General features: G+C 59.2%; 10 protein-coding genes across 24 annotated transcripts; 6 read left to right on the forward strand and 4 right to left on the reverse strand.

Moving 5' to 3' along the window:
• The first annotated feature begins 20,375 nt into the window (after nucleotides 1-20,375).
• Nucleotides 20,376-25,053, forward strand: MXRA8 (matrix remodeling associated 8). The gene is made up of 10 exons (XM_055582542.1): nucleotides 20,376-20,777; nucleotides 21,844-21,867; nucleotides 21,982-22,302; nucleotides 22,404-22,505; nucleotides 22,616-23,101; nucleotides 23,251-23,409; nucleotides 23,592-23,628; nucleotides 23,708-23,784; nucleotides 23,880-23,960; nucleotides 24,170-25,053. Exons 1-10 carry the CDS (start codon nucleotides 20,729-20,731, stop codon nucleotides 24,193-24,195), a joined length of 1,362 nt encoding a protein of 453 aa, XP_055438517.1. The 5' UTR covers nucleotides 20,376-20,728; the 3' UTR covers nucleotides 24,196-25,053.
• A 2,525-nt stretch (nucleotides 25,054-27,578) lies between these two features.
• On the forward strand, nucleotides 27,579-39,729 carry DVL1 (dishevelled segment polarity protein 1). 7 transcript variants are annotated; one of them, XM_055582537.1, is made up of 15 exons: nucleotides 27,579-28,079; nucleotides 33,206-33,275; nucleotides 33,400-33,521; nucleotides 33,817-33,902; nucleotides 34,152-34,287; nucleotides 34,497-34,590; nucleotides 34,745-34,814; nucleotides 34,893-35,032; nucleotides 35,106-35,182; nucleotides 35,272-35,339; nucleotides 35,475-35,627; nucleotides 36,221-36,352; nucleotides 36,546-36,713; nucleotides 36,801-37,007; nucleotides 38,391-39,729. In XM_055582537.1, the coding sequence occupies exons 1-15, from the start codon at nucleotides 27,910-27,912 to the stop codon at nucleotides 38,777-38,779; spliced, it is 2,082 nt and encodes a 693-aa protein (XP_055438512.1). In that variant the 5' UTR covers nucleotides 27,579-27,909; the 3' UTR covers nucleotides 38,780-39,729. The 7 variants fall into 7 exon arrangements, with proteins under 7 accessions (XP_055438512.1, XP_055438509.1, XP_055438510.1 ...); XM_055582534.1 differs by having other exon boundaries at nucleotides 27,580-28,079; nucleotides 33,799-33,902; XM_055582535.1 differs by having other exon boundaries at nucleotides 27,580-28,079; nucleotides 34,149-34,287.
• A 443-nt stretch (nucleotides 39,730-40,172) lies between these two features.
• TAS1R3 (taste 1 receptor member 3) lies at nucleotides 40,173-45,254 on the reverse strand. Of its 2 annotated transcripts, XM_055582532.1 has the most exons (6): nucleotides 43,536-44,491; nucleotides 43,144-43,444; nucleotides 42,286-43,068; nucleotides 41,921-42,124; nucleotides 41,706-41,826; nucleotides 40,173-41,575 (listed from the first exon to the last, which is right to left on the reverse strand). In XM_055582532.1, exons 1-6 carry the CDS (start codon nucleotides 43,718-43,720, stop codon nucleotides 40,605-40,607), a joined length of 2,565 nt encoding a protein of 854 aa, XP_055438507.1. In that variant the 5' UTR covers nucleotides 43,721-44,491; the 3' UTR covers nucleotides 40,173-40,604. The 2 variants fall into 2 exon arrangements, with proteins under 2 accessions (XP_055438507.1, XP_055438506.1); XM_055582531.1 differs by adding an exon at nucleotides 45,180-45,254 and having other exon boundaries at nucleotides 42,286-44,209.
• A 701-nt stretch (nucleotides 45,255-45,955) lies between these two features.
• On the reverse strand, nucleotides 45,956-49,275 carry CPTP (ceramide-1-phosphate transfer protein). Of its 4 annotated transcripts, none has more exons than XM_055582548.1 (3): nucleotides 49,159-49,275; nucleotides 46,967-47,158; nucleotides 45,956-46,883 (listed from the first exon to the last, which is right to left on the reverse strand). In XM_055582548.1, the coding sequence occupies exons 2-3, from the start codon at nucleotides 47,080-47,082 to the stop codon at nucleotides 46,361-46,363; spliced, it is 639 nt and encodes a 212-aa protein (XP_055438523.1). In that variant the 5' UTR covers nucleotides 47,083-47,158; nucleotides 49,159-49,275; the 3' UTR covers nucleotides 45,956-46,360. The 4 variants fall into 4 exon arrangements, with proteins under 4 accessions (XP_055438523.1, XP_055438521.1, XP_055438524.1 ...); XM_055582546.1 differs by having other exon boundaries at nucleotides 47,025-47,158; nucleotides 49,159-49,272; XM_055582549.1 differs by having other exon boundaries at nucleotides 49,178-49,237.
• Nucleotides 49,276-49,325: 50 nt separating this feature from the next.
• Nucleotides 49,326-59,681, forward strand: INTS11 (integrator complex subunit 11). The gene is made up of 17 exons (XM_055582541.1): nucleotides 49,326-49,479; nucleotides 50,344-50,441; nucleotides 50,861-50,934; nucleotides 51,223-51,451; nucleotides 56,040-56,138; nucleotides 56,223-56,257; nucleotides 56,514-56,652; nucleotides 57,088-57,152; nucleotides 57,313-57,502; nucleotides 57,660-57,743; nucleotides 58,128-58,217; nucleotides 58,323-58,485; nucleotides 58,579-58,686; nucleotides 58,785-58,846; nucleotides 58,917-59,059; nucleotides 59,142-59,271; nucleotides 59,361-59,681. The coding sequence occupies exons 1-17, from the start codon at nucleotides 49,452-49,454 to the stop codon at nucleotides 59,421-59,423; spliced, it is 1,800 nt and encodes a 599-aa protein (XP_055438516.1). The 5' UTR covers nucleotides 49,326-49,451; the 3' UTR covers nucleotides 59,424-59,681.
• PUSL1 (pseudouridine synthase like 1) lies at nucleotides 59,588-62,467 on the reverse strand. 2 transcript variants are annotated; one of them, XM_055582543.1, is made up of 8 exons: nucleotides 62,282-62,467; nucleotides 61,962-62,019; nucleotides 61,682-61,869; nucleotides 61,395-61,544; nucleotides 61,142-61,312; nucleotides 60,491-60,545; nucleotides 60,248-60,410; nucleotides 59,588-59,897 (listed from the first exon to the last, which is right to left on the reverse strand). In XM_055582543.1, the coding sequence occupies exons 1-8, from the start codon at nucleotides 62,344-62,346 to the stop codon at nucleotides 59,836-59,838; spliced, it is 912 nt and encodes a 303-aa protein (XP_055438518.1). In that variant the 5' UTR covers nucleotides 62,347-62,467; the 3' UTR covers nucleotides 59,588-59,835. The 2 variants fall into 2 exon arrangements, with proteins under 2 accessions (XP_055438518.1, XP_055438519.1); XM_055582544.1 differs by having other exon boundaries at nucleotides 59,588-59,920.
• Nucleotides 62,468-62,941: 474 nt separating this feature from the next.
• ACAP3 (ArfGAP with coiled-coil, ankyrin repeat and PH domains 3) lies at nucleotides 62,942-77,146 on the forward strand. The gene is made up of 24 exons (XM_055582550.1): nucleotides 62,942-63,091; nucleotides 66,714-66,771; nucleotides 67,401-67,520; nucleotides 67,718-67,771; nucleotides 68,875-68,933; nucleotides 69,532-69,715; nucleotides 70,078-70,122; nucleotides 70,208-70,303; nucleotides 70,384-70,458; nucleotides 70,881-70,892; nucleotides 71,500-71,612; nucleotides 71,707-71,758; nucleotides 71,997-72,097; nucleotides 72,172-72,283; nucleotides 72,525-72,733; nucleotides 72,805-72,874; nucleotides 73,024-73,118; nucleotides 73,197-73,402; nucleotides 73,562-73,666; nucleotides 74,693-74,791; nucleotides 74,876-75,096; nucleotides 75,277-75,386; nucleotides 75,497-75,607; nucleotides 75,742-77,146. The coding sequence occupies exons 1-24, from the start codon at nucleotides 63,045-63,047 to the stop codon at nucleotides 75,887-75,889; spliced, it is 2,502 nt and encodes an 833-aa protein (XP_055438525.1). The 5' UTR covers nucleotides 62,942-63,044; the 3' UTR covers nucleotides 75,890-77,146.
• A 987-nt stretch (nucleotides 77,147-78,133) lies between these two features.
• SCNN1D (sodium channel epithelial 1 subunit delta) lies at nucleotides 78,134-81,698 on the reverse strand. Its single transcript, XM_055583796.1, has 12 exons — nucleotides 81,210-81,698; nucleotides 80,470-80,677; nucleotides 80,213-80,394; nucleotides 79,954-80,042; nucleotides 79,718-79,881; nucleotides 79,514-79,612; nucleotides 79,235-79,352; nucleotides 79,054-79,132; nucleotides 78,920-78,977; nucleotides 78,732-78,757; nucleotides 78,512-78,626; nucleotides 78,134-78,430 (listed from the first exon to the last, which is right to left on the reverse strand). The coding sequence occupies exons 1-12, from the start codon at nucleotides 81,680-81,682 to the stop codon at nucleotides 78,134-78,136; spliced, it is 1,908 nt and encodes a 635-aa protein (XP_055439771.1). The 5' UTR covers nucleotides 81,683-81,698.
• A 5,161-nt stretch (nucleotides 81,699-86,859) lies between these two features.
• On the forward strand, nucleotides 86,860-98,853 carry UBE2J2 (ubiquitin conjugating enzyme E2 J2). Of its 4 annotated transcripts, none has more exons than XM_055582553.1 (8): nucleotides 86,860-87,051; nucleotides 88,315-88,492; nucleotides 90,919-91,049; nucleotides 93,494-93,534; nucleotides 96,907-97,009; nucleotides 97,089-97,227; nucleotides 97,509-97,589; nucleotides 98,202-98,853. In XM_055582553.1, the coding sequence occupies exons 3-8, from the start codon at nucleotides 90,919-90,921 to the stop codon at nucleotides 98,484-98,486; spliced, it is 780 nt and encodes a 259-aa protein (XP_055438528.1). In that variant the 5' UTR covers nucleotides 86,860-87,051; nucleotides 88,315-88,492; the 3' UTR covers nucleotides 98,487-98,853. The 4 variants fall into 4 exon arrangements, with proteins under 4 accessions (XP_055438528.1, XP_055438527.1, XP_055438529.1 ...); XM_055582552.1 differs by lacking the exon at nucleotides 88,315-88,492 and adding an exon at nucleotides 90,667-90,701; XM_055582554.1 differs by lacking the exon at nucleotides 88,315-88,492 and adding an exon at nucleotides 90,685-90,701.
• Nucleotides 98,854-101,210: 2,357 nt separating this feature from the next.
• C1QTNF12 (C1q and TNF related 12) lies at nucleotides 101,211-105,347 on the forward strand. Its single transcript, XM_055583797.1, has 9 exons — nucleotides 101,211-101,256; nucleotides 101,554-101,765; nucleotides 103,518-103,634; nucleotides 103,715-103,799; nucleotides 103,883-104,034; nucleotides 104,344-104,452; nucleotides 104,701-104,791; nucleotides 104,995-105,073; nucleotides 105,249-105,347. The coding sequence occupies exons 1-9, from the start codon at nucleotides 101,211-101,213 to the stop codon at nucleotides 105,345-105,347; spliced, it is 990 nt and encodes a 329-aa protein (XP_055439772.1).
• Nucleotides 105,348-113,610: the final 8,263 nt, after the last annotated feature.

Raw genomic sequence — 113,610 nt, forward strand, 5'->3', positions numbered from 1 at the left:
TGGAGCAGATTGAGAGCCCCTTCCCTCAGCGGGCCCTGTTCTGGTGCCCTGGCTGCAGGAGGGAAAGCCAGTGCTGTGGAACATCTGTGAAGAGTCACAGCCCTGCCCCTGGTGAGCACACAATCAGGGAGCATGGCACGGGGACCATCTGGGGGTTAGAGAGTGAGTATACCATTGATCCTTCTTGAGTCGAAAACCTGAGCAGAGCTTATAGTCAGCACTCCATTTCTTCGGTTTTGGGATCAACCAGCTGTGGCTCGTGTGTTGCTATAGGACCTGATGATTGAAAAAAAAAAAAACCAAAACAGTGGACTTGCACAGTTGAGGGGTCAGGGAGGCCCTCACTGGGCAGACGGGTGGGAGGAAGCAAAGGCGCCTGTCCTCAGGGATGGTGGGCAGGTCTTGCTCAGCTACAGCAGGGAACCCCTAGCGTGCTGTGAGCTCCTTGGCCTCTGCCACTTTGGGGGGTTCATCAGGAAGGGATGGTCTGCTCTGGCAGGTTCAGGGTTGGACTGGCTGAAAGGGGGCCCTTTATGGAGCTGGGGAAGCCTGGAGCCTTATCATGAGCCAGTTGCTCCCAGGGATTCCAGATTCTGTTTGCGTGGAGAGGAACATGTTTTGTCTAATAGTAGGGGATTAGGCGGGGAGCCTGGGCCTCTCATATCCAGGCTTGGGGGATTGGGTTGCAGGCATGGAGCCTGGTCAGAATCTGAGCTCAGGTGAGCATAGGTGAGGTGTCTGCCTTGCTCCTGACTACCATGTGCAAGGAGGGGAAGGTGCACCTCTCCTGAGCCCTGGAGATGCCCCTGTCCTGCTTCACACTAGGGCTATGGAGATGTGTCTGGGGCCTGGGTTGGGTTCCCTGCAGATCTGGAGGGAGGGGGTGTGCTTGGACACAGGCTTCCCAGAAGCTCCCCTGGAAGGGCACTGATGACTCCAGTGCTTCAGTGAGCCTGGTGGGCCCTGTCCTGTGTGTGCCCGCCAGCCAGGTGAGCAGGCTTCTAGCCAAGGGGCCCATCTGGGTCCCTGCCTGTCAGTGGGATGGGCTCATGGAGCAAATGCACATGTTGGATGTCAGGAAGGTGAAGCTGGCCCTGACTTTGAGGGGACCTGAGGCCTTTGGGAGCACAGGACTGCTTCCACCAGTAACCACTAGGGGGCACTGGTTGGGCTCCTGGCAGCCCTAGGGGTTTTTGCTGAGCACCAGGACACAAGCATCCTTCCCTCTCAGTTTCCTCAGCTGCGGGTGGGGCAGGGCTCCCAGGTCCAGGGCTTCGGCAGTGGGGCCTCCCTGAGGTGGAGTGGACCAGGCTCTTCTGGTAGTCAGTCTGGCCCCAGCTCCACCGGGCTGCTCAGCAGGGCCTCCATCTGCCAGTGCCGCCCTTGGCTGATACCCATGGCTGCTGAGCAGCTGCTCCCGGTGTTTCCTTCCAGCCCTGCTGCAGAGCTGCCCGCTGCTCACCCCACCCTTCCCTGACTGGTGGGGGAGAAATAGATGCTGAGCCTGGAGACAAGGCCTCTGTCCGTCAGAAGCTCGGCTGGGGCAGTGAGTGCCGGAGGTGCAACTGGCTGCCTGTGCAAAGAGGCACAGACCCAGATGCCAGGAGGCAGCCACCTGGCAGAGTGCCGCAAGGCCCCCGCCTCCTCCACGCTGGGGGGGGTGCCAGCTGGGGCACCCCTAGAAGGCAGGCTGCCCAGGGGCTCCAGACTGCACAACCTCACCATTCCTCCAGAGCAGTGGTTCTTAAGTGGACATTTGGCCGCGTTTGGAGACAGTTTTGGTTGTCATGGTGGGGTCACAGTGGACGAGGCTGGGGATGCTGTGAAATGCCCTACAGCGCGCAGAGCAGCCCCTGACCTAGAGCAGGTAGCCTGGATGTGTGAGTGGGACTGCTGTCCAGGCCCCTGCTCCTGATGTCACTGATCCTTTCGGGTTTTCTCCTGAGCTGGCCCAGCCCTGCTGGTCTCCTTAGTCCATCCCCGCCCTTGCCCTGTTGGGCCTGGACTTGGCAGCCGCCGCCCTGCCTGGCTCACGTGCAGACCTTGTCCCCACTGTGGTTGGGGTGCCCTGGGCCCCAGCCATGACCTCAGGAGGTGGTTTGGGGGTTTTATTTTTACTCTTTAGCTCCTCCCAGACCGCAGGAGGCTGCCTCTTGCTTCTTCCCTGTGGGGCCTCCACCCTCTCCCAGCTCCTCTATGTTGGCTCCTGTTTTAGCCCTGGGCACCCTCTGAGAGGGGCACAGAGTGAGGGGCCCGCCTGTGTGATGTGGTTCCGGCCTACAGTTGGTTCCTCCACAGCCTCTCGGAGCAGTGCTTTGGCATGAACACAGCCAGAGGAGAGGCTCCAGGGCTGGAGTGGCTGCCTTTTGGACCCAGGGCAGGCACTGCATACAGCTCTGCTCCACAGCTGTCACTCTGCTGGTGCTTCTGGGGCATGGCCAGGCTCTTCCAGCCTGAGCATTTGTGTCCACACCATGGGCCAAGGAAGGAGCCAGGCAGGTTCAAGTCCTGGGGGAGGATGTGAGGCTGGACGCACAGGGGTGGACACAGTGCACACATACGTGTGCGCCCCTCAAACCCTGCCTGTGAATGGCTGTGCTCCCCGCCACCCAGGGGAGCACGCAGGCTGGTGAGGGTGACAGGGACAAGGCATAGGGCAGAGCGAGGCCTCACTCCCCTGGCCTGGCCATGCCTGCCGGGCTTGCTGCAAGAACACTGGAACCTGGGGTTCCAGGGAGGCACAGGGAGGCAGAGAATGTTCCTCTCTAGGACTGAGTTTTGGAGAAAGCCCCTGAAGAGCTGAGGCTTCCCTGATAGCTCAGTTGGGAAAGAATCCGCCTGTAATGCAGGAGACCCTGGTTCGATTCCTGGGTCAGAAAGATCTGCTGGAGAAGGGATAGGCTACCCACTCCAGTATTCTTCGGCTTTCCTTGTGGCTCAGCTGGTAAAGAATCTGCCTGCAGGGCAGGAGACCTGGATTTGATCCCTGAGTTGGGAAGATCCCATGGAGAAGGCAAAGGCTACCCACTCCAGTATTCTGGCCTGGAGAATTCTGTGGACTGTATAGTCCATGGGGTTGCAAAGAGTTGGACACGAGTGAGTAACTTTCACTTTCCTGAAGGGCAGTGGAGTTGCAGCCCCCAGGATGGGGTGAAGCAGTCCAGACTTGGGACTGGAGGTAGCCTGAGGGTGGGCCCTGGAGGTTGACAGCCCCGCTGCCTGGCTAGGCACCCAGACGCCCTGTTGAATCTTCCTGGTGCTGACCTCAGCCCCACAGAGCGCTGCGGGCCAGCGTTTGCATGAGGAGGCTGAGCTGTGGCGTCGGGCCCCTCACCTGGGGGTCAGTTGAGCAGTGTGCCTGGGGCTGGAGTTAACCTCTGTGGAGACTTGGCCCCTCACAGAGGTTGGAGTTCTCTGTGTGGGGTGTGGGGCAGCCTGTGTATTTCAAGGACCCCTTCTGACTGAGTAGGGAGGGAAGCACTGGAGACCCCAGTGGGGTAGGACCAGGCCTACAGCCCCTTCATTTTCAGCTGTGGCAGTGACAGGACTGTCAGGACCTCTTGAGGACAAGAGAAGGGGAGACAACACTTGATGGGTGGGAAGTTGTGCCATTTCCTTAGGAGCCTCTTTGCAATGGCCAAGACCCAAGATCAGGGTGAACCGGGTCACTGGCATGAATCATGCACGTGCCATGTGGAGTGTAGGTGGACCCAGTGAATTTGGGAAAGTAGGACAGGGATCACCCTGTGACCTGATTCCCCACACCCTCGCCCACGTGGGCTGGCCTTGCCCTAGGGTAGATGGTCTGCAGTGTGCGGTAGGGAACTGATTCAGCCTGGCTTCCTGCTGAGTGAACCCGGCCTCCCTCTGGCCCTCTGTGGGTGGAGGAAGCCCCAGAGACTACCACAATTGGGGCTCTGGCCTGGAGTCCCCAAGAGCTTGGGACACCAAAGCTGTCACATGAACGGGGAGGGGGTGCATCACCCCATGGTTCTCTGGAACTCAGACCTGGGCTTCCCCATGAACCCTGCCAAGAGGAGCCTGTTCACTTTGTTCGTGTTGATTTTGTTATTGTGTATTTACAGTTGAATTCTTATTTCTTAATTTTATGGGGCAGGTAGGACTGTATGTCAGAGAAGGCAGTGGCACCCCACTCCAGTACTCTTGCCTGGAAAATCCCATGGACAGAGGAGCCTGGTAGGCTGCAGTCCATGGGGTCGCTAAGAGTCGGATACGACTGAGCGTCTTCACTTTCACTTTTCACTTTCATGCATTGGAGAAGGCAATGGCACCCCACTCCAGTGTTCTTGCCTGGAGAATCCCAGGGATGGGGGAGCCTTGTGGGCTGCCGTCTATGGGGTCGCACACGATTTGGACACGACTGAAGTGACTTAGCAGCAGCAGCAGCAGCAGGACTGTATGTGGCTCAGCCTGGAATTCTCAGCTTCTGCTCACCCAGCTCACTTTGCCTACCCTGAGCCTGTCCCAGAGGCACCAGCCTCACCACCTCTGCATGCTGGCCTCAGCCTCTGCCTCCTCCTAGTGTCATCACGGCAGTGTAAATGGCCTTAAAACTTATATTTCCTTTGTCGTTCAGCTTTTTGGTCTTGTTTTGCTTTTTCTTTTGCAAGTTTTTCTATGTGTCACTGACTCAGCCCCAAACATGCTGACAGAACTTGAAAACTCTCAGTCCAGTCCAGCTCCTCGAGTGTCTTCTTCAGGTGGAACCGCCCTCCTGAGCCCTGTCTGGGCTGCCCTGTGTCCTCAGTGGCACCAGTAAGGTCTCCCTGGGATACCCTTGGCCTCATAAGCTGGAGCCTCTGTTTCTGGAATGCTGCGTGTTCCAGTTTTATTCCAGTGGTTTATTTCCTTTTCTTCATGGAGCACATCCTAGAGTAGCTTACCAAGAGTAGGTGTCTGAGAGACAGTTGGCAGAATAAGAATTATGTTTTTAAACAATAATTGATGTAGGTGTGATTCCTACTACAGACAGAGTGCTAGGTTCTTCACAGGACTATCTCATTTCACAACAAATCTATAATGAGCTTTGTTTGATAAGGGAGGACCCTTAAGTACACAGATGAACTTGCCCATAGTCACATGACTGAGAAGCCATGAATCAGCTCAAACTTATTTTTTAAAAAGTGAATCACAGAAAAAGCAAGAGAGTTCCAGAAAAACATCTGCTTCATTGACAATGCTAAAGCCTTTGACTGTGTGGACCACAACAAACTATGGAAAATTCTTAAAGAGATGGGAATACCAAACCACCTTACCTGTCTCCTGAGACGCCTGTGTGCAGGTCAAGAAGCAACAGTTAGAACCAGACATGGAACAACGGACTGGTTCAAAATTGGGAAAGCAGTACGTCAGGGCTGTATATTATCACCCTGCTTATTTAGCTTATATGCAGAGTACATCATGCAAAATGCTGGGCTGGATGAAGCACAAGCTGGAATCAAGATTGCTGGGAGAAATACCAATAACCTCAGATATGCAGATGACACCACCCTATGCCAGAAAGAGAAGAACTAAAGAGCCTCTTAATGAAAGTGAAAGAGGAGAGTGAAAAAGTCGGCTTAAAACAACATTGAAAAAACTAAGATCATGGCATCCGGTCTCATTACTTCATGGCAAATAGGTGGGGAAACAATGGAAACAGTGACAGACTTTATTTTTTTGGACTTCAAATCACTGCAGATGGTGACTGCAGCCAAGAAGTTAAAAGACACTTGCTCCTTGAAAGAAAAGCTATGACCAACCTAGACAGCATATTAAAAAGCAGAGACATTACTTTGCCGACAAAGGTCCATCCAGTCAAAGCTATGGTTTTTCCAGTAGTCGTGTGGATGTGAGAGTTGGACTATAAAGAAAGTTGAGTGCTGAAGAATTGATGCTTTTGAACTGTGGTGTTGGAGAAGACTATTGAGAGTCCCATGGAATGCAAGAAGATCAAACCAGTCCATCCTAAAGGAAATCAGTCCTGGATATTCATTGGAAAGACTGTTGCTGAAGCTGAAGCTCCAATACTTTGGCCACCTGATGTGAAGAACTGACTCACTGGAAAAGACCCTGATACTGGGAAAGATTAAAGGTAGGAGGAGAAGGGGACAAGAGATGATGAAATGGTTGGATGGCATCACCAACTTGATAGGAGTTTGAGCAAGCTTTGGGAGATGTTGAAAGACAGGGAAGCCTGGCATGCTTCAGTCCTTGGGGTCGTAAAGAGTCAGACATGATTGAGTGACTGAACAATTTTTATAAAAATCACGTCAGTGCATATCTACATATGTACATAATTTAATAGTTCAACAGTGCTGCTTAAGAGAACAGCAGTCTCTCTTCCTTTCCCCACACCACCTTTCCCAGAAGCAAGTCAGCCCTTATAGATAATTCTTTTGGTGTTTAATGTCATTTCTCTAACTTGGTGGGTTTTGGACTTTTTTGAGCAAAACTCAAATATATTTTATATATCACTACCTGGTACACACCTACATCTACAAAATTAAAAAAAAAAATACTTAGCCCTCCTAAGCACAGTATGGATGCTCAAGCTGGATTTAGAAAAAGCAGAGGAACCAGAGATCAAATTGCCAACATGTGTTGGATCATCAAAAAAGCAAGAGAGTTTCAGAAAAACATCTACTGCTTTATTGACTATGCCAAAGCTTTTGACTGTGTGAATCATAACAAACTGGAAAATTCTTAAAGAGATGGGAATACCAGACCAACTGACATGCTTCTGAGAAATCTGTATGTGGGTCAAGAAGCAACAGTTAGAACTGGAACAACAGACCTGCTTCAAAATTGGGAAAGGAGTATGTCATGGCTGTATATTGTCACCCTGCTTATTTAACTTATACACAGAGTACATCATGGAAAATGCTGGGCTGGATGAAGCACAAGCTGGAATCAAGATTGCCGGGAGAAATAGCAATAACCTCAGATATGCAGATGACACCACCCTTATGGCAGAAAGAGAAGAACTAAAGAGCCTCTTGATAAAAGTGAAAGAGGAGAGTGAAAATGTTCACTTAAAACTCAACATTCAGAAAACAAAGATCATGGCATCTGGTCCCATCACTTCATGGTAAATAGATGGGGAATCAATGGAAACAGTGACAGACTTTATTTTGGGGGGCTCCAAAATTACTGCAAATGGTGACTGCAGCCATGAAATTAAAAGATGCTTACTCCTTGGAAGAAAAGCTATGACCAACCTAGACAGCATATTAAAAAGCAGAGACATTACTTTGCCAACAAAGGTCCGTCTAATCAAAGCTATTTTTTCCCCAGTAGTCATGTGTGGATGTGAGAGTTGGACTATAAGGAAAGTTGAGTGCTGAAGAATTGATGCTTTTTCAACTGTGGTGTTGGAGAAGACCCTTGAGAATCCCTTGGACAGCAAGGAGATCCAACCAGTTCATCCTAAAGGAAATCAGTCCTGAATGTTCGTTGGAAAGATGGATGCTGAAGCTGAAACTCCAATACTTTGGCCACCTGATGTGAAGAACTGACTCATTGGAAAAGATCTTGATGCTGGGAAAGATTGAAGGTGGGAGGAGAAGGGCATGACAGAAGAGATGGTTGGATGGCATCACTGACTCAATGGACATGAATATGAGTAAACTTCGGGAGTTGGTGATGGACAGGGAGGCCTGGCATGCTGCAGTCCATGGGGTTGCAGAGTCTGACGACTGTGTGACTGAACTGAAGCATAGTAATCTCAGACATTTTCTGTTCTAATCAACTTCATTAAGAAATGGTTTTTGTGAGCCACTAAATTGAATTCACACTCGCTCATGGGACCTAAATTTCACTCTGGAAAATATGGCACTGAACATACTTGTCTCTGTGGTTTGTTTTCTTTGGAGGTGTCCTCTGCTGTCCCCTTCCACCCCTCCTCTGACTTGTGAGTTGGGGGCCGTGAGTGTGTTCATGTCCCTGTAACCATAAAAAGGAGATACTCACTGCTCTTCCTTCCCTGTTTTTCTTTTCCCTGGAAGCATTAATTGTCTTATTTTTATTCTTTTCGGTTGCTTTAGTTTTCTGTGCCCTCATCACAATGTCAGCACCAAGTTCTTAGCCCACCTCTCAGAGCAGCTGAACTTCACTCACCTTGAGGTGAGGTCTCTCCTGGACCACTCACCTGTCCAGCTGGCTGCTTGCCCATCACCTCTGGGCCCGGCTTTCACCTTGGGGATTCTCTCAAACTCTCTGCTCCCCTAACCCCTCGTGTTCACTTACATTTTTAAATTCTTTTTCCTTCCTTCACTTTGAAAGAGCATATCCTCCATGGTGGGTGGTAATTTAGTTGCTAAGTTGTGTCTGAGTCTTGCGACTCCATGGACTGTAGACCACCAGGCTCCTCTGCCCATGGGATTCTCCAGGCAAGCATACTGGAGTGGGTTGCCATTTCCTTCTCCAGGGGATCTTCCCAACCCAGGAATCGAACCCGGATCTCCTGCACTGCAGGCAGATTCTTTACCAACTGAGCTATGAGGGAAGCCCACATCCTCCATAGTTTCCTACACAAAAAAACATGAGAAATTCTGAAACTTTGTAAATCTGCACATGGCTTTATTGCATCCTGTTTCTTGGTTGACAGTTTGGCTGGATATGGGATTCTAGGCTGGAAATTATTTCCTGCCAAGCTCTGCAGATGTCACTCTCTCATATTCCCATTCTCAGGGTTACTGTTGAGAAAACTGCATCTGTTTTGGCTCCAGAGCCTCTGTGCCTTTTTCAAAGCTCCTCTTTCTTCACTGGTGTGAACTCTCCCATGATGTGCGCTTTGGTGTGGGTCTGTTTCTGCCCTGCGGGAGCCTAATTCTATCTGGAAACGCCTAACCCTTCTTCAGTTCTAGGACATTTTCTTGAACCATTTTGTCATTATTTCCTTCCTTGTATTTCTTTTCTTCTGAAGCTCCTGTTTTTTGGATCACTTTCTATATTCTATCTCATTGGCACCCTCCACATTTTCTTCTAACACATGTAATGAATTTTTTCGTTTCTGTTACTCTGTTCTTCATTTCTAAGACCCCTTTGTTTTCTGTGTGTTTCGTGGGTGTGGTCAGGTCACTTCTGTGAGGATACTGATGCTGTGGATTTCCTCCGCCCCCCTCCCCCACCAAGTCCTGTTTCTGCTTCTTCCCAGTTCATCAGTCGGTCTGTGGACTGTAGCCTCTGCTTCCCGTGAAAGTGGGCTTTCTCTAGTGGCGCATAAGCTGTGTGCTTATGTTTGAGAGTGGGGTCTACACACTGAGACCCCCAGCAGTGGCTCTTAAGTGCCCTCCACTCCACTTCTGGTGGAAGCCAGGACTCTGGGGACTATGGCTGATTCCAAGAAGGTTGCTAACTTCAGCAAATAAAAGTACAGGTCTCCCAGTTAGATCTGAATATCAGATAAACAAATTTCTCAGTACAAGTATGTCCCGTGTGGTGTTTACCTGGCAGCCCTAATGCCAGACCTGTAGCAGGAAATTCGTGAGAGCCCACCATGTCTCTTCATGGCAGAGGCCATGGGAGGAGTTTGGAGGGCGCAAAGGGCTTTGCTGGCCAAAGATGGACCATAGGAGGCAGGTGGCCACACTGAACTGAAGCGTATGATGTGTATTGAAGCCCGTTCTCTGGGCAACCATGGAGGATGAGGCCCAAGTCCCAGGGTCTCCAGATGCCTGACTGGAGGCATTCTCTGAGTGTTTTAGTATAACTCCCTGTCTTCCTGGAAACCAAAGCAGTCTGTATGATTAAAAAGCTAAAAGAAAGAAAAAGCTAGAGAATATGAGAATTCCAGAAAGAAAAGAGAAACTGAATTCCTAACAACAGCTTAGAGCTTTCCAGGTGGCTCAGTGGTAAAGAATTTGTGTGCCAAGCAGGAGATGTGGGTTTGATCCCTGGGTTGGAAAGAGTCCCTAGAGAAGGAAATGGCAACCCACTCCAGTTTTCTTGCTGGGAAGTCTCATGGACAGAGGAGCCTGGTGGTCTACAATCCATGGGGTTGCAGAATTGAATGCAACCTAGCTACTGAAGAGCAAACAGCAATGCCTTAGAAGTGTTCACCCTTTAAAAGAAAGTCATTTTCTTGGAGAATTCACAGTTAAAAAAGAACAAAACACCTGAGACAGCGGTTGATCATTGGATAAGAAACAGAGAGATGTGAATTCTGGCAGAGAGCAAATATTGCCAAGAAGACTTCATGTCATAGAAACATTACTTTAATACTGTTTAAATGTCAGGGTGGAAAATGTGGAGTTTAACAATCTATATTATAAAAAGGTTAGGTAGTGTTTTTAATCAGAATGAATCCTTGAACAAATTAGACTGTTATTGTTGTTTATTGGCTAAGTTGTGTCCGACTCTTTGCCATCCCATGGACCGTAGTCCACCTGGCTCCTCTGTCCATGGGATTTTCCAGGCAAGAATACTGGAGTGGGTTGCCATTTCCTTTTCCAAGGGATCATCTGGACCAGGGGCTGAACCTGTGTCTCCTTCATTGGCAGGCAGATTCTTTACTATGAGCCACCAGGAAAAGCCCCAAATTAGACTGGTTCCATAATTTTGACTTAAAACAACTATATATCTTTCTCCTGACACATAACACTGAAAAGATAATGTAGCATTGTGGAAGAATTAGATTTATTTATGTATGCAAAGTTTAATTAAACTTTCCTACATTTCTTAGTCTGGTTTTATGGGTCAGATAAGTTATTTTTTTCCAAGAACTATTTAAGGTCATAAAAATGTAAACATATGTGTTTCAGTTCAGTTCAGTCATGTCTGACTCTTTGTGACCCCATGGACTGCAGGATGCCAAGCTTCCCTGTCCAGCCCCAACTTCCAGAGCTTGCTCAAACTCATGTCCATCAAGTCGGTGATGCCATCCAACCATCTCATCCTCTGTCGTCCCCTTCTCCCGCCTTCAATCTTTCCCAGCATCAGGATCTTTTCCAAAGAGTCAGTTCTTCACATCAGGTGGCCAAAGCATTGGAGTTTCAGCTTCAGCATCAGTCTTTCCAATGAATATTGAGGACTTATTCCCTTTAGGATGGACTGGTTTGCTCTCCTTGCAGTCCAAGGAACTCTCAAGAGCCTTCTCCAACACCACGGTTTGAAAGCATCAATTCTTCAGCACTCAACTTTCCTTATAGTCCAACTCTCACATCCACACATGACTACTGGAAAAACTATAGCTTTGACTGGATGGACCTTTGTTGGCAAAGTAATGTCTCTGCTTTTTAATATGCTGTCTAGGTTGGTCATAGCTTTTCTTCCAAGGAGCAAGCATCTTTTAACTTCATGGCTGTAGTTACCATCTGCAGTGATTTTGGAGCCCAAGAAAATAGTCTGTCACTTTCCATTGTTTCCCCATCTATTTGCCATGAAGTGATGGGACCAGATGCCATGATCTTAGTTTTTTGAATGTTGTTTTAAGCCAACTTTTTCACTCTCCTCTTTCACTTTCATCAAGAGGCTCTTTAGTTCTTCTTCGCTTTCTGCTATAAGGGTGGTGTCATCTGCGTGTCTGAGCTTATTGCTATTTCTTCTGGCAATCTTGATTCCAGCTTGTGCTTCATCCAGCCCGGGATTTCACATGTTGTACTCTGAATATAAGTTAAATAAGCAGGGTGACAATATACAGCTTTGACGTACTCCTTTCCCAATTTTGAACCAGTCCGTTGTTCCATGTCTGGTTCTAACTGTTGCTTTGTGACCTGCATACAGATTTCTCAGGAGGCAGGTAAGGTAGTCTGGTATTGTGTTTAACTATATTTGATTAAATTAACTGATCTTGGGCTTTCCTGGTGGCTCAGTGGTTAAGAGTCCACCGTACAATGCAGGGGTCACAAGTTCAGTCCCTGGTCCAGGAAGGTCCTACATGCCACAGGGCAGCTGAGCCCACGTGCCACAACTACCGAGCCCGCTTGCCCTAGAACCTGTGCTCCACAACAGGAGAAGCCACCACAATAAGAAGCTTGCATTCTGACTAGAGAGTAGCCCTCACTTGCCACAACTAGAGAAAGCACACGCAAGGGAACAAAGACCCAGCACAGCGAAAAATAAATAAATAAGTTGTTTTTTTTTAAAGAAAAGCACTGAGGTCCCTATACCCCGCCTTCCTCTTGGGGAAAAAAAAAAAAAAAACAGCTGATCTGTTTTACTTATTGCTTTTGACTCCACTGGGTCTTTGTTGCTTTGTGTGGACTTCCAGGTGTGGCGAGCAGGGACTACTCTTTGTTGCAGAGTTGGGGCTTCTTATTGCGGTGGCTTCTCTTGCTGCTGAGGATAGGCTCTGGGCTCCCGGGCTTTAGTTGTGGCACACACTCAGTAGTTGTGGCTTACAGGCCCTAGAGTGCTCGGGCTTCAGTAGTTGCAGCACGTGGGTTTTGTATTTGTGGCTGGGGGCTCTAGAACACAGGCACAGTAATTGTGGCACATGGGCTTAGTTGCTCTACCACATGTGGAATCTTCCTTAGACCAGGGATCAAATCCATGTCTGCTGATTTGACAGGTGGATTCTTATCCACTGCACCACCAGGGACATCTGAGCTGATCTCATTTATAAAGGATTTGTTCAGGTAAACCTGAGACATGCTCTGAACTACTCGCATTTCATTGTGCTACCTGCCTCTCACCTCTGGTATATGGTCACTACGGATGTCAGAACCCCTCCCTGTACACAAACCCCTTGGCCTTGTGGTCCTGCTTTGGTCCCCCCACCAAAGCCAGGGGCTGTCTCCCTTCCCAGGAGTCTGGGCTGTGACTTGCTTTGACCAGTCGGAAGCGGCAGATGCTTTTGAGCTTCGGCCTTAAGGCTCCCAGCAGTTTCTGTCAGGAAGGAAGCCTGGTTTAGACTGCTGAGTGACAAGGGGCCACATGGACAGAGGACCCAGCCTGTGGCCACACCAAGACCCCAGTTTATGGAGAGAAGCACGTGGATCGTCCAGGCCCCATCAAGCCATCCCAGCAATGCCATGTGGAGCTAGGACTCCTGACCCACAGAATTGTGGGCAGTAGAGGACAACAACATCAGCCCTGTAGCCCCCTGTGCTTGGTGTGGGTGACAGCCACGATTCTGTTCTCTCCACCTCAACCTTGGGGGTTCTCCTGCCTGGAAAAGCTGTGTTTATTTCTAGTCACTTGTTCCTGTGGGTGTCGACATGGATGGTTACTTCCTCCTCTGGGTCACAGTCCAGTACCCCTGGGCTTTGTTGCTCCTCTGGTTCCAGCTTTGGGCCCTGTGACCTTTGACACCCCCATCATTAGTTTTGGGTTGTTTTTGTTTGTTTGTTTTTTTTTTTTAGCACATCCTTCCTTTTTGGCACTACAGACTTCTTTTGTGTATTTCTTCACACAGCCCTAAAATCAGACATTTCTCCAAGGAGCCCTGGTTCCTGTTCTTATAAAATGATCTTAGAAACCAAGATCTGGAGCTGGGTATGCACACAGCTGTGGGCCCTTCTCAGATGGCACTTGACCATGTGTTCACACAGAGGAAACTGCTGCCACAAGCATCCACAGTGTTTCTGTTAGGCTGAACACGAGTTCATAGCAGCATCTCCAGTTGTGATCCAGACCTTGTGGTTCATCCCAGCTCCTCTCTTGCTTTTCCATAACCTCTCATCTAATTGTTTAGCCCACATCCTATAGGCAGTAGCGGAGCTGATAAACCATAGCCAGCAGGAAGCAGCTTTGCCAGCTCAAGCTCAGTGCTGTGTGCAGGCCCCTCTTCCTTTAGTCACAGGCTCTGCTCACTCCTGAGGTTGCTCAGACTGGCGCTCACACACCCCTTACGTGTTGTTACTCCATGTGTGACTCAGCAGGTTTCTTGGCCACATTTTGGTTTCCTGATCACCTGCGTGAGTTTTTTAGACTTTTCACACATTAAGGTTCCCTCCATGTTCCGTGCAGTTCATTGGATCTTAATAAATGCATGGTGCCATGTGTCCCCTGATTGTGGGTCATGCAGAACAGTTCCCTGTTCCCTGATCTCCTGCTTGGAGAAACCCCCTGTGCTCTACCATTCATCCCTCCCCCAGCTTGTGGTTGTGTTGCTTATGCAGCAAATATGTGGATCTTTTCTAAAGATACTGAGATTATTAAGACATCTCTTGTAGGCTGTGTCGGAAAACTCATCTAACACAAGACATGGTCTTGCAAATTGCTCTCCATACACCAGTGTCCCCTAAAAGCAGCCTTGGATAAGAGCCCTCATGAAATTATGTATAGGAGACCACTCTCTGGTCCTGAGTAAAAAACATTTTTAACACAGGAGGTAAAGTTAAACACTATGTTCACAATTGTTAAGTGCTATGCATGAGCATGTGTCCCACAGATCTCCCTATCGTCTGGAAGCTCCGTTTTATCCCTCCAACACAGGGTTGAATAGTGACTGTCACTATTCACACAGTCATTATTCAAGTGACTTTTTTTTAAATACATTTATTTATTTATTTGGCAGGTCTGATTTCCTTTAGGATGGGCTGGTTTGATATCCTTGCAGTCCAAGGGACTCTCAAGAGTCTTCTCCAGCACCACAGTTCAAAAGCATCAGTTCTTTGGCAATCAGCCTTCTTTATGGTCCAACTCTCATATCCATACAAGACTACTGAAAAAGCCATAGCTTTGACTAAACAGACCTTTGTCAGGAAAGTGATGTCTCTGCTTTTTAATATGCTGTCTAGGTTTGTCATGGCTTTTGTTCCAAGGAGCAAGCGTCTTTTAATTTCATGGCTTCAGTTATCACCTGCAGTGAATTTTGAGCCCACGAAAATAAAATCTGCCACTGCTTCCCCATCTATTTGCCATGAAGTGATGGGGCCAGATGCCATGATTTTTTTTTTTCTTATGCTTAGTTTTAAGCCAGGTTTCTCACTCTCCTTTCCATGAATCATGGATTCAGATTAACTGGACATGGTCAAGTAGAAAATAGCAAAAATGAACACCTACATCTTAGGAACTGGTGAACTAAAATGGATAGGAATGAGAGAATTCCATTCAGATGACCATTATATCTACTACTGTGGGCAAGAATCCCTTAGAAAAAGAGGAGTAGCCCTCATAGTCAACAAGAGTCCAAAATGCATTACTTGGGTGCACTCTCAAAAATGACAGAATGATCTCAGTTCGTTTCCAAGGCAAACTGTTCAATATTACTTTAAGTCTATACCCCAACCAGTGATGCTGAAGAAGCTGAAGTTGAATGGTTCTGTGAAGACCTACAACACCTTCTAGAACTAACACCAAAAATAGATACCCTTTTCATCATAGGGGATTGGAATGCAAAAGTAGGAAGTCAAGAGATACTTGGCAAGTTTGGCCTTGGAGTACAAAATGAAGCAGGGCAAAGGCTAACAGTTTTGTCAAGAGAACACACTGGTCATAGCAAACACCCTTTTTCAACAACCCAAGAGATGACTCTATACCTGGACGTCACCAAATGGTCAATACCGAAATCAGATTGATTATGTTCTTTGCAGCCCAAGTTGGAGAAACTCTATACAGTCAGTAAAAACAAGACTTGAAGCTGACTGTGGCTCAGATCATGAGCTCCTTATTGCCAAATTCAGGCTTAAATTGAAGAAAGTAGGGAAAACCACTAGGCCATTAAGGTATGACCTAAATCAAATCCCTTATGATTATACAGTGGAGGTGACAAATAGATTTACGGGATTAGATCTGGTGGACAGACTGCCTGAAGAACTACGGATAGATGTTTGTAGCATTGTTCAGGAAGCAGTGACCAAAACCATCCCAAAGAAAAGGAAATGCAAGAAGGCAAAGTGGTCATCTGAGGAGGCTTTACAAATAGCTGAGAAAAGAAGAGAAGCAAAAGGCAAGGGAGAAAGGGAAGGATACATCCAATTGAATGTAGAGTTCCAGAGAATAACAGAGATAGGAAGGTCTTCTTAAGTGAACAATATAAAGAAGTAGAGGGAAAAAATAAAATGGAAAAGACGAGAGATCTCTTCAAGAAAATCGGAGATATCAAGGGAAACATTTCATGCAAGGATGGCATGATAAAAAACAGAAACAGTAAGGACCTAACAGAAGCAGAAGAGATTAAGAAGGGATGGCAAGAATACATAGAACTGTACAAAAAAGGTCTTAATGACCCAGATAACCACAATGGTGTGGTCACTCACCTAGAGTCAGACATCCTGGACTATGAAGTCAAATGGGTCTTTGGAAGCATTACTGTGAACAAAGCTAGTGGAGGTGATGGAAATCCAGCTGAGCTATTTAAAATCCTAAATGATGATGCTGTTAAAGTGCTGCACCCATTTCAGCAAATTTGGAAAACTCAGCAGTGGCCACAGGGCTGGAAAATGTTAGTTTTCATTCCAATCCCCAAAAACGGCAATGCCAAAGAATGTTCAGACTACCACACAATTGAGCTCATTTCACATGCTAGCAAGCTTATGCTCAGAATCCTTCAAGCTGTGCTTCAGCAGTCCCTGAAACAACTTCCAGATGTAGGAGCTGGGTGTCAAAGAGGCAGAGGAACCAGAGATCAAATTGCCAACAATTATTGGATCATGGAGAAAGCAAGGGTGTTCCAGAAAAACATCTGCTTCTTTGACTATGCTAAAGCCTTTGTGTGGATCACAAGCTGTGGAAAATTCTTAAAGTGATGAGAGTACCAGACCACCTTACCTGTCTCCTGAGAAACCTGTATGAGGGTCAAGAAGCAATGGTTAGAAGAACCAGACGTGAAACAACAGCCTGGTTCAAAATTGGGGAAGGAATACATCAAGGCTGTATATTGTCAACCTGCTTATTTAACTTATATGCAGAGTACATCATGCAAAATGCTAGGCAGGATGAATCACAAGCTGGAATCAAGACTGCCAGAAGAAATATCAACAACCTCAGATATGCAGATGATACCAATCTAATAACAGAAAGTGAAGAGAAACTAAAGAGCCTCTTGAGAGTGAAAAAGTTGGCTTAAAACTTAACATTCAGAAAACTAAGGTCATGGCACCCAGTCCCATCACTTCATGGCAAATAGAAGTGGAAAAAGTGGAAGCAGTGACAGATTTTTCTTGGCCTCCAAAATCACTGCAGACAATGATTGCAGCCACAAAATTAAAAGATGCTGAATCCTTGGAAGGAAAGCTATGACAAACTTAGACAATAAAAAGCAGAGACCACTTTGTCAACAAAGGTCTGTATAGTCAAAGCTATGGTTTTTCCAGTAGTCCTGTACAGATATGAGTTGGACCATAAAGAAGGCTGAGCGCTAAAGAACTGATGTTTTCGAATTGTAGTGCTAGAGAAGACTACTGAGAGTCCTTTGTATAGCAAGGATATCAAACCAGTCCATCCTAAAGGAAATCAACCCTGAATATTCATTGGAAGGACAGATGCTGAAGCTGAAGCTCCAATACTTTGGCCACCTGATGTGAAGAGCTGACTCTTTGGAAAAGTCCTTGATTCTGGGAAAGATTGAGGGCAGGAAGAGAAGCGGGCAGCAGAGGATGAAGTGGTTAGATAGCATAACCATCTCAATGGACATGAGTTACAGCAAACTCCAGAAGATGGTGGAGGACAGCCGTTTTCTCAGCCAGAGGAGAAGAGAGCTTCATGGGATTCATGGGTCCTCAGACAAGAGGGCTGCAGAGTCCCCCTGCCTCTTGGGGCCAGGCAGGCCACCAGGAACCAAGAAGAAGGGCCTACACAGTCTCAAGTGACTTTTTTTTTAATGTATTTATTTATTTATTTGGCTGTACCAGGTCTTAGTTGGATTTTCATTGTGGCCTGTGGGATCTAGTTCCCTGACTGGGGATCAAACTTAAGCCCCTTGCATTGGGAAAGTTCAGTCTTAGGCACTGGACCACCAGTGAAGTTCTACAAATGGCTTTTAGGAGAACTGCTCAGACCAACAGAAAAGCAGTGTGAGGTCCGTTTTCTTCTTGGGGGAGGGAGTTTCAGTGTTCCAGGAGAAGCTGAGGCTCCTTGGCAGCAATGCAGACTCTGCCTCAGGAGTGACTGGCAGGCACCTGTCGTGTGGGTACTAAGGGCTGTCCGGCCACAGGCTCCTTCAGGGCTGGGTGCCCTGGGGAGCATCTCAGATTCTGTCCACCACCTGGTCCTCGGACGTCCATTTTCCTGGTGTGCTCTTGTAAACCCTGACAGCTCTAAACTAACCATTTGGCTTTTCTTGCGTCACCAGACCACCAGGCCTCTTCAGGCCTCCCTGTGCTCCACGTGAGAGCCTGGGCGTGGCCCGCAGACCTCCTTGCCCAGCATGCCTACCCTCCTCCCCAACACCTACTGGCAGGCAGCTTCCTGAGCCCCTGCCTGGCCATTCGCTGTGGGTGTGGGTCCCTCAGAGGGTGTCCTGGTCCATCCTCAGAGGAATGGGTCCCTTGGAGGCTGTCCAGGTCAGTTCACGGAGGGAGCCCCTGCCCGGCTTTAATGTTGCTGCGTTTAAAATGACCTCATTCCTCAGTGAGCCGGCTGCCTCCCCACTAACAACTCCCAGAGGGCAGGAGCTTGGCCTCTGTGCAGTGCTGAACCCCAGGGCCTGGCACACAGCTCAGCTCTGTGCCGGGTGAGCAGTAGGTGCTCAGCTCTGCTGGATGACGGAACAGCACGTGTTAACACGTGTCTGTGTCGGGTTGTGCCTCTGAGTGCCTGTGGTTTTTCCTCCCAATGAGCCTGGCTGCCTGGAATGTCCGGGTCCCCAGGACTGGAGCCAGAGGCTGAGTCTCAGTCTCCATGGGGCTGCCTGGCTGACCCGCCTTTTGGGAGAGGGGATGCGGTCATTTAGTTCTGGTCTGTTCTCTTCTGGGCCTCTGTTCTCACTTGTGTTTCCTGCCAAGGACGGGGGAGGTGGGCTCAAGCAGAGAGAACAGGAGGGAGCAGGGAGGAGGGTGATGCCGCCTTCCACTGCCCTGTCCATCCTGCCCAGTGGTGCCACAGGGTTTGCTTCCTCCTTCAGGCTTCTGCACTGGGGCTGAGCCAAGGGCTGGATCTGCGGTGCAGTAAACCAACCAACCTCCATGCAGGCCTGGTCGGGGGTGGGGGTGGAGGGGCTCTGCAGGGAGTTCAGGGTGTGGACCCAGCACCTCCAGCCTCCTAGCTCAGTGCTGGGAGCTGACCCTGTCCTCTTCCAGATTGAGAGGCCAGACCTGGGTGTCTGCCTTCCTGCCGCCCTGCTTGGACAACTTCCTTCTGTGGAAGAAAGACAGCCCGGCAGCCAGAGGCGGGGACAGAGGGCTGAGATGGAGGGCAGAGGCTGAGGCACATGGAGAGAGACAGACACACCGGGGGCGGGGGGGTGGGGGGGGGAGGTGCGCAGAGGAGGGAGGCGGACTGGGAGGGAGGCCACCAGCACTAATATAAACCAGTTAGAAAAACAGGAGGAGAGGCCAGGCCTCAAGGCCAGCCAGGCTGGGCTTGTTTTTCCAGAATGAAAGGCCCGGAAGGAGCTGGGGGTGGGGTATGGAGACAAGTCCTGATTCCAGTTTGGAAAAAGGGCTCTGCCTACCAGGGCCTGGATCCTGCTGAGGAAACGGTCCGTTAGACTGGGGGTGGGGCGTCCTCCCAGTCCTGTGTCCTCAGCCGGTCCTACCTGCTGTCACCCCTCATTCCTTCTTGCTGCAGCATCAGCAGCCTCCTCCCCTTGCCTGGAGCCCAGGAGTCTGGCTGAGCTGGGTGCCTTGCTTGTCTGAGAACTTGGGGACCAGGGCAGGGTTCAAGAGTTAGACTCCAGCCCACCAGGGCCTGGGACCTGTGACCATAATTCAGTCCAAATGGGCAGTCCAAAAATGCACCCTGGGTTTTGTGGTTGTTCAGTGGATTTTTCCTTTCTTTTTCTTGAGGTTTGCTTAACTAGAAAGAGTGGGTTTGGTACACAGTGCATGCTCTGTTATTTCACATTTGTTTACGTGACTTTGTGAGTTTTCCCAGAGCTTCAAATTTGTGCCTTCTGTTGGGAAGGCTTCCATACCCCCCTTTCTTCCCTCTCCTCCAGGAGGGGAGGGTGGTGCTCCCGGGAATAGTGGACCTGGGTCTGGGTGGCAGGCAGATGGGGTGGGGGCACCAGGACAGGGAACCCTGGTCCCTGCCGCTCATCTCCCTGGCAGCTTTCTGGGTGCTGAAGCTGACTGATAGACCGTGGTGTCCATCATGCTGCCAGGAGGGAGCCCCTGCACCCCCAGGGCCTGCACTACTCTTGTCCCCACCTCACAGCTGAAAAAATGGAGCCTCAGGGGTCACCACACAGCCAGCGGGAAGAGCTGGTGGCTGGGGGGCCTTTCTGCTGGCCTGCAGGGGGTTGGGAGGGGAAATGGCTGGGGTCCCCCTATAGAGGTGCAGGTGAGGAGATGCTCCCCCCAGAACCCTAGACCTCCAGTGGCCCTAGTGGGAATCCGTCTGTCACAAATACCCACAAGGCATCTGGGGCCATACCCTCAGGCCCCCGCCCCTCCAGGGTTGGGCTGCTGCCCCCTTCTCCAGGACCCAAGCCAGAGTGACTCCCCTCACCCTCTGGGACACAGTGGCCAAGGCCCCAACTCCTCCCACCAGGCCAGCCAAGTACTGGGGGAGGCCAACGGGCTGGGCAGGAGCAGAGGGGGCGGTCTGCAGACTGTCAGCCAGCCCAGGGCTCAGTGATGTCATGGCGGGTGCTGAGGAGGGGGAGGAGGAGGGGGCCGGGCTGTTTTTCTGCAGAGTTTGAGACTGAGGAGACAAAGCGCCTCCGGGCCAGGCGGGCGCCATGGAGCTGCGGGCCTGGGTCCTGCTCTGGAGACTTGTGCTTCTGCAGAGTGAGTTCCTGGGGGGTGGGGTGGCAGGAGTCACATCTAGTCTGAACCAGTTTGTGTTTGGGGCTAAGCCTGTCTGAACTCTGGGGTGAGGGGACACCCCACCAGGAAGCAGATGGGTCTGGGGACCTCAGAGGATGCTGCTCACCAGAAGGCCCCCAGGACACGGAGGGGCTGAGGTCTGATGTTAGATCCCTACAGAACTTCCCCTCACTGTATGCTGGAGACAGGGCTGGACAGGGCAGGGAGGCTGAGCATGGGGGTTCCTCCTGGGGTCCCTTGCACCCTCTACTTCTCTGGGACGCCCCTCTAGCCTTGTGCTTATCTGTTGTCAGGAGGGGATGGGTGAAGGATTGAGGGGGACCCGGGAAGCATGGGTATCACAGGGTCTGTTCCCGGGCTCCCGGAGCTTGCTCCCCGGGGGTGGCCTGCTGACCCGGCACATTCCTCTGTCCAGCCGGGGCGCCAGGCCACATCTCTGGAGCAGGAATTTAGCATGTGGGGTGGCAGATGGTGGGGTCACTCTCCACATCCAGCCTTCTTGTCCTTCTGAAGGCCAAGGGCCTCCTGGGTGGGGTGCCAGCAGCCTGAGGACCCTGGAGGGTTAGTGCAGCATGGCCCTGGGCAGGTGCCACACTGGATATGTATGTAGCCCCCAAACCAGCTGAGGTGTCAGGCACTGGCGCTCTTGTGGCCTTGCTGCAGTGATGGTTAGGGTAGCCACCATTCCTGAAGGTGGCCCTTGATGACAAGCACATATCCAGAACTGGGCTGGCCCCACCACTCACCCCGAGAGATGCAGGTGCTGTCCCTGCAGGCCGAGGAGGTGGCCAGGAGGATTAAGTGGGGGCCTGGGAGAGGTAGGGGGAATAGGAGACCCCCCACTGTCCCCTCCTGGCTTCTCTGGACCTACCCCTACCTGTTACCAGGGTGTCCTTAGCACCCACCTCAACTAGGACTAAAGAAGGGACCCAGGGGCCAAGTGGGGGGTCAATTTCAGCAGGTGAGCCACATGTGAAGGCTCAGGTCACCCCCTCCCCAGTTTGACCCTCACTTCCTCTCATTCCAGGTTCTGCCGTCCTTCTGTCTTCAGGTTAGTGACCACCCTCCCCTAAGAACCTGTCAGTCTCCCTGCCTTCTTGCTAGCCCCATCCTGTACTGTCCTCTGGAGTCTCATCCCTTGCCGGTGACTCCCCCTTCCCACCAGGGCCATCAGGGCCCGCGACCTCCGACAGGTCCGTGGTGTCCGAGTCCACAGTAAGCTGGGCAGCAGGCGCCCGGGCGGTGCTGCGCTGCCAGAGCCCGCGCATGGTGTGGACCCAAGACAGGCTGCACGACCGCCAGCGCGTCGTCCACTGGGACCTCAGCGGCAGCAAGGCTGGCGGCCCCGCGCGCCGACTGGTGGACATGTACTCGGCGGGCGAGCAGCGCGTGGGCGAGCAGCGCGTGTACGAGCCGCGCGACCGCGGCCGCCTCCTGCTGCCTCCCTCCGCCTTCCACGATGGCAACTTCTCGCTGTTCATCCGAGGTACTAGCCGGGGTACCGCGGCGGGGGGCGGGGGCTCCGGGGCGCGGGCGGGGCCGCGGAGCTTACGGCTGGGTTCCCCCCGCCCATCCCCCGGTGCGTAGCGGTGGAGGAGACTGACGAGGGGCTGTACACCTGTAATCTTCACCACCATTACTGCCACCTCTACGAGAGCCTGGCCGTGAGCCTCGAGGTTACCGACGACCGTGAGTGTGCCCCCCCAACACCCCGCCCCTGCGCTCCCACCCCTGCCACCCTGGACGCCCCGTCCCGGCTCCCTCCCGGCCCGGGATCCCTGACCACCATGCTCCCCCAGCCCGGGCCGCCGGCGCGCACTGGGACGGCGAGAAAGAGGTGTTGGCTGTGGAGCGCGGCGCGCCTGCGTTGCTGACGTGCGTGAACCGCGCGCACGTGTGGACTGACAGACACTTGGAGGAAGCGCAGCAGGTTGTGCACTGGGACCGCCAGCCTCCCGGGGTGCCGCACGACCGTGCGGACCGCCTGCTCGACCTTTACGCGTCCGGCGAGCGCCGCGCCTACGGGCCGCCCTTCCTGCGTGACCGCGTGGCCGTGGAGGCGGACGCGTTTGCGCGCGGCGACTTCTCGCTGCTTATCGACCCGCTGGAGCCTGCAGACGAGGGCACCTACTCCTGCCACCTGCACCACCACTACTGCGGCCTGCACGAGCGCCGCGTCTTCCACCTGAGGGTCACCGAGCCAGCTGCCCGGCCTCCCCCGCCCCCGCGGGACTCCCCGGGTAATGGCTCCAGCCACAGCGGCGCGCCCGGCCCAGGTGCAAGAGGTACGTCTGCGGGGCAGCAACCCACCTGGCCCCTTCCCGTCCCAAATCAGGGATCCCGGTGTTGGGGGGTTGGCCTCCGCGGGCTGAGATCGGCTGGGTCGGGGCGCACGGCGCGCTCCCTTACGTTGTCCCGCGCACGGTCCCCACAGATCCCACCCTGACGCGAGGCCGCAGCGTCATCAACGTCATCGTCCCCGAGGGCCGAGCCCACTTCTTCCAGCAGCTGGGCTATGTGCTGGCCACCCTGCTGCTCTTCATCCTGCTGCTCATCACGGTCGTTCTGGCCACCCGGCAGCGCCGCCGTGGAGGTGAGCCGATTGCCTGGCTTGGGCCAGCTTCAGGAAGCCTTTCCCGGCCGGAGGCGGGACTTAGGGCACAGTGACCAAAGCGGACGGGCCGGGAGCCTCCTGCCCGGGCTGCGAGGGTTCCTCTGGGCTGGAGGAGCTGGGGAGTGGGCAAGGCTGCCCCCAACACGAGTCTCCCTCCCCAGGCTACGAATACTCTGATAAGAAGTCCAAGTCAAAGGGGTAAGTATCCCTTCTGGGTTCCCTGGGGACTGAGCAGACTCACCCACTTTCTGACCTCCCACCACCCTGCTGCCTCCAGGAAAGACATAAACATGGCAGAGTTTGCTGTGGCCTCCGGGGACCAGTCTCTTTACAGGAGTGAGGACATTCGACTAGGTGAGGAGACCCAAGGGGCAGACTGTGGCTCCCAGGCCTGGGACGAGGGAGGCACGTCTTTGAGGGGCCCTCACCTTGCTCTCTTCCTGCTCCAGATTACAAAAACAACATCCTGAAGGAGAGGGCTGAGGTGGCCCACAGCCTCCCGCCGGCCAAGAACATCGACTTGGACAAAGGTTAGTGAAGGGGAGGGAGGGAGACCCCTGCCCATCTCAGAGCTGGGCTGTACCCCCTTTCCATCCACTCAGAACCCCAAGACACCTGCCAGCCTTGCAAGGAGTCCCCTGCCCCCTCGGGGTTCCAGAAGTCCCTGGATGGTCCTGATGGAAGTCGGCCCATTTTGCCGGGGCAGAGGACAGACACCACCTGTCCCTTTGGCTTCCAGAGTTCAGGAAGGAGTACTGCAAATAAGGCGACTCTGGGCTCCTGGCTGGGCCAGCAGCTCTGCCAACTCTTGTCTGTCCACCTTGGAGGACTCTTCCTGACCCCCACGCAGCTCACCTGGCCCCCCTTCCAGCGGCTGGTCCCGCTGTCCAGAAACTTGGCCTGGACCGGTGCAGAGTGAGGCTGCCTCCAGGCCCACAGGACCACCTAGTCTTCCGACGCACTCGTGGGCTCCCTGGAATCTGCCAGCACTGCAGCTGGCCCCTTCAGCAGCCCTCACCAGGTGCCCTTCCCTCCTCACGTGGCCAAGACCCTGCCGATGTCCACCAGTCCCTCAGGCTCTCCTGGCCTCTGCCCACCGGGGGCTAGGAGCCCCACCTCTGCAGGGGCAGGACAGGGCTCAGTGGGGATTCTTGGCGTCTGGGTCAGCCTCAGGGCTGGCAGTCCTCAGGAGAGCTGCCTGCTGGCTCCCCTCGACTGCACCCCACGTTACCCTGCCAGACTGTAGTGGGCTCTGCATGGCAACCCAAAGCCTATGCACTCCAGGCCTGGGGCTAGTGTTTCTCTGCACTGCATCTGGCCACCTGGGGCCGCCTCTCTGCTTACCCTGCTCCAGCCCCGTTTTCAACAAGTTGCCTTGACAGTCACTGGGCTCCATGTGACTTCTGACTCTGACCCCCTTCTCTCGGCTTTTCCCTGGGCTGGAGTCCAGGGACGAGGCCTCATTGACTCTGTTTTGGCTGAGGACCGGAGGATGGTGTCAAGATGGTCTTAGAGTGACCAGTGCTGCCACTCCCGACACCCCACACTTGCTCATCCTGGGGAATTGCTATCGTCTCAATAAAGACCACATCGATTTTAGACCTGGGCCCAAGGATGCTTCTGCTGTTCCACTGCGTCTCCCGGGGGCAGAGTCTGCGCCTTGGGGCCCCAAAGTGCTTTCTTCCATCTGAAGTTGCACTGTCATCACCCCTTCCTTTGGGTGGAAGGTCTGGGTGTCCTGGGGAGGGGCCTCAGGTCCTCTTCAGAGGGTTTATTGGACATGGGGGAGGGGAGCATGATGGGGGATATGAGGACAGAGGGCTGTACTAGTTCAGTCCTCTGAAAACAGAAGCAGATGCCAGGATGGGCTTCAGTTCACGAGGAAAAAGGGGGAGGAGGCAGTCAGTGGGAGAGCCCTCAGGGGTGCCAGCAGGACAGGAACAGAACAGGAGGAGTATGAGGTAGAAAGAAGCCTGTTTCTACAGCGCTGACCCTGTCTTCCAAGGCCCTTGGGGGGAGGAGGGGTAACTGTCACCCTAAGTTGGAAAACCCAGAGTGGTGGACTGAGAACTCACAGATCATGACCCGCTGAGCAAGGAAGCACAGCCACCCACACAGAGTCCGCGTGTGGCTCTCCCAGCACTGGAACTCTCACCTGCCGAAGGTGAAACCCTGTCATTTTGAAGCCACAGTTTCAAGATGTCACACAAGGAGACCCACAAAATTTGTTCCTTACAGTTCCTGGTTGGGGGATGGGAATGCTCTGTGAGCCAGGGGAAGGGCAGCTCTCTGGAGCAAGGGCTGCAGGCCGGAGATGGCTAGCCCAGGGTAGCAAGCACCTAAAACTTATAAGGCGCTTGGGGCAGCGGTCACTGACTGTCACGGGCTCGACTCTGAGTGGTCACTGTAAAAGGTGCTGGGGGAAAAGCAAGGCAGGAACTTGTGGTGGGGATCCTGAGCTTGGGTCCTCACCTACCTGTCCAGATTCTGTACGTGAGCAGGGCTGACATGCAGTAAAACGCCTGGGCGACAATTCAAAATAGCTGTTTTCTCTTCACACCCCTCAAGAACCCCCCCAGTGGCAAAAGCAGGGAGGGAGGCTGGGGCAGGGAGTTGTGACTCCCCCCAGCCTAGTGACCCCCGAATCACAGTGGCCACACTGCCATTGGACAAGGCCCTTCCTGTCAGAGCTCAGGCTCTGGCCACAAACTCAGGCCCCTTGCAAAGCCCCAGCTCGACTACATGAACATGGGTCCTGGGACTTGCCTCTGGCTACCAGCCTCTGTCCTGTGACTTGGGCTGAGAGTTAGGCGATCAGGTAGGAGAGAGAAGTTCAAGGGCAGGAGAGCATCTGGGACCCCAGAGCCCCTGCATCAGTGTGACCAGCAGCTATTTGTATCTGGCCTGGGGGATCTGGTCCCTGGTGAGCTCTCAGGGTAGGGACTGTCTTCCTCCCTCCCCGAACACTCAGCAGAAAGCCATGGTGACCCTTCCTTCAAGGCCATCTTTCCTGGCTTCCTCAGATCACCTCTGGGGAAGCTGAGACCCAAGAGAAGAAGGCCCAGGCTTTGCTGAGTGGGCCAACCTCACAGAGCCCTCAGAGCCTAGGGAAACGGATGTCAACACCCCTGCCGAGGCTCACCTGAGTGTGGTCCCTGGCCTGGACTCAGGGACTTATGGAAAAACTGGCTCCTCCAGTCAGTGATGGACTAATGTGGCCTTTTCTTCTGCTGGTCCACTGAGCAAGGATGGTCCTGACCTGGCAGATGGGAGAGTCCAGGCTCCAAGACAACTTCAAGGAGGGCAGCACCCACATCACTCTCAGGCTCCACCCTAGGTCCTCTCCCATCTCACTCTCGCCAGCGTGGGCCTTCTTCTAGTGGCCTCAAGTTTTCCTCCTGGGGTTGGAGAGGGAGAGCCACTCTCCCCAGTGGCTGGACCCTTCACAGCCAGGGGGGCGCTGCTCCTCATATCCCTTGCCCCACGGAGGACCCCACGCAGGTTTGATGGACAGCAGCTAGGAAAAAAAAAAAAATCTCTACACCTGCTGCCAGAGGGCCGTGCTCCTGCGTGCGCATAGCTGCTCGCGCTGACCCTACTGTCGCGTCCACACGGGGACCCGCAAAACGCTTGGTCCGTGTTTCTTGGAGCCCCCGTGCGACCTGGCAGAGGGCGCGCCAACTCGGAGCTGACGCGGGGTGGGGGTAGGGAGGCAAAGTGACAGAGTGTCATCGGTTCCGGTCCGGACACAGGAATTCTCAGCTTCCCGCGTAGCCGCTGCAGCACGTCGGTGTAACCAAGGCGCCGCCGGACTATGAAGAGGTGGAGGACCGGAGCCCGGCGGCGCAGAACCCCTCCGAGGGCTCCAGGCCGGGCTCGGAGCTTCCTGAGGGCCCCCACCCGCCTTCTTCCCGCCGACCGCGCTCCCGGCCGCCCACTGGCCCGGAGCCTGACCCTGTGGACTGCCCACCAATGCGCGTGGCGAAGGCCGGGAGCGCGCGCCCTGGGCTCCAGGCCTGGACAAGGCAGGAGGCCCCGCCCCTAGCGCGCCCCGCCCCCCAGCCGCGCGTGCGCAGCCCCGCCCCCACGCCGCTGGCCGCTCGGTGACGTCAGGCACGCCGCTCTCGGGCGCCCCCAGCGGCCGCTCGTAGCCGGATCCGCGGTCCCTTTAACGCGCGGCCCGAGGGGGCGGCGGCGGGGCGCACGGACGCGGCGGGCCTCGCGCCCTCCCTGCCTGCGTCCCGGGCCCGGGGCGCATGGGCGGCCGCGGGCGGCGGGGCAGCAGCCGGGGTGCCTGCGGAGTCGGGACCGGGGCCAGGGCCGGGGCTGAGGCCGGCAGGGCGGGCGGGGCCGGAGCGGCCGGGCGGGGACGCGGGGGCCTGGTCGCGGCCGGGCCGGGAGCGGCGCGCGGGCGGGGCGCGGGCCGGCAGCGGGGAGGCGCCCGCGTCCGAGGCCCGGGCCGGGCCTGAGCGCCGCGCCATGGCGGAGACCAAGATCATCTATCACATGGATGAGGAGGAGACGCCGTACCTGGTCAAGCTGCCGGTGGCGCCCGAGCGCGTCACGCTGGCCGACTTCAAGAACGTGCTCAGCAATCGGCCCGTGCACGCCTACAAATTCTTCTTCAAGTCCATGGACCAGGACTTCGGGTCAGTGGGCCGTAGGGCCTGTGCGCGGGTGCGCGCGGTAGGCACCTGTCCGGCCAGGCAGGGCAGGGGATCCTGGGGCTGTGACCTGGGCGGTGTCTGCGCGCCCTGGTGCGTGTGTCCCACCTGTCTGTGCTCTGAGCATGGGACGCCTGGGCCCCTGACTGCCTGCCCCGAGGTCTGAGAGCACTGGACGGTGGGCGGACAGCAGTCCTGGCTTCTCCATTCACCCTGGGCCCTGTTCTGAGTGTGTGTGACTTGGCGGTGGAGGTCTGTAGTCGAAGTGGACCTCTGAAATCCCATCTTGGCACCTGTCAGACTCAGGGTCTGCTGACCCCCTTATGTGGAGGGCTGGTGGGATTCATGAGGCTTGGGGTCAGAGGAGTTTCCAAGCGTTGGGGGGAAGGGGTTAGGGAGGGGACAGGGTGCCAGCCGCCCAGTGGGTCTCCTAGTTAGCACGGGGAAATGAGGTGATCCGGGACAAGGGCACAGATCTGTCTGCAGGGGTCTGCAGAAGTTTCTGGAGGCTTAAAACAGCATTCTTCTGGCCCCCTTCTCCAGGGTCCTCAGGACAGGGCAGGGGCCAAGGGTCACTGGGCAACATGGGGCTTTATTCCACCCACCCCAGCCTTGGGGTTGCTGGCCACAGGGCCCGTGTCCCTGCTGAACTACATGCCACTTGGGTTCCTGAGAGCAGTGCAGGCCAGCTGCTGACTCAGGCAGCCTCTGGGTCAGAGTTCCCACGTCTGCCCTTAGGGGTGGCTGTCCCGGCTGAGGGGACTTCCTGCTTGTGCTGGGCCAGGCCTCTGGAATGGTGAGCGGTGAACTGAAGGCTGCCTGGACGCTCGAGCCCTGACCCAGCACAACCACGGGTAACCTGAGTCCCCCGCTCGGCAGTGCTGGGGGGGCACCCAGAGGCCGCCTGGGTCGAGCAGGTGTGCTTGGGCGCACTTAGGCAGCCCGTGTCCTTGTCTGTGGCTGCGTCTTGGGACTTTGACATTGAGGCCATTTCCTGGATTCTGTGGTTTGCGCTGGCCCTGGGCAGTCCCAGGTCAGGTTAAGCTGAGGCCACGTTGTGGCTCCCAGGGAGGCCTGAGGGACATGGGGGCAACTAGACTGTCTCATATCCTAAACACCAGGGAGAGGCAGAGAACGGGGAATGGGTCCTTGGCAGCCCCCAGCCCTGCTGGGCTCAGGTTAGGAGCTGCCCCCAGGCCAGGCTTCACAGGGTAGGGCATAGACTGGGGAGCCTGGTCCTGGCCACTGGCTGCCCCCTACCCGCCTCAGCTGGTTGATCGCCTACAGTCTCACTTCGCTGAGCCTGCTCTGCTTCGTCTGTGAGCATCAGGTATGTGAAAGGGTGCTTTTGTTTTTTAACTTAGTTTATCATTTTAACAAAAATTACTGAAATCACACATGCTCTTTCACACACTGAAGGGAGTGTGAGACAAACTGTGTGCCCAGCCCCCCAGGTTGCTGCCCTTGGACCATGATCTGGGATGCAGCCTGAGGGACCCGACCCTCCTCCTGTGTCTAATAGCCACTGAGCTGCAGAGACCCCTGCCCCACTCCAGGTGCACTTTCAGCAGAGGCTGTGCCTGCTAGAGGATTTTCAGGACCCATGGGTGCCCTGGCCCAGGAGGTCATGGTGGGCAGGCAAGATCTGGGTCTTGAAGCAAGAGTAGGTGTTCTTCAGGTTGTCTGAGCATGACTGGGATGTGAGGGAGGGAACAAGACCGGGCTGGTAGGCTGGGCTGGGACAGAGAGAGGGATTGGGGTGACTCTGGAAGGTGCAGTGGGCATGGGCAGACAGAGCAGGGGTGGCTCATCTTATCCTCCACCCCCACCCCCAGACCTGTGGTTGGTGGCCTGTTGGCCTCAGGGACCCTTGGAGGGGATCTGCTTCCTTCCTTCCCTCTCCTGAGATCTACCTACAGAGTTCCAGGTTCTGTTTATTCTGTAGAATCATTTACTCAGTGGAATAAATTTCCTCTGGGAGTGTCTGATTAGTCACCCACACTTTAGTATAAATGAGAGCTAGAGTCTCACCTTGGCTACCTAATGGATATAGCTGGAGATTGGAGAAAGAGGGGTCAGGCCCTGGCTGGGCTGGGGAAGTGGCCCCCTTATGAGAGGGGTGGCCTCAGATTGGGGACTGTGAGGTTCCTGACCCTGCTGAGGCCTCTGTTCCTAAAGTCTCAGTTCTTGGCCTCTCTGGCCAGGAAGGGAAACCTTGCTAAGTCTAAGGTGTGGCCATAGCCACTTGCTCTGGCCAGGCCCCACTCTCCATGAGCATCTTTGGCAAGTGGGTAGAGCATCTTTGGCAAGTGGGTAGAGAGTCCTGCGCCTCCCTCCCACTCTTCCCATCCAGGTCATAGCTGTGTGTCCCAGTGAAGCTGGGGAGGCTCTCAGAGCCTGTGCTGGTCTGACCCAGAGGTGCTAAGCGTTGGGCTTGGTGTGCAGCCATGCTCACAGGCTTCCACTGCCTTGTGGACTCCAGGCCTCCCTGGACTTGGCAGTGGCCCTGGGCCCTGCATCTCTGGGCCAGGAGCTCTGGTCTGCAGGGCCATCTGTCTGTGGGCCCTGGGGGCTGTGGTGGGGGCTGTGCTTGGCCTGGTCCAGGCGGCCTGAGCTCCCACTCTGCCCTCTGCAGCTCTGCCACCTGCAGTCAGTGCCCCTGGTGTTGAGAGGTTCTAGATGCCTCACCCCCTGGAGCTTGCGGTCAGGCGTGGAGGGTCTAGGGTCTAGACCGTTCACCCTGGAGCCTTTAGAGCCCAAGCCTGGTCAGGAGGCAGTAGCGGGACAGATGAAGGCTCTGTGGGAACTGAGGATCCTGACTCCTGGGGCAACCCTGTGTCTCTGAGGACACAGGCGGGGCATCCCACTGGGTCTCTGGGAGCCCAAGGGTCCCTGGGCTCCTGGCTCGGAGCAGGGAGCCTGCTCTGTACAGGCCCTGCTCTGAGCAGATTCCTCGCTGGGGCGCGTCTGTGGGGGTGGCGGGTGGGGCTGGACAGCCCAAGTTCCAGGTTATCATGGATCTCACCAGGAATCCCAGAGCTGGGGGCAACATGCCAATGGAGGTTCCCCTGGGTGGCCACCCTGAGGGTTCGTGTCTTTGCTGACCACAGCTCCTGAGGTGTACTCTTAGGTTCAGGGAAGGTGCTCTGGATTGTCTGGGGGGCATTTCCCCAGGCTTGGTTGAGGCCTCCCCCAACCCCACCCCCAACCTCGTCCCTGTTCCTGGCCATCACTAGGGACGGGCAGCACCGTGCCCCTGGTACTGGGCGTGCCCCTGGGGAAGGCAAGGCCCTCCCCTGCCCTCCCTGCTATCCTGACTAGCTGCTCCTCGATGCCCTGACCCCCAGGGGGAAGGCTGGGTGCCCTTTAGTTCTGACCAGAAGGTGTATATCTCTCAGGCTGGAGAGGACTGGGGAAGCAGGGCCTCTGGACCCTGGTCGAGGGCATTCATGTGTGAGTGGGCTGCATGGGGGCCTCAGGCAGCTCTGGGTGACCGATTGTCTGGAGGCACTGGCCGAGCGGGCAGTGGGGGTTCAGGGTGCCGCCTGAGGTATCCACCTCTGGAAAGCCCCATGGACCTTGTGCTGTGAGTCAAAAGGGCGGGAGCACGAGTGCAGGGAGGGAGGGGAGGCTGCGGGCCAGGCCACCTGGGCTGTGAAGTGAGAACCAGATCCCCCCTGGGTCTCTTGCTGCGGTCACTCAGAGGCAGTGCTTGGGGCCCGTTGGGTCCCCTGGAGGGCTTGCTGCAACCCCCTGTCTCCTGGCTGCAGCCGGCAGAACCCCAAGTGTCCCCAGGCCACCACAGGTCTTCATGTGGTGACACCTTCTGTCATCTTGGGCTGGGTCTCGGCCTCCTCAGAGCTCAGCTCTGCCAGACTGTGGTGCGTGATGGAGGCTGCAGACACTTTGTCTGTTCCTCACTGGGGAGAGGGGCTCCTGAGAAATGACTCCTGTCCATTGTTCTGTCCACCTCATCTGTGCCTGTGTGGCTGGCCTGGGAGGCATCTGATGGAGTCACCATAGGACCCTGGCGGAGTGCCCCCTCCAGGCTGCCCTGTCTCCTCTGTGTACTCTGCCCTGAGGTCTTGGGCCTCTCCTGGTGGGTGGGGTGGACCGGAGCCTTGCTCTCTGGGGCCTCTTGCCCCCTGCTGCTGCCTCGGACATGCCGAGTTGAGGTGTCTGGGCCCAGAGGCCATGAGGCTACTTCCTGCTTGGTCTGTAGCTCCTATTTCTACACTGGGCCCTCATCCCAGGTGTGGAAATCTGCGGTGTTGGGCAGGGCTGCGCTCCAGGGGCCTGCTGTCGGCCCCGCCCTGCCTACCCTGCTCCCTGGGCCTCCGGGAGGCCACAGTGTGGGATGTGTCTGGGCCACAGCACTGTCTGCCCTGCCCCATGGCCCTTCTCTGCTACCCTTCTCACCCCTTTGAACCAGACTCCTGGACCTCCCCAACCTGTTTCTGACCCCAGGGTCATTGGCTTCCTTCCCAGTTAGAGTTGCCCTGGGCCTTGGCCACCTGCCTCTCCTGTCCCCACCGGCCCACCTGCTGGGGGCAGCATGAAGGGACAGGCCAGGCTAGCCATTGGGCAGTGGTTAGAGCTGGTGACCTTCAGGGCCCTGCTGGCCCTGCACTTGTCTGCCGTTCGAGTGGGGCCAGTGTTGTGAATGGGTCTGTTTCTGTCTCCTTGGCTGGGCCAACAGGTCAGGAGGGTGGTGGCCCACTCCTGGAGTGTGAGCTTGCAGGTCTGTGTGCTGTGCATCTCCTGGGGGCTCTGCCCATACCCTGCTTGTGCTGAAGCCTGCTGAGAACCGGGCCCTGTCCTCACAATACGAAGTCTGGGGGAGTCACACAGAGCAAGGAGGATACTTGCATTTGTGTCTGGGCCCCATGGGCCCTGGGTGGGGTCCTTGAAAGGATGGTGATGGTCCCCAGAAGCGGAGGTGCTGGGTGAGGGCATCCGCACAGACTGACATCTGGGTGTGTGGCCGGATGCCCCGTGTGGCCAGATGCCCCATGTGACCCACACCCCGGACAAGCTGGGGGCCTTAGTCCAGAGCCCAGTGATGGGAGCAGGCCCCAGTGTGGCTGCCTCACAGCTGCGTCTGCCTGCAGGGTTGTAAAGGAGGAGATCTCTGACGATAATGCCAAGCTGCCCTGCTTCAACGGCCGTGTGGTCTCCTGGGTGAGTCCATGGGATGCTGGCAGAGGGCCCTGGGCTGGTGGGAGTGGAAGAAGGTGACTGCCCATGCCGGTGCCCTGCTGGGGTCACCTGGACGCTGGTTCCTGAGCCCTGCTCTTGTCTACAGCTGGTTCTGGCTGAGGGTGCTCACTCGGATGCAGGGTCTCAGGGCACTGATGGACACACAGACCTGCCCCCGCCTCTTGAGCGGACAGGCGGCATCGGGGACTCCCGGCCTCCCTCCTTCCAGTAAGGATTCTGGGGGGCTGTGCTGAGCCCAGTGGAGCTGAGGGGCTTGCGTCCTGCCAGCCTGTTGGAAGTGGGGAGGGGCAGCTGAGCAGGGACCCACGGTCAGTAGATGCTCGTCAGCAGAGGAGGGGCAAGTGGAGAGGCCCAGAGTGGGCCGGCGGGTAGATGGGGGCTCTGCTGGAGTTGAGGTCCCACTGGATGTTGGGATGAGAGGAGCTGACAGGGTGTTTGAGGCATGAGTGGCCTGGCCGCCCCAGCCCAGCCCTCCTCGGCACAGCCCGAATGTGGCCGGCAGCCGCGATGGGATGGATAACGAGACTGGCACGGAGTCACTGGTCAGCCACCGGCGGGAGCGAGCCCGACGCCGGAACCGTGAAGAGGGTAATGAGGCCATGCCCTTGACCTCCCTGGGACCCCCGTGGGCACCCCAAGCCCCAGCTGGCCCCTCTTCCACTGGGAGTCCCTTGGCAGAGGTTCCAGACCCAAATACTCTGGACCCTAGTGACCCCTCAGCAGCCCTGCAGTCACCCTGCCAGCTCCCAGGTGAAAGAGTGCATGAGGTTGCAGGGGCTTCCCGTGACTTCCAGGGGATTCCATGGCCAGGCCCCGTCCCTGCTGTCCCCACAGCAGCCCGGACCAATGGGCACCCAAGGGGGGACCGGCGGCGGGACCTGGGGCTGCCCCCTGACAGTGCGTCCACCGTGCTGAGCAGTGAACTTGAGTCCAGCAGCTTCATCGACTCGGATGAAGATGACAACACAAGCCGGTGGGTGAGGGTGGGGGTGTAAGTTGGGGCAGGGTGTGTGCCCTGGACCACACATGTATGTATGCATGTGCGTGTGCACATGGGCAGGACACCTGCTGGCTGCTCACTGTCTGCAGGGTGGGGATGGTTTCCCCAGGTTCAGCCTTGTCCTTGCCCCTTTGAGTTCAACTATATGGGGGTGGCCAGACCCTGACTCTGGGCCCCCCCAGGCTGAGTAGCTCCACGGAGCAGAGCACCTCCTCCAGGCTCATCCGGAAACACAAGCGCCGGCGGCGGAAACAGCGCCTGCGGCAGACAGACCGGGTAGGTGCAGACTGGGCAGGTGTGGGCCAGGCAGGTGTGAATCTTGCAGGTGTGGGCTGGCAGGTGTGAACCAGTCAGGTGTGGACTGAGCAGGTGTAGGCTGGGGCGGGCAGATGGGTCCCACTCACAGCCCCTCACCTGGCGTCCCCTACAGGCCTCCTCTTTCAGCAGCATCACGGACTCCACCATGTCCCTCAACATCATCACCGTCACACTCAACATGGGTGAGGCCTCTGTGGGGTGCTGGGCAGGGCACAGTGGTGCTGGGGGAACACCTGCTCACCACCCACCCTGCCGTGCAGAGAGGCACCACTTCCTGGGCATCAGCATCGTGGGCCAGAGCAATGACCGGGGCGACGGTGGCATCTACATCGGCTCCATCATGAAGGGTGGGGCTGTTGCTGCTGATGGCCGCATCGAGCCAGGCGACATGCTGCTGCAGGTGCGGGCTGGGAGAGCTTCTGGTGGGGGGAAGAGCAGCACCCCCACCCACCATGCTGACCTCTTGCCCCCAGGTGAACGACGTCAACTTCGAGAACATGAGCAACGATGATGCTGTGCGAGTCCTGCGGGAGATCGTGTCCCAGACAGGGTGAGGCGTGTGGGGGTGACGCATGTAGGGGTGGGACAGTGGATGGGAGGGGGCCGCCTGGGTCACCTTGTGACCCGCCCACCCCACAGGCCTATCAGCCTCACAGTGGCCAAGTGCTGGGACCCAACGCCCCGCAGCTACTTCACCATCCCGAGGGGTGAGTGACCCCCTGGGGCCGGCGGGGTGGGAGTGGGGCACCTAGCCCAGCCTGAAGGGCCTCTTCTCTGTCCTGTGTTCCACTTCCCCCGACACCGTCCATCTGTCCGTCTGTTGCCATGCTATGGCTGCCCAGCGGATCCAGTTCGGCCCATCGACCCAGCTGCCTGGCTGTCCCACACGGCAGCGTTGACGGGAGCCCTGCCCCGCTATGGTACGAGCCCCTGCTCCAGCGCCGTCACGCGCACCAGCTCCTCCTCACTAACCAGCTCTGTGCCTGGCGCTCCGCGTAAGTGGCAGCTCACAAGGTTGGGAACCGAGGCTCTGGCCAGGCACTCACTGGGTGCGGTCGCCCCTGAGGGCCACACCAGCCTTGAATATTCACGGTGCTGCCGGGTCCTCATGATCAGATGTGGGGCTGCCTGGTCCCGCCCTCCTCCCTGCTCTCTGTCCCAGCAATGGGAGTGGGAGATGCCTGGAGGGGCTCAGTGAGCCCTGGGGTCTGCGTGGCGGGGGCAGGGAGAGGCAGGTGCCTGTGTGGGGCCCTCACCCTGCTTTCCTGCCACTAACATGACTAATAGCCCCAGCTCGCAGGGGAGGGCATAGAAGATGCCTGATATTGGCCCCTGGGGCTCTGGTCTGCAGGGTCAGGGGGGGCCTTGCCCTAGTTGGACAGGGTGGGAGATGAAGGTCCAAACCCCTCCCTCCTAGTACCTGTTCCCTGACCCTGCAGGGCCATTGAGCGCTGGCACTGAGCCCCACAGTTGATTGGCCAGCAGAGCCTGGCCTCTGAAGTGGGGAAGCAGGCCGGGCCTGGGGTCTATTCTGACCCTGTGCCACCCGTCAGCCACTCGGGCTGAGGAGGGGGGCCATGCCTTGCAGAGCTGGAGGAGGCGCCGCTGACGGTGAAGAGCGACATGGGTGCTGTTGTCCGGGTCATGCAGCTGCCGGACTCGGGCCTGGAGATCCGAGACCGCATGTGGCTCAAGATCACCATCGCCAATGCCGTCATCGGTGAGGGTCCTACACCCGGGGGTGGGGCCAGGTCCCTGCCTGACTTGCCCGCTGCCACGCAGGCGCAGATGTGGTGGACTGGCTGTGCCTGCACCTGGAGGGCTTCTGCAAGCGGTGGATGGATGGGTGGGGGTGGTTGGGGGTGGGGGGGTGGGACTGGGTCCCTGCCTGACTGCCGCCTGCTGCCACCCAGGGGCAGATGTGGTGGACTGGCTGTACGCGCACCTGGAGGGCTTCCGCGAGCGGCGGGAGGCGCGCAAGTACGCCAGCAGCATGCTGAAGCGTGGCTTCCTGCGGCACACAGTCAACAAGGTCACCTTCTCAGAGCAGTGCTACTACGTCTTCGGGGACCTGTGCAGCAGTGAGTGGGGCTGCGGAGTGGAGTCCCAGAAGGGAAGGCCGCCCTCCTCACCCTCACCCGCACTCCCTCTGCCCTCCCCTCTCGCAGATCTTGCCGCCCTGAACCTCAACAGCGGCTCCAGTGGGGCCTCTGATCAGGACACACTGGCCCCGCTGCCCCACCCGGCTGCCCCCTGGCCCCTGGGTCAGGGCTACCCCTACCAGTACCCAGGGCCCCCGCCCTGCTTCCCGCCTGCATATCAGGACCCTGGCTTCGGCTACGGCAGCGGCAGTGCTGGGAGTCAGCAGAGTGAAGGTGAGGGCCCCTACCTCCAAGCCCAGCCCCGTCCCCCACAGCCTGGCTCTGCCCTGCGTGCCCGCCCCCTGCCCTGCACTCCCATCTGCTCTGTGCTCGGGCCCTGGGTGGCTTCTTCTGAAAGGGGTGAGTGGTCAGAGGCTGGGGAGAAGAGCCTAGAGTCTTCAGGGATTGTGTGGGTGTGCTGGTGGTCCAGACGTGGCAAAGGCAGAGAGAGATGGTGTGGAAATGGGGGCATGGGATGTGATGGCCCAGGGTGGGGGAGCAGCAGAGGGGTCCTGGGACCCTCCCTCCAGCACCTGCAGCACAGCAGGGAGCAGAGGTGACAGTTCCATAGATAGCTGCAGCCCGCTGCTGGGACGTGAAGGGAAGCTGAGCAGGGGGGTTGTGGTGTCACAGAGGAGCACCTGTTGGGACACTGTCCTGAGGCTGAGTCGGGGGTTAGTGAGGCCCATGGGCACATGCTCCTAAAAGCATCTGGGGAGAAATCTGGTAGGTGACTCAGTAGACCCAGAAGGGGATAAGGAGCGAGGACAGTGGATTAGGGGCAGCATTCTCCAAGGGGAAGCATGTTGGGTGCTAAGGCCAGTGGGCAGATGCCCCCAGTGTCTGGGGAGAGGTCTGGTGGGTGGCTTGGTGGACCCAGGAGGGGATGGGGAGAGAGAACAGTGGATCAGGGGCAGCGGTGTCCAAGGGGAAACGTGTTGGGCGCCGGTGGACCTTGCACAGGCCCAGCTGGCGGTGTGGGTGCCCGGCCGCTGGTGTGTAACTCCTCTATCCCTTGCTTTGTGCTGAGCAAGCCTTAGACTGAAGGACTAGCGGAGCGGACCCTCGGGGCCGGTAAGCCAGGGTCCTGCTCGGCGTCCCCCTCCGCACGTCCCTAGCCAGTGGGCATCTTCAGGTTCCCGACATGTCCTGAGTGCCCAGGAGGGGCTGAGCTGAGTAGCCGGCCAGGGCTCTGGGGGCAGATGAAAGGCCGGTCTTGGGTGGGGAGCCCACGATGGCTGGCAGTGCCCCGGGCACATGGCCTCCTCTGGGCCTCCGTTTCTCAGCTGCAAAATGGCCCTCGATCCAGGCACTGGTGTGAGGAGTGGGGATCAAGCTGGCCCTGGAGCATCCCTGCCTGTCTGCCACTGCCCGCCCTGCCCCCCACCCCCCCACCCCCTACAACCGGCATCTCTTCTCCTCTGCCTGCTGCAGCTGCTCCTGCTTCCCTGGGCTGGGCCAGTCCAGCCCTCACATCTGCATGGCTGCCCACCCCAACCTGCACCTGCTCAGGACCGCTGGTGTTGCCCCTGGCGGTCCCGGCCATGGCCGTCTGTCTTGGAAGAGGCAAGGTCTAGTACTGACCATCCCATTCCTCTCCCTCGTTCTTGACCCCAGGAAGCAAAAGCAGTGGGTCCACCCGGAGTGCTGGTGGGAGCAGCCGTCGGGCCTTGGGCCGCGAGAAGGAGAGCCGGTCGGCTGGAGCTGGGGGCAGTGGCAGCGAGTCAGACCACACAGCACCAAGCGGGGCGGGTGGCAGTGGCTGGCGGGAGCGTCCCCCTAGCCAGCTCAGCCGTGGCAGCAGCCCACGCAGCCAGGCCTCAGCCGCCGCCCCAGGGCTCCCCCCGCTGCACCCCCTGACAAAGGCCTACTCAGTGGTGGGTGGGCCACCTGGGGGGCCACCTGTCCGGGAGCTGGCTGCTGTCCCGCCAGAGCTGACGGGCAGCCGCCAGTCCTTCCAAAAGGCCATGGGGAACCCCTGTGAGTTCTTCGTGGATATCATGTGAGCGAGGCGAGAGTGCCTTTGGCCCAGCCCTGCTGTGGGGAGTCCCAGAGTCCTGCTCTTGCAGGAGGGCTCTGCTCCTGGAGCTTGTGTGGGCTTGCCTTAGCGGCCATCCCAGGTTAGACCTGTGCTTGCTGCCATGGAGTCTGGGCCTGGACAAAGTGGCAGCAGGCTGGAGGGGAGGGGCTGAGGGCAGCCCAGACCACCGTGATCTGGATGGTGGCTCATCCATCCCTGGCTGGAGCTGTCAGTGCAGACCCTGGGCAGGAGGGGCATCTCCCTGTGCTCAGGCAAGTCTGACCCACTCCTCTTGGCGTATGCCTCAGGGACCCCAGCTTGCCCACAGAGCTGCACATGGGGCCTCAAACTGAGCTGAGAGGTGGCCACTAGGCCTGGGCCCCACCAGGTTCACAGGCCCCACCCATCTTGCCTAGGCCAGGATTGGGGGGGTCCTCTCGGGGTTAGAATCATAGCCCCAAGGTCCCTCTGTGGCTGCCCAAGGTAGGGATCTAATTTATTTATTTATTGTCTGGCCTGTGTGCTCTGTGGGGTGGCAGCCAAGTCAGCTGTCCCCTACCCCAGCCACCGGAACAGTTTCGTGTGTCCCCCCTGCAGGGACACAGGTCGTGTCTGGAGGTGTGCGGGAAGACAGTGAGGGGGAGGCAGCAGGATAGGGGACCCTGAGGGGGGGAGGGCCACAGATGCGCACAGCTGCTGCAGGGGCAGGGTTTAGAGCAGAGGGCATGGCCAGCTCAGCCTTCCTTGCGATCATGGGGTGGCCTCCCACCCACCCACCCACGCACACAAACACGTCGCTTCCGTCCGGCGTCTCTGGCCTGCACATGTCTGCACTGTAGATACTATATCTAGTTGGGAGCATCATCCAGATAGTTAATAGAGCTGCTTCTGTGTAAATGCTATTTTAAACACTAAAAAGCATTTAATTTTATGGGACTGATGTGTGACCTGTGTCTCTTCTACACTTTAGGAGGTTGGGATGCAGAGGCTGGGTCAACTTCCCCAGGGTCCAGTTGAGAACTGACCCAGGACTGGCTTGGTGCTGTCCTCTGGGTGCCAGCTCACCAAGGCCCTGCCCACAGCTGACCTGGCAGGCAGTCTTCTGTCCATGGTGCTGGCTTCTGGCTCTGGGGCAGGGGTGGGGTGGGGGGTAGGGGTCCCTGTGGCTGGTGCTGGCCATAGTGCTGACCGCCCCCCCACCCTGCCTGGGCTCTGTCCGTGGTGCTGGAGGTGACTGGCCCCGCATTCTGCTGGTTCACCGGCCAGGAAGAGAGAGAAGGAAGCTGGGTGCGCCCTCCCTTCTGAGGAAGCCTCTGCCTTGTGCTGGGGCCCAGGTCAGGTACACACCCCTGCAGAGGGGTTGAGAAAGCCCCACCCACCTCCCAATATCCCACTCTTGTGATGCTTGGAGAGGATGGTGGGTGGGGGCCTCCCACTGGGCCCAGCCAGGCAAGTGACACCCAGCTTTGCCTTCATGTGGTCCCTGGGGTCTTCCCTGAGCGCTCAGTGTAGGATTCATGGAGCCCCGAGAATCCTCTATGGGCCTCTTACCGGAACAGTGGGGCTGGCTCACCTGTGTAGGCCAGGGCTCGGCCAGGACAAGACAGAGCCTAACTCTGGGGCCCCAGGTGATGAGATCCCATTGGGCTGAGGCTGCTTATGCACTCTGGAGGTCACTCTGGGGTCAACATGAGCAGAATCTAGGGCTGTGAGTCTCAGTGGAGTCAAAGCACAGTCTTCAGGTTGCTGCATGGAGACTTGGTTTGGGGTACCTCAACGAGGTCTGAATTCACTGGGGTGAGATCACCGACTCAAGGATCACTTGTTTTCCCCTGAGTCTCCTCCCGGTGCCCACTGCCGCCCTGCCCTCTGGCATCGCTGGGACCCCCTCCCAAGAAGAACTCGGGGGTGTTGAGGTCTGGCCGCCACAGCAGCAGGTAGCACTTAGGCAGGTGGAAGGTGGTCAGGATGCCCAGCACACAGCAGAGAATGGTGCCCATCTGCACAGCGGGGTGGGAGACCACATGTACATTAGCAAAGAGGGGGATGTAGGAGACCCAGGTGATGAAGTAGGCCAGCATGGCGAAAGTCAGGCCGCGGGCGCTGTTGTAGCGGCCAGGCCGGCTCTGTACCAGGAAGGTGCCCAGGAAGCAGAGGAAGGCCAGCATGGCATTGGTGGCATGCACCACTCCGAACATGATCCAGGAGCTCACACGGCAGTGCACCAGTGCCTCCGTGGGCAGCGCATGCCAGTTTGTTATAACCACTGGCGGGAAGACCGCCAGGTACCAGGAGCAGAGCGCTGCCTCTGCCAGCATGGCAAGCAGCACTACCAGCCAGGCCCAGGGCCCCCGCAGGCGGCTATGGAGCCAGTCTGTCCAGCTGGGTGGCAGCTCTGAGCCCACAAAGATCTCGGCCGCCAGCAGGAATAGTGTGCTCAGGCAGCCGGTGAGCGGGAGGTGGAGCAGCAGCTGCTGGCCCATGCAGCTGGCAGTGCTGGGCTGGCCAGGGAACAGGAGGACGCTGAGGCAGACCAGGCCCAGGCAGGCCAGGCCGAAGCAGGCCCGGGGCCCCCCTGCGGCCTGAACTAGTGGGCTGTCCCGGTGCCAGGTGAAGAGTCCCAGGGCCACCAGCACCAGACCCAGAACGATGCCCAGCAGCAGGAGCAGCCCAAGCACGGCCGGCTCCCCCCACGCCAGGAACCTGGGCCTGCGGGGGAAGCACCGGGTACTACCGTCTGGGGACCACTGGTCCTGGTCACACTTGCTGCAGAGGGCATCGTCTAAGGCAAGGGAGGAGAGAGGGCATGCTGGGGACCACTGGCTTCCCTGGCCTTGCTTCTGCCCCAGACCTGACCCTGTGGTACCCGCCCTCACTCGGGCCTCAGTGTGGGCTGGACCCTGAGGGCTCACCTGGGTGGCGCTGGTAGCTGCCTGCCTTGCAGTCCACGCAGTCGTAGCAGCAGGAATGGAAGCCCTTCACGCGGCGCACCTGGCCCTCCCTGCACTGCCGCGAGCACTGGGACACGGGCTCCTGGCGGGCGGCAGGGCTCAGGCTCTGCGTGGCTGGCCACACTGGCCCAAGCCCTGGGGGCCGCCCCTGCTCCCCGGGCAGGACTGGTGCTCACTTGGTTTCCCGGGGTGTGCCAGATCATGCTGGAAAACTGGAGCTCCAGGCTGCCGTTGAAGCTGCCCACAGTGCGCAGCATGGGCATCCGGTCCCGCCAGACCCACAGCTTCAGGTCATAAGCAAGGTCCACATTTCCGCTGGTGTCGAACTGCAGGGTCCGGTTGTATGCGTGGAAACTCATGTTGTACATGTTGTCCAGGAGCTGGCAGTGGGGAGATCAGGGGGGTGGTGGGGGAATCGGGATGGTGGGGCTGGGCAGGGAGTTGCCACTGGCCAGACCCCCCCTCCCCATCCCCCATCTCCTCCTCAGGGGTGCCAGTGGATTGGGGAACGAGCCAAGAGGCACAGCTTCTGTGAACTCACCTGCCAGGGCCGCACGGGCTCCTGTGCAGGGCAGCCCGAGGAGTTGCAGAGCAGTGCTTTGTGAAGTGCATGGGCCACGCTGTACACAGCTGCGTAGGCGGCAAAAGTTTGGTGGTATAACAACCCATCGGTCACGTTCTCCGGGGAGGCGCGGTCACACTGGGGGCAGCGTGGCCCCACCACATGCTCCTCCAGACCCAGCCGCCCTGCTTCTAGCGAGGCACAGTAGGCGGGCTCCGCAGCCCGGGCCAGGCGGGTCTGCACATAGGACCGGAACTCGGGCATCTCGGCACCCTGATGCAGGAAGCCGAGCACCGTGCCCACCCGGTCCATGCCTGGTAGCGTCATGACCAGGCTTGAAGTCAGCCAAGCCTCGCTGGCCACCCATACCTTGGGCGAGAGCCTGTAGTGGATGCTGTAGCTGAACAGGCTGTAGGTGGCGTGGGCGGAGGAGAAGACCACCACCACCTGCACGCTGCTGTGGTTTACCTGGTGCAGCAGGCTCTGCACGGAGCCTAGCCGCGTGCCGCCAGCACGGGGCAGCGGCATCAGGCCCTCGTAAGCGATGCAGATGCCCTTGGCATTGGCCAGGCTGGAGAAGAGGCCCAGGCCCTGCCGGCCATACTCGTCGTCGCTGCCCACGGCGGCCACCCAGTTCCAGTGCAGCCCCCGCAGCAGCTCCACCATGGCTGTCGCCTGCATGCGGTCGCTGGGCACCGTGCGGAAGAAGGATGGGAATGTCTCGCGGTTGCTCAGCCGGTCGGTGGTGGCACCGTAGCTGACCTGCAGGCGAAGGCCGCTCCTGACATGGGGGCTCCTGAGGTGGGCGGGAGGATGGGATGTGGGGAGGGGGCGCACCTGGGGCATGAGGAAGAAGCTGAAGAACTTGCCAGTGACCAGGGCAACTTCGGACGAGTGGGGCCCAATGACAGCCAGCACGCGGGGTTGGTACTGTGTGTAGTCACAGTAGGCGCCGATGCTGCGGCTGCCTGCCTTGGCCATGAACACCAGGCTGGGCTTCATCGCAACCACGGGTTCCGAGCATGTGTCGAAGAGGTCATAGCCCAGACGCAGCCCAGGGAGCAGGGTGGATGCGTTGTTGATCTCCTCCACGGCCATCATCACAGCTAGTGCCCAGAGCAGGCCAGGGGCCGACAACCTGGGGCCACAGGGGCTGCGGGTGGCCAACACCTCTCCCCCTGACCAACCTCCCCCAGCCCCACCCCTGCACACAATCCCGGCCTCCCTACCTGGTGCACACGGTGGCATTGGGCTGCATCCTGTCACCCAGCCCGGTGTCATCGGCTGAGCCCAGGGGGAAAAGCCCACCCAGAATATAGTCCCCCGGCAGGCTGAGCTGCTGGGACAGGCACAGTGGGGCCCCTGGCCTGATACCCAGTGCAGCCACAAGGCCCAGGAAGGTCAGGCCTAGCATGGCAGGCGGCAGCTTCCAGCAGCAGGACAGATTGCTTGCACTTGAACTTCCAGTAGCAAGTGGGTGGGCAGACTGGGGCCCCAGATATGGGGAGTCAGGCGGGGAGGGGCACAGGATTTGTTTAGCAAAGCGCTTGCCTGCTCACCTGCCTCCTTGGGGCCCTGGAGTCGCCCCCACCTCCTGGGCCTCTCAGGTGTGCTCACGTTGGGCTTATCCTGATGGCACCAACAGGCCCTCTGGGTGATGGTGACCTGGGCAGGCAGGCTCTAGGCAGCTACTGCCCATGACGTTGCTACCTGTGTCCAAACCCCTGGTACCCACCTGTTCTGCAGGGGTTGCCCTGGAGTCTCCAGCTGATGTGAGACAGTCATGGAGGTGCCAGTGGGGCAGCACACCATCCCCCCAGCCCAGGGAGGCACTGTCTATAGTCGGGGTGGAGCAGGGTGGACTGCAAGCCCAGGGGCAGCCTGAGGGGGGTATCACACAGCCCTGCAACCAAAAGTACAGTGGATGGCTGGTCAGCATGGCTCTCACCCATGACTGGGTGGGGAGTGTCCCGAGGTGGGGGTCATGGCCTCAGCCTGCCTGGGAACAGTGCACCTTGAGGGTCTGTGGCCTAGAAGATTCGGAGGCCACAAGGTTTCAGAGGGCAGGTGCCTTCCTTCAGGGACAGAGCTCACAGCTGGGCCTGGGTGGGGAGGCATGCAAACAAGGGAGGAAATACTGTAACCAAATGGGCTGCAGCAGTCATGCCAGCACCAGGTGTGGCAATGGACCTGAGGCCCAGGCTGGTGGCTCCTGCTTAGCCACTGGGTGCCCGGGGACTGGTCTCCCCAAGTCTGGGTCTGGGGGCCTCACTGACACCAGGCCACAGACACCCCAGGGAGCTGGGGGAGGCTAGAGATGCCCTTGAAGGTGCAGTGGGGCCTGGCAGACGTTCATGGAATTGGTCTAGGGACCTGGTCTTTGCCTGAAACTATGGCCTTGGGGAGGGCACACATGGATGGCACGCTCACCACACACACACACACGCACTACACACCCTTGGGGAGGGCGCATGAGGCACAGCACACACAGAACACACACCACACACACACAGTGCCTACACCAGCACCCACGTATGCACACAGGCACACGTGCAGCCCTTACTCTCTGGCCTTTGTCAGTAACCTTCTAGGCTCTGGCCCCCACGGGTATGGCCAGAGCTGGACAGGGTGCAGTAGCAGACCAGGAGGTGGCTTGTGCTGGGCGCTGCTGTTCAGCTCTGGCCATCAGGCAGCGTCTGCGAGGACCCTGCCTGACACGCGTCCTCTTTCTGTCCAGACCACGGCCCTGCAGAGCAGCCTCTCCACTGGCTGCAGTTCGGCAGATTTTCCTCTCTCTACAGGGTATGTAGCTGACCTCAGATCTGCACTTCCAACTCAGCCACTCAGGTGATTCTGTGACTCAGTCTTCTCACCTGTCCAACGAAGATAATTCAGACCTTGGCAGTGGTTGAGGGACCAATCTTGCACAGAGATGGGAAGGACCCCAACATTGGCAAGGACATGCCTCATGCCTCTGTGGTTGACACTGCCCTGATGGCCTGGCAGGACCCTTGTCCTGGAGCGCAGTACTTCATTCTGTAAGTGCAATTTGTTTATTTTGGAAAAGCCATCACCTGTATTACAGCGCCTAGGGTCCCTGAAAGCTCATACTTACACACATTTGCTCTTGGTGGATACTGTCCCCTTGGGACCTGACATCCTGGGCTCACAAAGAGGAAGTGGGTGGGACCAGACCCCCAATCAATGGATGATGGCCAGGCTGGGTGTGGTCACCTGTCAGCCTTTCACCAAGGTGAAGTGGCCCGGGCTCCCTCCCGTGTTGTCATTCTAGGTCTCCTGAGCTACATGGGGACAGAGCAGTATGGGGCCAGGAAGAGGGGACACAGCATCTGGATGTGTGGACGCTGAGGAGGCAGAAGCGAGCGCTGGCCCAGGAGTCCTGGGCTCCTGGGATTCTCATCCAGGACTGTGCTGTGCAGACTTGAGGCTGCAGGAGGCCGCTGTGTGTGTGCAGGGCAGTGGAGGCAGAGCAGGCCTTCCCTCGGGGCTTCAGGTCCTGCTATCACAGCCAAGGACATGTGCACCTCTAGCTGAGGAGGAGGCCAGAGGCAGGGAGAAATCCTGCAGAGCTGACCCCTGCCCAGGGGTTTTCTCCCTGTTCTGGGGTCAGCTAGCTGGTACAGAAGGCTCAAGACAGCCCAGGTGGGCAAACACTACATCCAGGGCCCTGTGACTTCCCCAGCCCACAGACTTGACCCCCAAACAGGGGCAGCTTTTCCATGAACACTGATCCTTCCTGCCCCCCACCTCCAGCACTTCACCCACACAGAAGAGGCCTAACTACATGGGTGTAACTTGGTAGAGGGTAAAAATGAGATGCCTGGGCAAGGGAGAGGTCGGGTACAGAGCAGATGGCCAGTGACTGCCTTCTCTGTTGAAGCCCGTCTGTGGCCCATGTGCACAATCTGAGTGGCTCCTGACAAGCTCAGCTCACAGGGGAGCCCAGAAAGTTCCATGGTGGGACTGATGGGTCCTGGCTGCCCTGCCCACCTCTGGATCAGGGGAAGCCCACCCCACCTGGGTCCGCCAGCCCCTATGGCAGGTCCAGTAGGGCGTGCTCGGCGTACAGCTTCTGGGAGATGTTGTAGACACGCTCAATAAAGGGCAGGGCCTCATCTAGCATCTCCACAGCCTGTTCGGAGGACCCAACATTCATGGACTCCAAGAAGACCTTGCGTGTGGGCAGCGCACAGAAAGCCACAGTGACAGCCCGGCGGATGATCCAGGGGTGGTAGGTGGCCAGCGAGGCGTTGTAGGAGTCGGTGCAGAGTACGGAGGTGCGTGCGTCCTCAGGGCTTGTGCGGACACCTTCCAGGAAGAGCTGCAGCCAGCGCAGCGCACGGTGTAGCCGGAGCACCGTCCGGCAGCCTGAGTTGGGGTGGCGTGAGCGCCGCTCCAGGTCCACCAGTTGGTTGCCCACTTCGTAGGCAACCATGGCCTGCAGGCTGCTGTAGTGCTCCTGTTGGGGGCCGCTTCGCAGCTGGTCCATGATCTGCAGCTTTGTCACGACATCCTTGGAGATGAATGAGAAGATGGTGCCCAGACTATTCAGGAACCTGCAGGAAGAGAGCAGGCACTCTCAGCCTGGGTGTGGGCGAGACCACTCCCACCTCCTGGGCCGCAAGTGAGTATGGCCGACCTGCACTGGGCCGACGGGATACAGGTGGGACGTGTGGCCGGGGAAGCCCCTCGCGCACCTGACCAGCCCCCTCCAGCCAGCGAGGTAGTATTCCAGCAGCACCTCCTCCTTCTCATTGAGACACTGCTTGAAACTGACCAGGACGACTTTCAGATTGAACTCTGACTCCAAGTCATCCATTTTCAACAGGAGCTGGAACACACAGGGGGTTGGGCTGTGGGTTGTCTCCTGGTGAGAAGGCTCCTCTTTGGGTCATTATTTTGGGGAGGGGGAGTAGAGGCAGTTGGAAAGAAACAGCTGGGATCCCATGGCTCCCCAGTGAAAACCCATGAGGACTCCCAACCCCAGGTCAGCCCCTCCTCCCCAGAAGCCACCTTGCTCTGCTTGGGCCACAGCAGGACCCTTTGCTTTCAGCATGGCCCCCCATAACTCAGCCTTGTCAAACCTGATACATCTCACTTGTGGAAAGCATCTGTGCTCGGGTTTTCTTGCTTGTTTATAGACTGTGTCTCTCCAGGGTGTGTCTGTTCCTACTAACTGGAGAAGTATTTGCTGAGTCCCCATGCAGAGCCAGGCAGCCACCTGGGTGCACTGTGAGTGCAACCAACAGCCCAGCCCACTGGGATGACATCCTAGTGGTGGGTGTGTGCGTGTGTGGTTTTTAACAAAGACAGGAAGTCCAACATAGCAAGTAAAAGGATGAGAACCACGGAGAGACAGACTGTGGGTGGAAGCAGGGGGGGCGTCATGCCCTTCCATGCTTGACGCTATATCCCCAAACCCAAAACAGAGGCTGTGGGGTCAGCGTTTGCCAGAGGACAGACACCAGATATTCCACCCCTACAGTAACTGGAGCCTGGTGAGAATGTAGGAAGAGGGCAAGGAGATGTCATGTCCCACACAGAAGGAAGGCTGGACATAGGCCCTCCCCCGGTCCCAGGGACTCCAGAAGTGCCCCAGGCCACAGAACTCCTCTAGATTCTGCTGGCATTCCCACAATCACGCCACAAACACTCAAGTGCCCAAGGTTAGCAGATGCTCCTGGACACCCCAGCCCCTGCCTCCCTGCATGCCCAGGGCTGCAATGTGGTGTGGCTCTGATGGGCCCTGGAGACTAGGCTGTGTCTCATCTCATTGTCCAGGACAAGATCTCACCCCTTTGGGCACAGGGGTTCCTGGGCCCTCAGTGCTGGAAGTCTTGTGAGAGCCTGCATGGGAGGAGACCATTTGAGCTGTGGTGAGAGCCCAGCCAAGAGAGCACACGTGGATCCCTTCCATACCATGGGCAAGTCATGCACTGACCTAAGATCTTGTCCCACAGGTTTAGGGAAAATGGGCCAGCACACCCTGCCCTACCCACCACCCAGGTTGCTGGGAGCCTCTGATGGGGCCCAGTGGGTGCTGAGGCCCTGCAGGCCCTATGCCTTTGTCACACGCCTGGTACTAGGTGGAGTGCCCGGTGGTGAGCTCACCCCGTCTTCAGGTGTGGGGGACAGCAGTGCCTGGCCTCAGGAAGAAGACACTGGGAGGCTTCCAGCATAACCCTCCCCTCTCTCAGGGCCTCAGTGTCCTGTCCACCGAACAGATGGCCTCTGAGGCCCTCAGGGCTACCTTCCTGGTCACCAGCCATCCTGTGGGCCTAGCCTTCCTGCCCGGAACCTGAGCCAGCAGCCAACGGGAGGTGCCAGCAGCCTTTCAGAGCTTGGAAACAACAGGAAGGGCAGTGGCGGCGCAGCGGCGTCGGGCAGGCTGCCAGCTCCGGGGAGGTGATGCAGGGAATCGCGAAGGCTCCCCCAGGGGCAGCCCATGGCCCCAAGGTCAGGGCTCGTCCTGAGACTGACGGCAAGTTGAAGGTCCCCAGGAAAAGAGGGCGGCCCTCGGGCACCCCAGGCCCAGAGGGTGGGAGCGGGGAAGTCCTGGAAATCTCTCCTGAGAAGGGGGCTCCAGGTGGCGCCAGGCTGGGACCCACTTGGGTAGGGTGGGGCCCCTGTCCTGCGCGGGTCCTGCTCCAGCTGAGTCCCTAGGGAGGGGACAGGGGCTCGGGGTCCGGGCCAGCGCTGGAGTCAGGTCCTCGGCCGCCTCCTCCCACGCCTGGGGGGTCCCGCTCCGACCCCTCGGCAAGACCCAGGCGAGCTGGCTCGGTTGAGCTAGGATTCCCCGGCGCCGCCTTGAGCCCGTCGCGCCACACTCACCTGCGCCTCCGCTGCTCACCTGTGCCGCCGCAGCAGCCGCGGGGCCGGCGGCCCGGACCTCTGCCACAGCCCCACAGCCCCGTCGCCCGGGACTGGCTGCCGGCCGCCCAATCAGAAAGCCCGTTGCGCGGGCCAGCGTTTCCGTCCGGCGCGCCGGAAACTGGCGCCGTTGGGATTGCGCCTGCGCAGTGCGTAGCCGCGAATCAGGCACTCGTGGCCGGGACCGGATCGCGGGCCCCGGGGTCTCGTGGGACCGTGGTGGTCCCGCTCGCTCGCTTGGCTTGCCCGGCAGGATGCCCGAGATCAGGGTCACGCCCCTGGGTGAGTGCTGGTCGGCGCGAGGAGCGCCCGAGGAAGGCTGGTGGGGGGTTCGGAGGTCCGGGGACCCCGGGACGTGTCTTCCTCGCCGCGCGGCCCCCCTCCCGGCGCCGGTGCTCAGTGCACCTTCCTCCTGCCTCTGCCTTCGCGCACTCGCTGCCTTCCACCTGTTCCATATGTCTCGAGCCCCGCTTCCCTGCAGCCTCCGTTTACCCGTGAGCCGTTCACCCCACGTCAGTCAGACCTTGTTTTGCTTGACCGGCGCAGCGTTAAAAACAAAAACCAACGTCGCCCCCCGCCCCCCAGCTTGCCTTTTGCCGCAGATATAAGTGCATAGTTTAAAGGCCCAAACAGTACAGCGGTGCGAAGGAGGTACAGCAGGTCACTCAGAATCGGAACAGCCAGGGTCCCTGTGCACAGGTGCCAGGGGTTTTCGGGAACCTGCCCCCCTGCCACGGCTATATATCCGCAGCGTCTTCTAGCAGGGTTGTCCCCCGCAGCTCTACATGCTCTCTTCTGTGGTGCACTCTCAGAATAACCCACCCAGCCTCCCGCTGCAGTGGTCTAGCCCCTGGCCTACCAGGGCACAGCACGCATCCCGCCCCGCCATAGGTGCCCTCACGCCTCTCCTACCTGTTGGCTCCGGTTCCCCTCTGGCCACTTCAGCCCCACGCTCTCCTCGCACCTGGTTCCTCTCCAGGGGCTTCTGCAGGGTTCTCCTTCCAGCCTCTTTTCCCCTATGGCATCTTTCTCACCGCTCACTCTTGAACAGTCCTGTCTTCTTACTGCTTCTTTTACCCCAAATCCTCACCGGGCAGTGGGAGAGAGGGGGGCATGGCCGTGCCTCTGACTGGTCCTCCCATACAGGGGCTGGCCAGGATGTGGGCCGAAGCTGCATTTTGGTGTCCATTGCGGGCAAGAACGTCATGCTGGACTGTGGGATGCACATGGGCTTCAGCGACGATGTGAGTCTGGAGGGTGGGATGCCTGGCATCCAGCCTCCTCCTCGGCGTTGTCACCAAGGGACCTGGGCCTCAGAGTCTCAGGCTCTGACTACAGAGGGGGAACAGGGGGGCAAGTGGGCACTGGTAGGAGGGCAGCCCCCACGGTCACCCGACAGGTGGAGCACCTGCATGGGCCAGACTGTACTGGAGCCAGGGCACAGCTGGGGGTCTCAGCTCTCAGGTACTGGCTCAGCAGCCTGACCTCTGCCCTACATGCTCAGGGGTTCTGAGCAGTCGGTGGCCTCAGTGGGCCTGCAGGGTGTGGATGTCGGGCTCAACTGCACCCTGACCCAGGGGCCATCCCCACAGCCCTGGCTGCCCGACAGTCACCTGAACCCTGGGTGGGCGGCATCCTGACACTTCTGCTTCTCCCCCCACAGAGGCGCTTCCCCGACTTTTCCTACATCACCCGCAGCGGCCGACTGACTGACTTTCTGGACTGCGTGATCATCAGGTGGGCGCCCTCCCCACCCCAGACCCAACCACCCACCCAAGTGGCATCCTGGTTCGTGTTGCCCTGAGCCCCTTCCTGTTCCTTCCTGGAATGTGAAGCTGATCCCACAGTAACTGCCTGCTGGTGGCATCACTGGACACTTGGGCCTGAGTCCCTTTTGCCCTCTCCCTCTTCCATGTTCAGGGCCGTGTCTGACACACAGTGGGCCCTCAGTGAGCAGAGGAATGGGGGTAGGGTTGCTGAATGGGGGGTTGGGGGGCATCCAGCTGACTGGTGCTGCGTCCGCAGCCACTTCCACCTGGACCACTGCGGGGCACTCCCCTACTTCAGTGAGATGGTGGGCTACGATGGGCCGATCTACATGACCCAGCCCACCCAGGCCATCTGCCCCATCCTACTGGAGGACTACCGCAAGATTGCCGTGGACAAGAAGGGCGAGGCCAACTTCTTCACGTCTCAGATGATCAAGGACTGCATGAAGAAAGTGGTGGCCGTTCACCTCCACCAGACGGTGCAGGTCAGCCCCCCACTCCCCGCCCCCAACTCACTCTGCTGCCATCCCAGGGACCCTTGGAGGCAGAAGGTGAGCGTGGGGCCCAGCTCAGATCCAGCACTGAGCAGGGCCCCTGCCACTCCCTGGCTCTGCCTGAGTGCATGGAAGAGGCCAAAGAGGGCCACTGTGCCATCTGAGTACATAGGAGCAGGCCGGGTGGGTCAGAGACCAGAGTGTGGGCTCACTGCAGCAGACTGACTCAGGGTGGAGGGGTAAGACTTGAGGCAGGCGAGTGACATCAAATGTAAAATTTATAACAAGGATTATGGATTTGTCTTTTTTTTCTCAAGAGTCTAGGTTTTGCTTGTTTTCATGAGTCTGACATTTGGGGTCATCTTATTTTTCAGGTTGAACCCTTTGTCGAGTTGAATCATTCTGTGTATCCTCAATAATGCTTTATCTTTGAGTCTACCTTTCTGGCGAAAGCTCACCTCTCCCACACCTTGAATCCTTGCCCTTCTTAGTACTTTTATCCTTTCGGCCGCATATTTTATTTTTGTTTTTTGGCTGCACTGTGTAGCATGTGGGATCTTAGTTTCTTGACCAAGGATCAGACCTGCTCCCCTTGCAGTGGAAGTGCAGAGTCTTAACCACTGGACCACTAGGGAAGTCCCTCTGCATCATATTTTAAGTGTGACTCTTTTCCACGGCTTGGGTTTAATGCAACCTGATGGCCTGTCCTGTAGGAGAGGTGTGTACTCCACGTGTAATAATTTGGGATTTAGGTGTCTCTTTTTCCGTTTACTTCCAGTTTGTCCATCCTGTTCTATGTTTTATTTCCTTTATTGTCTTTTTCCGGACTGAGTCTTTAAAACTCCATTTGTCCTCTTATTTTGTAAGTAATTATATGTTCTTTTGTAATTCTTTTTGTGGCAGAGATTACAAAACACATCCATGACAACTCAGCTCTTAGGTACTTGGAACTTTTGCCTCTTTCCTGGACAATGAAAGCATCTCAGAGCATCTTAAATTCACTTAGCCCTCTCCTACTCACCAGCTCTTGTTTCCACATAGCAGGATTTTAATTCTGTCAGCCTATGAGGCCCCAAGGCCCTCACCATTTGCCAGGTACCATCTGCATTACCCTAGCTGTGTCCCTGCTCCTTCCCATGTTCTTCACTTTGTATTTGCAATGAAGAGCATCAGTATGGATCTGCTGGTGATGAATGTTCTCAACTTCATTTGTCTGCAGATGGGTTTATTTCGCCTTTATCATTAAAGACTTTCTCCCTTAGGTTCAGAATTCTAGGGCAGCAGGTACTACCAGGACTCATGTCTTCCATCTGCTATTTGTAGGAGAATCCTCTCGGGCGGCTTGTGGGATTCTGTCCTTTCCTGCAGACTGGCAGGTGGCTGTGCTGGCTCCACCTGTTCCCTTCCTGCTCAGGTGTGAGGCCCTGGAGCTGCCCCCAGCTCCCTCCAGGCTGAATGGAGATCTTTCTCCTCCAGACCCTCCATTGTCCTCATGTCTATATTTCATGCTGGATAGCCTTTTCTGTTTATTTTATTTCATTAATTCTTTTCTTGGTTGTATATAATGTGCTGTTAAATTCATCTGTTGAATTTTCTTTTTAAAGTTGAAATATAATTGACTTACAATATTACATGTTGCAGGAATGCAGTATAGTGACTCATGGTTTGTAAAGGCTATACTTCATGTATCAGTCAGTTCAGTTCAGTTGCTCAGTCGTGTCCAACTCTCTGCGACCCCATGGACTGCAGCATGCCAGGCTTCCCTGTCCATCACCAACTCCTGGAGCTTGCTTAAAGTCATGTCCATTGAGTCGGTGATGCCATCCAACCATCTCATCCTCTGTCATCCTCTTCTCCTGCTGCCTTCAGTCTTTCCCAGCATCAGGGTCTTTTCCAATGAGGCAGTTCTTCCCATCAGGTGGCCAAAGTATTGGAGTTTCAGCTTCAGCATCAGTCCTTCCAGTGAATATTCAGGACTGATTTCCTTTAGGAGATCGGTAAAGGCTACACTTCATGTATAGTTATTGTAAAATACTGGTGTTCTTCTCTGCGCTGTACAATGTATCCTTGTAACATATTTGATGCATAAGAGCCTGTACCTCTTAATCCCCCATGCTTCTCACCTTTTCTCTCTTCCCTCTTCCTACTAGTAGTTTGTTCTCTATGTCTGTGAGTCTTATTTCATTTTTGTTACATTCACTAGTTGTATTTTTTATATATCACACAAACATTAAGTGATACAATACAGTATTTGTCTTTCCATCTGATTTATCTCACTTAGCATAATGCCTTCCAAGTCCATCCATGTTGCTATAAATGGCAAAATTTCATTTTTTAAATGAGTAGTAGTCCTATGTGTCTGTGTATACCACATCTTTATCCATTCATCTGTTGAGGGGCATTTAGGTTGATTCCATATCCTGGCTATTGTAAATAGTAAACAGTCAACATTTGGGTGCATGTTATCTTTTCGAATTACTGTTTTCTCTGGATGTATGCCCAGGAGTAGGATTGCTGGATCATATGGCAACTCTTAATTCTGGCTTTTTGAGGAACCTCCATACCATTCTCTATAGTGGCTGCACCAATTTACATTCCCACCAACAGTATAGGAGGGTTCCCTTTTCTCCACACCCTCTGTAGCATTTATTATTTGTAGACTTTTTTGTAAAGTGGTACCTTATTGTAGTCTTAAGTTGCAATTCTATGTTAATTAGCAGTGATAAGTATCTTTTCACGAGCATGTTGGCCAGCTGTATGTCTTCTTTGGAGAAATGTCTTTAGATCTTCTGCCCATTTTTGGATTTTGGAGTTTTTTTTTTTTTTTTTTTTTTTTTAATAATTTTTGTTTTTGGCTGCACTGGTCTTTGTTGCTGTGCATAGACTTTTCTCTAGTTGTGGTGAGCAGGGACTACTATCTAGTTGCAGTGTGTTGCTTCTTATTGCAGTGGCTTCTCTTGTTGCGAAGCACGGGCTCGAGGGCACAAGAGCTTCAGTAGTTGTGGCACATGGGCTCAGGAGTTGTAGTGCATGGGCTTAGTTGCCCTGCAGCGAGTGGAATCTTCTTGGACCAGGGATTGAACTCACGTCCCCTGCAGTAGCAGGCAGATTCTTAACCACTGGATAACCAGGGAAGTCCTGAGTTGTTTTTCTGATAATTGAGCTGTATGAGCTGTTTGTGTATTTTGGAGATTAATACCTTGTCTGTTGCATCATAAGCAAATATTTTCTCCCATTCCGTAGGTTGTCTTTTTGTTTTGTTTATGGTTTCCTTTGCTATGCAAAAGCTTCTGAGTTTAATTTAGGTCCCATTTGTTTACTTTTGTTATTTCCATTACTCTAGGAGACGGATCCAAAAAGATACTGCTGCTATTTATGCTGGAGAGTATCCTGTCTATGTTTTCTTCTAAGGGTTTTATGGTGTCTGCTCTTTAACATTTAGGCCTTTAATCTGTTTTATTTTTGTATATGGTGTTAAAGTTTTAATTTTATTCTTTTACATGTATCTGTCCAGTGTTTACAGCACCATTTATTAGACTCTCTTTTCTCCATTGTATGGTCTTGCCTCCTTTGTCGTAGATTAATTGACCATAAGTGTGTGGTTCTAGACTTTCTATCCTGCTCCATTTATCTATATTTCTGTTTTTGTGCCAGTATCAGATTGCTTTGATTACTGTAGCTTTGTAGTAGTCTGAAGTCAGGGAGCCTGATAACTCCAGTTGTGTTTTTCTTCATTTTTCTCTCCATTTACCATGTAGATTTGATGACTGTAGCTTTTCAGCATAGTCTAAAATTGAGGAGTGTGATTCCTTCAGCTATGTTCTTTGTCAAGATTCTTTTGGCTTTTTAGGGTCTTTTGTGTTTCCACACAAATTTTAAAATTATTTCTTCTTGTTCTGTGAAAAATTTGTTCTTGTTCTGTGAAAAATGGTTATGTTGATGTTCTATGTACTCAGCTGCTCAGTCATATCCAACTCTGTGTGATCCTATGGACTGCAGCCCACCAGGCTCCTGTGTCCATGGGATTCTCCAGGCAAGAATACTGGAGTGAGTTGCCATTTCCTCCTCCCAGGGATCTTCCCGACCCAGGGATCAAACCTGCGTCTCTTGCATTTCCTGCATTGGCAGGCAGATTTTTTACCACTGAGCCACCGGGAAAGCCTCAGTATTTTGATAGGGATTGCACTGACTATATAGATTGCTTTGGGTAGTATGGCTCTATTGAATTCTTAATTTGGGTTATAGTTTCTCATTTTAAGATTTCCACTGTATTTAATAGTTTCTAGTCTTTTGCTAATATTCTTAATTCTTCCTTTCTCTGAATGTGTTAAAAACAATCCTTTTAAAGCCTGTGCTTGAAAACCCCAGGTGCCCTGAGTCTGCTTCTGTAGACTGTTGTTTCTCCACTTTCCTTCCCTATTGTCCCATTTCCTGTGTCCGGTTGCTTCTGACCAGAACTGGATGTTGCATATGGAAAAAAACTGGCATAGTGAAAGGCTGGAATGATGTCCCAGACTCCACCTCCCAGCCCTCTGACCGGTGCAGCCCACAGACCTGAGGTCAGCCCTCTTCTCTGCAGGTGGACGATGAGCTGGAAATCAAGGCTTACTATGCGGGCCATGTGCTGGGGGCGGCCATGTTCCAGATTAAAGTGGGCTCAGAGTCTGTGGTGTACACGGTCAGTGGAAACTTGGGGCACAGGAAGGGCTGCCTGGTTGAGGAGAGGGAGGAGGCCCCTCCTCATCACCATATTCTTTGCCAGGGGGACTACAACATGACCCCAGACCGGCATTTGGGGTAAGCAGGCCTGTGCATTTGTTTCATTCATGGAGGTCCCTGCAAGGGTATAGTGACTCTCAGCGGGGTGTGTCGGGTACCTGAGTGGTCTGTATCACTGTCCCCCGGGTATCCTCCTATCTCCCTTCAAGCGTTGTGGCCTGGGCCTGTGCAGAGAAGGCAGGCTGCCCACCAGAGGGTACAGGAGGCCGTGGCCGTGTACAGCCTAGCTACCGTGTGGACTGTCTCCCTCTGGCCACACCCACCTGTGTTCTAGAGCCGCCTGGATTGATAAGTGCCGCCCCAACCTACTCATCACAGAGTCCACCTACGCCACCACCATCCGTGACTCCAAGCGCTGCAGGGAACGAGACTTCCTGAAGAAGGTCCATGAGACCGTGGAGCGCGGTGGGAAGGTAGCTGGTGAGGGCGCAGGGGCCCCAGGTGGGATTTGCCCCATGTCCCCCGGCCATGCTGCACAGGTCTTGTGGCTTTCCGGCATGTGGTCAGGGTAGGGATGTTGTGTGTTCTGGGCACAGAGGGAGGAGGGTTTGCTCAGCCCTGGGAAGACCCTTCAGCCAGGGCTTATTCACCCCTTATACCTCAGACCCCAATGAAGGGCTGGCCAGAGTGTCTGCTGACCATTGGTAAGTTTTGCTGGGACAGAATAGGAGCTACACACAATTGTCACAGGGCCTCCAGCCCCCAGAGCTGCCAGCAGGGCTGGTCTTCTGAGAAGGCAGCCATAGGGAGTGACTGCCTGCCCGTGTGGTTTGGGCTTGACACAATTGGAGGGGTACAGCATGGCCAGGGGTTCCTGCCCAAGCTGGCCTCACAGCCCCACCCCACAGGTGCTGATCCCTGTGTTTGCGCTGGGCCGTGCTCAGGAGCTCTGCATCCTGCTGGAGACCTTCTGGTAGGTGCAGCCCAAGATGGTTGTTTTAAGCCCTGTGCTGCTAGCTGTGGGTGGGGGAACACCCTTCCTGGCACTGGATTTGACCCAGGCTGAGGGCACATGGGCGCCACTGGCTGGCCCTGCTCCACAGTCTCCCCACCATGCCCTGTTCTGGCTGCAGGGAGCGCATGGACCTAAAAGCCCCCATTTACTTCTCCACGGGCCTGACAGAGAAGGCCAATCACTACTACAAACTCTTCATCCCCTGGACCAACCAGAAGATACGGAAGACCTTTGTACAGAGGAACATGTTCGAGTTCAAGCACATCAAGGCCTTTGACCGGGCATTTGCTGACAGCCCAGGACCCATGGTGTGCCCCAGTGCAGCTGGGGGGGCAGGGAGTTCCACCAGGCTCAGGCTCGCTTGCAGGGTGCAGCGTGCCTCTGTGCTGGGAAGATGGGAGGGCAGAAGGCTCTGAGGGCGGGGGAGCATCTGCTGCCCTGACTGTCCCCACATTTGCCCCGAAGGTCGTGTTTGCAACCCCAGGGATGCTGCATGCTGGCCAGTCACTACAGATCTTCCGGAAGTGGGCAGGGAACGAGAAGAACATGGTGAGGGGTCTGGGCCCCAGGGCTGGCTCCTTGGGGGCAGGGGCTGCCCTGGCTGGGGGCTTGCTGCCATTAGGAGGAGCAGGCTGGGCATGCTGGTGCCTGGGGTCTGACCCAGGCTGACTCTCACTGTGTCTTGGACCATCTGCACCAGGCAGGAAAGCCCCTGGCTTCCTGAGCACCGTCATGGGGGTCAGGCCTGGGTGGGCTTGTGCTGAGACCACTGAGCCTGCTTCTCCAGGGTCTGCAGTGGGCCCTGAAGGGGAGGGCCCTCCATCAAGGGTTCAGGTTCAGGTGGGCAGAAGGGTGGGTGGGGGGAATGTCCCAGGAGGAAGCCCCGAGGCAGGAGGTGCAGGGGAGCCACTCATCTATCCCTCCCTCCCACAGGTCATCATGCCTGGCTACTGCGTGCAGGGCACCGTGGGTCACAAGATCCTCAGTGGGCAGCGCAAGCTGGAGATGGAGGGGCGGCAGGTGGTGAGTCCTCACCTCTCTCTACCAGCCCTGTGGATCCCACTTGGGTGGGTGGAGGCCCTCGGAACCACCACCTGTGCTGACGGCCCACATACTGCGATGTTACAGCTGGAGGTCAAGATGCAGGTGGAGTACATGTCCTTCAGTGCCCACGCGGATGCCAAGGGCATCATGCAGCTGGTGGGCCAGGCGGAGCCAGAGAATGTGCTGCTGGTGCACGGCGAGGCCAAGAAGATGGAGTTTCTGAAGCAGAAGATTGAGCAGGAATTCCGTAGGCAGTCCAGGCAAGGGTAGGGGAGTGGTGGGGTCTGGTGCAGGCAGGGCCCTCCAGCCTGGACTGAGGCTCTCTCCATCTCCCGGCCAGGGGTCAACTGCTACATGCCGGCCAACGGCGAGACGGTGACGCTGCCCACAAGCCCCAGCATCCCTGTGGGCATCTCACTGGGGCTGCTGAAGCGGGAGATGGCACAGGGTGAGCGGCAAGGCCAGCTGCGGTGGGGGTTGGAGGGCAGGGCGGCTGCTGGGCAGGTGGCCCCATTCACAGTGCCGACCAGTGCCCCATCCCCACAGGGCTGCTCCCTGACGCCAAGAAGCCTCGGCTCTTGCACGGCACCCTGATCATGAAGGACAGTGTGAGTGCTGCAATCGCCGTGGGGCTTGGGGGGCTGTCCCTGCCGGCTCTGACCCACTCTTGCCCCATAGAACTTCCGGCTCGTGTCCTCAGAGCAGGCCCTCAAGGAGTTGGGCCTGGCCGAGCATCAGCTGCGCTTCACCTGCCGTGTACACCTGCACGACACACGCAAGGAGCAGGAGATGGCCATGCGCGTGTACAGCCACCTGAAGAGGTAGGCGTCCTGGCCGCCCTTCCCCATGGGTGCAGGGCACACGTGGGGGTGCCAGGCTGGGCCTCACTGGGATTCCCTGCAGTGTCCTCAAGGACCACTGCGTGCAGCACCTTCCTGACGGCTCCGTGACCGTGGAGTCCATCTTAGTCCAGGCCGCTGCCCACTCCGAGGACCCAGGCACCAAGGTGCTACTGGTCTCCTGGACCTACCAGGTGAGGGCAGGACTGGTTGGGTCTCCCTATCACCCGGGGCAGGCAGGTCAGGGGAACAGACCAACAGCCCTTCTTGCCTGTGGCTGCAGGACGAGGAGCTAGGAAGCTACCTCACATCTCTGCTCAAGAAGGGCCTGCCCCAGGCCAGCTGAAGCCCCGTGGACAATAGAGGGACCTGGCTTGTGCTCCAGGACCGTCTATGCCCCCCGTCTTCCCCGTGTCCTTGGGTGTAGATCCCACCGCTCATCTGTGTAGAGAACACAGGGCCATGTACCTGCTCGAGTGGCTGCTTTTGGCCAAAGAAACGGATCTGGGAGGCTTTTCACCTTTTATTTCTACTCCTGGCCTCCCAGGAGATGGGTGGGGGCTCTTGGGGTGTTGATCTCCAATAAAAACCACCACAGGCTGTCTGGGCGTCTCCCTTTCTGATGCTTCCACCTGTCTCCTGCACCACCACTCTGGCAACCCACCTGGGCAGGCGCCCAGGGAGGTGGGGACTTGTGGCAGGCTTGCTGTGGTCGCTGCACGGTGCAGGGCAGGGTCAAGCAGCGGAGCAGCAGAGGGTTACCTGTGACTTCTGTACTGGGTCTCTGAGGGCCTGCGAGGAGGCTGCATGGAGGTGGGACCTATGGACAGACCCCAGGTCATCCTGGGGGCAAGAAGGTCTCTGCAAGGGCCAGGCGAGAGCCTTCCATGGAACTGCAGAGCCCCTGCCTTTGCCCCAGAGTTCAAGTCCCTCCACCCAGTGCTGCCGACTGGATCCTCTCAGCTTCCCTCCCCACCCCCACCACCTAGGGCCAGGTCAGGACGGGGCTTGGCTGAGGGGCTGTGGCACCCACTCCAGGCTACCTGCCTTTGGGCTTTCCTGGGGTATGGCACTGCCACCAAGCACCCTTCTCCTGGTGAAGGCTCAACCTTGGGCAGGGTCAGCCAGTCAGGGTACAAGCAGGGACCTCCTCAGGTCACTTCCTCTTACCAAGGCCTTCGTAGAGCACCGACTTCAAGAACAAGCCATGGGCAGGGGCCACTCGGCTCTGGTGTTTCCCCAGGGGGTCCCGGCTGTCCAGAATGGCTTTCACCTGAGCAGGCATCAAAGCCCCCAGCCCCACGGCTACAAGCACAGCAGTCATTCTCCGCACCTGTGACCCAAAGCAAACACTGCTGCAGCTGCTCAAGCCCCAGGCCCCGCCCCCAGGGAAGACCCCAGGATGGAGCCCACCTGTTTGTACAGGAAGGACTGGCTCTCAAACTCCAGGCTCCAGAACTGCAACTGCCTGGGGACACAGACGCCTCACAGTGTGACCTATGGCTTCCCACCCTGGGGTCCAAATGCTACCCCCCTCCCGCTTTACTGTAATTGAGCCCAGTGAAAGGGAGACTAAAGCCAGATGACTGGTGCTTGTGAGGTGACTGCAGAGCTGTTGGGGCTGAGGTCCTGGTGTGAGCTCAGAGGCAACTGGAAGGCAGCCCTGGGCTCTTCAGCAGGAGCTGGAGGCTGGGCCTAACTGGGAAGGCTCTGGAATCCAGTAGCTGCTGGATGGCTGGAGGCCCTGGGACAGTGAGGGTGGGGTGAGGTGGGGGGCAGTAGAAACAACCCTTGTCAGCCTAGACCAGAACCACTAGCCTGGTGTTTCTCCCCGAGGAGAACCCTGTCCTTGACCACCAGGATTCGTCTGAGTTGGTGAGCTCTGCCTTCTGGACCAAGGCTCATGGGTCCAGAGGCCCACACCATGGCTGACAGGCACCCTCTTCTCCCCAGAAGCTGGATGGGTGGGTACCCAGGGAGCCCCAAGTGCAGCGCTAGGGAAGGTTCTGGAGCTAAATCTAGCCTTTGCAGCCTCCAGACCGGAGTGCGGGCTGCTCTTCTCACCTGCTTTCCTCGGGGAGGACAAAGGGGCTGGTGGGGTCGGGGGACACAGAGGCCCGGCGCAAGGTGCGCACCGGGCTGGAGGCTGGGCTGCCAGCGGACTGGAAGGCACTGAAGTCATGTGTCCCCAGGAGGTGCTGGGCGGCTTCCTGCATGGCAGCCACATCCAAGCAGCTGCGGGGAGCCAAGTGAGTGGTCAGGAGCGAATGGCTGGCCAGGCAGGCCTGGCAAGCCCCTGCTCACTCAAACCACTCACTCTGCCTGAAGTGCCCAGCACCGGTTTCGTTCAAATACAGGCAGCCTGTCAGGCCTGGGGCAGCCGGTAGCTAGGCGGTACAGGTAGGTCCTGGATATGGCTGCATGGCGGGCATGGAAGTGGCTGGGTACACGGAAGGCCTGTAGCACCCTGTGGGAGCAAGACCAGGAATGACCCCCTGCCGCAGCGATGTGACACCTTGGCATCTCCCCCATCACCTCAAGGAGTTCTGTCCTCACCTCCCCCGCCTCTACCATAGTGTATGATCCCAGGAGAGCGGTGCTCACCTGATTGCAGGGTGCTTCAGGTGGGTGTTGAGGGCTTCCGTCAGGACCTCAGGGGAGAAGGGTGGCAGATCTGAGCGGCGCTGGATGTCCAGGTGCGCCGCGTTACTTAGGGCGTGGACCCCAGCATCCGTGCGGCTGGAAATGGTGAACTTTACCGGCACCACCGAGTTCAGCCGCTCTGCGGCCTCCTAGGGGTGTATAAGATACAGATGGGCCGGGCTCCCATCTGCCTCTCCCCGGGGTCGCCCTCCTTCCTCCCGGGCACGGGCCTGGAGCTCACCTCTAGGTAGTTCTGGACTCCGACGGCGCGCTGGACGCCCCTGACGGCCGCGACCCCGCTGCGGGCAGGGAAGGTGGAAGTTAGAGCGCGGAGGTTGCTTCGCCCGGGGCCCCGCCCGCCCCGCCCACTGTGATCAAAGGCGGCCGTTCCAGCCCTGGCTGCCGGGGCCCGAGGCCGGAGGTGAGGACCCTAAACTCAGCCTCTGCCATCCCCTCGCGCGCCAGTCCTCGGCTACTTTCCGGCTCGAGCTTGGGTGCTCCCCGCGGCGTCGGGCTCCACGAGGGGCTCATGGGCACGGGTAGGAGGCTCAGAGGACGTACTTAAAGTCCGTTCCCAAGTATTGGAAGTACACGAGGTAGCGCGCCGGCACCGAGCCCGCGCCCATAGCCAGACTGGACAAGGTGGAGCCGCAAGAGCTGAGCGGGACAGGCGGAGAGCCAGGTAGATTGGGACCGCACGCGGGGCTACGTGCGCGCGGGCGCGCGCACCCGGTCTGTCTACGCCTCCTGGCCGCTCCGGCGCTTGCGCCTGTGCTCTCGCCCCGCCCAGGCAGCCTAGCAAGGCTGCCCAGGCTTGGGGAGCCGAGGCGGGACTAGACTTAGGGAGCGGATGCAAAGTGCCCACCCAGGGGAAACGCCGCCGCAGCTTCACGCAGACCCGCAAGCTCCCGCGCCCGCCCCACTAACACCCACCCCAATCCTCCCGCCGCGGTCCGGATGAGCGCATGTTGCCAATCCCCCAGGTTGCCTAAGGCCGAATCGCAGGAGAGCGCGCGCCCAGCGGCTCCTGAGACTGCTACTGGCCCCATCCACTCTTCCGACCCGCGGCCGGAACGAAGGGGGCGGGACGTCGGAGCGTTTGGCGACGCTCCCCGGCGGTGACAGCGGGCGGCGCGCACGGACGGAGGACTTTGGCGACGCTCCCCAGCGGTGACAGGCGGGGCGGGGCGGTGGCGCAGCGGCCTCGTTCCGGGGCGGGCGGGCGCCGATCGCGGCGCGGGCGGGCGGGCAGGCAGGCCGGTCGGGGATGCCGCTCGGGCCGCCGTGGTCCTCGTGCCAGTGAGCGCCGCGCGCTGCCGCAGCCATGACGGTGGAGTTCGAGGAGTGCATCAAGGACTCGCCGCGCTTCAGGTGCGCCCCCGGGGCGCGGCGCGGCCCTTTGTGATCCGCCGGTTCGCAGCCCCTCGGGGTACCCGGGACCGCCGGGGGATGGGGCGCGGGAAGGGGAGCCGGTGCCGCCTTTGTACCCGGCGCCCGGGCTGGAGGCCAGAGCAGGAGGACTCGCCTTGGACAAAGCCCTCAGCAACCACAGCCCTAGAGCCCGGAACAAAAGATGCCCCTTGTGCTGGTCGCCGCGCGCGAAGGGTGCGCGCGTGGGGCGGGGCGGCCTCTGGCGCGGCCACCTCTCCGTGGGAGTGTCCGTCCGCTTTGTGTCTAGACCTTCTGCGGGCCACCTGCACAGAGCTGAGACTTTGCCGGGCCCTGCAGCCCGACTCTGGCTAGGGTCGTCTGGGTGCGTCGGGTGTCTGCCCCTGGAATCTGTCTTGGTTCCTGTGCCCGGAGTAGTCAAGGGGGCGGGCAGCTGGAGCCACAGTTAGGGCTTGGGGAAGCTGCTTGGCAGGGTGACCTAGATGCCTGGCAGGGTGGGGGCTATCTGAGCAGACTGGATTCGAGAGACTGGTGGAGGTTCTGGGCTGTGCCTGGACATGGGTTTGTGCTTTTAGTCCTTCCTGGGAGTGCAGGCGGGCTTATCTGTGTGGACATGTTCATGGTGTGCATGCATCTGCTCTAATGGGGCACCTCCTGTGTGTCAGGTGCTCATGCTTGTGCTTGGGTACACTTGTATGAATTCTGCCCCTCTGCACCCTCCCTTGAGGTGCCAGCCCTTGGACATGAATGTGTGGGTGAGCTGCGCCCCTGGACTGCTGCTAGATACAGAGTGGGTGTTTATCATGCAAGGATGAGTTTAGGCACTAAGCGCATGTTAGTTTGTTCATCTGTATCCCAGCACAGGGTACGTGTTTATGCAGCAAATCCATGAGTACACACTTCTGTGTGTGTGTTATGCTTCTGCGTGCATCCATGTTTGATGGCACATGTGCCTGTCAGGCCTTGGCACACTTGCACTGGGTTGTGTGCATGTGTATGTGTGTGTGCTGAGTCTTTGAGGTGTGTTATCAAGAGGGCCTGTGTGCGGTGCCTGGTGGGCCTCAGCATCGGTGCTCTCACCTCTGAGTCCCTGGAGCCAGCCCCTTGCCCAGCCGCTTCACAGGGAGTCAGCAATGAAGGCCAGGGAAGACTGGATGAGGGGTAGAGGCTGGAGCAGAGAGTGGCCCCCGGCCCTGAGCAGAGGGCTAATGGTCACCTCTGCTCTCCCATCTTACATTCCTGACAGTTGAGGGGGGCAATGTGAGCAACTCAGGTACCTATGATCCTGAGCTGGGGGCACCCACAGTGGGGCAGCTCCAGGCCCTCCCTCCACACCAGCCTGCTTGCCAGGGGGCACCCACAGTGGGGCAGTGGATGCAGCTGATGCCTGGGCTTTGCTAGGTTTTCTTTGAAAGTACCTGGCTAAGACCCCAGGGTGGGGGCCAGGGAGATGCCCCTGATCTTGGGCCACAGAAGCTGCACTGTGGGTTTCGGGGTTGGGCTGAGATTTAACCAGGTTTTGAGGCCTTTTGGGGGTTCCCTTGTCCGTGTGCCCTCAGGTGCTGCTGAGGATGTAACATGGACTTCCTGGAGGCCAGCTTGGGGGCCAGGGTTAGGGTAGAGCTGGGTGGGAGAATGTGGTCAGCATATAGGGCCAAGTGACCCCAGCCCTGGGGAAAGAGGGACCCTGTCTGTGTGCTTGTGGCCTGGGCAGAGCCCCAGAGCCCTGGGTGCCTGTGGCTGGAGGGCTCCAGGCTCTCTCAGACTCACCGGGGCGCCGCCCACCCCTTGTTCATAGTGCCCCCTCCCCTGGGTGGGGCTTCAGGCGCTGAGTCATGGCTCTGGTGGGGAAGCCAGCCTCACCCTCCTACCCACCATCCAAGCTGCTGAGGAAATCCTGGAGGGATGGCAGGAGAGGAGGCCTTGGTCCATGGAGGTGGGAGGAGAGAGATGAGGGGTATAGGGCCCCCAGGATGGGCTCTCTGCTGAGTGCCCACCTCACCCCCATGAGCACATTGTCACCATCTGGTACAGCGCCCCCCACCAGCTCTCTGGGGACCAGCTGCCCCCTCCCCGCCCTCCTGGCTCAGGGATGATGGCCCTCCATGCAGTTGCCCAGGGCAGTTGTGGTGACTGGGGCTCCAGGGGGCATGTCTCTGCTCTGCTCTGCAGTATCCTCTCCTGGGCGGGTGGTCCTTCCATGCCCTGGGCCTCTGGGTTGTGGGGAGGGGAGAGACTACAGCGATGGTCAGGATCCTGTAGTCTCAGGCTGGACATCCTGCTGGGGGTGGGTCAACACTGGTCCAAGCAGACGTCCCCTCTGACCCCTTCCTGCTCTGGAATTCAGAGACCCCTCAGCCCTGGGGCAGGGATGAGGGCTGCTCAGAGCGGAGGAGGACAGGGGATCTTCCAAGGGCCCTGACTAGCCAGCCTGGCACCCCTCCCCCACAGCTCCTAATTGAGGGAGTACTGAGCTGCCCCCCACATGAGGGACTAAGTCCCTCTCCCCCAAGCCTGGGAAACCCTGGAACATGGCCCTTTTCTACCAGCCACAGGGCAGCAAGGGGCCACTAGACCTGGACAGCCTCCTCTGCCCTGGCCCTGGCCCTGGAGGCTGCCTCCAGCCCCTGGCCCGAGCTTCATTCCACGTTGTCCCTTGTCCCCAGGAAGCCAGATGGGCCCAGCTCACCAGCTGAGTGGGTTGGGGGGGCCCTGGGATCCTGGCCCTCTTTCCCTGTTTCCTGTTCCCAGAGCATTGGGGGCGGGGGCGGGGGGGAGTCACGTGCCTGATCCATCTGCCTCTCGCCTCGCCTTCCGGGATTCTCTGTCCACTGGCTTCTCTGGTGATGTCATCGTTAACTCTTCCCTCCCCAAGGCAGCCCCATTGTTAGGCCGTCCCAGTGGGAGTGGGCTCCTCCAAGGTCTGACCCACTGCTCCCTCCAGGCAGAAAAGGCCAACTTGGTATTTGAGGTTGGGGGAGTAGTTGGGAGGTAGGGGCATGCCTCTGCTGGGTGTCTCACTGTGCCAGGGAGCAGCCCCAGGTTTGCAGGCTCTGCTGACACAGGTCTGCGCCAGGGTCCGCCAGCCCCAGGCCAGAGTGGGCTACAGCTGAAGCTAAGGATTGGGGGGTCCAGATGGGGTCTGGGGTCAACTCTAGCCTTGGAGAGGTGTATAGGCTGGGCCGGGGGGCAGTGACCAGTGAGGCCCTGCATGTCCCCCTCCACAGGGCCCTGGCCCCTCCCTCTGTGCTAGGGACCACCCCCTCTCCTGTCCACAGACCCCATTTGGGGGCATCACAGCCGACTAGGCCTCTATCTGCCTGGGATGGTGGTGGGCCCTGGAGGCTCTACAGCCGTGGAGTCACAGTCCAGGTCCTGCCCCCTCTCCTCCTCCCTCTTCCGTGCCCCCACCCCAGTCTCCATGTCTTAGTCTGTCCAAGGGGCGTGGAGGAAGGTGGGCCTGCAGGAGCCAGTGGCTATCGACAGAGCAGCCCCTTCCCACTGCAGACCCCTTTGGGGAGGTGCCTGGGGAGACGAAGACCAGCTAAGTCGGTGGGGGAGGCTCGCTGCAGGCGGGTCTCCAGCCACCCTGTACCCGTCGCAGGGCAACTATCGATGAGGTGGAAACGGACGTGGTTGAGATCGAGGCCAAACTGGACAAGGTGAGGGAAGGGCCTGGGGGCACATAGAGGGCTTGGTCCAGCTCACTCGCGGCCACCAATACGAGCACAAGTGTGTGTTTATGCATAGCACGTGGGCCTGGCTGTCACTGGCCTTCATACCTGCCGCACACACACCTGTGTCTGGGTGGTTTCCTCTCGCCAAGCCAAGGAGAGGAGTCTTGGGGGAGACAGGGGAAGCTGCTGGGGGGCTGTGCCTCTGAGTGGCTGGGTTAGGGGCCCGGGGCACAGGCAGGAGGGGAGGAGGGGTGGCATCCATGAGCCCCTGCTGGCTGATCCTGCTGTTCCTTGGCCAGGACTGCATGCCCACCCCAGTCCTGGGGTCCCTGCTCCTGGCTTCCCTCTCTTGTTCCTACCTCCCACACTGGAGCCAAGGCCTGGGCAGTGCCAAGCTGTTGCCCCAGCACCAGGTGGGCTTAGGACAGGTGGCGGGCAGTGGCCTTCCTTCTCTGCCTAGGGCTGCCCAGCTGTGTCCTGGGCGCTGATGGGCCCTGAGCTAAATTCCGGCTGCCCTGGCAGGGTCCCAGCCCGTGTGGTCTGGCCTTGGTCGTGGTGAGGGCTGGGTGCACAGGTGGCGTGAGTGTCCCCCATCCGTCCTCTCCTGTCTGCAGCTGGTGAAGTTATGTAGCAGCATGATAGAGGCAGGCAAGGCCTACGTCACCACCAACAGACTCTTCGTGAGTGGCATCCGCGACCTGTCCCAGCAGTGCCAGGGCGACACTGTTATATCGGTGAGGGGCAGCTGACCTCTGACCTCTAGGCAGGGGCAGGCACAGGCAGGCAGCCCCTTGAGGGTGCCCCTGCCCTGGGAGCAGGTGGGCGTTTGTGCTGGGCCACAGGGGCCACTTTGTGGCTAGTGGGTGGGAGGTACTGACACTGGGGGCACGGCAGTCCCATTTAAGCAAGGGTCTCCCCCACCCACCCCCAGGAATGTCTGCAGAGGTTTGGAGACAGCCTGCAAGAGATGGTCACCTACCACATGGTGAGCCCTGATGGGGGGAGTAGGGGGGCACTGCGCTTCCTTATAATCGCTGTCATCCCTTCCCAGGCAGCCACCCCTCGGGCTTCCTGCAGGCCCCACCCAGCCTGGAAGGCTCTGGGCTGGCTCTGGGAGAGCTGAGCTGGCAGGGGCGGGCTGTGGGGGAGGCCACGTTTCTGCTCCTGCAGTCTGGGGAGTGGGGGCCACATTGCTGAAACTCTACTGTGTCCCAGGTGAGGGCTGGATAGCCAGCAAGGAGGTGCCTGGAACCTGCCCATCTGGGGCTGAGGGTGGTAGGGGTTTGGCATAGGTGCCTTAGAGGGTTATCCAGGGCCATCAGACAAGGGTCATTGGCCAGGCTGACCCCACTGCTTCCCAGGATGGGTCTGTATGACCTTGAACCCCTCAGGGGCCCCCCGCATGGACACACAGAACAGAATGAGGCCCATGTGGGTGGTCAGACCGTGGCCTGGAAACCAGAGCCCCAGACTAAACAAGGGGCCCCTCCCCCACAGGGGAAGTTCAGAAATAAACCAGTGCTGGACAGCTCGTCCAGCTTCAGCAGTCTGTCTGTGTGTCTGTCTGCTTCTGATTAGGGCCCAGCCCTCTCCCCATGTTGAGCAGATCTGATTCTGGGTCCAGTTAGCACTGTGGGGGAGGCCCCTCCAGCCCCCCACAACCACTTCACCCTGCCCCCAGGCCAGATCACTCAGGAGCTTCGGCCACAGCCGGACCCTTCCAACTGCAGGGCTGGTCATCCTTAAGGTGGCCCCTCCCCAGGCTGGGGCACTGGCTGTCACTAGGGACCCTGGGTGTGCCTGCTCTGTCTGGGCCATGGGAGGGGGACAGCTTGGTCCTCGAGTCTGAGAGCCAAGTGGGGGAGATGGGCAGGTGGTCACAGCTGTTGTCTCTGGGCGCCGACCCAGGCCTGGGGGCTGCACCTGGTCCCTTGGACCCTGAGAGGCTGGATCTGTGAGGGTGACCAGCTGGGGCCTAAGTGGGGCTGGACAGGGCATTCTCTGGTTCGTACCTGAGGGGATAGGGGCCTGGCCTCTGGGGTCATGTGGGGGCAGGTCCCTGATACCTCCACCTTCCTATGCTCCCAGATCCTGTTTGACCAGGCCCAGAGGTCTGTGCGGCAGCAGCTCCACAACTTCGTCAAAGAGTGAGTGGCCCCAAGGGAGGCCTGGCCTCTCTCGGCCCCAGGAGGGTGCGAGGCCACACCCATGCTGGGGTGTTTGAGCTGAGGGAGTCTGGGGCCCTGACACAAGATCTGCAGGCTCTGGGTGGGGGGCTCAGTGTAGGCCAAGACTGGGCTGAGGAAACAGTGCTGGAGGGCAGGGACCACAGAGGGCAGCAAGGGGGCCCTCAGGCAGAGGTGAGGGCAGGACCATGGAAGGGTCAGGTCGGGGTCATAGAGCAGGAGGTGGGGACTTGGCAGGGGTCTCAGCTCAGTGCTGTGTGTATAGTTGGGAATCCCCCAAGTGGAGCATCTGGAGTCCAGGGTAAGGCTAGGGGTCACCCCAAGCTGGACCAATCCTGTGGGTGAGGTGGTGAAGAGAAAGGGGGCCCTGGATTGGGGAAGGGACCTGAGGAGGAGGCGGCAGGGAGTGCTGGCTGTAGCGGGTGGGAGGCCAGGGAGGTGGGGAAGGGGGTTGTGGAACACAGAGGGGCTGAGAGCAGAAAGAGGGCCTTTCTTGAAGCGGGGAGACCCCAGTGCACACCTCCTCAGTCTCCCTGACCTGACACCTGCCGGCCTCCAGGGACGTGCGGAAGTTCAAGGAGACCAAGAAGCAGTTTGACAAAGTTCGGGAGGACATGGAGCTGTCGCTGGTGAGGAATGCCCAGGCCCCGAGGCACCGGCCCCACGAGGTGGAGGAGGCTACGGGTGCCCTGATCCTCGCCCGAAAGTGTTTCCGCCACCTGGCGCTGGACTATGTGCTCCAGGTGAGTCGCTGGGCCTTGGGTGTCACTGCAGACAGGGACCTGGTGTCTGGAGGGGCCCCTCTGACCTGAGAAAACTTCAGATGCTTGGGGAGGGACCTGGAGGTGGGGAGTGCCCTGGGCAAAGGCCCAGAGGTGGGGCCGTGCTTGGGACAAGCCAGGGCCAGAGGCTGCAGGAGGGCTTGGAGCACGGGGTAGAGTTCATGGCTTTGTCCATGGAGAAACCTTGAGAGGAGGGATGGGTACCAGTGTAGGGAGCATCAGATGAGCTGGTGGTCTCGGGGAGCCACAAGCACCCTGAGTGGACACAAGCAAGGTCCAGGCTCAGCCCTGATATCTTCACCTGTTCACTCCTTCCTTGGCAGATCAACGTCCTCCAGGCTAAGAAGAAGTTTGAGATTTTGGATTCCGTGAGTGCTGGGGTTGGGTGCACCTGTTGGGGCCCTGGGCACCATGGCTGGCGGCCGGGTCTCACCTGTGTCCCTACCCCTCCAGATGCTGTCCTTCATGCATGCCCAGTACAGCTTCTTCCAGCAGGGCTACAGCCTGCTGCACCAGCTGGACCCCTACATGAAGAAGCTGGCGGCCGAGGTGAGCCTGCGGGGAGGGGAAGCCAGGGCCAGCGTGTCAGGGGAGGGGGTCCACTTCCCTCTCTGTACCCTTCCCCACAGCTGGACCAGCTGGTGATCGACTCGGCAGTGGAGAAGCGGGAGATGGAGCGCAAGCACGCCGCCATCCAACAGCGGGTAAGGCCCTGCAGCCCTGGCCTCCCTGTGGAGGGGCCCCTCAGCCCTCTCCAAGTGTGGACCTGGGAGCCTGCCGCAAAGACACACTCCCCGTCCCTCCCCAGGCCTGCCCATGCTCAGGCTGATTCTGATCCTCCTTGGAAGAGCAGTCAGAGGTGGGAGTCCTCATCCCTCAGGGTCTCAGCACCGTGAGAGGTCACTTAGAGGCCAGGACCAGCCCCCTCAGCCCACGGGCGCTAGGGCTGGGGCTGGGTGGAGGGTCCTACTGGGGCCTCTCTGCTCCTGGCCAGACGGCTGTCATGGCGCTGCCCTGGGCGGAGATGACTGCTGGTGGGAGCTGCTAGTTCCCAGGAGGAGGCAGCAGGGCTTCACTCACTGGCTCTCTCTCTCCCTGCTCCCGCTCCTCCCGCTCCCGCCCTCAGACGCTGCTGCAGGTGAGTGGGTGCTCACCCGGGGGGGGGGGGGGGGACAGGTGGGTGGGGCCTCTGTCCGCCTCGCCCTGTTTCAGCACCAAGGACACCTCCGCAGCCCCGGCGCTCCGACCCTGAACACCTCCCGGGGCGCGCCCAGCACCAGCGGAGGCTGCTGAGCTAGGACTGAGTCCCCTTCGGGAGCAGCTGCAGCTGTCCCTTCCCGCCCCCACTCAGCCAGGGGAGCAGGTGGCTGGGCCTCCTCTCCCACTGCCGGACACAGGACAACGCTCAGTGTCTCCCTGGCCCGTGTGAATGGAGCTCTGTCAGGCTGGCTGGAGCAGCGCAGCTGGCAACTTGAATGGGGGACTGAGGACAAGGGAGGCGGCTTCCTTCCTGATCCTACCCAGAGCCTGCTGTCTGTGCTGGGCGGGGGGAGCTAGGGGGTGGGGCCGGAGCGCTCCGGGCCCCCAGCTGTGGCAGAAGGCATCTGCCCCCATGGGGTTTTGGTCAGGAAGTGGCTGTGAAGACCCACCCTCTCAACCTTGGCTGGGGGGAGCCTGGGAGGGCAGCCATGTCCGCACAGCAGTGGGTGGGTGCTCATGGGGGGCTGGGCTCCGACTGCTCCCAGGACTTCTCCTACGATGAGCCCAAGGTGGAGTTTGATGTGGATGCACCCAGTGGGGTAGTGATGGAAGGCTACCTCTTCAAGAGGGCCAGCAATGCCTTCAAGACATGGAACCGGTAAGGGAGGCCCTTCCTCAGGGGACTGCAGGGCAGATAGGTGGGGGAGGGTGCCCAGCCTGGCTTGACCCCTCCTGGCCCATTCCCTACCCAGGCGCTGGTTCTCCATCCAGAACAGCCAGCTGGTCTACCAGAAGAAGCTCAAGGTGCACTGGGCCCAGGGCAGCCACTCCTGGGCCTTCTCACCTGGCCTGGGGGTGGGCGGTTGGGGGGATTGGTATCACAGGGCTGAGGACACGGATGGGCACCATAGCCTGAGTGGCCAGGGACAGAGACCACTTGAAGCCCAGGCAATCTGTGTCCTGGGTAGAGCAGTGGACGGGGTGGTCAGGGTGGGGCAGGGGTGGGTGCTGAGCGCAAGGGCCACGGCGGTCATGCCCACAGGACGTGCTGACTGTGGTTGTGGACGACCTCCGGCTCTGCTCTGTGAAGCCCTGTGAGGACGTCGAGCGGAGGTTCTGCTTTGAGGTCGTGTCGCCCACCAAGTAAGCAGGTCCTGCCCAGGGCATGATGTGGCAAGAGCCCCTGCTTGCGCAGGCTGACAGGCCCCTTCCTGCAGGAGCTGCATGCTGCAAGCCGACTCAGAGAAACTGCGGCAGGCCTGGGTTCAGGCGGTGCAAGCCAGCATTGCCTCCGCCTATCGGGAGAGCCCTGACAGCTGCTACAGTGAGGTGGGCCCTCCCTGCATGTGCGTGTACAACTCCCGCAGGCCACACACCAGCACACATGTGCATTCACACACCAGCACACATGTGCACATCAGTGTGTGTGCCCACATGGGGGTGCAGGCTCGTGCCTCAGGCACCCTGGCCTGTGTCGGCCCCTGTATCTGGGGAGGAAGAGGGGGCCCCCACTGGGGAGACTGGGGTTGGAGCTCCCGTAGGGTTGAGTGACCCCTCACCCGGTCCCCAGAGGCTGGACCGCACTGCCTCCCCGTCCACAAGCAGCATCGACTCTGCCACGGACTCTCGGGAACGCAGTGTCAAGGGTGAGAGTGTGCTGCAGCGGGTGCAGAACGTGGCCGGCAACAGCCAGTGTGGTGACTGCGGCCAGCCTGATCCACGCTGGGCCAGCATCAACCTGGGTGTGCTGCTCTGCATCGAGTGCTCAGGCATCCACAGGTGGGCCTCCTGGGCGGTGTGGAGGGGGTGGGGGCGGAGCCACGCCCTGACTCCTCCTCCCCATCATCCAGGAGCCTGGGCGTCCACTGCTCCAAGGTGCGGTCCCTGACCCTGGACTCATGGGAACCGGAGCTACTGAAGGTGTGTGGGGGCCATTGCAGTCCCCCAGGCAGCTGGTGGTGGGGGTGGGGGGTGGGGGGGGAGCAGGGCGGGGAGACAGGAGCGGGGTCTGCCCACTTGAGGGGAGGTCTGTGGGCTGGGCTGATGCTGGCCTCACCCTCTCCTGCCAGCTGATGTGTGAACTTGGAAACAGCACCGTGAACCGGATCTACGAGGCCCAGTGTGAGGGGCCGGGCAGTAGGAAGCCTACAGCCAGCAGCCCCAGGTGAGGTGTGGGGTAGCCTAGGCAGGGCCTGGGGAGCCCCCACCCACAAGTGCGGCTTCATGTCTGGTCCTGGTCCAGACAGGACAAGGAGGCCTGGATCAAGGACAAATATGTGGAGAAGAAGTTTGTGCAGAGGCCGCCCTCGGCACCAGCCCGGGAGGCCCCACAGCGCTGGAGGGTGCAGAAGTGCCAGCGTCACCACAGCTCCCCCCGAGCCCCTGCCCCCCGCCGCAGCAAAGTCCGGATGGAGCCCGTTCTGCCCTCTGTGGCTGCCCTGTGCTCAGGTGGGAGGGGGCCGGCAGGTGCGCCCCAGCTCACAGGCCTGGGCAGGGGGTGAGCCTCCAGACTATGGACCCCAGGGAGGCCAGGGGTGGGGGGAGGAAGGAGCAGAGCCCCAAGCTCTGCCTGCCTCCCAGCCTGGCCCGGTTACTGCCCTGCTGCAGGCTCCGTAGAGCCCAGGTTCCGCAGGGACTCGCTCTTCTGCCCGGACGAACTGGACTCCCTTTTCTCCTACTTCGATGCAGGGGCTGCTGCAGCCGGCCCACGCAGTAAGTCCCCTGCTGCCCACCCCCCCCTAGCTCAGCCAGGGCAGCTCAGAGCAGGGACCAGGCATGCTTGCTCAGAGGGTGGACAAGTATGGGATAGCTGTGGCCACTCGCCCAGGGACCGGAAGGATGGGCATTCCTTGCAGGAGGGACTAGTGTAAGGATGGGGAGAGTCTGGGGGCCAAGCAGGGCTAAGGCTGGGACAGTATCTCCAGGGGCTGGGGGTAACTCAGCCACTGACTTGGAGGCTGGAGCCATGACCCTCAGGGAGACCCGTGTGCAGTGTGCACACAGGAGTGTGTGTGTGGCATGACTGTGCATATGGGTACATACATGTGAGTGTGTACATGTGTGTACACACATGGGTGTGTGCACATACGTGTGTGTTCGTGGACAGCTGTGTGCCAGACCAGCTCCTGAAAGACAATTGTGTGCATCTTCTTCAGCTCTTCCTGGAGTGGGGGTGGGGGGCACATGCTGCAGGTTGGGGCCCTCCCCGCCCTGTCGCCTGCCTGTAAAGTGTCTAACAGCACCCACTGGCCAGGGGCGTCTGGGCCACCTTTCTGGGCAGTGTGGACAGAAGGCATAGACGGGGGCCAAGAATTGGCAGGGCTGATGGGGTGAGCGGGTGCCCTCGGGCAGCAGAGGGCGCTGCCTCGCCGTCCCGCAGCTCGGGGCTCTTCTGTGAGGGCTGCTCTTGGGTGCCGCTCACTGCTGCCTGGAACCGCGTCTGGATGGAGACCTCCCAAGCTTGCATTATGGCGGCGCTTCGGCCCATCCGTCCTGCTAGGGCAGGCCTGAGCGAGGGTGGGGATCACACCCACGGCTGTGCTCCTAGGGGGCGCTTAATCCTTGACTCTGTTGAGCTGTCACCTGATTTTCTCGCCTTTCCTCCCATCCTGGGCAGGGCTCTCCTCTGCCCGCTAGTGGGGACTGATCCTGCTCCGGGCAGCATCCCCGGGAGTGTGGGCGGCCCTCCAGCCTTCCCCCAGACGCTCTCAGGACCCCCTCTGGCTGTGGACTTTGCAGGTCTGAGCAGCGACAGCGGCTTAGGGGGCAGCTCCGACGGCAGCTCAGATGTCCTGGCCTTCGGCGTGGGCTCTGTGGTGGACCGCGTCGCTGAGGAGGGTGAGTGCGTGGCTCCCCATCCCCGGCCCTGCGCCTCCCCCGCTCCGGGCCGGCTTACCGGCCCTGATCGCCCTGTCCTCGCAGAGGGTGCAGAGTCGGAGGAGTCCAGCGGCGAGGCGGACGGAGAGGCGGAGACCTGGGGCCTGGCAGACGTGCGCGAGCTGCATCCGGGGCTGCTGGCGCACCGCGCGGCGCGCACCCGCGACCTTCCCGCCCTGGCGGCGGCTCTGGCGCACGGGGCGGAGGTCAACTGGGCTGACGCGGAGGACGAGGGAAAGACGCCGCTGGTGCAGGCTGTACTGGGGGTAAGTAGGCGCCCGGCTGCCCCCGGACCCAGGTGCAGCGTCTTCACAGCGGCTCTCCCTTGGTGCGCCAGCTTGAAGGGGTGTCGGGGTGTGGTGGGAGGTGGGGGGGAGCTGCAAGGAACCGTCTCCGTGGTTTGGCTCCGTCTGAACCATACTGCCTCCCCACGCCGGCTTCCCCAGGGCTCCCTGATCGTCTGTGAATTCCTCCTGCAAAACGGAGCGGACGTGAACCAAAGAGACAGCCACGGCCGGGCTCCCCTCCACCACGCCACTCTCCTTGGCCGTACTGGGTGAGTCGTGGGCTGGTCATACCCTCACTTACCCCCGCCCCATGGCCCCGGGTTGCCAGCCCACTAGTACCTGCCCAAGGCCTGACCTGACTTGCCCGCTCCGCTCTCAGCCAGGTCTGCCTGTTCTTGAAGAGGGGGGCGGACCAGCATGCCTTGGACCACGCTCAGCAGGACCCATTGAGCATCGCGGTGCAGGAAGCAAACGCGGACATCGTCACTCTGTGAGCAGGAGGGCGGTGTGGGTGGGGGACCCTGTGGGCGGGGCGGAGCACTTCACAAGGCCCGCCCTCCTCAGGTCTAGGACGAGGTGGGGTGGGGGCGGGCTAGGCTCTTCCCAAGGCCCGCCCTCTTCCAGGCTCCGTCTGGCGCGAATGGCCGAGGAGATGCGTGAGGCCGAGGCGCCCTCTGGCCAGCCGGGCCCTCTGACCGGCAGCAGCCCCACTGAGCTCCAGTACCGCAGGTGCATCCAGGAATTCATCAGCCTTCACCTGGACGAGAGCTAGGGCAGCGGGGTGGGCGGGACCCCCCGGGCGGGACCCCCCCACCGGCCCGTTTCCGGAGAGCATTGGTGTTCCGGAGCTCCTGGAGGCCCTGCTGCCGGCTCTGCCCTCCTCCTCCAGCGGCCCCCACCCCGGGCCGGAGCAGGACCAGCACTGAGTCTTATGAAGCTCCAGTCTTCCCCAGGAGGTGTTGCATCACTCCCCGCCCAGGGACCCTGTGTCTTCAGGTGACCCCTTCCTAGGGGGCCTGGGTTGCTCGTGTCACAAACCACTCTCAAGGCCCCATGTCACCTTGTGCTCCTCTCTGCTCCCCCAGGCCCGTGTCACCTCCTGCCCCTCTATCCCTGGGCCCATGCCACTTGGTGCCCCACTCTGCCCTCAGGGCCTGTGTCACCTCGTGCCCCCACTTTACTGCCCAAGGACACTGACCTGCTAGTTGGGTCCCTCCCATGCCCCTAGCCCCTCCGCTGGGCCCTGGGGCTGGTGGCTGGCCACCGGCACCTTGTGAGGGCAGAGGGGACCGCCCATCCAGGGAATCAACCCGTGTACCTCACTTAGCGACCCCAGCATCCAGGCTGGGCTTCTTGGGTGCTTGGGGGCTCTGGCCTGGGGCCTCAGCCCTGACTGGGCACGGACGTCCTGAGGCCGTGTGGCTGGCCATGCAGCCCCATCTGTCCCTGCCTTTTCCCAGAGCGGGTGGCAAGTGCATCACTCTTCCCACCCCTGCATCTGATGTCCTTTGTCACGGACTGAGGGGTTTTCTACAATGACCTCGTTCTCACTTTGTCTCACGTCTTTTCTCTGGACTCAAGGACCACCTTGACCCCCAGCTCTGCCCGCTGCTGGGGGGGGCTCTGCAGCTCAGCCCTGCCCCCTCACCAGCCTTGCCCCTGGCTCAGCCCATGGGGCTTCAGCTCAGCCCCAGGGCCCTCTGATGCCTTCTGCATTCCCCTTCCTGGAGCCCTGGGGCAGTGGCTGGGCCTCTCCCCATCTCTACCCTCGGCCAGTCCAAGGCCAGTTGGCTGGTCACTATGCAAAGGCTGCCCAGGGAGGCCCCATGGGCAGCAAGGTGGGCCCCCAACTCCCTCGCCTGCTGGCTGTGACACCCAGAGAGCAGAATTAACTCCTTCCTCTCTCCCTGCTTGAGCTTTGCCCCCACCTCCCACCCCACTGCCTGCGCCAGGGCCTTTGCTAGGGCCTCAGCTGGCGGGACCCGCCTCCACTCCAGATCACAGTTAATAAACAGCCGCTTGCACCCGCTGCCTCGCCTCACCCGCCTCACTCTGCTCTGTCTCGACTGGGGTGGGGGGTCACCTGCCTTCCCCAAGGGGCGGCCCTGCGTGGGACAGCACCAGTGGTGCCCTCAAAGGGTGCAGTAAGCTGGAACCTGAGGGCCTGCCTGAAACCTGGGCTCCATTGATTAAAATCAGTTCCTGATACTCCACTGTGGCTGCCCCGCCCTTTTCTAGGATGGACACTAACTGGCGAGGATGGTCTGGTCCTAGCCTTGTCCCCTAGGCAAACTCTGCCCCATGTCCCCTGCCCTACAACGACCACAGCACCTGTGACTGAGGATGTGGCAGTACTATCTGGTTGGAGGTTTTCAGCTCACTCAGGAAACCGGAAGGGCAGCAGAAAACACCCTAGCCACCAGGTGAAATCATTTTATTGCAAAGTGGCCCCAGGTCACTGAGTGCCCGGGCCTGGCCCTTCCCTTCCTCCCATTGGCCCCAAGCTGAGTGAGGCTCTTCCCAATGCCTGCACACACCTACATGTAGGTACAGACAGACCTGTTGACACAGAAACACGCGAACATATGTCACTGGCACCAAACAGACACACTCCCATGTGGAGCGCCCCACACACACGGGCACACACTCCTCCACTTGGGCAGATGCTCCATCACAACCAGAACATGGGAATCCAGGGTGGTGAGGATGCTCCCTTATTCCCTGCCTGCCCTGGGCCTCCTTGAGACCTGTGAGGCCACCACTGAACAGGGCAGGGTGGATTGGCTAACAAGAAGCCCTTCTGTGCTCTGTGCCTGGCGGCGAGCCACCCCCCAGCTCTGGTGCTGCTGCTTCCTGGGCCCCAGGTTTGGGTTGGTTGGCCCAGGAAGCCCCATGGGGCTTGACTGGCCCGCCCTGGGCAGTCAGGAGAGCCCACCGCTGCCACTGCTCCCAGGATCAGGCCAGGTTCAGACTGGTTCAGGTGTCAGGGGTCTTTGGGGCCCACGCTTGGCTGAACTCAGTCGAGACTCCTGCCGAAGTCCCGGCAGCATCTTGGGAGGTGAAGGCAGCCAGGCCCCGGGGCATTCGACGTTGTGCCTGCAGCCACTGGTCCACTGGCTGGCCTCTGGCTCGGAGGGTGCACCCTTGTGGCCGCCCTGGGCTGGCCCCGAGACCCACGGAGCCAGCGGCAGCACAGCAGTAGGGTGAGGGCCATGGCGTCCAGCAGCAGCTCTAGCACCTCCACGACTGAGAGGACGGAAGAACCGAACCACAAGCTCCAGAGGCTGCCCATGGCTGAGAGCAGCTGTGGCACCTGCGGGTGTTGGCAGTGGTGAGCAGAGGCCCAGGTGCTGGCCCCACCCCTCTCCCGGCCCTGGCCCAGGAGGCAGCTCACCGAGTAGACCGGCGTCTCATCCACCGTGCGGTAGTTGAGCTCCTGATAGAAAATGTTCACCTTGGCCAGGCTGATGCTGGGGCAGGGCTCAGGTGAGAGGGGTTGAGCCCCAGACCTGCTGGTGGGGCCCTCTGTGCAGGCCCTGGAGGGTAAGGAGGGCAGGGGCAGCGGCCAGGACTTGATAGAAGCAGAAGGTGGCCATGGGTTCCGTCGGCTTGGCTCACCCAGCACAGCCAGGACCCAGTCCTGCACGCAAAAAACTTGCTGTGACCGCGGCTCCTCCTGGCCCTTGGGCGCTGCAGGGTGGTGTGAGGGCAGGACTGTGGGGACACAGGCCAGTCCCGGGAGGGCTCTCTGCTCGTGATCTCCCTACTTGTCCATCCCTCACCCCCCACTTTGGGGACTCACAGCTGATGTGGAGGAAGGCCATCTGGAGGTCCCGGCAGAGAGCTTGTACGAAGACTCCCTGGGAGAGACAGCCCCATCACATCCCTGTGTGCTGGCCCCCGGCAGACCAAACGGAGCCCAGCACACCCCCTCACCTGCAAGGCCGCGGGCATCGGGTGGTGCAGGGAAGCTGGTGGGTCTTCAGTTTCTGGTAGAGGTGGTGGAAGCAGTGACCTGGGGAGACAGTCACGGGTGAACCTATGAGAAGCGACCCAGGGGCGGTGGGGAGGTCTGCTGTTGGCCAAACAGGCTGGTAGGGTGGGGCGGGGAGCTCACCCCAGGCTGGGTGCCGCATGTAGCTGCAGTACTCGGCTCCCGCCGGCAGAGGGTAGAAGAAGTAGCCGCAGGAGCAGGTCTCCACCATCAGATGCTGAAAGCAGGAGACCAGACAGGCCTAGGGGGACAATGGGGGCTGAAGCTGGGGGTCCGGAGCAGCTGCCCCTCTCCCTGGCCTGCCTGCCTCCCCTCCTTCCCACTGGCCTGCTCCCCCACCCACTCCCCAGCCCCTTCCCTGGGCCCCTGCCCCGCCTCCCCATCCTCCACGCCCAGACTCACCTGCCTGGTGTAGGAGGTGTTGTACAGTAGCTGCACGTCCACGCTGCCTGTGCTGACCATGCACTGCCCATAGGGGCTCCCGAGCCGGTGCACCTCGTCCTGGGGGAAGGAGGGCTACTCAGTCTTGCTGCCTCGAGCTGGAGGTCCTGCCCCTCCCCCCAGGGTTGGAAACAGGCTGAGAGCCTGGAGGCAGGGGCGGCCCACCTCACGGATGTCAATGGTGGTCTCCGTCCCTGGCCGGATGCTGAAGCCCTGATGCTCCAGGAAGGGCGTGTGGTCTTGTGGGTGGATCATGACCTTGATGCCAGCCTTCGTGGACAGTAGAGGGAGGTGGTCCAGCTGCTCAGCCCTGAGGACCAGGCTGATCCCTGGGGGAGGCCAGGGGTGAGGCCAGGTCAGCCTGGACACCCCGCCCACACCCAGTCCCAGCTGGCACTCACTGTGGGTGACGCCCGGCCGTTGTGCTGCCCAGACACTGTTGAAGGTGTAGCAGCTGCCATAGGTGGGGTGGTGGGACGTCTGGAAGTGCCTGGAACCAGGGGCCATGCTCAGACAAGCACACGCCCTCCACCCACCACCCTGCTGTGTGTGGCCTGGGGTTCTGGGGAGGGGAGCACAGGTGCCTTGTCTCTGGAGGGAGCCGTGGGGCTGGCAGACCACTGGGTGGGGTGGGGGGAGCGGACACTGGTCTGTACTCACTGGGCATGGCAGTCCCGGTCATCGTAGCGGCAGGAGAAGACAAAGTGGCTGCCGTGGCTGTCCTCATGGGCAGCGGGCAGCAGGGCCAGGATGTTTATGTAGTGGAAGCGGTACCACTCCCGGGCGGCCACCACGCCGGAGGAGTAGGCCCGCTCAACACAGTCGCCGCCACTGCTGTTACACTGTGGGGCGTGGGGTCAGTGTGGGCGCGACTGCCTGCCCGAGTCCCATGCAGACCCCCCGGGCTGGACACTCACCAGTTTGAAGCCCACTCTGTTCTGGCCATGCAAGGGCCTCAGCCTCTGCAGGCGGATCCTACGGTCCAGATGGAAGGCGGGCTCTGGACCTGGGACCTCGGCCCCCAGGGCGTCCATGCTGTTGCTAAAGTTGAACCGATACAGGGAGTAGATGCTCTCCCGGGCAAAGTCATCCAGAACCCGCAGATGGTGGCGGGCTAAGTGTGGCCTGGGGGCAGGGCAGGGGTGGGGGTCAGAGTCAGAGCCAGGGCCCCTTAGCACACGCACTTTGGAGAGAGTCAAGCTGGCCCCCAGGCACTGACCCCGAAGTCGCAGACAGGATAGGAGCCCCCCACCCCCTGCCATCCTCAGAAGCCTAGAAGGTGGTTCTGAATACAGAGCCGGGGCTGCAGAGGGAAGTCAGACCCCCGGCCTGGCCTGCCTCCCACCCCCGGGACCCCATCCTCCTCTGGCTCATTCACAGCCCTTCCCTGTCTTTGCTCCGCTGACTCCACACTGCAATATTACCCTGCTCCCCTCTCCTGGGCACCTGCTCTTCTGGAAAGCCTCCAGCTCTCCTCCCCTCCCCATCCTGGGCTGCCTAACTCCTGAAGGTCCCTCCAGCTTGGCACTGGTCACAGTAACACTCAGCTTATTCTTCTTGTCCTTTATCCCTGTCCCTGGGGCACAGAGCAGGAAGAGGTGGGTTGTCCTGCTGTGACCGCACCAGGGGAGGGGCCCCAGGATGGACCAGCCCTCACCGGTGTGGGTTCATGTCGCACAGAGTGACCGATGGGAAGAGCTTGCGCTCCGAGTGCACAGACACTGTCATGATGACCGGGTAACGCCAGTACTGCTCGAAGAGGAGTGCGAACTGCCAGTAGAGCACGCCCAGGGCTCCTGCCAGCAGTAGCCCCCAGGAGGCCGTCTTGAGGCGGTTCTGGCTGGAGCAAACAAGGCGGATGGTGCCGTGGATAGTGGAGTTGGTGCAGAAGAAGGTGACCAGCTCCCTGAAGGAGGCGTGCAGCTCTACCAGCCTCTCTCCATGTTCCTCCTCGGGCAGCGTCGGTGGGGATGCCTGGGGGCATGTCCAGGTTCCTGGCCCCCCACCCACTGTTTGGCCCGTGCCTTCAGCCTGCATCTGAGAAGTGAGACTCAGCGGGGCTCTAGCCCGCCACTTGGCCTGACCCCACCCAGGTCTCCCTGCCTGGGCCATCAGCCTTCCATTCTCCATGCCTGGGAATTCCCGAAATTGTCACGTCCCTCAGCCACCTGTGGCCTAGCCTGGCTTGCTGACGCTTGAGAAAAACCCCATCAGAAGCTGGTCCATAACATGGGACCAATTCTGTTGTCCCTACTCCCATGGCGACAAGCAGGGCACCAAGCAGCCTCCACAGGCGTGTCTTATGGCCAGAGCTGAGCCTGGGTGGTGGAGCAGGGACAGCAGGGGACATAGGCTCTAGGCTGTGCCAGGCCTTGTTTGAAGGTGGCTCAAGGCTGGAGGCTTGGGTGGGTCTCTGCTGCCATCTGCCAAGTGGGGCAGGGGCCTCTGGTGAGGGGCAGCCAGGTGACCTGCTCTGAGTGGGCCTAGGGCCCAGCATTGGGGGTTGACTGAACCCTGGGCCCCAACAGCTTCCAACAAACCTCAGTGGCCAGCATAGCCATGCTGGATTGGGGCCAATGGAGCCACACAAGTCCGGCCACGTCTGGGCCAAGGGTCAGGTCTGTAGCCTGTTGGGCACTGTGGACCTGTGTGGGGGTGTTGTCCACCAAGCTGAGTCCAGGGATGCTCCGTTTGTGGGCCTCAGGCTTCCAAAAAGTAGGCAGCAGTCTGGCCAGACATGGTGGGGACCTGAGGGCTCCAGGGAGGTCGACCTGAGGCCTGCCTGGCCCCACTCTCACCCGGAGGCTCCAGCATCCTGGGACCTTGGTCCCTCAGTGCACAGGGCCATGGGGCCTGACCAGGTCAGGCTGGCTGGCCCGGGACATGCACTGAGTCACTGCCTGCGCTTCCTACGGACTTTCCAGAGTGTCCCCATCTTGGTCTGAATCATTAGGCCTCTCACACCTGGGGTGTAGCCTCCTGGGTTCTGGCCCCTCTAGGCAACTGGGCCTGGGCTGATGCCTTGGGAGGGGGCTGAGCCAAGGAAGGGCCTGGTGTGTCTCAGCCAGCACATGCTGGCCTGGACACCCGGCACCCACTAGCTGCCTGGGGCCCAGGTAGGAGGTGGGGGTGGTCAGCCCGGGCCTCAGGTTTGTGGAGGCAGCCAGGCCAGGAAAATGTGCCAGCATGGGTGCTGCTGGTGGGCCCCCTGTGGCCCAGAGTGCTGCCCACACGGGTGTCCCGTGACCACATGGAGCCCTCACAGGGCAGCAGGACCTTTAGCTTCGTGATATAGGCGAGGGAAAAGGGCCTCCAGAAGGTTCTTTCTGACTCCAGTAACCATGTTTCCAGACTGGCCACCTCCCACCCTGGCTGGGGCTGCCAGGCAGGAGGAAGGTGGCTTCCTGAGATGGGGGGTGGGGTCCCCGACACCTCAGCCACGGCAGGAGTAGGGGTGCACCACCCCTTCACACAGTACACGCACGCACACAGCTGTGCACACACACACACACTCCTCTCACACACAGCAAGCCCTCTGTCACTAGGGGTGCATGACAAAAGCGTGGATGGGAGCCTCTGCCCTTGCCCCGCCTGTGCCTGTGCTCCAGACGACGTGGGGGACATGGCCCCTCCACCTCAAGCCGGGGAGACCCCAGTGACGGCCCGCCCTGATGCCCTGGTACCTTGAGGCTGCACCCTCCCTGTGCATGGGCATCCATCCTCTGGTGCTGGCGGCTGCAACAGCGGTGACTGTAGCAGTGTTGATGGCACTTCTAGCAGGTGACAAAGTGGGCTGTGGCCCGAGGTGGCCAAGCAGCCTCCTGTTTATAACAGGCTGGGCGTGGGGCGCGGTGGTGGGGCGGAGCCTGGCAGGGAAAGCCACATCTGCTCTGGTCCCGGAAGGGGAAGCCTTTGGGGTAGGGATGAGGGTCCTTCACCTCAGTGAGGCTCTCTTGCCCACATTCCTGGAAGTGAGGTCTGGGGGCCTGGCCCTGGCAGTGGGTGAGGGGCTCCAAGTTTCTGGAGGGTGAAGAGGAACCCCACTCCGGTAGACCCTGGGGTGCCTGGCCCCCTCCCCTGTCCACTCTCCTCCCACCTGGCCTGGGAGAATGCTTGCTTGCCTCCACCTGCCCAGCTCTAACCACAGGTGTCTGTGGCCAGGGGTCCCTGGGCAGGGGCCTCCACTCCCAGAACACGGGTGTCCCCTGGTGCTGGCTGCCCAGACCCTGGGACAGGTACCTACTGTGGGAGTGAGTTGGGGCCTGGGTGGGCAGGTGGTGCCCATAGCTCAGCCTCCCAGGAGGCACAGAGACCCTGCGCCAGCCACACACCACATTCAGGGTCCAAGTCCACCACCTCACGGCTGAAATCCTCGGCCCCAGAGTGATTGCCTGAGGCCAGACAATGTGTGAAAGGCTGGAGAGCCCCCAGGAGGACCCACGGGGAACCCAACAGGGCTCCATGAGGCCAGAGGCCTCGCCATCCCAAATAATCAGACCCTCCGCTTGGCCCTCTGTCCCTCCCACACAGGCTCTAGGTTCCTGACCGCCCACCCCAAATGGGTGCTGAGATGAGGGAGGAAGCCCCCACCTTCGCTAGGCCCTTCTGGTGGGGGTTTGGCTCTGAGGAGGGGTGAGGTCATCAGCCTCCTGCCTTTGGAAGGGGCAGATGGCAGCCGGGGACCTCTGGGAGAGGGAAGTCACGCTCAGGGAAGAGCTGGCCCTGGACTCATCTAGGTGTGAGTGCGAATCACAGCTTCCTCAGTCATCGGCTGTGTGACGTTGAACAAATTACTCAACCTCTCTGAGCCTGTTTCCTCATGCACAAAGTGGGGCTGAGTTTCCTCCTGAGGCTCGAGACTCAAAGGTGAGACCAACTGATGTCACGGAGCTCACGTCAGAGCCCCATCTTCCTGCTTCTGAGGAGGCTGCCCCAGAACCCACCTTTGGGGGGCCAGAGACACAGAGACTGTGGCCAGAGGCAGTGAGGCCAGCAGCCCCCTCCTCCCTTCCCTGCCTGACCCCTCTCCTGCCTCCCCAGGCTCCTCCAGTGCCTGGAGGAGCAGAAGGCGCTGTCTGGGACCAGACAGGGCATCTCCAGCTCCTCACACAACAGGGGCTTGTGTGGCTGCTCCTTGACAGCTGTGTGTTGAGAGAATTAGAGAAATCATTTAGGGCCCTATGTCCCCCACCCTCTCTCCAGAGGGACAGCTGGCCTCAGCCTGCTGAGCATGGCCCCATTGAGCCTTCAAGTGGTGGCTTTCCCTGAAGCTGGACCTAGGGACACCAATGTGCCTCCTTCCAGACTGTGGACACCCAGCACTTCATGGGACCCCTGGGCTCCACTTTCACACCTGTGGGTGTCTCCACCCTCAGAGACATCTAAGAGTTGGTCCTGGAAGGATTCTGCTGCAGCAGCCATGAAGTCTGAGCTAATGGGCTCTCCATGTGTGCCAGATTCTGGGGGCCAGGGGCATCCTCCCCAGCCTGGGGGGCTGGACCATCTGGAGTCCCTGCCCACTGGCAAGTAGGAAGCCTCCTCGGTGCTATTGCAGCGCCTCCCTGTCCCCCAGGTCCTGACTGCAGTGTCAAGCAGGGATTCCGGCCACCACGGAGGGGGCTCCTTGAGGTACTGGCCACTGGAGATGGGCCGAGTGTGTGATGTTGCGCGTGTGGGGCTCAGGGTCTGGTCTTGTGTCTCTCTCACACCTGCGCTTGAAACACCCAGCGCCTCAGGGCAGCCTCCCTTACATAACTCTCCTCAAGCTAAAAACAGCTGGGCCCGCCCTGCGTGGGGATGGCAAAGCCCGGAGGAGGCAGGGGAGAGAAGGAAGCTTGAGATGTTTTCTGAGTGTGGCAGCAGGAGGTGGGGCCTGGGACCGCCAGCCTCCCCATGAGGAAGGAGGGCCAGGGCCAGAGAAACTCACTCGCGGCAGGGGGAGGTAGCAGGCTGCTCCCCTCCGGCTGGCTGGCCTGGTGCTGGCCTGAGGGGCGATGGGCACTTCTGTTTCTGCCCCTGGGCCTGGGCCAGCACTGCAGTGACTGCTCATATTTTGTCTGAGGTGCCCCGGGTGGGCCAGATTCAGTGGCAATCATGGCCCCCTGTCTGCCCTCTGCCAGTGGCCATGGCTAGACCCGTTGGAGCTTGGAGTCCACTGTCAATCGTCATGTGGTTAGTAACCCCATTGACCGGTGGTGTATACTGAAAGGCAGTCAGGGTTGTGGTCAAGGGTGAGACTTTGGGGTTTGAACCCCAGATCTGCCTAGCGAGAGCCTCTCTGGATTAGTCCAAGCTGATGACCAAGGCCTGTCTCACAGTCAGTGCAGCGTCTGCCCTGGCACAGCCCTGTGGGGGCACACCCCAGCCCCCACTCACCAGGAAGGGTGGTGAGGAGTATGCTGGCCCGCCCACTGCCCAGCCCTCCTGTATCCAGACCCCCACCCGAATGCCATCCTCACCTGCTCCGAAGTGTTTCCCCAGTGCTATCCCAGAGACTCTCTGCTCCCCAGGGACTTCCCAGAACTCCTCACCTTCCTGCTCTGCCTCCCCCTCCCCCAGGGCCTGGGAGGGGACCGTGGGAGCAGAAAGTGAGGCTCAGTGCAGCGGCCACTGCTGCAATAATGACTCTATTCATGGGCTAGGCGGAAAATTCAGTCGGAGAACAGTGTAACTCTTTTTATGAGGACAGCTTTCCCCCTGGGCAGGGGCTGGACAGGATTCCTACGCCGGACCCCACCTGGCATAGGTTCCAGTGGGGCTCCTGGCTCCACAATCACTGCGGTCACACAAGGTCACCCAGGATTCGATTCTCAGGGACCCAGGTGGTTCGGTCGCCAGGGACGCGGACTGCCTTCAGCGCTTCCCTGGTAAGTGGGCACAAGAACTGGGTCCTACAGGAGGGACTGGGCCGATTCTTTGGAAGGGGGCGGTGGGAGGGTCGAGGTACCAGGGAACTTGGGCGGGGCTCATCCCGGCATCTCGGGGATTACCCTCTAACTGGGCCTGTTTTCCCGCGGAAGGCGGGGGATCATGAGAAGGGGAACGTGCAGGGTCGGGGGGCCCCGGAGCCCGGCGGCCGCTGACACTGATGTGGCCGAGGGACCAACAGGAGGGCCAGCCGTGGCTGATTGGGCCAGACCTGCCCTGAGCTCGTTCTCCGCCCCTCGGAGCTGCCTGTCAGTGCGCATGCGCCGACCGCTTCTGCCTCCCCGGACTAAAGGCGACAGCGAGATGCAGGCGACCTCCGCCTGGCCGTCTAGAGCGGCCGCCTCAGCTAACCGCGCCCCGGAACTGGAAGCGCGGCTTGCCCCGCCCCGTGGGCGGCCATCTTGGAAGCTGAGGCGGCAGCAAAAGCGGCGGCGGTAGCGGCTGCGGTCGGGTGGGCTCGCTCCCGGCGCGGTGCAGCTCTGCGGCGCGGGCCCCACTCTCCGCTCCCTGCTCCGGCCTCGACCACGGCGAGCCTGAGCGCGGCGGCGGCCCACGCGCGGCGACGGGGAGAGGTGAGCGCGCGCCGCGGGCCCCCGCCGGGGCCTCTTCCGCGCGTCCGCCCCGCCGGAGCCGGCCTGAGCTGGGAGCGCGGGGCCTCCGCACGGCCCGTCCTCGCCGCGTCCGCGCTCGCGGGGCCCGGCCCGGAGCTTCTGTTCGCGGAACCCGAGGTCGGTTATAGCGGGACGCCCGGGGCTCCGGACCGGGTCGTCCCCCCTCCGGCCAACTTGGGGATTCTGGTGGCCACACGGCTGACGTCCCATGGAAAGGCTCCCGTTAGTGGCACACTTGCGGGCGCCGCCAGGACGAGCCGGCGTAGAGCTTGGTTTGTAAACGTATCTTGGGAATCGGTATCGGGGTGGGGTGGCTGCCGTTGAGCCCGCCACCGCCGCCGCTTCATCTCGATCAGTTAGGACCCCAGACCGCCTCTTAAGTCCCCCGAGCAATGAACGTCTGGGGTGGAAACAAAATTCGGGCGGTCAGACTGGGAAGCTCCATGCTGGATGGCTGGAGGGTGCCCTGGGCCGGCTTCTCGCCTGTGCCTGCCTGCCCTCCCCGTCTGCCAGTTACCTGTCGGGGTCCACCCCTGGCCAGCTGTACGCTTCTCGCCCCCTTCCCAGTTAACACCACTTATCTGGACTATGTTTAGTTCACATCCGTTCTCAAACTCACGCTGGGCCCGGCCTGGAAATGCTTAGAGAGGTCCCGGGGCAGCCCCCGGGGAGTTAGTGAGGGCCTGAGAGTTTTCTGGGCAGTGGTCAGGGCTCTGTTCTCTCTGGGTGAGGGACCCTCGGTGTAACTTTAGGGTCTTGCTTACTTGAAAAGCCCAGGCTCTCTGCAGGTACGGTTGGATGCCACTGCCTAGAACTAGTGCTCTGTCATCAGCACACCTTAGGTGAGCCGACCTCTGTGCAGGTGTGGGAGTGAGTGGCAGGTGCAGTGGCCTCCATCAGCCGCGGGCCTCCATCTGGCCTGTGAAGCAGTCCCACTGGTGAAGGGAGAGACTTCCGTGGGAGTCCTGGGCACGGGGGTGTCACGTGCGCTCTGGTGGGTCAGACCAAGGTCTCTGGGCGGAGAGAAAGGAGCCAGAGGAGCCAGGCGGGCAGTGCTGGGTGAGGGGCGAGTCTTTGTCCACGTGGTACTGAAGGGACTCTTGCGGGGATGTTGGTTCAGGCTACTGGCCTTCAAGCTGTCTGCACTGAAGTTTTTTTCTGTGGACTGTGCTTCTTGTTTTGTTTTTTAATGTCTCCTGTAACACTTGTGCTCTGTCTGTGGAGACTTGGCCTGAAGGGACCTTGAGATGCACTTCGGGGTCTGTGGAGGCACCCGATATGCACCCTGTGTGCTTGGGGAAGACGGAGAAACTGGCTCGCCTGTCATCTGGAGGGACCTGAAGGCACTGCTCTGAGCGAGGCCGAGAGATCCCTTTCCTTTAATAAACGGAGCAGTTGAATTGTAAGTGGGCTTCTAAAGGTTATGATATCAAAAGCAAGAGGGAGAGGAAAGTTCATTTGTGAGGAGCCAGGCAGGATCTATTTTGTTTTGTGTGGCTGTCCTCTAACCTTCATGAAGCATCGAAGTCGGCCACTGCGATGCAGTTCAAGCGCAAGTGTGTTTGAATTATCCAGTGAATTGGTTTGTGTATGGCAGAATGTCAGACTTAAGGTGAATAGTTAAAGGAAACAAGTCCTGGGTGATGGATGGTCTTGCTTTTGAGTTGTCATGGTGTTTGTTACTAGATGTTGCCCGTGGCGAACCACCTGGCCCTCTTGCTGTCTCTGGCTGGAGCTTAGGGGTGGTGCTGGGGGAGCACTCCCCTCTCAGGCTAGACCCTAACCACCTGCAGTGGGCACCCCAGCCAGCAGTGTCTGCTGGGGCCTGGTGGCACCTGTGCGATATGCAGCTGGGTGGCAGGAAGGCCAGCAAAGGGCAGAATGTGGAGGCACTTGACCAGGGGAGTCAGGCATAGGACTGGGCAGGGCCTCGGCAAGGCATCCACTGGTAGAGGCTGGGTGAGGGTGTGGCCACGTGGTTGGGGTGAGGAGGGGTTGGCTCAGGCTGTAGGAGTGTCGGGGGCTGTGGGAGTCCGAATCAGGGGATAGAGGGCGGCCTGGGGCTGAGGACTTGGCAGGTGGCAGAGGTGTTGACATATATTTGTTCAGTTCTGAGTGAGTCCTGAAGGTTGTGATCTGAACTGTGCGATGAGAAGGGTCTGAGAAGGGAGCGCTCCCCCAGCACCACCCCTAAGCTCCAGCCAGAGCTTGACTTCAGTGAACAGGATGGACTGAAATGGGGGGAGACTGGAAGCCAGAGGCTGGTTGGATGTCTCGTGATAACTGATGGGCAGTGTAGTGGTGTGTGGTGGGATGGAGAGAGTGGAAGCATATGGGTATCTGAGGTTTAGAGACCCCAGAGCAGGAAGCAGGGCTGAGCATGTGGAGGGACCACTGCTGCACCCTGGGAGTGCAGAGTGAGACAGCAGGCCCTGGTCGTCATCTGGCGGGGCGGGTGCTCTGAGGCGGATCCCATGGGCACAGGGCAGGAGTCCATAGCCTCTAATGAGGCACTATGTGCAGAGACTGATGGGAGGAAAGGTGCAAGTGAGGTGAGGAGGGTCCAGCCTGGTGCAGGGAGCAGTGCCAAGTGGGTACTGGCTGGGAGGTCTGCGTGGAGGTTTGGCTGCTGACGTCCTGTGCTATGGTGGGACAGGTTGGGAACACAGGTTGGGCAGAGTGATTGCTCACTTGCTGCCCTGTCTAGTCAGCCTCCCCCCTCTTCTTTCTATCCTGTGCTGCACACCCTGTGTGTCCTCCATCTCCACCGTGTTTTACACCAGTGGCTCTCTTGCTTTATTTTTAGCAGCAGAACTTTTTCATTTATGCACCTAATTTCCATCTATGAGACGTTCTAGTTTGTTAAGTAGATGGAGCTGGAGCTGTTCTGGTGCCCCTGAGAGTGGGGAGCCCGACTTCCACTTCTCCGTCCTGCCCTCCTACCTCTGGAGCAGAGCTGAGGTGTCCCAGGTCCCCTGATCCAGGCCAGGTCTCTTCTCTCGAATGATGGCTGCTACCTCCCTCCCATTCCAGCCTTCATTACTGTCCTGTGCCCTCCTATCCCTCCCGTGCCATCTTGTCTGTCTTAGTCTGTCCCAGTCATCCTCTGCTGGGCCTCCAGAGTGCCCTTTCTAACAGAAGATCTGATTTGACTTAAGACCTAGGCCTAAAAACTTTGTGGGGTGCCACCTGACGGCCTGGCTTCGAGTCCCTGGTCGGCCTCGTCAGCTGCCATTCACAGTGCTTTGGCTCCTGTGGTGGCCCAGTGCTGTGCCCTGGACACAGCACACTTCCTTACCTTAGCCTGTGCAGCTGCTCCTGCTTCCTCTTCTGTCCTGCATGCGTGTCTGGGTCTCTCTGGGGTCCCCTCTCTCTCTCCAGTCCCAGAAAGAGGCTCTTCCTCTATTCCCTTGTTCTTCCCACCCACCTGTGGCCAGTGGTAAACGTGCTGGAAAATGTTTAACAAGGAGCTCTGGGAGGGGCATGGAACGCAGTGCAGCGCTGGGGCAGACATGCACATGGCAGGTGGTTGGGGCTGGCTTTAGCTCGCTTCCACTCACGACTGGCGAATTCAAGGGCTCTCTCCCTCTGAAGCTTCTTCAAGGACACAGGTGAGTCTGCAGGGTCTCTCTTAATCTTTATATCTGACAAAAGTCACATTGGCGAAGGACCTGCTGGGACAGGCAGGAAAGACTCTGCAAGGCTCATGGGTGTCTGAGAGGGCGGGCAAGTTGGAGCGGCCCAGGGGCCTTGATTCCGGGTGGCAGAGGTGTGGGCAGTGGGGGTTGCCTCGCTCTGTCCTGTGTCAGTGTAGACTTGTCTCCACAGATGAGCAGCAACAGCGGTAAGAGAGCACCGACGACAGCGACCCAGCGCCTGAAGCAGGACTATCTCCGGATTAAGAAAGACCCCGTGCCTTACATCTGTGCCGAGCCCCTCCCTTCCAACATCCTTGAGTGGTAAGGCTCTGCCGCCTCCTTCCCTGTACCACCTGCCACCTGGCTTCTCCCTGATGGGCTTAGGGCCAGAGGGGCCCTCTTAGCATGGGAAGGGGGTTCCTGTACCCTCATCGGGCGTGAGTGGACCGTGAGGCCTGCAGATGCTCTCTGGTTGTCTTCACAATGGATAGCAACCCGGGATGTGGCAGGCTGTCTTTGAGCTCTGCACACTGGGGCCAGAGGGAGGGTCCTTCCTAGGGGTGACTTTGGGGCCTGCAGACTCACGCCTGTTGGAGAAGCTCCTTGTCTTGACTCTCCTTCTCTGCTCTTTGCTTCTTGATGCTGTGAGGTGGCCTGTCCTACGTTGGCAAGTTTGTGATGGGGGATGATGGGTCCTGAACCCCGCTCTGTGCCTGTGGACGTGCGTTTCATGGGAACTTGCCACGCCACAGAAGCGCTGCCCTTATCAGGTGTGCTGGTGATTTTGTGAGAAACAGTGTAGGGCTGAAACATTAAGGAGCATTTTCTCTGTTTGGAGGGTATTTAATATTTTATGTTTTGATCTTAAATGCTGTAAAAAAATTTTTTAGATTTAGAAGAAAGAGATCTGAGTTAAAGAAAAGTCTTTTCTAGGTTGGACAGGTGTTCAAGGATTTTGGATCCACATTCCTTGGCTTGCAGAGAAGGGTCAGCGCTGGCAGGTGGGCAGAAGGTCTCAGGGAGTCCAGCCTTGGTGTGTGGGGGAGACATCAGTGTAACAACCCGCCCTGCCCCCAGGATGTAGCTAGCAGATGGACAGATGGGCTCTGTGGCAGTCTAGGGGACATCCTCATCATGTGGGGGATCCTCCTGAGTGGGGGTCAGGTCCCAGGTTCTACTGTTAACTAGGGTCTTCCCTAGAGAGGCGCGAGGCAGAGTCCATTGGAGACCAGACACAGGCTTCCCCTCCTTGTCACGAGCTGCGACAAGCTGTATGCTGGCGGGTTGTCCTCAGGGAAGCCCCTTTGGGACTGAGCACCAGAGATTTCAGGGGGAGTGGGTCACAGGAACCTCTGCCTGGAGCCCCCCAGTATTCCAGACTCCCGGAAGGACCGCAGGCTTCCTTTCAGCACTGACCACATTTTTGCCTAGTCGAGGTGCCGTTAAGGTGATGAGACCCCCTGGCATCCTGTTCCAGACACCGGCTGAGGACGGCCGTGTTGGGCCTGCTGTGCGGGCTCTTCGCAGCCGGGGTGTCTGTCCCTGCCGCTGGAGAAGAGAGCAGTCTCCTGGAGAGGGCTGTACTCTAGGCCTTCCTCACTCTGCTGCCCTGGGGCTGTCAGGCACTCAGAGCACTGCTTGCCCGGCCCTTCCTGATGTCCTCAGATTGGACAGAGGAATTGGGAGCAGTGACAAATTAAGGCCACGTTCCCCAATTTAAGGCCACCTTTCCCAGTTTGTTCCTGGTCTGCTGACATAGGATGATGGTATTTTTTGAATCTGACCTATCAGCCAGTAGAGAGCAGGGGTTGTCGAAGTGTCCTGGTGGGAAGTAGTATTTGGAGAGGTGGTTACGCGTGCGTACACAGTTGTGTCTGGTCTTGTCTTTCCGGTTAGTTCTGTATTCTTCTTTGTGCTTTTCTGTTTTCTTTGAAAATTTGTAAGTTCAGGGCTTCCCTGGTGGTCCAGTGGTTAGGACTTAGCTCTCACTGCCAAGGGTCTTGATTCCATCCCTGGTCAGGGAACTAAGATCCCATGAACCACACAGAGCAGCCAAAAAAAAAATTGAGCAGTTCCAATGCTTCTTGCCATAGAGATGAAGTGTTGTTTATTTGTGTGGAGAGCAGAGTCCATGGGGCTGTGGTCCCTCTGTGTGAGGCCTTTGGTGACCGCCACGAACTGTCCCTGTCCCTCCTGCTGGAAGATAGCTGCTCTCGAGGTCACATCTGAGTCTTCCAGGGTGGCAGGGCCAGGGGCACAGTCTCTGTGTGTCTCCAGCTATTCCTGGTGAGCTGCTGCATGATATTTGGGCACACTGAAAAGCATCAGATTTCAAGTACATCTCAACTATAAATTGTGAATTTTTGTTTTTTTGTTTGTTTTTTCCCTCCACACTGCATGGCATGTGGGATCTTAGTTCCCTAACCAGGGATTGAAACCTGCACCCCGTGCATTGGAAGTACCAAGTCTTAACGTCTGGACCTCTAGGGAAGTCCTGTGAAGTGAATTTTTAAATTGTCAGTTGATGTTAATGGTCAAAGAGGGTTAGCTTTTTGCATACTGTGTTGTGGATTCAGAGGCACTTTGTAGAAAACTTGGAGGGCACAGCCTCTCTGATCCTGTTGGCAAGGCAGGGAGCTGTGTAGCTGGTCAAGTTTAGTCACCTGCTGATGTCTATGAGTATATTAGTTTCGGGTGGGCCCTAAAAACCCCAGCCTTGGAGTGATGCCATCCCCAAAGCCAACTCATTCTCTCTCCTCCCTCAGGCACTATGTGGTCCGAGGCCCTGAGATGACTCCCTATGAAGGTAAGTCTTTGCTCTGAGTTAGATGAACAAGAGGCAGTGTCTGTGTTCCAAAGAGACCTTCCCCGAGAAACTCCGTCTCTTTGTCAGTAGTGCTCTTTCTGGTTTGGATGGGCGGGAGGTAGACTGCGCACATTTGGAGCTTGTTCTGGTTTCCTCCAAGTCCTAGAGGTGTTTGCTCAGGGTTTGGTTTTGCTGATGTGTCTCCGTCTTCAGGTTCGATCCCTGGGTTGGGAAGATCCCCTGGAGAAGGGAAAGGATACGCACCCCAGTATTCTGGCCTGGAGAATTCTATGGACTGTATGGTCCATGGGGTTGCAAAGAGTCAGACACGAATGAGCGACTTTCACTTGACTTCACTTTGCCTCTCTGTCTTCAGGGACTGCTAAAGTATCAAGTTTGCTCAGCGTCCTATCTCAGTGGAGTCAGATCTGGGAGAACAGACAGGGAAGAGGAAGACCAGCATGTGTGTTGTTGAGGGAAAGAAAGTCATTTCCCAAGTGCTCGCTCTGCGCCGTGTCCTCTGAGCTCCGGCACGGCACGTTGTGTTGGTGGGCCACAAAAACGTGGGGGCCCGCAGGGCTTGCCAAGGGCGGCTGCTGCCACCCAGTGGCCTCTGGTGTTTGTGAGTAGACCTTGGAGCTGTCAGTCAGTGAGTCTCCAGGGCTCAAGTTGAGCCTTGGAGCCAGCCTCCAGGTGAAGCCGGAGCCCGGGGGAGAGCTGTGGCCAGACAGGCCGCTCTCTAGGCCTGGGTCCTGACTTCTGGTTGCTGGAGCAGCCTGCTTGCTTCTTCCTGCCATGGGGGTCTGTGTGCGATTTCCCTAGAGGGCTTGTGCTGCTGGGAGGAAGGGTGGGGTGACCCACAAGCCACTCACGAGCCTTGTGGGTAGGCTGGCAGAAACGTCACTAGCCTCATGGGACTCTGCTGGCTCAGGAATCCCCTGTCCTGAGGAAATGGTACAGAAGGCACTTGGGTGGCATGTCATTTTTGCCACAGGGTGTCAGGCTTGGTATTGGCTTTGCGTGGGGTTCCAGACCACAGGGCAGAAGATGGGCTGCAGGACAGCCTGTGTGGATCGTACTTACCAAATACATGCTGTGTTTTTAACAAACTTGAAGAGACACTAAGGACGAGCAGTGTTCTTTTGCAAGTAGGGTTATGCCTGGTTTTAAAGGTTTTTTATTCTTTGTGGATTTAGTGTTTTCCATATAGGAGGGGTGGGGGGCTGGACTGCAGGAACCTCCCCATCGCCCAGCCGCTCTGACTGATGATAAAAGTCCCTTCTTCCCTGGCCCAGCCCCGTCACTCTGCTCGCCCAGGTCTGGTCTGCTCTCCTGTGTGTCCTGCTGTTCCTGGTCCTCGGGCTGGGACAGTCTACCTCCTCCTCAGGAGGGTTCCTTCAGAGACCAGGGCTTTTTCTGCTGCCCACCTTGCCACTACCTCCCCCCTTCCCCTTCACACTTGTTGCTGTGCCCCTCCTGATGCCTGTCCCTGCCTCAGCGCAGAGCCCTGCTGCCCACAGTGCCACCCTCCAATGACTCTGCTCCATCAGGGTCTCCCAGGGACCCTCAGCTCCCGCACCCGGTGGACAGCTCTTGGGTCTCAGTGTCTGGGCCTGTGTGGATTCTGATGCATAGACTCTGGCTCCCTCCTCGTTTGCTCCTCTGACTTGTGGGTGTTCTTACCCTTCCCTCGCAGTCTCCTTAGCCACTCTCCCACGTCCACATCTGTCTAGTTCCGTGTCGGCTGCCCGCTGACCCCATCTTTGCTCTGAGTCCTGCTATTGCCGCTCCAGAACTGGGAGGCTCAGAGTTCAAGTGGGCTTCCTGACACACGAGTGTTGATTTGTGTCTAGAGGTTTTATATTATTCCTTTAAAGCCCTAGGAGAGTGTTCTGTAGACACACACAGGCTTATTCTAAAAATTGGTTCTAAAACTTACATGGAAAAGTGAGGGACTCAGAGAAGCTAAAATGGTTTTTTAAAATCATAAAGCGGAAGTAGTCACTGTGCCTGGTTCTGAGACTCCTGGTGGTGTCGTGTTGACTGGACGGTGTGCTGGCCCTGGAGGGAGGTGCGGGTTCAGCTCCCCGACAGTGGGTCGGGGGCAACACTGCCCTGGCTCCCGGTGTGCTTCTCCTAGGCCTCCCTCCTCCAGAGCCGGGCACTCTCAGTGGTGTCTGTCCTAGGGCTTGCCTGGGACACTTGGAATGAAGCCAGAGGAGAGACCCCTCCCTCCCGCTGCCCCCCCCACCCCCAGCCTCTCACACCCTCAGATGCACTACCCCCCAGGCCTGTGACAGATGCTCTGCGGTGAGAGCGGGCATCTGGGTGCAGGGGGAACTGCAGGCCCTGCTCGTGGCTCTGCCCCAGCCCCTCAGTGTGTGTGACTGCATGCGGAGGCCTTCCTGCCGGGGACCGGTGGCTGCGGGTGCTGCTGACAGTCCTTTGGATTGCCCGGGCAGGTTGGCCGCCCTGCGCACACCCTGCACTGCCCCCCCACTAAGTGGTCTCCACTAATGTGTGTGAGTGTTCCTGCTCCTCTGGGCTGAGCCCCTGTTTCCACCTCCTGTGCTTTTTCCAGTTTGGCTTTTCTCAGTGCTCGTGGTGCGGGCGTGCTCCAGCGTCGTCTCTAGAGTTAATCCCTCGCTGGCTGGCTTGTCTACATGCAGAGGTGGCCTCAGGTGGCACTTGCCCGTCACCCCCCCCCCCTTTTCTGCCTCCATCATTCCTTCACCATGGGAGACTACCCCAGACAGTTGGAGAGTTGCGCAGAGACTTGTGGGGCTGGGGGCCAGCAGGGAGCCCCAGTGGGAAGATGGCTGCTCTGTCAGGCCTCATTGTGCATGCACACACTTACACAGACACGTGCATGTTGCTGGAAGTCCTGTCAAGTGACGTTCTTCTGCCTTGCCAGTCTGGGTGGGCCCGAGGTTCTCCAGGGGAGGGAGCAACTCACAGGGCTTGGCGGGGGTAGGGGTCAGTGTTGCGTTGTTGACTCATTTTCAGGGGGGAATGATAGCAATTCACCTGTTGCTGGGTGTGGTTTGGTGGAGAATGGGAGGCAAGAGGTGCAGGAATGAGGGGACTGGAATATGGGGGTAGGGCCAGTGAGGAGCCTGTGCAGATTCTGTCTTGATGCTCTGCTCTCGGGAAGAGAGGTGCGAAATGAGGGAAGAGGGGCTTGCGCTCGGCATGGGGTGAGGTGGGTGGTAAGGCCTCTCTAGGTTGGTGGTTGTGAGCCACAGCGAGATGGCCAGCACTACATGTGTGTTCCAGGGCTCGTGGGCAGGAGTGGGGTGGGCGGGAGACTGAGGACTGTGAGGGCTGCGCCCACTGTGGCGATGACAAGGCTGCTTCTCTCTTCTTTTGCAGGTGGCTATTATCACGGAAAACTAATTTTTCCCAGAGAATTTCCTTTTAAACCTCCTAGTATTTATATGATAACTCCCAATGGAAGGTTTAAGTGCAATACAAGGTAAGGTGTCCCTGCGCGCTTGGGTGCGGGACTGGGGTCCTGAGGAACCTGTGCCCCGTTGACTGGGTTCCTTTTTCAGGCTGTGTCTTTCTATCACGGATTTCCACCCAGACACGTGGAACCCGGCCTGGTCCGTCTCCACCATCCTGACGGGGCTCCTGAGCTTTATGGTGGAGAAGGGCCCCACCCTGGGCAGCATCGAGACATCAGACTTCACGGTGAGCTTGGGGGTGGTGAGGAGGATGCTTGGTCTCCTCAGCCCAGTTAGGACAGGGACTCCTCCGTTACTAGTTGGCATCAGGTCTAAGATCAGTTGATGATACAGAAAGGTAAATGGCCTTGGGAGACTCCATGTCAGTCTGTCCTGAGGAGCACGCTTGTGGACTGCTTTCCACAACATGAAGACACCAGTCGCTCAACTGTCATTTAGTCTGTTTCTGGAACATGAAGGAACTGAAAGTAGCCACCAGACTGACATTTTCCTTCTTTTTCTTCCTAGAAAAGACAACTGGCTGCACAAAGTTTAGTGTTTAATTTAAAAGACAAAGTGTTTTGTGAATTATTTCCTGAAGTTGTGGAGGTAAGAAAGTGAAAGTGCCATCGGTTTTGCTTTCCCCAAGTCAGGAACACTTTGATTCTATTTTTTCCATGAGAATGTATTCCTATGTGTTCTTGTGCTACAAACATGGAGAGGGGAACTGAAGTGCAAACAGGCAGGTGTTGCAGACCTTCCCCTCTCCTTGGGGCACCTCGGGGCTGGAGGGTTAGTCGGAGATGGGGGCAGGTCAGGGAAAGGGTGGTGGGCCTGCTGAGGTCATGGGTGGCCAGGAGTGAGGGGCGGGCATACTCCCTGGTCTTGGTGCTGGAGCAGAGAATGTGGCTGTGAGCAGGGGAGGCTGGGCCTCATGGGGGTTGGGGCGCTGGTGGGTCAGAGCAGATCGGATCTGGCTCAGGCTCAGTCCCAGTCCCTGAGGCACAGGCATGGTGATTCTGACTGTTCCCACCGGCCCTTGCGTCTGTTAGACAGGATCAGCAGCAGCTCAACCTTCAAGGGCAGTTGTTAGGATGAAATGTGTACAGCTGGTGACCACTGACCCTGCAGGGTCTCCGTGGTATACCATAGTCCCCTTCTAGGCCCTGAAGGAACTGACTTGTTTAAACCAACCCTTGTTTCCTGCTGTTTTTCTCTTAGGAAATTAAACAAAAACAGAGAGCACAAGATGAACTCAGTAGCAGACCCCAGGCTCTCCCCTTACCGGACGTGGTTCCAGACGGGGAGACACACCACGGCCAGCACGGGCTCCCGCTCCTCAATGGGCACGCGCCGGGGGCTGGGCCGCACCTGGCAGGGCTCCAGCAGGCCAACCGGCACCATGGACTCCTGGGCGGGGCCCTAGCGAACTTGTTTGTTATAGTTGGGTTTGCGGCCTTTGCCTACACGGTCAAGTACGTGCTGAGGAGCATAGCCCAGGAGTGAGCTGCCACGACGACCAGCAGAGGGGTCGGACACGCAGGACGCTGGGTCCAAGCTCGACGTGGGCTGGCTGGATGTGCTGCTGAGCACGCGGGCCTGGCTGACTCCTGGGGTTAGCTTTTTAAAAACATTTAAAAGGAAAACAAGAACCAAAGCGTGTAGTTTGGATTTGGAGGAAACATGAGATCCCCAGCCCCCATGCTCGCCCTGGCATCTGGCAGGGGCTGAGGGGCTCCATGTCCACGAGGAGGCCTCATGCTTTGGTTTTATAGCTTATCTCCTGTATTGTCTTTTGGACCTGTTTTAGTAACCTGTTTTTCATTTTATTAGATTTGGTCACTTAAAAATATAAAACTCGATGCCTATCCAACACTCTGCGTGTGTTCTTAGTGCAGAACTCTGACCCGGCAGGCAGGGGCAGGGCCTGGCAGGTGGCCAGAGGTGGGTCAGAGGGTGTGGGCTTTGTCTGGCCTTAGTGTTTAAGACATGCTTGTGTTCACTAGAAACGAGCAGGTTTCTCTTAGGGGAGCACACGGGCTGTTGTGCTGAAGTTGAAAATCTGCTTTCTCACTGAGGCTGAGCTGTTTCTTGCCTGGTCACACTGCCTGCTTCCCTTCACACCTGCAGCCTTCCATGTGCTGCGCTGGTGGCTGGAGGAGACCCTCAGCGGTTCCCTGGGTCCCACCTGCTCCACAGGCTCCGCACTTGTGGTCCAGACCTTTGTTTGCCCTGGAGACTGGCTCCCAAAGATCCTTTCACAGCAGATCCGTGTCTGGTTCCTAGAGGCTGGCTACCTGGGAAAGAGGGATGGACAGCTGGGTTCAGGGGCAGGGCCGGTGTGCACCCTCTCAGGCTTGGGATCTGTGACTCCCTGGATCGGCAGTGTCTTCCTCCTCTGTGTCTCTGCTTAATGATGTCACCTGCACAGTGTTTAGAGTTTGGAAGGTGCCGTGCCTGGGGGCCACCAGACAGCGGGTGGTGACTTCACTGCGTGCCGGCAGGTGTTGATGCATCTTCAGCATTCTTTGTTTTTTGATCAACTTAAAAGTGCTCTTTGATTTACCACTTCTGTGTATTTGACCCACTCCTGTGAAAAAAATCCTTTTGTCTTTGTTCCTAAATTCTGTGCTCTTGGTGTGTGTGAACCATAAGCCCATCTCCACCCAGTGCTGAGGTGGCCTGTGGGGCCAGAGCTGCCGCATGTGCGAGGAGCGGGGCATCCTGTGACCAGCAGTGGACCTGTTGCCTGGGCTCACTGCAGGGCCTGGCCACTGGCGGGGTGGCTCTGCCGGGCCTCCCTCCACCCACTGCCAGCACGGGGGCGTGTCTGTGGAGGCCTTTACCTCTTCCAGGTGTGCCATGTTGCCTGAGGGCCTCAGGAGGCAGAGCGTTTAGCAGATGCATTTTTTCTGTATATGAAATCTCAACTTTCAAAAACCCTCAGCCAACGGTGGGAGCAGGTCCATGCTGTACAGAGACTCCCCGGCGCCCATGGCAGCTTGCTGTCTGATGTGACCCTGAATAAAAGATGACTTTGTCCTTTCATTGGTTTGAGAGGGTGGGACACCTCCCCTGGGCAGTGGGTGGACAACCCGATGGGGGCTGTAATGGGGGCTCCCAAGGTCCTGTCCTCCTGTGGGGAGTTGGGGTGTCCACTGTCAGGTCAAGGTCAGCTGACCTGAGCCTCTTCAAGGGAGCAGTTGGTGGCTGTGGCCAGGAGGCGTGGACAACTCGAGCAGGCTCCCTTTGGTCTGGCCTCAATCAGCCAGGAGGGCTGGGGCGTGACCTTGAGACCAGGCTCGCCAGCTGGACACTTGAGAGAGCTGAGGCCCCAATGGCGAGCTCAGGATTCACTGAGACTGGCTGCTATTGTCCTGGAAGGTGACCACCTCTACCTGAGTAAGGAGTGGGACAGGTGTCCTTGAGCAGACACTCCTCACATCGTCCCCACCTAGCTTGTCTCTGAGGTGGTTCTGCCTGAATCTGCCAACCCTGCACGTGACCCAAGGCTGGCTGTCTCCTGCCCACATTGTTCGTGCTGGACTTTTGCCAGGGGCGGGAGTGGTCTGGAGGGGTCTTCCGTGCTGTCCCTGGGACAGGGAACCCCACCCTTTTCAAGTCTGGGTTGCAAGCAGCAGGTCAGCCACAACTCTGACCACCCTTAGCCCCAGGTGGCACTAGCCAAGGGGCAGCTGATGAAGGGGGAGGGTCCTGGTTTAGGTGTTGGCCCCACCAGGGCCACAGCTTCATGCTGCCTGCAGCTCGTAGGAAGGTAAGGAAGGGCCCCAGCTCTCCCTGGGGACCTGCCCACTCTCGCTTGCTCTCCATTGCCAGAGTGGCTTGTCTGGCAGGGCACAGCCACTGGGGGCTCAGCTTTCCGCTGACCTCCAGTGGGGGGATAGGCCTGGAGGCTAGAGGGCCCAAGGGGCACAGCTGGGTGAAGGCAACCCCTCAGGGTTCGGCAGGCCCAAGAGGAGGGGCAGATGCGTGCCATGCCTTTGCTTATAGGTTGACCTGTCTCTTCCCTGCTAGCCCCACTGGCCCCTGGTGGAGGAACCCCCAGGGTTACCTAGGCTGGGATCAACTGGGAGTCCTCCCGGGAGCGGGGCCACGGCCTGGGGCAGCAGGGCCAGAGGGACAGGCTGTGAGGTCATAGGAAGGGGCTGTGAACCCCGACGGAGTGTGTCCCTGCCTGGGGTAACTGGGCTCCACCCTGAAGTGGCTGGGATGGGGAGTGCACAACCTCTCCCCTTGGGCAGCAGCTGTGTGGGAGGTAGGTGGTCTGTTGGTGCGGTTCCGCCCCCATCCACGCCCCCCTGCAGGCCCTGAAGCCTGGGAGGCTGAGGTTCTTCCCTTGTGGGCCCGCCCCCTTGGAGCCCGCCAGCCTTGGGGAGGAGGGGAGCGCGGGCGGGGAGGGCACTGCTCACAAGGGAGTCTGCAGGACTGGGGGCGCGTCCCTCACTAGCCCAGCTCATCCTGTGCAGACATGCACCAGTGGCAGTCAGGCGTCCCTCGGGGCTGCGCCCCCACGCCCAGACTCTGAGTGCCTCCGGTTGCCTGGGCTCAACAGCATTGAGCCACTGCGGGCTCCGGACCCGGCAGCTAGCAGCCAACATGCGCTGGGCCTGGGTGGCCGCCACAGTCGTCCTCTGGCCACAGATCTCATTCCTCGGGGGCAACGGGGCCCGGCAGGAGCCCAAGAGGCCTCGGCAGTCCAGCCAGCGCCCCATCGCCCCCAGCGCCACCACACTGGGCAGCGAGGGGCTACTGGGCTTCCCCAAGGTATGCATGATCTGTTACGGGCCCACGTGAGCCATCCTCCAGCCCACCTCCCCTGTCAGAGTGGGGTGGGACTTTGGGCAGGAACCATAACAGTGTGGATCAGGGGACCCTCTCTGGGCCTGGGGAGGGAGTAGGGGGTGGAGGGGCTTCTGTGGGGGCTACATTGAGCCCACTGAAGCCTAAGGACCATCAAGCCCTGAGTAACCTGCTGCCCTGAGGTGAGACTGCAAACTGGGGAGGTGCTTTGGGCAGCTGGCTCAGACCCCTGGATGGAATCTGGTGCTCCAACTCTGGCTTCTGGGGTGGTCAAGGCTAGCCCTGCCCTGACCCACTGCTGAGTAGCCAGCACCCCTTACGGCCTCTGGGATGGGAAAGGAGGCCAGGTCCTGGGAGGCCCCTGGCTCCAGCCTACCCCCTGGCATCCCCTCTAAGAGAGCCTCTCACACCTGCTTCAGCCTCCGGTCTCCACCCTCTTGGGCTGGGGCTCCCTGAGGGGGTCTCGGAGCTGACCCCGTCAGCAAGGGCCTGGTGGCTCCTGGACTTGAAGTGAAGCAGCAGTTGCTGGGCCAGGCCCCCTGCCAGCCCTTGAGCCTTTGATCCTGGCCTTCGCCTCCCGCGGGCGTCTCTATGGCGGCCAGCCCGGCTGCTCTCGGCCTACGCGCCCCGTTGGAGCCTGAGGCCCCATATTCCTGCTGGGCAGGCTGAGGAGAGCAAGTCCTCTGGCCCTGTTGCCAGGGGAGTGGGCTGCCAGCAAGCTCTGGGAAAGCTGCTCGGGGGAGGATCCTTGGGGGCAGTTCCTGCTCTGCCTGGCCCCACCTGCCTGGGCTGCCCCTCCAGAGTCATGGCAAGGCAGTCTGGGGGCAGACAAGGGCTGTCCCTGACCATGGCACCCCCACCCCAGGACAGCCCTCTGCAGGCGTCAGGAGACCCACTCTTCCTGCTGAAAGTGGGCTCCTGCTCCACCTGCCCCCCGGGTCCGCCCACTATGGCTCAGGTCTATGGTGACCGGAGGAACAGGTGGACTGCAGAAGGGAGAAACCCTGGCCCTCCCAGCCCCCCCAGACCTGGTCAGGACCTCTTGGCCTGTCTTCCTGGACAGCTGGCTCTCCAGGAGTGGCCGGGGCTCCACTGGCCTCGTGGCAGTAGCTCTCCCCCACCAGACCAGTGTCTGCTGCGCTCCTGGTCACTTTGTGGCCCTCCCCTGGGAGACCTGGATACAGAGAGGGACCAACCCCCAGCTCGCACCCCTTCACTCAGCCCTGACTTTGGGGCTGGGTGTGTGCCTATCCCTCCCACTGCCCTGGTGCAGAAATGGGGTGTACAAGAGATGTCTGGAGGGTCTGATCCTGGGCCGCCAGCTTGCACACCCAGCGCCCACTCGCCCCAGCCTCGCATGACTCTGGAAAACACTCCTGTCCACCATTGCCTGCCTCAGCCAGGCCAGACCTCTGTTGGGACAGGCAGGGCTGGCTCCATGTGCACACGGCCATGCCCGTCTGCCTGGGAACAGGAAGCAGCAGGAGGGGCCATGTGGGTCCCAACACAGCAGCAGACCGCAGGCTTCTGGACACGGGTCCCCGGCCTGAGGCCAAGGGGAGCCCTGCAGTGCCCTGTTGCCATATTTCCTGTGTCTGCACCGAGTCCCACCCCAGCAGCCTGGGCCCTAAGATTCCTGTTGTTCTCCGGGGGTAGTGGGGCAGGACCCAGCAGGGCCTGGTGGTCAGTGTACAGGCTTGTCCTCTGACCCTTCAGCTGCCCGAGGCCTCAGGGCCTGAGTTCACAGATGCCCATGTGACGTGGCTGAACTTTGTCCGGCGCCCTGATCATGGGCCCTCAAAGAAGCGGTGCCGAGGCCAGGACAAGAAATTGGTGAGCCCCGGGATCCGAACCCAGGTTGGGGTGGCTGTGAGTGCCCCCTTGAGAGCCTCATTTTCTCCTGCCTCCCCCAGCGAGGCCTCTCTGGACCCCCCGGCCACTCCAGTGTGGAGGCCCCCCAAGAGTCTGCACTGCGGGAGTTCCAGGACATGCTGAAGGGTAGGCCCCCTCCACCCCCTCTCCTGGGTGTGGGAGAGAACCCCATGCTGCCACGAGCCACACCTGCACCGTTGTCCCCACAGAGGCCACCGAGCATCGGTCCTTGGGGCTGCTGGGCCCTGTGCTGCCTGAGGGGATAGGCAGGCAGCTGGTGGCCGAAGCCTTCCATTGTCGGCTGAGGGGCCCAGTGCTGGTGGACAAGAAGACGCTGGTGGAACTGCAGGGCTTCCAGGCCGTGAGTGGGCGTGGCGGGCGGGCCCCACAGGAGAGCAGGCCACAGTAGCCCCTGGGCAACCCTGGGCCTCCACACAGCACCGAGGCGCGGGGTAGGGTGTGAGGAAGCCGGGGCAGAGATGCCTTCCCGTGTGGGGCTTCTTGGTGCCCAGAGTCCTGGTGGGGATGGATGCACAGGTCACCCTCCTGTCCTGCCCACCTGGGGTCTGCTTGAGCTGAGGGCTGTTGGTTGCAGGCACCCTCCTGCACCAGGCTGGGTGGGAGGTGAGGCTCCAGACTGCAGCTGCGTCCCCCTGCTGTCCCACTCCAGCCTGCGGCCCAGGGTGCCTTCCTGCGGGGCTTTGGCCTGAGCCTGGCCTCCGGTCGCTTCACAGCCCCGGTGACTGCCATCTTCCAGTTTTCCGCCAGCCTGCATGTGGGTGAGCAGATCTGGCCAGGGTGTGGGTGATGGGGAGGGGCTGGCCCTCCAGGTGGGCCCCAATGTCACAGACCTCAGGCCTCAGTCCCATTGCAGAGACACCTCCTGCCTTAACCCTGCACCCACTGGGGACTGGACAGCCCTCATGCCCACCCTCCCCAGCCCACAGTGTGCCCCGAAGGCCCCAAGGCCCCTCCCCCTCTGTTCCGTCCTCCCTGGGGGCACTGCAGACCTGGCCTGTCTCCCCAGATCCCAGGGAGCTACAGGGCAGGGTCCGGCCAAGGGCCCGGGACACAGTGCGGGTGCTGGTCTGCATTGAGTCCCTGTGTCATCGCCACATGTGAGTGAGCCCCCCGGGGGTCGCTGAGGTGTCCTGAGGGGCAGGGGACCACCTACCGCCTTGCCCACAGAGGGGGGCTGCCCCGAACACAGAGTACCGTGGTGAGCCCTGAGGTGGGAGCACTCAGGTCTCTGGGCACTGACAGGGGTGTTCCCGCCACGGCCACTGTGCCCTGGCCCCTCATCCCTGGACCCCACGTTCAGGTCCCTGGAGGCCATCTCCAGCCTGGAGAGCAGTGGCAGCGTCTTCTCGATGCACGTGCAGGGGCTGCTGCAGCTGCAGGTGAGGCAGGGCCACTGGGGCGGGGGTCAGAGGAACACCAGGGGTGGGGTCCTGGACCTCTAAGCCTCAGCCTGGGCACTGCAAGGCCTGGGGAGGGGCCACCTGGTGGGCCTGGGTGTCGACCAGAGAGCAGCTGGGCCCCATGGGTGGTGACGTCCACTGTGGGTGTCTGCAGGCTGGACAGTACACCTCCGTCTTCGTGGACAATGGCTCCGGGGCAGCTCTCACCGTGCAGAGCAGCTCCAGCTTCTCCGGCCTGCTCCTGGGCCCGTGAGGGATGGAAAGGGCCTCAGAGAAGTCACCCTGCTGCCCCCACCGCTCTGCCCGCTGGTAGACCTGTGATCATAGCAATAAATAAAGGTTCCCCAGCCCCCACCGTCGCCTGGTCACTGGGGAAGGGGCAGGGGAGGGGGGGCAGAGTGGCCATGGGTATGGGTGAGGGCTTGGCCGGGAAGGTGGAGGCTCTGGCTAATCACCCTGGCAGCATGGGTGTGGCCCCAACAGCCCCTGCTTCTGTTAAGAGCCACATTTACTCTGAGGACAAGGACAGTTGTCCATTCAAGCCGCCACTTGGCCCTGCCCATGACCTGGGGCTGCCCCTCAGCCAGCCGGGCCAGTCCCACCTCAGAGGGCAGCAGTCTGTGGACATTTGCAGGGCCATGGAGGACTCGAGGTTGGGGTGCAGGATGGTACATGTCGGGGCATGCAGGGCAAGGCAAGGTGCCCCAGGGGGGCCTGGGCCTCTGGGTGAACAGGGCCGCCAGCCCCCCGTATGAACCCCAGGGTCCCCAAATCCCCTCATTCCCTAAGGGAGTTGACTTCTCACCACCTTCTTGGCGGCTGCCACCCTGAAGTCTGGCCCCCACCCGTCACAGCCTTGGCAAACTCAGACTGAAGAATGTAAATTGTGGTGGGTCATTCAGGCCTCTACAGAGCTGCTGAGATACCATCTCTGCTTGGCCCCTGGGCCCCCAGTGGGCGGCCCCACGTGATCCCTCTGTATAAGCCTGGAGGGTGGGGGTGAGGGGGCGCTCAGCTCTGTAGTAGCGGGGCCCAGAGACCCATTTCCAAGGCTGCAGGGAAGAGTAGGGGCTCAGGGGCCGGGGTGGGGGGTGGGGGGATAGCGGGCAGGTTACCAGCTGCTCCTCTGATCCTCCTGCAGCCCGCTGGGTAATGAGGCAGGAAAGCTCTGGTGCCGGGCAGGCGCCAGTCCCTGTAGCTGCGGGCTTGGCCTCTGACCTGTCCCCCCCGCCTCCCACCCAGTGGCGACAGGAGCCAGGGGTCTGGGGGGTGGTTCTCAGCCTCACAGCGGCATGATCTGAGACAGGTGTATCCACCCCTGCAAGGGGGATGCGTGAGTGCCAAGCTGGGGTCTCTCTGCTGGGCGAGGGAGGAGAAGAGGGGAAGCCAGGGTCACTGCTCCACATCACTGAGGGCCTGTGTGGGCCCCGGAGCCCAGGCTTCCTGGGGCTGCCATCCATCCGGAGTCCAGCTTGGCTGCAAGTACAGTCAGTGTTGCTGCCCATGTACGGGGGACGCTGAGGCTGTGCCTGGCAGGACGCACAGCCAGACTCCTCCCTGTTCCCAGGACTCTGCTGACAGTCCTTTGGTACCAAGCTGCCCTTGACCAACCCGCCTGACCCTGAGGCTGAGGCTGTCCCTGAGGTTCTGGTGGCCGGCATGTCTCCCAGTCGGGTCAGAGCCTGCTCCCTGCACCCTCCGCTGTTATCTGGTTGGAGTGCAGACAGGAGATGGGCCTCTGGCTCAGGAGGCCTCTCAGATCCCTCACCCAACCTGGCCTGAGAAGGGGCAGGGATCGCCTCCTCACTTGGTCCTGTCGTGGAGTTGTGATGACAGGGTTCGGCCCAGGCTCTGCTGGGGTGACAGGTGGGAGACAGGAGATGAAGAGAAGAGAGACAGACAGGACAGATGAGCCAGCTGCCCGGGCTCCCTTGGGCAGGTGGCCAGGGCTGGCGCCCGACTCCACCACCTCCCGGTCTGTCTCGTCTTCCTCCCGGCTTCTGCCCCTAATGGGAGGTCATTAACCACTTAACTGTAATTCCCCTGGAATATGCCATCTCCAACTGAGCCCCCAGCATGGTGCTGGGGGTGCAGGAGCAAAGAAATAGGGGGCTGGTGTGGGCAGCAGTGGCTGTTATAGGCGGGTCTAGGCGCCTGAGAGCGGAGGCAGGGAGTTCAGGCCCACACTGGCGCTTAAGGACGTAGGCTGACCCCTCAGTACAGATAAGGGGCCAGTGCAGGGTAAAGCCCGCACGAAACTCCACCCTAGACCCAGCTGCATCATCTTCTCTCAGCTCCGCCATCTCCTGGAGCCAGACCCAAACTGGGGTGTTTGCTAAACCTCCAAGCCTTGAAAGGGTTTGCAGGACCCTGGGCCCTGGGCCCTTTGGGTCACACCCACCTGGCCTGAGCAGGGGCTCCTCAGGTGGGTTGCAGGAGCTGCTTGGGGGGTGGGTAGGGGGGCTCACTGGGGTCTGGGGTGGGGGGCCTGGGGACAGGGCTTGTTTCTGGCCCAGACTCTGGTTTCCAAGCTGGGCTTTGGGATGGCCAGCACTGCACTGGGCAGCCTCAGCTTGAGCCCTGATCGAGCCCTGATCTGGAGCCGCAGGAGGTGCTGGGCTGACCTTGCTGGCCTTTCTAGGGCTCACTGCCCTCAATCTCCGCTGATCTGCCTGCAGCCAGAGCTGGGGACTGGCCATGCCAGGGCTCCTGGGATGGAGGACACTCCCTGAGCCCGGGCCTGGGGCTGTAGCCAGCTTCCCTTGACCATCCCTCCTGGCCCTGAGGCTGAGGCTGTCCCTGAGGTTCTGGGGGCCAGTATGTCTCCCAGTCGGGTCAGAGCCTGCTCCCAGCACCCTCTGCTGTTATCTGGCTGGAGTGCAGACAGGAAATGGGCCTCTGGCTTAGTGAAGTAGCAAGTTCTCTTGGGGGCTGGGAATAGTTGTGGCAGGAACTGGGGAGGACAGGGGTGGGCAGGCTGGGTGTTCCAGGCCCCACCCTCATGGTCCCCTCTGGGGGCTGCAGATGGGCCAGGGTAGGGGTGAGGCCTGTCCGAGAGCCACCCAACTGCCTGGGCCAGGGCTCCAGGGAGGGTGTGGCCCTTAGGGTGCAGCCAGGACACACTGGCCATTTGGGGCTCTTTGTGGCCAGGGACCCACCGTGGGTATAACATCTTCCCCTCAGGTTGGGCCTGGGCTGGGAGGGGGGCCTGTTCCAAGGGCCTCTTGGACTGCCTCTCCCCACCAGGGCTCCCATCCTCAGCCAGACTAGACCGCTGACTCCTGTGACCCCGACCAAGGATCCAGAGTGCCCTGAGGGTGTGGGGGTGTGGGGGGGGCTTCTTGGGGCCTGGGTGGATGTGTCCTCTGGGGGGCCCTGAACCTCCTCCTGGCCCGTGTGTACTTTGGCCTCCCAGGTTGACCCCAAATGTTCCAGTGCTGATCATGACGGTGACTCTGTGGTCCAAGTAGAGCCCCGCCAAAGTCCCTGGTGTCTGTGTGGTGTGTCTGGGGGTCTCTGTGTGTCCCTCATCTCTGCCCTGGGGCTTAGGCTTTCTTGCCTGAGCTGGAATCACTGGGCCCCCAAGGGTGGATGCAGAATTGGTATCCAGGCGCCGGTGGCCTGAGCCCCTGGCCAAGCAGTCCCTGGGCTCAGGTTGGTACAGTCAGGGTTCTTGGCACTGGGAGAACTACTGGCATTGTCCAGCTCTGGAGGCTGTTGTTCTGACACCTGGGCTGGTGACCACACCATCACTGATCCTGGGTGGGGAGGGATCAGTTCCCTGGAACCTAAAGCTGGACTCCCCGGATGAACAGGGACTCTGGGTGAAGGGAGAGCGGTTCCAGACCCCCAACCTGGGGCAGAAGCTCTTCAGGGGCCGTAGGGAGCCTTATCTCATCTGAGGCTCCCAGCCAGCACTCGGTGGTCTGACTTGGGACCTGGCTGTGCCCAGGGGCCCTCGCTCAGTGGGTGCTGGGGGGCTGTGTTCACTGACTGGGCTTGGCCACATGCCTTCTGGGCTCCACGTTCAGGCCACTCCAACCCCGCCCTAGGTCCTGGAGGTGCTCAGTCTCAACCTGACTGATCCAGGAGCTGAGGCCTCCAGCAGCCTGGGGTCTCCCCCAGTTCAGCTCCTGGAGCTGGGTCAAGATAGGCTGGGGAGCCTACCTGGCTGGCTACTAGGCACACCCTCCCCATGTGTCAGACAGCGCCAATGGTGTTGGGGGGCTGGGGGCATCTGAGGGTGCGTCTGATGGCGCCCACAGTGTGTGGGGGGATGGCAGGGTGGGGGCACGGGAACAAAAGACCTTTGTTCTGGAGGATTTGGATGCAACCTGCTCTAAGGCAGTGACTCACAGGCTCCTCTGGTGTGATAACACTGGTGTTGCAACAGCTGGCATGTCACACACACCTGGGGTGGTGGCCAGGCCAGCCTAGATGGCCACCTGTGCCCACACCCCTCCAGGGGCCTGGGTGTGTGAGATCAGAACTGAACAGGAAGGGGCATTACCGGAAGCGAAGCGGCCCTGCTCCAGGCCCTGCAGCGGGATCAGCCTGGCCTTCACTCTAGAGGCTGCTGGTCCCTCCTCTGGGGCCGGAGGGGCAGCCTGGGATCTGCCTGGGACTCTGCGAGGCACCACATGAGCGGTGGTGGCAGGGGTGCAGGAGCCCCTCGGGGATTGGGCTGCTGAGACCCTCAGACGCCACTGGAGGGAGGGGCAGAGCTCAGGTTTCTTTCTTCTGGATCACCAGGCGGGGTCAGGCCCTGGGTCAGCGGGAGGTGGGCGCTGGACCGAGACCGGCCCTGGCGCCCGTCCTGTGGGCAGGGCCATAGAGGTTCAGTGTTTAAGGGACAGAGTGAACCCCCGTCTAGGCTCCCATGGCCACCATGGCTCCAGGTTCCTCCCCAGCCTTGAGCATTGTCCAGCACTGCGGCCAGCAGAGCCCTGTCTGGTGGACACTGCCAACCCCAGGGGCTGTGGGCAGGGGAAGTGCCGGGACCTGGGGTCAGGGGCGATGGGGCACCAGCTGTGAGCCCAGAGCACGGTGTGGTAAGGAGGGTCCCTCCCCGCCCCAGCCAAGGCTGGCTCTTCTGGGGGCAGTGAGGGCAGATCTCGTCAGTCAGTGGGGCTCGGTGGACCCGGCCATGCCTGCCAGTGCTTGGACTGGGGGGTGTACCTATGCACAGTCTTCTGACCTGGGTGACTAAGGCTGACATCCAGAGGGGGGTCTGGCCCTAGCCCAGGTCGGAGGGTACTCGGGGTCCCTGCCCCAGCCTCACAGGAACTGCTTACCTTTCCTGATTTCACTCATTCCCTGAGTCCTGTTTGGGGGCCCCAGCAGCTGGGAGGGGCATCAGTGGAGATTCAGCTGTTGGCTGATTCCCGCCAGAGCCGGGCCCTGGGCAGAACTGGTGCTGCAGCCACAGTTCACGGGATGGGCACGAGGCCACGAGCAGGGTCTCACTGGTCACTGTGGCCCGAGCAGGGGCCTGGGCTGGCAGTCTCCCCCTCGCCTCCCGCTCTCTTCCCGTCACCCTTCTGGTGGGCTCCATGACTGGGGAGGCTCAGGGTCATCAGAAAGGGTGGGGAAAGTTCCAGGGACCCCTGGCAGAGGAGGGAACCCGGGGACCCGGGGTGGGGGGGGTGGCCGGTGTCAGGGCTGAGGAGGGGTCTCCTGGCTGCAGTGTGGCAGTGGTGAGTAGTGCCTCCTCTGCTGGGGGTAAGGCTCTGTAAGGGTGGGAGGGTCTGGGCGGGAGGGAAGTGGAGGGCTGGGAGCCAATACTGCCATCCACAAATGGAGGAGGGTGCTGGGGGCCAGTGGGGGGAGGGGACGGGGAGAGCTGGGGGTGCATGGAGGGGGTCGATGCACACTTTCTGTGGGAGCAGAACAGAGGGTGCAGCCTAGGGGGCCCATGCTGGCCTTGGTGGGTGCCCGCAGAGGCCAGGTGATAGGTGAGTGGTCTTCCAGCTCCCAGGGCTGTTGGGACAGTGACCTCCAGGGGAGACCCAGACCTAGGAGGCTGGGTGGATGGTGGCTTTTCACCTGCTTCTTGGACTCAGAGTGGGAGAGAGATGTCAGCTCAGCCCAGAGTGTTTCTAGGGAGGGAAACCAGCCCACACCCCTCATCACGCCCCTGGGCCAGAGTGCAAGCATCAAGCAGCAACTGGATGTGATCTTGACTCTGGGTTCTCTGATGTTGGAGGCCCCGTGGGGGACTGGGCACCTGCTGTGCTTTAGGCCTGTCTGCAGCAGCTGCTGTGGGCTCCCTGGGCCCTGGATGGGCAAGAGTCAGTGGTCTCATGATGTGAATGTGTGCTTGGGGCAGGGGGCCTGAGACAAGGGTTGGATGCCCCTGTGAGACCTGTAGATAGTGGGCAGGGGACCAAGGGATGCAGGGAATGTGGGACCAGGCAGAAGAGGCATAGTCCATGGGGACGCCGGTGTGGTTGCCGTAGGCCACGTGGAGCCTGGACGTTGGAAGCCTGCCCCCAGATGGCTGGGTCTGTGCTGAGCCCTGGGAGGTGGTGAGATTGGGCCCAGCCAGCAGCTGAGCGGTCTCAGGTGTCTGCCCTGGAGTGTGCGGATGAAATCCAGGGCTCAGCAAACTCTGCGACTGAGGGTGGAGCTCCTGGCAGCCTCCCTGGACTCTGCCTTCCCCTCCCGGAGCCTCTGCTTCCTCTTCCTATGAGGACAGTTATTCTGCAGTAGGCCCCCTGCTGTACTCACCTTGGTTACACTTGCAAAGACCCTACTTCCCACTCAGGCCACTCCCAGGTCCTTGGGCTGGGACTTGAACCCATCTTCTGTGGATGCAGCGCAGCCAAGCGTGGGATCGTCCCCCCTACCCCGACCCCCCGCCGCCCACCACACACTGAAGCTGACAGGTGGAGAAGGTCTGAGGGGGGGACACATCCTAGGAAGACCACTGCGGGGGGCCAGGGTAGCCACCCAGGCTTCTCCCAAGGACCCAGCATGCCCGGCAGCACCAGCTCTGCCTCTCTGCTGGTGTCTTCTGAACAGTAGGGCCCAGCACGCAGCAGGTGAAGAGCTCCTGGTTCCCAGGATGGCTCACTTCCTGGGACAGCTCACTCCCAGGATGGCCAGGGAAGGCTTGAGACCAGTGGGAGCAGTTGTGGGTGATCTTGACAGCACCCCCCACCCCCAACCGAGGATAAGGAAGTGACATTCAAGTGAACCAGGGCTGGCGGGGGCTTGGGGCAGGAGTGAGCCTGGTGTGGAGGGCGGAGGAGGCTGCAGCCAGGAGCCCAGGAAAGAGGCCTGAGTGTGGGGTTGCCAAGGGACAGGCAGCAGGGCCAGGCACAGCCTATGATGTGCTAGCTCAGGCTGCAGGGCAGCGGCAGTGGGTCCCCAGGTGTCCTGCTGTCTTCTCCTATTACAAAATTTTTTCTCCACTTGCTGGGTGCACAGCACAGCATGCAGGATCTTAGTTTCCCTACTGGTGATGGAACCCGTGCCCTCTGCAGTGGAAGTACAGTCTTCAACACAGGACCACCAGGGAAGTCCCAGTGCTGGCTTCTACTCCAAGTGCTGGCTGGGCTGGTCCTACATTCTGGACAGGTCCCCAGCAGCCCCGCAGCTCAGTGGCTGGTTGGAGGTGGTGAAGTGGGGGGAGGACCCCCACCCCACACGACAATGTCAGCATCTTGGGGTTGGCTGCATTGCCCCCTGCCCACATCTCCCTCCCAGGCTTCCAGCAAGGGGACATAGACTTCCAGGGTTGCAGCTCTTGAAACACCATGTGCACACGAGACTGAGGGACGTTCCCAAGGCCATAGCTGACTGGCTACTGGGTATATCCAGCAACACCGGGATGAGTCAGGGGCCGGCCAAGCTCACAGGGATAAGAGGGCAGCTGGGCGGCCAGCTCCTCCAGCTCAAAGCTGCACATGGGCCTGTACTGCAGGGCCTGGAAGCTGGGAAGGCCAGTGCGGCGGGTGGGCACACCTCCAGCCTCACTTGAGGGGAGCCTCACCCCCTTTCTATCCTAGGGTCTCTCCTGGCAGCTGTGTCCTGGGTGAACCCCTGGCCCACTACATCCCTAGTCTTGCTCAGTCACATCAGGTGAATTCAGGCTTTGGGGGCGTCTAGAGGGGTGAGGTAGATGGGGGCCTCCAGTCATAGCTGTGTGGTGACCCAGCAGTTCAGTGCCCCAGGACTACCCTCTGTACCTGGACTGTCCTGGGGCACATGGCCTCCTCCAGGCTCTCAGGGCCCATGTTTCTCTATTTTATTAATTAATGATATTGTGTATATTTTTAAATTAGGCTTTGAGTTTTGGCTGTGTGTGCTGTGCACCACTTGAGGTGTCCTGTATCCTAAATTCCCCTGTAGAAACCAGTTCGGTGGTCTGACTTTCCACTCCCCGAAGGTCTGCTGCCTTCTGAACCTGGCCTGGCCCCAGGTCCACAGGGCACACACGCCTAGATGGCATGGACGTCATGGCAAGTGCCTCAGCAGGTGGGAGGTGCAGACCAGGAGGGCTGTCTGGGAGG

This window comes from Bubalus kerabau, chromosome 5 (genome assembly GCF_029407905.1).
Source record: "Bubalus kerabau isolate K-KA32 ecotype Philippines breed swamp buffalo chromosome 5, PCC_UOA_SB_1v2, whole genome shotgun sequence".
Lineage (NCBI taxonomy): Eukaryota > Metazoa > Chordata > Mammalia > Artiodactyla > Bovidae > Bubalus > Bubalus kerabau.

Excerpts from the sequence above, each read along its gene's own strand:
- MXRA8 (XM_055582542.1), top strand. The coding sequence starts at position 20,729 with ATGGAGCTGCGGGCCTGGGTCCTGCTCTGGAGACTTGTGCTTCTGCAG. Across the intron at positions 20,778-21,843 it reads GAGACTTGTGCTTCTGCAGA|GTTCTGCCGTCCTTCTGTCT; the intron begins GTGAGTTCCTGG and ends CTCTCATTCCAG. Across the intron at positions 23,102-23,250 it reads GCCCGGCCCAGGTGCAAGAG|ATCCCACCCTGACGCGAGGC; the intron begins GTACGTCTGCGG and ends CGGTCCCCACAG.
- DVL1 (XM_055582533.1), top strand. The coding sequence starts at position 27,910 with ATGGCGGAGACCAAGATCATCTATCACATGGATGAGGAGGAGACGCCG. Across the intron at positions 34,288-34,496 it reads GAAGATGACAACACAAGCCG|GCTGAGTAGCTCCACGGAGC; the intron begins GTGGGTGAGGGT and ends GGGCCCCCCCAG. Across the intron at positions 36,714-36,800 it reads CTTCGGGGACCTGTGCAGCA|ATCTTGCCGCCCTGAACCTC; the intron begins GTGAGTGGGGCT and ends CCCCTCTCGCAG.
- TAS1R3 (XM_055582531.1), bottom strand. The coding sequence starts at position 43,587 with ATGACACCGGGCTGGGTGACAGGATGCAGCCCAATGCCACCGTGTGCA. Across the intron at positions 41,827-41,920 it reads GGCACACCCCGGGAAACCAA|GAGCCCGTGTCCCAGTGCTC; the intron begins GTGAGCACCAGT and ends GCCGCCCGCCAG. Across the intron at positions 41,576-41,705 it reads CAGCTACCAGCGCCACCCAG|ACGATGCCCTCTGCAGCAAG; the intron begins GTGAGCCCTCAG and ends CCCTTGCCTTAG.
- CPTP (XM_055582546.1), bottom strand. The coding sequence starts at position 47,146 with ATGGATGACTTGGAGTCAGAGTTCAATCTGAAAGTCGTCCTGGTCAGT. Across the intron at positions 46,884-47,024 it reads GGCTGGAGGGGGCTGGTCAG|GTTCCTGAATAGTCTGGGCA; the intron begins GTGCGCGAGGGG and ends CTCTTCCTGCAG.
- INTS11 (XM_055582541.1), top strand. The coding sequence starts at position 49,452 with ATGCCCGAGATCAGGGTCACGCCCCTGG. Across the intron at positions 50,935-51,222 it reads CTGGACTGCGTGATCATCAG|CCACTTCCACCTGGACCACT; the intron begins GTGGGCGCCCTC and ends CTGCGTCCGCAG. Across the intron at positions 56,653-57,087 it reads CCGTGGAGCGCGGTGGGAAG|GTGCTGATCCCTGTGTTTGC; the intron begins GTAGCTGGTGAG and ends CCCACCCCACAG.
- PUSL1 (XM_055582543.1), bottom strand. The coding sequence starts at position 62,346 with ATGGGCGCGGGCTCGGTGCCGGCGCGCTACCTCGTGTACTTCCAATAC. Across the intron at positions 61,313-61,394 it reads TGCTGGGCACTTCAGGCAGA|CTGCTTGGATGTGGCTGCCA; the intron begins GTGAGTGGTTTG and ends GGCTCCCCGCAG. Across the intron at positions 60,546-61,141 it reads GTCCTCCCCGAGGAAAGCAG|GCAGTTGCAGTTCTGGAGCC; the intron begins GTGAGAAGAGCA and ends CTGTGTCCCCAG.
- ACAP3 (XM_055582550.1), top strand. The coding sequence starts at position 63,045 with ATGACGGTGGAGTTCGAGGAGTGCATCAAGGACTCGCCGCGCTTCAG. Across the intron at positions 63,092-66,713 it reads AAGGACTCGCCGCGCTTCAG|GGCAACTATCGATGAGGTGG; the intron begins GTGCGCCCCCGG and ends TACCCGTCGCAG. Across the intron at positions 67,521-67,717 it reads AGGGCGACACTGTTATATCG|GAATGTCTGCAGAGGTTTGG; the intron begins GTGAGGGGCAGC and ends ACCCACCCCCAG.
- SCNN1D (XM_055583796.1), bottom strand. The coding sequence starts at position 81,682 with ATGGAGAATGGAAGGCTGATGGCCCAGGCAGGGAGACCTGGGTGGGGT. Across the intron at positions 78,758-78,919 it reads GGCCTTCCTCCACATCAGCT|GACTGGGTCCTGGCTGTGCT; the intron begins GTGAGTCCCCAA and ends TTTTGCGTGCAG. Across the intron at positions 78,431-78,511 it reads ATGAGACGCCGGTCTACTCG|GTGCCACAGCTGCTCTCAGC; the intron begins GTGAGCTGCCTC and ends CAACACCCGCAG.
- UBE2J2 (XM_055582553.1), top strand. The coding sequence starts at position 90,919 with ATGAGCAGCAACAGCGGTAAGAGAGCACCGACGACAGCGACCCAGCGC. Across the intron at positions 91,050-93,493 it reads CCTTCCAACATCCTTGAGTG|GCACTATGTGGTCCGAGGCC; the intron begins GTAAGGCTCTGC and ends CTCCTCCCTCAG. Across the intron at positions 97,010-97,088 it reads AGGTTTAAGTGCAATACAAG|GCTGTGTCTTTCTATCACGG; the intron begins GTAAGGTGTCCC and ends TTCCTTTTTCAG.
- C1QTNF12 (XM_055583797.1), top strand. The coding sequence starts at position 101,211 with ATGGGGAGTGCACAACCTCTCCCCTTGGGCAGCAGCTGTGTGGGAG. Across the intron at positions 101,766-103,517 it reads GGCTACTGGGCTTCCCCAAG|CTGCCCGAGGCCTCAGGGCC; the intron begins GTATGCATGATC and ends CTGACCCTTCAG. Across the intron at positions 104,453-104,700 it reads TTCCGCCAGCCTGCATGTGG|ATCCCAGGGAGCTACAGGGC; the intron begins GTGAGCAGATCT and ends CTGTCTCCCCAG.